This window comes from Streptopelia decaocto (assembly GCF_964273445.1).
Source record: "Streptopelia decaocto genome assembly, chromosome: 1".
Taxonomy (NCBI): domain Eukaryota; kingdom Metazoa; phylum Chordata; class Aves; order Columbiformes; family Columbidae; genus Streptopelia; species Streptopelia decaocto.
The window spans coordinates 2259683-2392149 of record NC_138663.1 but is presented as its reverse complement, the minus strand read 5'-3'; the positions used below and the strand labels follow the sequence as shown (position 1 = coordinate 2392149).

At 47.5% G+C, this 132467-nt stretch overlaps 1 protein-coding gene across 1 annotated transcript; it reads left to right on the top strand.

The window, feature by feature from the left end:
• Positions 1 to 27882: 27882 nt before the first annotated feature.
• LOC309449650 (uncharacterized protein) lies at positions 27883 to 131070 on the top strand (the record flags this gene model as incomplete). Its single annotated transcript, XM_082071916.1, has 80 exons — positions 27883 to 27958; positions 30934 to 30990; positions 31610 to 31790; positions 32248 to 32407; positions 32814 to 32907; positions 33951 to 34124; positions 35179 to 35339; positions 36687 to 36816; positions 38212 to 38328; positions 38874 to 39029; positions 39539 to 39655; positions 42834 to 42980; positions 43190 to 43309; positions 43945 to 44103; positions 46222 to 46368; positions 47329 to 47448; positions 50408 to 50554; positions 50698 to 50901; positions 51239 to 51378; positions 52703 to 52826; positions 54154 to 54297; positions 54626 to 54798; positions 55234 to 55365; positions 56553 to 56627; positions 57169 to 57249; positions 57341 to 57367; positions 58194 to 58238; positions 59863 to 59931; positions 60046 to 60132; positions 60790 to 60816; positions 60982 to 61035; positions 62393 to 62464; positions 63711 to 63746; positions 64847 to 64879; positions 66103 to 66174; positions 66989 to 67048; positions 67930 to 67965; positions 69070 to 69150; positions 69789 to 69833; positions 70118 to 70189; positions 70733 to 70768; positions 70892 to 70927; positions 72309 to 72350; positions 72624 to 72677; positions 74020 to 74058; positions 74219 to 74254; positions 75784 to 75891; positions 76805 to 76921; positions 78708 to 78824; positions 85055 to 85105; positions 87166 to 87201; positions 87324 to 87368; positions 88371 to 88415; positions 89046 to 89081; positions 89439 to 89474; positions 90018 to 90077; positions 90639 to 90764; positions 91529 to 91600; positions 91774 to 91809; positions 92117 to 92176; positions 95105 to 95149; positions 96466 to 96501; positions 97584 to 97619; positions 100308 to 100364; positions 100532 to 100603; positions 102640 to 102711; positions 103660 to 103695; positions 112177 to 112257; positions 113405 to 113458; positions 114106 to 114159; positions 114893 to 114955; positions 115396 to 115458; positions 117103 to 117219; positions 120219 to 120296; positions 121506 to 121559; positions 122890 to 122938; positions 124228 to 124266; positions 126688 to 126852; positions 130629 to 130799; positions 131009 to 131070. The coding sequence occupies 80 exons, from the start codon at positions 27883 to 27885 to the stop codon at positions 131068 to 131070; spliced, it is 6744 nt and encodes a 2247-aa protein (XP_081928042.1).
• Positions 131071 to 132467: the final 1397 nt, after the last annotated feature.

The window sequence follows — 132467 nt, the reverse complement described above, 5'->3', positions numbered from 1 at the left end:
GCTCTGCTCCCCAGGAACAAGCGCCAGGAGCAGAGGAAATGGCCTCAAGTTGCACCAGGGGAGGTTGAGGTTGGATGTGGGAACAATTTCTTCTCCAAAGGGCTGTGGGGCATTGGAACAGGCTGCCCAGGGCAGTGCTGGAGTCACCATCCCTGGAGGGTTGGACAGACGGACATGAGGTTCTCAGGGACATGGGGTAGAGTCAGGGGTGGGTTAATGGTTGGCCTTGATGATATTAAAGGTCAGGGGTGAGTTAATGGTTTGCCTTGATGATCTTTAAGGTCTCTTCCAACCTAAATGATTCCATGAAATTTTGATTCAGTGATTCTGTGTACCCAGAAACCCTCCAAAACACAGTGTTTTAGACAGAAAAACAACCACCTGTGCTATGTGCAGTTAGCTTGGATCCAGAGGTAACAATCCATCAGGCTCACTGATGTTTCATGAGGGTCTGGTTTGACCCAACATGTTCTCTACTGATGTGATAACACTTTTGGCTCTTCACAAGGTGCTGCACAGCCCGTCTGGGTCTCTCCAGCATTTAGAGGGAGCAGCAGGGTGAGCTCTCCTCCCCTGTGGTCTTCTATCAGATATTGGGTGACTTTTCCTCCTTGGTCCATCACGTATGTGCAGGTGGCATCTTAGCCAGTGGAATCCTCTTGTGTGTGGCATCAAATAGCTGATAGATCCTAATGGAATTCAGTCGTGAGCAGAGATGGCATGGAAGCCCAGAGAGGAGATATTTCATAACCCCTTTGGCAGCTCCAGAGCCAAGAAGAAAGTTTGTCCAGACTGTGTTTAGATTGCTGCCTGCTGAAAACATCTCAGCTTGCCTGTGACCTGGCATGGGCTGGAAGTGGTTGATTTGGTTCATGTGCTCCAAACAATGCGCGGGGAAGATGTGAGATATTAAAATGTTGAACCTTACATTTTTGTTGGGTTTTGTTCTTCTGCTTTCAACCGTCATTTTGATTTGCCTCCCTTGCTGTGGACTGGAAGATGTGGTGCGTTGCCCTGAGGTAGGACTGGCTGTGATTTCTAACATCTGGTGCCTCCAGCCCTCTCCCCTTCAAAAGCAGAACTTTGGGCAGGAATTACCATGAAACTTGGCAGAGGAATGGTAGATTTTTGGTGGTGATGTTGTGGGATGCGAGCAGTTGAGCCTGGTGTAAGTTGCTGGTGGGGATGGGGGTTGCTCAGATGTTTCCAATGGGGACCATACCCTCAGCTGGTGAAAACTTAACATCTGTTGTTTGCAATCAACATGCACGAGGCTGTGGGTGCTGGATGGAGAATGCATTAATTGCATGAATTTGAGGGAAAAAGCAGCTGCTCTCCCCATCCCACAGGGACTGGCATCTCGGTGAGTCACTTCCCAACCCTTCTCCAGGGTATATGTGAAGACAATGAGATGTATGACCCTTCCCACTGCTTCCATCTATATATCCTAGATCAAGAGGAGGCTCTGGGGTCTTGGAGTGATCAGATGTTTAATACTTTCCTTTCGGGCATGGGAATGGCAGGGGCTGCCTGCTGCTCAAATGTGTGCTTTGACAGAGAAGATAAATGGACTTGCTGAACAACATTAAATATAAAAGCCCAGGAGCTCCCCCGTTTCTCCCCACATCTTCAAATAGAGTTTCCAAGCTGTAATTTTAAGCTGGCCTGGGACAGGTATGGATGGAAAGGTTAAGTACCGGCAGCATCTGCTGCTTGAGGGGGAAGGAGCTGATTTAAAACGTGTTCTCTGTGGATGGACAGCCCTGGGCTGAGGTATAACACACCGGCATGTGCCTTGTTTCCAAGAAATACAACTTAAAAGGTTAAAATACCACCCTCCATAATGAGCAAAGAGTGGCAGACACTGTGCTTAGTGTGTCCTTGAAGCTAATAAGGCTAATTGCATCTTGGGCACGTTAGTAAGAGTGAAACTAGTAAGAGTGAAACTGTCTGGCACCTGTGAGGTGGCATTTAGAGCACAATGTCCAATTTCAGGCTCCCCAGTATGAGAAGGTTGAGGTCACTGAGATGGTCAGAGGATGGAGATCATGATGTACAAGGAGATGCTTGGAGATTTGAGTCAGTTCTGCTTGGAGAAGGGATCAGACAGTTGGTCCTCCGGAGCTCCTTTGCCAACCTAAACTGTGATTTTATGATTCAGTAGCACCTTGATCAGTTCGTCAGCTGTATTGCCCATCAGAGCAAGCACTGAGCTCGCAGGGCCCTGTGCAGAAGATGAGCTACGTGTCTGTCTCCTCTGTTACCAACTCATTGGGCCACCTGTGTTAATCATAGAATCACAGAATCATAGAATCTTCTTGGTTGGAAAAGACCCTCAAGATCATCGAGTCCAACCATTAACCAGCCCTGGCACTGCCCCGTGTCCCTGACAACCTCATCTCTGTGTCTGTTCAACCCTCCAGGGATGGTGACTCCAGCACTGCCCTGGGCAGCCTGTTCCAATGCCCCACAGCCCTTTGGGGAAGAAATTGTTCCCCACATCCAACCTCAACCTCCCCTGGCGCAACTTGAGGCCGTTTCCTCTGCTCCTGGCGCTTGTTCCTGGGGAGCAGAGCCCGCCCCCCCTGGCTCCAAGCTCCTTTCAGGCAGTTCAGAGATCAGAAGGTCTCCCCTCAGCTCCTGTTCTCCAGCTGAACCCCCCAGGTCCCTCAGCCGCTCCCATCACACTTGTGCTCCAGCCCCTTCCCCAGCTCCGTTCCCTTCTCTCCACTCGCTCCAGCACCTCAAGGCCTTTCTTGGCGTGAGGGGCTCCAAACTACCCCCAGGATTGGCGGTTTGTCCTCCCCAGGTCCCAGCACAGGGACGGTCACTGCCCTGGGCCTGCTGGCCACACCAGTGCTGGTACCAACCAGGATGCTGGTGGCCTCTTGGCCACCTGGGCACACTGCTGGCTAATGGAGCATAACAGGGCCTGCAGCATATCCAGTGTCCTGGGCGCGAGCCATCCTTCTCTGCCTCCTAACTGAGTCTCTTATCAGCTCCCAGCCATCCAAAACTGTAACTCAGGCCACCAGAGGTGATGGGATTATCTTTAAAATCAGGCTTTTTTTAGAAATGAAAGTGGCTCTGTAACACTCAAAGCATTAGGATCAGGAGTTTAGATGCTGCTAAGGGAAAAGTGAGAGAGTGCTGTGCGGCTGCTTTCCGAAAGGATCATTTCCATTTATTTGCTTTAAAATGACCTAAGTTTGAAGTATTTTATCAGACAGGAGAGTTTGCTGGATGATGTTCTTCTTTAAGAAAAACTGAGATGTTGTGGGCTGGGCTCCGTACGGATGTGTTTTTTGGGCAATTCTGATTTGCAGGTGGGAAAATTTTGAAATGGCTCAACATTTGAAATTCTCCCAAGGAAAAGAGTGGGATAGCACTAGATAAAGAGGCTGTGGACACTGCTCTTGTGTGACACATGTGCACGTGTGGGAACACCGGTGATCCACTGGTGCCTTGCAGGACCTGTTGTATGTCACAGCGACCACATCTTTGGGGATAGTCCTTGTGGCTGCTGCTCCATCATTAACATTCAACATCTGATGGGAAGGAATTTTTGGAAACAGGGGCTTCTCTGTCCTAATTTTAATGAATTAAAGAGAAATAGTGCCCACGACAACATGACAGATGCCTGTGGTCCATCCAGTGATGGTGACATAGGAGCCAGACTGGAGAATCCAAGCATCGCTGGGGTCAGATGTGGGGATGGGATCAGTGGCTTGAACATATAAATATTTACTGTGTTTTCAGGTTCTGGATTATCTCTCCAGGCTTCCAAAAGCTTCTGCAGGAGCGTGGAGGTCTCCCCTAATTCCTGAGGTGTAACTGCAAGCTGAGTGAATGTCTCAGTGCCTGGTGGCTCCTCTTATGGCACTAAATGCCTGTTTTTAGGCAAAGAAACCAAACTCACTGTGTCTTAACAAGTTGTTGGACATCAGCCGAGCCTAAATAACTGTGTGTATTCCTGTGTGCATGATCCTGCGCTGCCCATGGCCAGTGTGATTTAAAGCAGATGAGCTCATACCTTTCCCTCTCTTCCTGAAAAAATAGCATTTTTCCTCTTGCATATATACTGGTGTAGGAGCATTTTCTTGCTGAAAAGCTCCCTTTCTGTTGTGCATTTTCTTTCTTTAAACCATGGTAATTTGCTCGTGGATCTAAGCCCTTAATCTCCCCATCTGTAAAACATAACAGCTATTTAATGTTATTTTGCTTAAAATACATAGCATTTCTGCATATTTAAAGCAGATAGTATTGCAGTGCTTGCGTAGACATGGGCAGAGTCAATGGGAAGTTTTTGGCTGGATCTCTGCGCTTCATTGTCTGCCTGGCACTTATAGGCTTAACTTATAGGTACTTATAGGCTTAACCACAGTTGAGTTCTTTGAAGGCTTTTCTTTGGTTTATTTCCTCTTTTATTTAGCAAATGGTAAAAAGGGAAGAGGCAAGTTTTGAACACGTTTTTGACTAGCTGCAAATGGCTCGAAATAAACGGCCGCACGTGACTTTCTCCTATTACAAAAGCAGGACAGGCAAAATTGCTGCTGAATTGTAAGTAAAGGGTCACCCTGCTCCGCAATTACCGCGGTCCCTAATGCACTGAATTGCAAATCATATCCGTTCCTGGAGCGTAATACTATCTGGCTCTGCGTGCCAGACTCAAATGAGCTCATAGAGCAAAGCAGCCTGAGAAAACAGCTTTCAGAAGAGATGGGGGAAAATGGTCTTAATCTCCAACCTGAGCGGGAAAGTAATCAGCCTCAGTTCCTTAACTCTGCAAGGAAGAACTTTATACAACAGCGCGGGGCAAAGGTACCACTTGCAAATAGTGATGTATTAACAGCTTCGCTGCTGGGTGTTGCTGTGCTGCGGGAGGATGTTTTCAGGGAATGGTCTCCCGTTGGTTTCAGGATGGAGCAGCTTGCTGGGAACATCTACAAATGATGGATTTCCTTGCCCCGGGCTCAAAAATGTGCTTTGAAATGGCAGGTGGAAATGTATCACATGGATAAAACTTTATATATTTCAACTCTTGTGATTTTTTTCTCCAGCCAAAGTAATGTTTATTATTAACAGCAGTATTTTGCCCAGGTTTGTTCTGCCTCCAGGACGGAGTGACCCAGACCCCACAGCAGCCCTGACAGTGACAAAGCTTCTGACCTGGGCTGCTCGTTGAAATGGGATGAGTCCAGACCTTGTTGCTGCAGTCTGGCCGCACCGGTGGTTTCTGCAACCGTGATGCATAGCTGTCTCAACAGGACAAATTCACAGATCACAGAATGGTCGGGGTTGAAGGGACCTCTGGAGATCATCCAGTCCAACCCACCTGCTAAGGCAGGGTCACCAGAGCAGATCACACAGGAAGGTGTCCAGGCGGGTTTGAATGTCTCAGAGAAGGAGACTCCACAACCTCTCTGGGCAGCCTGGGCCAGGCTCTGGCACCTCAAAGGGAACAAGTTTCTCCTCATGTTCAGATGGAGCCTCCTGTGCTTCAGTCTGTGCCCGTTGCCCCTCATCCTGTCATTGGGCACCACTGAACAGAGTCAGGTCCATCCTCTTGATACCCACCCTTGAATTCTCTTGAACTTCTCTTTTTTTTTTGGCATTTTTCTTCCCATAGGGGCCATCTTTTCTAGGAAGACTCCACTGGGAGTATCTGGGTCCAGGACCTCTTGGTCTAAAAACCATTGTGTAGTTGGGAGAAGAGGAGACTGAGGGGTAACTCATTCATGTTTACAGATACATAAAGGGTGAGTGTCAGGAGGATGTAGCCAGGCTCTTCTTGGTGACAACCAATGATAGGACAAGGGGTAATGGGATCAAACTGGAACACTAGAGGTCCTACTTAAATATGAGAAGAAACTTCTCGGTGAGGGTGGCAGAGCCTGGCCCAGGCTGCCCAGGGAGGTTGTGGAGTCTCCTTCTCTGCAGACATTCCAACCCGCCTGGACACCTTCCTGTGTAACCTCATCTGGGTGTTCCTGCTCCATGGGGGGATTGCACTGGATGAGCTTTCCAGGGCCCTTCCAACCCCTGACATTCTGGGGTTCTGTGATTCTGTGAGGGTGTGATTGTTGAGTTGGAAATGTGGAGCTCAGTCTGTTTCTGTGCTCAGTTACCAAAATGAGATCACTTTTTCATCTCTGGCAATGTTTTTTTGCCACCTGCCTACCATGGCTTCTTGGTCCGTATTTCTGAATTGCAATGCAAGTCCGTACCAGTATCCCCAGTTAGCTGTGGGACTGGCAGCAACACATCCCAACCTGGCAGTTAGTGATGCAGATGTGCTGCTCCTGTTTCTGGAGTCACTGTCTCTGAGTGCTACACTGTGATGGTCAGAGCTATAAGGAGATTTGCGCTCCATTTCTGCATGATATGGTATAGATTTGCCTTTATTCTCCTGGACATGCATGCTTAAAGGTCCCCAGTAAAGTACAGCAAGAGCTCTTTCTGCTTTTTACAAAGAAAAGTCACTTTTCCTGCGAGATTTATGTCATCCTAAATTTGGAAGGCCTAAAAGGTACTAATGATCAAAAGGAGACACTTTGCATTATTTTAATTTATTTTTTTTTTAAGTTGATGGATAATAAAAGTGGGAACATTTAAAGTTGTTTGCAGTAGATCCTGTGCAGGGCACAGAACGAGGGTCATGCTTTGATAAGTATCAGTGTCACATACCAAACCTCTGCCTCCTTTAACTAATCTGTGCACACCTGCCCTGATTTCCCATGGTGAGTGGCTGTGCTCGGTTTCACGCTGGAGATCAAATGCGGCTCATTGCTACCGACTGGAGAGGGAAGTAGGTTTGGTCATATCTTCTCATTCTTTAATTGCTTTTCCAAAGAATGGAAACAATCCCCTTCTCCCAAACCACATCGCTACTTTAAGGAGTAGCTGTTGTTTTCTCCCTGGCTGCTGTTTGATCTTTTGTGTTGCTACTGGCATTTTTCTGTGCAAAATGAGCAAATCTTAGCATGGTAATAAATAACGGAAAGGGTGAAACATCTCTGCAGGGAGAAGCAGTTAAAACTGCACTGTTAACGAGGACCCACTTCATGTAATCCCATTTATACCTCTGTGTGTGTATTTTCTTCTCTCTAAGCATTGCTCCATGTTTCACCCCTGTGTTTTTCATTAAGAGACTTTAATGTGCATCTAAAGGAAGCTAAATCATCCTTGTTCCACCCCTGGAGAAATCAAGGTCCATCAAAACAAGATGGTTTGTCCAAGCTGAGAAGTTGAGCTCTGCTTTTTCCCAGTGCTTTCCTTCCATCCACATCCTATGTACCAGTGGAGCAGGCACCAAACTGATACAAAACCCATAGCTCTCACAATTTTCAAGGGGTTCTGGGACAGGGTGCTTGCAGTGTCATCTCCTGGTGAGGTCACTGTGAGCTCACTATGAGGTCATGGTGAGATCTGGCAGCTCCTCAGGCTTCTCGTACACTTTTTTCCAGCCTTGGTGCAAACTCTAGCACTAACACTTGGGTCATTTCCCAAAATACACAGCCTAAGGGAAGCCACCACCATCATAATTTGTCAAAGATCACTAGAGTTGTCCCATCTTCAGCAGAACAGGGCTGTGTGTTGCCCAGATGTTAGGAAAGTTTCTTCCTGGAAAGGGCTGTTGGGCATTGGAACAGGCTGCCCAGGGCAGTGGTGGAGTCACCATCCCTGGAGGGGTTTAAAACATGCGGAGATGAGGTTCTTAGGAACATGGCTTAGAGATGGACCCAATACATGGCAGTGTTGGGTTAACGGTTGGACTCTATGACCCTGAGGGTCTTTTCCAACTAAAATGATTCCATGATTCTATGATTTTACATCCTAGGCAGGGATGTGAGGGGTCCTGGTGGACAGAGGTGCCTTGGGTATTTAACATCTATTGCTGCAGAGCTTGCAGGTTGTTTTGGGGGGCAAACAACAATCAGATCACTTCCCAGCAGCCACTTCTACTAGATGGTCTGATGTCAGTGATTTTAGGAACCAGAGCCACCCAAGCATGCACCCATCCTGACTTCTTGGAGACCCCAGTGCTGGGATCAAGGCAATCAAGGCACACGTGGCATCTGGTACCCAAGATGTCTGTTTTTGGTACTGTTTTGCACCTTGTCTTGCAAAGGGAGCATCTCCTCCCCACAGATCATCCCCTCCAGCTGATCCTGTAGATCCCATGCATTTTGGTGCAAACTCTAGCGCTAACATTTGGGTCATTTCCCAAAATACATCGCCTAAGGGAAGCCACCACCATCATAATTTGTCAAAGATCACTAGAGTTGTCCCATCTTCAGCACTATCATCTGCTCAGCTGTAGGCATCTGCTGCCTGTGATATACTGGCCAGTAACATTGCTTCTAGTAAGCTTAAATAATGGGGATTTTTTAAAAACCCACTGGCTTTGATTGAAAACGGTTAAAATATACTCAAGACTGGTTAAAAGCAGCTGGAAGCAATTCCAGGTAATGGCTCTCCCAGGTGCTGGTGGAAGAAGATGAGAGCTCAGATGCAGCTGTCCTGGGCATGGTCAATATAAAAGGGCTGTAGCCCTCCTGCCAGATTTGTTGAGGGTATTGAGTGTCTGTGAGGAATCTGGTGCTTCTTTTGCAAAAGTCCTGGGTCACTGCATGTCTCAGTGCAACCTCATGCTTTGGAGGTGATTGTCTCATTAGGCTTCATCTGGAAAGTGGACTTGTTCTCTGCAAGGTCAGATTTTCTCCATTTTGATGTCCCTTTATGAAGTTTTTGTTGGTTCAAGCTGAGGATCATGTAAGAAAAAGGTTTATTTCTGTCCAGGTGCTTCTTAAAAAGTCTGATTGTGCAGAGGTGCATAGAATCACAGGATATTTTGGGTTGGAAGGGACCTTCAAAGCTCACCCAGTGCCACCCCTGCCACGAGCAGGGACATCTTCACCAGCCCAGGTTGCTCAGAGCCCTGTCCTGGGATGTCTCCAGGGAGAGGGCATCTACCACCTCTCTGGGCAACCTGTTCCAGCATTTTACCACCCTCATTGTAAAGAAGCATGAAAGAAGTGATCAAGTCGATGTCCCAGATAGCTGAAGGCATCGCAGGGGTCATTAGATGCCAATGTGGTTTCATTTGAGTCAAGCCCAGCATGCATGACTCTTAAATGGGTGAAGTCAGTGATGAGTTTGCAGGTGGTTTGCTCCTCATCTAGAGCCATGACATGCCACTAGTGTCCTTGTCCTTCTCCAGGACAAATGGAGTTTCTGTGGAGTTCAATGGACACAGGGTCAGGTTAAACTATGGTGGACCTTTCTGGAGGACCATGCAGCTGGATGGAGATGTTGAGGTGCTCTAGGAAGCTGGGGAAAGGTGGTTAGAGAAGGGGATGGAGAAGCCAAAGAAATGAAGCTGTTTAGGACTTTCATGCAAGAAGAGTGAAGTGGCTGATAAACAGGAATGAGGGGAGAGGTCTCCAACGTGTGATGGTGAAGTGAGAAAGGCCAGCCGGAAAAACAACTGGGAGGCCAATTTTGCTTAAGAAAAGCCACTCAAGTGATTTTTAGGGCTGGATTTATCAAATGAGAGCATTTATATTGAAATGGGAGTGATGAGAACCATCCAGGAACTGTAGATCCTCGAGGCACAAGTAGTCTGAATAAGACCTTGCGTATCATCTTTATTCAAGCTCTTGATTGCCTACAGGGACCGTGTCCAGGCTCTCAGTCCCCTGAGGACACTTCTGGGTCTATGCTGGCCCCATTGCTGCTTTCTAGGCCTCAGGCTAATGAAGGACAAGGGTATGACAAATAAAGGCTGGTTTCCTTTCTATAGGTTTTTTCAAGGCAAGAGGTGGTCAGGGATAAGAGAACACTGCTGAAGCTTTCCCAGCTTTTATCTGATGAAACATGTGTGGATGCCAAGATATTTGGCTAAATATTAAGCCTGAACTTTACAAAATGGAAAGTCTTTCCTCTCCAGAAACGGTTGGCATCAAGGCAACTGATGATTGCACATGAATGATCCTCTTTGTTTGCCTTCCCTTACTCTCACTCGATTGCTTTAAGATATTGCTGATTGCTCGAGTTGCTGAGAAGCCTCTCTTGGAAATCTACCAAGTAAGCTTCAGCGCAGTTTGTTTTCATGATTTGCCTTTGGCCTGGGTTTGGTATTTTTCTTTTTATTTTTTTGACAGTTAAAGAACCAATTTAATTCTTGACCCCTATCCTTTTGATGGAGGCTATTTGGCTCTAGAGTTTGGTAATAATAATGGCCACTGTTCAGCTCTAGGTGTTCACATCACTCCAATCTACTGTTGAACAACCCAATGTGAACCTACCATTTGTCCTCAGACCAGTTCCTTGGGGAAAGGTCACCCATCACATGAAGGAGCTTATGGGCTAAATGGGCTTCATCTCAACATCACAAAGACTGAGCCAGAGATGCTGGACATCCTTGGTTTCTTCTAATTTCTCAGGGTGGTCCTCTTTGTGGATTAGGACAGAGGACCTGAGCATGGTGCAGGTGCCTGCAGAGATCCCTGAGCTAGTGCCAAGCAAATTAAGGTTGAGAATGAGAAAACTCAGTTGCCCTGGTGCAGTGCTGGGGTTATTAACCCACCTTAGCATCTATACATTGCACATAGGTCAATCAAGTGGTAGAAGTTCGGGAGCTCCTTCCTTAGCCTTGTTGTGCTTGAACACAAAACATGTTACAGGTACAATCCCCAAGACTAGTTGAAGCCAATGTGAGTGCTGTGGCTCTGCTCCTGTGTGGAATGCAGACTTGTATATCCAAAGCACTTAACTACGTGTCTTTTGAGGTGTCATAATTAAATATGAGTTTAGAAATTGGGAGTTTGTCTGCCCATCACTTAATCATCATCATCCTTTATCCCTGCTGTCATAGTCTGGTGAGTTATTTATGATGAGAGATCTCTTTCTGCCTGAAGGAACGTGGTCTATCCGAACAAGTTGGTGTGGGGAAATTTCTGCTTTAGAAACTTCATATTTGCGTGATTTTGAGAGAATAAATTGGCTGAGTTTGAGGAGAAAAACCCTGTACCTGAAGAAAAGCTCAACACTTTGCAGATTGAAGAGGAATCTGCTGTGAATGGTGCAATATGACATTGCACTGTCTGTTCGCTCTTTACTAGAAAACTGCTGATCCCCAGGTCTGGACACGTAGGACATGCAGCCTTATTGGCACCGTGACTCTTGGTACAGGTTGTGGATAAGACTGACCTCCATCACACTGCAAACTGCCTTATCTTTAGTGATCCTGGAGACAACAAAGGGCGAGAGAGCCCAGCCAGTTTCTCCTTGCACTTCTACTGAACAACAGGGAGCCAAATATGCTCAGGACTAACCCTGATGGACCCGGATGAAAACCACAAATTGGTGGTGTGACCCCAATTTTGACACCTCCAAATGGCAATCAGAGCCCTGCTGGTGCTGGAAATGCATCTGAGCTGCATGGCACAAACATCTCCTGATTGCCCCACTCCTGGGGCTGTGAATAGATTTAATTGCTCAATGCAGATACAATTGCAATTAAGCCTATTCAGCCCGATAACGAGGCATTGAGGGATTTAGGAGTTTTATGTGGTTCAATTAGATTCAATTGTTAAGCCTGAGCTTTATGGAGTGCTCGTCTGAAGTCTTCGATCTGCAGGCAATCCTACTGCTTAAAACTGTGGCATAATCCTGGAGAGCTTTGGGTGATGGAGGGAAAAAATGTAAGTTCATATGGCATGAAATAGTTAATTCCTGGGATGTTTTCCTGGAGTGGGGAAACATCGGCTTAAGTGTTTTCCCTGCGGGCTTAAGCTGATGCAGAGCGATAGGAAGAGCTGCACCGCACCTATCCTTTACCTTTAAACCTGTGCCTAAACACCTGGAAACAGGGCTGATTAATAATTCCAATGTATTTTAGCAGCCATTTGAGACTACTCGTATTTATTAACGGGGCTGTGATGGTGCCTTAAGCTGTAATGAAATGTGGAGCCCAGAGGACACTTTGTTCACCCTGGGGCCTCCTGTCTTCCACTCTTCCTTTATGTCTTTGACCTTTATGGCCTGTTTATCTCTTGGCCAGGGGATCACTGGCTGCAGGGATGGTTGGGACCTACCATGATGAGACCTCCTCTTTGTTTGGTCTAGAGTTCCCAGCACTGCAAAATAACCATCGGTGTAGGGAGGAGACGCAGGTGATCCCCCACCATTTGTAGTTTGGGATGTGGGGTCCCTGGTTCTTCTCTTTAATGTCTCCTGCACCAAAATCTCCGCTGTTTGTGTGATGTAAGTTCTAGGGGTGGCTGGAGGGGGGTTTCACCCCACTGCTGGGCTGCCATAGGGTGCAGCTCCTCTGGCTTTGATGGATGCGGGAGGTGGTCAGAGCTGGGGTGTCCCTGTGCTCCCCATGAGGGTGGGTTGTCAGATGTGCTCCTGCAACCCAGTTTGGGGCTGATCTTCTTCCCAGTAGCAAGGGGCCTCATCCTCCAGTATCTCATCCCATTCCCAGCCCTGCAAAAGGAATCTGCCTGTCTCACCTCGTGGTTGTCCCACCATCCCTATGCCAAGGGCACAAAAGTGCCACTTGTGGCCCTTTTAGGGTCATTTCCCAGATATTTGAACCCAGAGATGGGACACCAATGGCACCTGCCTTCTCTTCCCTGTGCCTCAGTTTCTCGTTGCAATTAATTGCTATTAAGCAATGCTGATGTCCTCCATCTAAGAGACCTTCTCTTGGAAAGCTCTCTGCTGTTATAAGACAAATAAAGAGCAATCGCATTTTTGTTTGGAATGTCTTGACTCATGCACCTCCATACCCTCCAGCACCCACACAATCATGTCAGACCCCTGTATTTGAACCATAAATAAGTTTTGTACCCATTTCTGGCATTCCCCTTCCTCTCCAGGGGCTGATAACCAGCCTGAACCCTTTGCCCCCCTAGACAGAGAGACTTTCTCTCCCCACTCCCAATCTTTTCCCTAAGCCGGCCCCTTGCTTTGCAAACATCCCAGTTATTTTATTATTATTTTATGCCTACAAGGTAAAGATTATATTATTATTATTATTTTCCTTTTCTCCCCCTCTTCACTCCCACATTCCTACCAAAAGCATGTGGGGTGGCATCCCCATCCCATCCTCCCCTCCACCGCCTGGGTCCCAGCTGCTGGCCCGGAGAAGGAGTTGGAGGTGGAAGGGGGGGAGATGACTGGAGCAGCCCCTCCTCCTGCCTCATAACTACTTCTTCCAAGCATTCCAAGAGTTTTACTGCAGCCCAGCTGACACAGCCACCCATTTCTGGGGCCGTCGGACCTTCTTGCCCCTCGAGGAGAAGCCAACATGCGATAATTTCGCCCAGGTAAGCATCACCGGCTATCTGTAGCGGTCTGTCTGTCCAGATATCGGGTTTTGTATGCTCCATTGTGTGGTGGTGGTTTTTTTTCCCCCCACTCTCACCGTTCTCAGGTTGCAGTTGAATGAACTGCAGTGCGAAAGATATAAAAACAGGCTGGGGAGGATGAGGAGGGGGCAGCGCCTGGGGCTGCAAATCGCGTCCCAGCTTCTCTGTGCCTTTCACAAGCAAACCCCTCAGAAGTGCCTGAGATGCCCAAAGCCTCTCCAAAATCTCTATTTTTGGGGTGACTTCGTGCTTCTCGTCATGGGAGGTGGCTCAGGGGCATCAGCTGGTCTCAAAAGCCGTGAAAAAGTGCTGTGGCATGCAGCACATGGTGGGTTGTTTTAAGGGTTTTGGAGGATTTCTGGGAGGAAATGTGTTCCTGTTGCCTCCTTTGATACACCCAGGAGGTCCAAGCATTGCAATAGGCAGAATCTGGCCCAAATAACCTTCCCACCAGTGGAATAAGGAGCTATATTTTCCTTCTAATCTCAGCTGGATTGTGAGAGGTGGATGCTTATAAAATAGCAAGTGCTGAAAGCAACTCCTGGGTCAAAGCTATAACAACGACGGAGCAGATCCCACCCCCTGGGACTGGTTTTAACTCCAGATAAAATGAATATTACAGTGAGTTATGGGAGAAGCAGCAGAAAGGGTTGGTCTGCATTCATTCCTAATTGGGGAAGTTGAATGATTTCAAGGGGAAAAGTTACATATTGAGGGCTGGATTCTGCTGGGCCGGACTGGGTTGCAAAGGTTGTAGCGTTGCAATGAATGCGTTGACTGTACAAACCAGAGACATGCAGCTCCGAGTTATGGATCTGCTCCTTTCCCGACCCCGCAACAATTCACACAGCCCAGGTTTTTCCTGCCTCAATAGCACCCATGGTTATGGTGATTGAGGTCCTTCAGCATCAGTCCACCCATTCTTATTACCCTTGTAGATGCTGAAATGGCGTCTCACAGCTAACAGTGGTGCTTAGCAATTTTGTTTGGCTGCCATCCATCATAGGCCCCAAATATTGTAATTTCTGCTTGCAATCAAGAATTACAAGTACATGCCTTTCTCCTGGGGAGATAAGAAAATTAGCCACCAAGCAGATGATTCGTGGGGTGATTGAAAAGTCTTTGTGGCTCTAACAAGGAGGTTGGTTTGTAGGATGGAGTCTGCAGAAATTGCCCTGTACATTGCGATATTACATGTGTCAGGAGGAGCAGAAAGGGGGCGGTTGATGCTCTTTGGGGTACCCAATGCTTCTTCAGTGGTGGCCCCATCTGCAAACATCTCCAGTGCCCTGAGTAGCATCAGGTCAGGTTGTGCATGCAGAGATGTATTGGGTCAGGAGGTGCCTGTGGTTATGTTTTAAGGTTTGGGACATGAATATGGGAACATGTCCTCACCTGCACGTCCTGGCACTGTCCTCAGCCTGGCTGAGGGTGGAATGTTCATATGGTGCAGGACTGGGAATGGTTGGGGTGATGTTTCTTCTCTGGACTCTGAACAGCAGCTGCTCAGGGGTTTCTCACCAGAGCAGTTCTCAGTTCTCTCTGCCCTTAAATATTGCATTGGGGCTCATGACTGAAAGAAGGTTTGATTTATGTGCGTGAAAGCTTGTCGTCTTTTTCCACCTAGCTTTCCCAAGCTTGGCTTAGCTCAGATTTCAGATCTTTCTGTCCCAAATAGTGCCTCTCCGCCAGGTTTGTTCCTCTGGCCCTGCTCTTTCCAAATAAAGGACGAGGGAAAGAGGAGAAATGCAGCAGGACATCTCCAACTCCCTTGCCTGGCCATGTAGACCCCTGGCCAAGGCCACATACAGAAGTTCACCCTGTCACCACCCAAGGCTTTGCAGCCATGGTGGGAGCAGAACTGGAACCAGTGTGGAGGGAGCCAGAGCAAAGATATAATTCAGGGATTTTTCAGGTCTGTGCTCTGGAAAAAGGACTTTTCCTGTAGCTGGCAGGGACCAGGGCTGTTCAAACAGGCAGCACGGGTCTGTGTGAATGGGAAAGCCCGCTGGGGGAGCGGGGGAAGGATGGATGAGTGTAGCTGCAGCGTGCGACTGTTTGCTGGGATGAGGGATGTTTCCAGCTTGCTGCGGTGGCTGGGAGGTGGTGCAGGTGGTGGTGAAATGTGGGCGATGTGTTCTTCTCAGGCGTCACATTCGAGTGGAAGGAAGACAATATAAAAAATTATGTAAAAAGTGAGAGATTTGGGTTCAAATCCTCCCACGGACCCTGTCCGTTGGCTGCTGAGGGCTCCAGCTTGGGGACTGGGTGCTCTTGCCATGCCTGGGGGAAGATGCTCTTGCCTTGGCTGGGGACTGGGTGCCCGTGACTCAGCCTCTCTAGTTCTCTGCCCATAAATCCTCCTTCCCCTGTGTCTTGAGGCAGCACTGACCCAGCAGTTACTCCTGTGAGAGTGTGAGAAATCGAGAGAAACATCCAAAATGGGTCTAGCTGCATCTATGGGAGTTTTTGTGGGAGCATTCTGGGGTACCCCAGTGGAGTGAGTGATGGAAATGGGCCAGGGTCACCAAGGCATCCTGGGGTAGGGGCCAAGTAGTGACCTTGTGTGACAGATAAGTGCTTTCTGGGAAGGTTTCACTGCTGTTTGTGCAACTTGCTCATCAGCACCTCATCAACTGGTTTTGTTTGTACGGTCAGTCCATAAAAGCCCAACCCGTCTGGATGGGTACGGGGAGCCAGTTCTGTTGTCCTTAACCATTAACAGTTTATGATGGGTATAAACTACAATTGCACCAGATGGCAAGTTTGTAAAGAGTTTTTTTAAAAAGGCATATAGGAAAATGGCAAATTATAGCAGTGCTGTCTGTTTAGGGAGGTGTCTGTCTGTCACAACACATTTGCATTAATACCCCAGCAACTCAGCCAAGTGCTGCACATGAGACCTGGGAGACAAAAAGAGTAAAAAATCAGGGTACTTACCTAATTGTACCATCTCAGCAGCCTGCAAAAGGCAGGGGAAGATGGGAAGGTGTGTTTGGGAAGGGTTTCACTTGTTCAGTAGAAACTAAGGCTGAGCTTTATGGTGGCTCCAACCCTTTCAGTGGGGAGTGTCAACACAAGAAGGCAGCCAGAATTAGCATCAGAGAATCCTAGAACAGTTCAGGTTGAAGGGACCTTCACAGCTCATCCAGTGCCACCCCTGCCATGAGCAGGGACATCTTCAGCAGCTCAGGTTGCTCAGAGCCCCGTCCAGCCTGGCCTGGGATGTCTCAGGGATGGTTCATCCACCACCTCTCTGGCCAACCTGGGCCAGGCTCTCACCACCCTCGGGGCCAACAATTTCTTCCTCATGTCCAGCCTGAATCTCCCTCCTTTAGTTTAAAAACATCACCCCTTGTCCTATCATAACAGGCCCTGCTCCAAAGTCTGTCCCCATCTTTCTTAATGGGCCCCTTTTAAGTCTGGAAAGGCCACAATGAGGTGTCCCCAGAGCCTTCTCTTCTTCAGGCTGAACACCCCAACTCTCTCAGACTGTCCTCATAGGAAAGATCAGGATCATGTCAAGAGACTACAGGGGATATTTAGGGCCTATCATCATTATAGGAGGCTTTGTACAAATGTACCTCTTAGAGGTCATCTTTGATGGTGGGCTTGTGGTACCTCATTGAGGTTGACTCCTGACCAGCATGGGGGACATAGGGTGTAGGTCCTGGGGGATCTCTGTGGGGTTGCATGGGGTTGGAGGAGCAGATGGCCAGGATCAGGCTGCCCACAGAGGGTTCTGAGCAGGGGATGGATGTTTGCAATTCCCATGCACCAGCCTTTCTTCCCTTACTTGCTCCTGCCGTGCTCAGCCATGGTCCTTGTTCCAACAAAAGTCAAGTAAATCAGCTGGAGGTAGTGAAATGGCATCGCCACACAGACAACAGGGATCTGCTCGGAGAATTTATCCTGCCATGAAACCAAGAGGCTCCCAGGGGATCTGGCCTTCAGGCTGTCATCTTTTGTTTCCTTTGTCAGTCATTTGAAGGAGCACTTTGCAATGTGAATAACCTCTTGGAAAAGATCCAGCCTGAGTGTGAGTAACCTGAGAAATGCAGTCCTGGCTGCCAGCCAAACAGTCAACCAGTCAACCCCTTCATCAATTGACTTCTTAAGCTTCTTTTTTTCTTCTTTCTTTTTTTCCCCACCCCCACCACCATCTATTGATTCTCCTTGTCTGTAACATCCACCTGGAAATGTTGCCTTTGACTCTGCCAATACATAATCCCATGGCACAGACCTTTCACCTCCATTATGGGAAGACGGATTAACAAGCATCATCTTATGAGTGCCCCAGATTACAGTAGGGTGAAGAAACTGCAATTATCCTTCAAACTATGATACCTGTTTGGTGGGTGTCTCCATGCCACACATGGTGAGGGATCCTCCCCTTGTCTTGTGGGGTGGTTCATTTCAAAGCTCAGAACGAAAGTGTACAGAGGTAGCAAAATGTTGAAGTTGGTTTCGAGGTGTTCCCTGTTTCTGGGATTGTACCCACTGACTGTTTGCTGGTTATTACTTACCTCCTGTAGCTTTTTCCCTTTCAAGTGTATTATTCATTTTTTTTAAAGTAGGATTCTCATTGTGATGCTTCTCAGCTGGCACGTGCCCAGGTGATGCTATCAAAGGCTGTATTAGGATCAGAAACCCAGTGGGGAGGCTGCTGGGGTTAAAGCAGAGCCCATTTGTTTCATGTAGACCTCCGAAGAGCAGTGATTTCCAGCAAAACCCTCCTTCAGGGTTATCCACCCCAAACCTTCAGTGTGCTTTTGGTGTTTTTTGAATGAAAGAGATTGGGGGTGGGCAGCAAACCTGCCTTTGCTTTTTGCAACAGTTACGGGAGTAAAAACATCAATCCCCCAAAAACTGGGTATCTTGGAGGGGAGGCAAGAGACTGGCTGGAGCTGATCTTCACAACCACCATCCAACTGTACCTTTCTGCTTGGAAAAGTTTCTAAATTTAGCTAAGAAGGTATTTTTACTACTGTTAATGTGAAAACCTGATGTGTAGGGAATCACCGTGGTGCGGAGGAAAAGAGAGGAGGGTCTATCTTTTGTTTCCAGGACTTGTAAAGTATTTTTCTGCTTTTCTCCATGGTGCTTCTAAGCTAAAATGTTCCATCCGACGCTCCTAGATGGTCCTTGGGTAGTTTCTGCAGGAGGTGGAGGATGGCAAAACTGGCCCAAATTGGACATGACTCTGCAAGTTGTACCATACTAGAGGGAGAGGTGTCACCTGCTGGTTACCTCCAGCTACTTGTCACCTTTTCATCAGTGTTGCTGCCCTCTCCCTAGTGGGAAATGGCCAATAACCCAAGGAGGTCTCTTGCCTATGAAGCTTTGCCCTTAACTGGCTGTTTCCATCAGATTTGAGCAAATCCTAGCCTGTGCTTGGCTCTGTGTTGTGTTACCCCCATGTGAACAACTGCAAGAGTTGTGGAGGAGGATATTGGAGCTATGCTGGGGCCTGATGGACGTGGAAAAGATGGGGTAGAAACCTGCCAATGCCACATCTCCCACCTCAGAGGAGACTCATAGCCAACTCTCGCCATGTTCTCAGGAGACCTAATGAGATGTTAATCCAGCTCCTTTTATACATGGCCCGTGTCTCTCCACCACGTTTCCTGGGGAAACAACAACTCTGAGGTCCAAACCTCAAACTGGTGGGACTGGGTGGCCAGTAGCCCTTGTGGGACACTGTATTTGAACAAGCCAGGCACGTTCAGGTGGGTGCCGAAGCAGAAAATAGGCTTTCTCCAGCTCTCACTTCATCTTCTTTTATTGAGCAGCCTCACAAGATTTACCCCCTTCCTCTCCCCATCATCTCTGTTAAACATTACTACACAGTGCAACCACTTTAAATCAGGAAATCAATGCTATTTATTAAAAAAAAGGGGCCCAACAAAACACTTTCTCAAAGCTCTTGCTCTGAGAGGGTGGGGAGGAACTATTTACCCATTCTGCAAGGATCAGCAGTTTCTCATGATTGCTGACACTGCTGTTTAAACAGCTCCACGCTGCAGTGTGTGTGTAAAAATGCTCCATGGAAAACGGTTCCTTGCTTTAAAATTCTTCCGTTTCATGGCAGAATTGCCTGCAGCTGAGAGGGAGGTCTTCCAGGAGAACAAGGTGAATCAATGCACCTTCAGAAGTGGAGTGGAGCTGCAGGTCTGAGGATGTGGTGTTTTCTCCTCCAAGGAGGTCATTTGCCACCAGAGCTGTCACCCCTTTCTTCTAGTACCATCACGGCACCACCACCAACAGCTTCTGCTGTGTGGATGTCTGCATTTGGTACACCCTAACCCAGAGAATCACAGAATGGTTTGGGTTGAAGGGACCTTAAAGTTCATCCAGTCCAACCCTCTGCCACGAGCAGGGACATCTTCACCAGCTCAGGTTGAGGAAGTTGAGATGGGGTTGAAGTTGGGTCAAGGAGGTTAAAGAGGTTGAAGTTGAGTGGGGGAGGTTGAGTTGAAGAGGTTGAGGTTGGGTTTGTAGAATCTTGGAATGGTTTGGGTTGGAAGGACCTTCAAAGCTCCCCCAGTTCCCCCCCTGCCATGAGCAGGGACATCTTCACCAGCTCAGGTTGCTCAGAGCCCCGTCCAGCCTGGCCTGGGATGTCTCCAGGGATGGTTCATCCACCATCTCTCTGGCCAACCTGGGCCAGTATTTTACCACCCTCATGTCCAGCCTGAATCTCCCTTCTTTTAGTTTAAAGCCATCACCTCTTGTCCTATCACAACAGGCCCTGCTCAAAAGTCTGTCCCATCTTTCTTATGGGCCCCTCTTAAGTATGGAAAGGCCACAATAAGGTCTCCCTGGAGCTTCTCTTCTCCAGGAAGAACAACCCATACTCTTCTGTCTTCCTTCTCGGATGTTCACTTTGGTCACACCTTGACCCGGGATGGTGCTGGATCAGAATTCAAGCTTTGGTCTAAAAAGCACAAGGCCAAATTCAGCCACCTGGGGCATGAGGGGATGAATGTCACACGGGCAAAATCACATTTAGCCCCTCATGGAGAGCACTACAACCAGAAGGCCATGAGGGTCTGTGGTCATCTTTGCTGTGCAGGGACCATTGCACTTTCTTCGCCAAATCTGAATGATTGCTGAATGCCAGGGACCTGGCATGGCTCTTTGGGGAGCTCAGCTTCCTTCCCCTCTTCTGCCCAACCTACTAGCCCTGGGCAAGCTGGTAATGGGCAGAACAGGGCTGTGTGTTGCCCACATGTTAGGAAAGTTTCTTCCTGGAAGGGGCTGTTGGGCATTGGAACAGGCTGCCCAGAGCAGTGGTGGAGTCGCCATCCCTGGAGGGGTTTAAAACATGCGGAGATGAGGTTCTTAGGAACATGGCTTAGAGATGGACCCAATACATGGCAGTGTTGGGTTAACAGTTGGACTCTATGACCCTGAGGGTCTTTTCCAACTAAAATGATTCCATGATTCTATGATTTTACATCCTAGGCAGGGATGTGAGGGGTCCTGGTGGACAGAGGTGCCTTGGGTATTTAACATCTATTGCTGCAGAGCTTGCAGGTTGTTTTTGGGGGCAAACAACAATCAGATCACTTCCCAGCAGCCACTTCTACTAGATGGTCTGATGTCAGTGATTTTAGGAACCAGAGCCACCCAAGCATGCACCCATCCTGACTTCTTGGAGACTGCAGTGCTGGGATCAAGACAATCAAGGCACATGTGGCATCTGGTACCCAAGATGTCTGTTTTTGGTACTGTTTTGCACCTTCTCTTGCAAAGGGAGCATCTCCTCCCCACAGATCATCCCCTCCAGGTGATCCTGTAGATCCCATGCATTTTGGGAGTGTGCTTCCAGCTACCAACACGTCAATGCATTCATATTTCTTTACAAAAACACCTTAAAATCTGTATTCAGGGGATTTAGAAAGAAATCAATTACCATAAAAATCTATTAACTCCATTAAAAAAGAAACTGTAAACTTTTGATTCCCTGAGGCTTATTCCTGTTTAGCAAGGAACAGATTTTACCTCCCATTCAGATCTACCATTTTCCTTGAGGTTTAATGTATTTAACTCTCCTGCAGTAAACAGTGCCTAATCCCAGGAGAGGGGCTGCAAAAATGCCCAAACCAGGCTTTTCCATGTGAATATTTCAGAGCCAAAGGAGAGAATCAGTGTTTCTCCAACAGTGAACTGCGAACACATTTGCTTGCAAAATGGATAGACCGTCTAATTGACGCCAGCTATTGCATCTCCATCCTGTCTCATGAGTTTTTCTTACATTAGTGGCAATGTGCTGCTTTTGTGTGAGCTGTTGGTACCTTTTTGGAGCTGAGAGTGGTTGTGAACTTTGCTTTCCACCTCTGTGAGCCATTAGGGTTTACTCCATCCTTTGCCTCATGGAATCATAGAATAATTTGGGTTGGAAGGGACCTTCCCAGCTCCCCAAGTGCCACCCCTGCCATGAGCAGGGACATCTTCACCAGCTCAGGTTGCTCAGAGCCCCATCCAGCCTGGCCTGGGATGTCTCCAGGGATGGTTCAGCCACCACCTCTCTGGCCAACCTGGGCCAGGCTCTCACCACCCTCAGGGCCAACAATTCCTTCCTCATGTTTAGCCTGAATCTCCCTCTTTTAGTTTAAAACCATCACCCCTTGTCCTATCACAACAGACCCTGCTCAAAAGTCTGTCCCCACCTCTCTTATGGGCCCCTTTTAAGTATGGAAAGGCCACAATAAGGTCTCCCTGGAGCTTCTCTTCTTCAGACCTCTTTGCTGGTGTCTTAAGCCTCAAGCTCCTCTTTATTTTTCATCTTGCCGCCAAAATTCAATGGTTTAAATCTGCCACTTGCTTTAGTCAGTGCAGTCCAGGCCTTGTTTTTCCCCATCTAAATATAATGCAAAATTACATGTAGACGTGCTGGGATCTCAGTGACCTGTTAATATTGGTGCCATCAAGAGCTGGCCTATCTCCATACCCTTCTCCTTCCAGTCTCCGTGGTGCTTCCACATCCTGAAGTTCCTATTAATTCTCTGTTCAGGGCAATCTCTATATTTCAACGACACATCTCAGTGTGATCTCTTCAGAGAGCTGCTGGAAACTCTCTCCATAGGATTTCGTGATGTACCTCCATCAACAGGAGCCCTGGGGTGCTGCGCTGGGTACAGTCATCTCTAGTAAGTTGAGATGTAGCTGAAGTCCTGATGGGTTCTCTGCTGGCTAATATAAGGTTTTGCTCAGCCTGCAGTCTTTCAGAAAGAACTACAAATAGGATATCCCTCCTGTGTCTAGTTGGCTGTTTTCAGGAGACTTGTATGAAAACATTTGAGACCTGCTTCCCTTTGCCAGATTTGGCTGAAACTCAAGATTTTGCTAGGTTGTGAGGCAGAGGATCCGTCCTTGTGTGGTATGTGCCATGGCTCAGTGTTGTGTTTTGGGATATGGATCTGCATAGATCTTCCAAGAAGGCTATGCGTGCCCAGATGCAGCTCTATAAAGTAGTTTTTGCGTCTATACGCAACAGGGATAGATATTTGGTGGATGGAGTCAGCAGCATCTGGCGTGGATGATCCTGGGGCTGGAGATGCGTGAGATCCAGCTGGAGCCACAAGCAAATGGGAGGCAGGCGCTGGCCAGATGAGTCTGAAAATCCACTGGGTCTCATCCCTTTTAGCCAGACCTTGCTGACAGGGATTATTTATTTATCCCAAAATTGGTTGGGAAAAAGAAAAAGGAGGAATAGCTTATTGCAAACATATATATAAGAAGAATAAATGGAGGGGAACAGCCCAGCCTCTGACACTACTTCAACTATATAAACCATGATTTTTTTCTTCTCTTACCCTCTTGCACCTTGCCAGGCATCGCACAGCTCTGTCATCTGATCCAGGTGAGGTAAAGGGAAAACCAGGTCCATCAACTTTATGGGGTTTGGAGGCAATTTGTTCAAGGAACTGTAAAACCCGGAGAAGTTGCCCCTATAAATTATTTACCAGGGGCAGTAAAAGATCAAGGAAATTGCTGGGATTCCTTGCAAAACCCTGAAGTTTGTGGGGTCGTTTCCTTGCCCCAACCAGGTTTTTCTAAAGATGTCTGTAGCGGTTTGAAGAGGTCTTTGACAGGGGCTGATGGCAGCCAGTGTCCGCAAAGATCGGCTAAGACGTGCTGCATTTGAGTTTGCTAATATGAAATGTAGAAAAATGAGATCTGTGGTGGAATCTAAATGAACTCAGCTGCCCTGAGTTCATTTATGGTAGAGCAAATGGCAGTTCTTCATCAGCCTCATCACCCAAAATACATCCTGAAAGATGAAGCATGTGGAAGGAGCAAACCCAGGAGTGATCTTGGCTGTGGATGGAGGGAGGTGTTGGAGTAAGGGACAAGGGGGTCCTGGTGGACAGCAGGGTGACCATGAGCCAGCACTGGGCCCTTGTGGCCAGGAAGCCAATGGTACCTGGGGTGGGTTAGAAGGGGGTGGTCAGTAGGTCAGAGAGGTTCTCCTGCCCCTCTGCTCTGCCCTGGGGAGACCACACCTGGAATATTGTGTCCAGTTGTGGCCCCTCAGTTCCAGCAGGACAGGGAACTGCTGCAGAGAGTCCAGCGCAGCCACCAAGATGCTGAAGGGAGTGGAGCATCTCCCGTGTGAGGAAAGGCTGAGGGAGCTGGGGCTCTGGAGCTGGACAAGAGGAGACTGAGGGGTGACCTCATTCATGTTTACAGATATATAAAGGGTGAGTGTCAGGAGGATGGAGCCAGGCTCTTCTTGGTGACAACCAATGATAGTACAAGGGCCAGTGGGTACAAACTGGAACACAAAAGGTTCCACTTAAACTTGAGAAGAAACTTCTTCTCAGTGAGGGTGGCAGAGCCTGGAACAGGCTGCCCAGGGAGGTTGTGGAGTCTCCTTCTGTGCAGACATTCCAACCCGCCTGGACACCTTCCTGTGTAACCTCATCTGGGTGTTCCTGCTCCATGGGGGGATTGCACTGGATGAGCTTTCCAGGGCCCTTCCAACCCCTGACATTCTGGGATTCTGTGAAGTGTCTAGAAGCTGCAGAAAAGCTCTTCACCCTGATATGTATGTCCCATGCTCTCTTTTCCCACCTAGAGTTGGTGTTTCATACCCAAGTAAACCCTTAAATGCAGTGAGATTTTGGAAGGCATCATGAAGGGGAAAAACAAGAGAGAAAATGACTCATTTTCCCTTCAAAGTCAGAGAATAGCGCCCTTGAAATTGGGATCATCTGTAATCTGGATGTGCTGCCATCATCCATCAAGGACCAACATCTACAGCTCATTGCTAAAACACAGAGCACAGCTCTAACTAGAATTTTAAAAATATATGCAATAAAAATTAGAAATATTTGATATATTCAGAAATGGAACACGTTGAAGTGCAACATGCATGCACACGTCCATATATTAATTCATATTTGCTAAGAAATTGGTTTAGTTTGTGGCATCCAGATTATTAAACACTTTTGAATCCTTTTCCTCAGCTTTGCAGTGTGGATCCAATGTGGCTATTCTGAGTCGGAGCCATTCTACACCCACAGGGTCTTTGCATTTTATGAATATTCACATTTACTCACTGATGGCCTGGGGCTAACTGTGCTTTTTCTTTGCCTCACAGTCTTCTAGGATTTATTCCTTATGTGACTATTTTCCTATTACTGTGCTAATGTGCATTTTCTACTGTATTTGCTCAGTGCTGAAGCATTAAACAATACTAGAGCTGGAAAAGAAAAATAGAAGAATCACACTTCCCTTGTTGGCTCCATATCCCTCCCAAGGTATCACCAGGAGAAGACCTGCTGTGGGATGATGTTGTCGCATGTCTTGTCATATCACACAGGCATCTTAGATGGACTCTCTTATTCTTTGAGAATAAACCAGTATTTCTTTGGAATTACAAAGAGGAATAGAGGTTTCTGTCAGGATTTAAGCTTTTTCTGAGTGATTTTTTTTTTTCCCATGAGTTTTGGGTTCATTCTATCCCAAAGGGTCAAGCAGCAAGGGAATGTCATCCTTGATTTAGGGCAGGAATGGAGAGGATGAGGTGGGAAAGGATAAAATGTCATATTTGGAAAGGCAGAAGGTATGACTCAGGTTGAGTCCAACATCAACCCTCATCTCTGACGGTAAAACTACTTACAAACCTGTTCTGAAGGCAAAGAGTTTGGAGCTTGTTAATTCACTGTCTGTCTTCTCTTAATTAGATGGGGTGGGTTGGTGACTGCTAAAGGCAATGAGGGCCATGAGCACTGGTGGCCTCCAGGGATGGTCACCTCATGGGGTGACACATTTTATTTTGGGCATGGGGAAGTGTAGAGATGTGAATGATGGGAGGAAGAGAAGAAGAGAGGATGGAAGGAGATACTTTTGGGAAAACATTGAAATAAGAGTCTGTGCAGGAACATTTCTGGAGGAACGTATGTTTTTAATAATGTTAACACAGAGCTAAGAAACCCAGTCAAAGGCTTTGCTGCCTTCCTTCTCCATGAAGGGCTTGTTATGGTCCAGGACAGACCCTGCCCAATGGACCTGAGAATTAAACAAGAAGGGAAAAGGGGATGCTGCCAGGTTGGAGCCCACAGATTTCACTGGCTGGTGACACTGCTGTATGATTTAATCACCTGTGCTCAAAATATTTTAACCTTCGTATGTGCAGCTCAACCATATGCAACTCTACTAATGTCAATGGAACTGCACTACGAAATACTAGCCCGTAATTTTCATTTTCTTCCTAAAGTGCACAAGTGAAGGTTGAAATATTTTGAGCACAGGTGATTAAATCGTACAGGATTAAATGAGAAGGGAAAAGGGGATGCTGCCAGGTTGGACATGCAAGAAGGATGCTGGGATCTGAGGGGCGTGATCTTGCTCAAGCTCACAATGCAACTTTCGCAAAAGAGGTGGGGGTAAAACCTAGTTTTCTTGGGTCTCAGCTCCACATTTCTCCTCTGTTACTTGATTTTCTAGAAGCTTGTTTACTCCTGTTGACGAAAAGCCTGCTCCTCTCCCTTTCTCTTCCCCTTTCTCTTCCCCTTTCTCTTCCCCTTTCTCTTCCCCTTTCTCTTCCCCTTTCTCTTCCCCTTTCTCTTCCCCTTTCTCTTCCCCTTTCTCTTCCCCTTTCTCTTCCCCTTTCTCTTCCCCTTTCTCTTCCCCTTTCTCTTCCCCTTTCTCTTCCCCTTTCTCTTCCCCTTTCTCTTCCCCTTTCTCATTTTTTTGAGGGGTCACACAGTGTTTTTCCTTTGAAGCCATCTCCACAGCAACTGATGGCAGCACCGCACAGCGGTTTTGGCGGGAGTTAGGAAAGAAGGACACAGCACAGCTTATCCGCTTGCACGGCAGAGGTCTGCATTACATCCAAGTACACCCAGCAATTAGGAGAAGAGAGGGGAATACAAGAAATGGAAAACACATTAGGGGAACTTAAGTCCTGAGGGTCTCAGAGTGATGTGATGTGATGGGCAAGGTGACCACAACCCTGATGCTCCTGCAGTCTACACAGAACCCAGGCTGCTCCATGCACTTGATTTTCATCTTGCATGTCTGAGGGTTCATTTAGGTGGGATTTTTCCAGGCGGTGCATAGGAGCTCAGCCTTGTTTCCCAAAAGGGACCCCATCTATTAATATGTGGTTTTTGAGGTTGCATGTTGTGAACTGGAAGGAACAATCCAGCCCTGGCAAAGAGTGAGGCTGGGTGAAGTCATAGAGCTCGTCTTTTCACCTCATCTTTAATTTCCACCCTGGAAGTTGTCCACGTCTCCCTGTGAAATCTCCTCAGCCCAAGACAAGCAGGTGAGACTGAGAATGGGAAAACAACTTTATTTTTCCCTAGTAAAATAGAATAAAACCCCTTCTGGCAGCTCCACTTCTGTTGCTTTGTAGAGAGAAGTCTCTGCTTCACAGAGAAACACTTCTGCAACCATTTTGGGGAGTTACTAAACCATCTATAGGCAATAATCAGAACTGTCATCCCCCTTTGGCTGCCCCATGATGTTGGGCTGGATCTCCAAGGGCAGCAAATGCAAGGCAGCTAATCCTGGATTTAGGAACCTGAAGGTTAGTCACAAAACAGGCTAATAGAGACTTGAGTGCAGGTGATTGCTCTCTGCAGTGATCTTCTGGTGATCTTTCCCTCCTGTGTAATTAGGGCAGCAAATGCTTCTCTCTTTCATTACACCACTAATATTCACATTTAGGCTTAATTACCTAAGGTGATTGTTGCCTGAAAAGGGTGTTGTTAGGGAAAGGTGCTGGGGGAGCAAAGCTGAGCTCTGCCCCGTAGCATCAGCAAAGAGATGAAGGAATTAGTGGATTTATGGACTTTAATGCTGACTACCTAAGCCAAGATGAGCTGTTGTAGCTGGAGAAAAGCTTCCCTTGCCACTGTAGGCAGGTGGGAGCATCACACTCAGATGACACGTGTTAAAGCCTCTTTTCTCCTGCAGATGAATGATTCTCCAGGCTGTGTGGTGACTCTAGGAACCAAGAAGGAACTTCTTCCTGAGGAACATGAAAATGTTATATGCCCAGATCTTTGCCCTGGCAGCAGCTGTGGTGCAGTACAGAGTCACGGTTGTTCATGAAGGTACGTGACAAGTGGGCTATGTGAATACAGAAGCTGGGGGTGATGTTGAGACACATCAGGGAGAAACAAAGATTTTCCAAACAGCTGTTTCTGCTAATGTCGTGGATAGACACATAGATGCTGTAGATGTAGTGCTGATGCCTTTAACCTCTGCATAGGGTCCTTTAGTTTGGAATCATCTGGCTAACAGAGCATCTCAGATGTCCTCCAAAGGCAGACAGGACCTGACTTGCTGCACTAGGGTTTATGAGGAAATCAGGGCTCTGCTCAGTGTCCTGCCTCTAATACTGCCCCATCTCAGCTGCTCCAGAGGAAGGTGGGGAGAAAGAGAAAAGCATGTCCCCTCCTGATTCCTCATCTGATCTCCAAGGCTTGGTACAAACCACCACGCAGAGGATGTGAGAGAAAAGACATCAAGGAAGCCTTGAAGCCCACAAAGAGCTTTCGGGGACAAAGGAATGGAGCCAAAAGGCAGGAGAAAAAAGGACCCCAGAGAAGAACCTCATGGAGTTACGGCATGATCCATGACATGTCCAAAATACCGGAATAGGTTGCCCAGAGATGTTGAAGATGCCTTATTCTTGGAAATATTCAAGGCCAGGCTGGATGGGGCTCTGGGCAACCTGATCTGGGTGAAGATGTCCCTGCTCATGGCAGGTGTTTGGACTGGATGGCCTTGAAAGGTCCTTTCCAACCCAAACTGTTCCATAATTCCATGATGTCTTTAGCCTCAGGATCCTGCACAAAGGACCATTGTGAGCATCCTGCAGAGCTAATCCAGAGCTCCCAGGACTGTCATGGGGCCGGGTATGATCCAGTGGCTCTTCCCTTTTCAAATTGTTTTTACAGCAACAAGCCCTCAGGCTTTGAAGGTGTAAATTCACCTGGACTAAACTCAGTAAATTCAACAAGGAGTTAATGGAGCTTTGGCAGCAGCTACAAAATTAACTTGATTAAGTTCCTGTCCGTCAATTAAGCCAATATACTTGACTATAATGCTATTTAATTCAAAGCTGGGAACAGTGCAATAAATCAACGTTTACAGATGTCTCTGGCAAACCTGTGATTGATGAAACGTGGTAATTTTGGAAGTGCATGGAAAATTTCAAATAAAATCATATCCCCTGTGATTAATAGAGCTGTCTGTGTTGATATTTTCTCCAGAAGGTACCAATCCAAATATGCTTAACACCACACGTTTCCAATGACAGCTTCAGGTACCTGATCCAAGCAGCAAAGAGACTCGGGTTTCATTGCCAAGCTGGAAAGGTGCTGAGCTCCTGGCTCAGCATCTCACAGAATGGGCTCTGATTGCCCCTTTATAAAGAAAGGGGAACCATCCTGCCCTTTATAATCCCATGGAGCTCTTGTTGTCTTTTTCCTCATTATCCTTGGATGCAAATGAAGGCAGGAGCATTGTGCGGGGTGAGCAAGACTCTGAGGGTCCAAGCATGATGGAAGAGGCTTTCTAGGGATCTGGGATGTGGAGACAATGGGTAGCAATGGCATTTTGAGCATGTTTTCCAGATCAGGGCCAAAAATGCGGGTCTCTCAGAGGGGGCTGGTGGATGGTCTTCATCTTGTGGAACCTTTGTTGGGATTTTCTTGTGGTAATACAGCTTGTGTCACCCTGAGAAGCTGCTGAAGATTTCCACCAGTTATGAGGTCAGAGCCAAGGACTGGAATGTTGAAGCCCAACCAAGGGAAAAGGGGTAGATCCAAAATAGAACTGGCAGGTGGAAAAAGAGCTTATGGTGAAAATTGAAATAGTTGTCTCCCATTTTTGTCAAGGGAAAGTGCTTTATATTCCCAACTATGTATGAGTAAAACAAAAACAACAACAGAGAGCCAGTTATTTTCCTGCAGTTAGCAGAGTTGGTAAGTCGTGAAGAGCTCAGTGTCAGGAGGTACAAAGAAAGAAGAAACCAAACGCCTTGGGCAACAAAGACCTTTGGACTGCCATCCATCCATAACCAGCAAATGATCCTTTATCCTGCTGTGTGGCCAAAGGGATTGATCAGGGACACAGCAATGAAGAGGAGCACAAAACCTACGTATTTCCAGGCCCTTTGGGGAGCATGCTTATAGAAAGTCAGGTAAACTGAAGAGGCTGAGCTAAAACAGCTTTCCATTTGCAGCAGAAACATGAGAAACCCACCTAGTGCATCTCCCCCAGTAACCTGGAACAACCTGGGTCTCCAGACCTGCAACTGAAAGTCAATGCTTGGGTTGGGTAAGGTGCAAAGGAGCAGTGACATAAAACTGAAGAGAAGTGTGAAGAGATTGAGCCCAGTCCTGGTGAGCAAGACACAAAAAGTCTTCCTCCAGCAGTCGGCACAGCCTGCTCTTTAACAACCCGACAGTAATAACTCATCATCTATCTGCAAGGGAGAGAAACACCGAAGAAAACAAAAATTTTGAACATCCCTCCTAGAACCTTCATTAATTTAAGCATCCCTGAAAGTCACCAGATTTGTGTCTGTGAAATATATTTATTGGATGCCTGAAGAAAATTAAATTAAATTGAGACTGAACACTGGAAAGGGAAATACACCTTGATGTTTGTTAAACAAATTTCCCTGTACACCTGTCTGTTCCCTGCCAGCTGTCATCAGATAGCTCTGGTTCCTACAGCAAAAACACTCAAATTGTTCACTCTTTGCACAAGATACTTTTCATATTTGGAGGCACTGGCAACATGGCATTGCAGAGCTAAATGCTTGCAGCATCCTGTGCCCTCTCCATGCAAGACTGGAAGACTTAGTTGGTTTAGTGTTGGCAAAGCATGGGTGGCCAGGTGGCCCTGTGTCAATGTGGGTGTCTCATGATGACTCTGGAGACTCTGATGGCAAGAAGCTCAGGGTGGTTGGTGGGGTGGCAGAGCTGCCACGTTCCCAAGTTTCAGTTTAGTGTGGTTCAGGTGTCAGCATCTGCCTCTGGGCATATGAAACCCCTTGGTGTCCTCTTGCTTCCAGCATGTCCTATAGACCTGCATGCCTTGATGGATCTGGGTGGCAGGGTTTGTGCCTCAGGTGAGAAACTGGGTGGGAGCAGCAAAACAGGGAACTAGGAAGAAATTACAGAGCCTGTTCTTCTGGGAAGCCCATGATTACCCACTTCATTGGGCCTGAGCATAGTCTCTCTTCCTGATCTGTGATATTTGGGGGTCTGCATGACTCAGGGGGGTTTATCTCGACAGGCTGAGCAAGTTGGGATTGTTTAGCCTGGAGAAGAGAAGGCTCCCTTGAGACCTTATTGTGGCCTTTCTGGACTTAAAGGGGCTGATAAGAAAGATGGGGACAGACTTTTGAGTAGGACCTGTTGCAATAGGACAAGGGGTGATGGTTTTAAACTAAAGGAGGGGAGATTCAGGCTGGACATGGGTAAAGAATTTTTACAGTGAGGGTGGTGAGAGCCTGGCCCAGGTTGGCCAGAGAGGTGGTGGAGGAACCATCCCTGGAGACATCCCAGGCCAGGCTGGACAGGGCTTTGAGCAACCTGAGCTGGTGAAGATGTCCCTGCTTATGGCAGGGGTTGGACTGAATGAGCTTCGAAATTCCTTCCAACCCAAACCATTCTGTGATTCTATGATCTTCTGGCTGGCTGATTGCATGGCATGGGATGAGTCTTCCTACCCCTCTTCTCCCTCAGCGTGCAGGACGGCGGAGGCAGCCGACATTTTGTTCCTCGTGGGGCAGTCACAGGGCACAAGGAAGGAGAGCTCTCGGCTGGTCAAGGACTTCATCAGCAGCATGGCCCGCTCCTTTGAGAACGTGGTGATGGGCAAAGGAGGCATCCGGCTGGCGGTGGCACTCTATGGGGAGAAAGCAAGGTGGGTCAGTCCATCCTCTACCACCAGTATGCAGGTTTTTATAATCCTCTGGCTCTAGATGGACGATCATGTCCACGTGGTTAAAGAGCTTTTGCTGCTCTGCTGAACCCTTGCAAGAGCAGAGCAGGAGTTCAACCCCCAGCAGTGTCACCAGAGTCTAGAGGTGCTTGGTCATGGGGATCTCTTTTCGGGTAAGGAGGTTGGTATTTAATGTAGCCACAAGAAATTCCCCACCATGCATTTTTACACAGTGTTTTATGGTAATGGGGCTCTGTGGCTCATACCCTGGACTCCGTTGGCCACTGTGAAGAGGACTCCTTGCCTACATATAAGCATAGTGTGACCAGCTAAATCTCAACATTATTGCTGGTCATAACTCTTATCAATGCATCCTTGCTGTGACAGCAGTGTTCTCTTGCTCCTTATTCACCCTTGTTCCCCCATTTCTCATTCCCAGGATGAGTATTGAGCTCACAGATTACGTGACCATGGAAGAAATGCTGGTGGCCATTCAGGGTCTCTCTCTCAAGGGCGGCAGCTTAAAAACAGGGTCAGCCCTGGTGTTTGCAGCTCACGCCATGTCTCGCCTGGACACGCTGCGAGAGGAGGCAGCAAAGGTAAGCGACCTTCCGTGATGGCTTCCCTGGTGTCATCCTCAGTAGGGATCAGACCTCTAACTTCTTCACCGGAAGGCATGAATGAGCCATTTGGTTTTTATTTATTCCATCTGATTTTTAGCTTGGAGTTGAGGTACCACGTTTAGGAGGTCACTTTATTGGTAATAGAAAGAGGCAGGCACCTACAACATTTATGCTCTGCTTCCTTCCCAGCTCATGCTCATGAAAGCTGATTTCATCCGAGTTACTGCAGAGGTGTGGGTTATCGGAGGATTTATTTTCAAGTGCTCATCCCTTTAGAGAGAGGGACTCCATCCAAGGTCTGGCTTCTCAGTGTTAAAATCCAGCACCTGTCTCTGTGAGGTTGCACTCTTCCACTCTCTGGCTCTTATGCCAATTCTTGTAGGTCGTCGTTTTGATCACGGATGGGAAATCCAGCGACTCAGTTGAAGACAAAGCCCAGGTCCTGCAGGACAGGGGGGTGACGGTGTTTGCTGTAGGTACGTATGGACACGCTAAGTTACATGGAGTATCACCACCCAATACTGCGTATGCACCAGCACTGGGGAATATTCTTGATACACGACACCCATCTCCTCTAAAAACTGTACCTGTCCCCAGGCTCAGCCACTAAAACTGCTGCAAGTACAGTAAAAACACATCTGTGCTGTGCTTGTATATTTTTGTTGTTGTTGTCAGTAGCTGATTTATTCCGTGGAAATCTGCGGTTTTGCATCTGTCAAAACTACTTGCGAATTCAGGAGGAGTTCAATAAATAGTTCCATAAAAGTCAAAATGTTTTGATGTGACATTTTCAAAAATGAAATGGTTTTACTTTTGAAGGTTTCTTTTAATGGGGTTTAGAGACCGACTTCAGCTATCTTAAAAATGTCCATCAGAATAATTCCATTGGCAAGGAAGAGTTTCAATTGCTCCCCCATCCCCAAGAGATAAATGCAGCCATTTATTACAGATCAAATCCTTCCCTTCACCAAACATTTCAGGGGGAAAAAAGGGGATGGCAGTGGTGTTTATAGGGAGAAACCAAGTCAATTTGGACAAATGTGAGGTGAAAATTAGAGAGGGTTTGTTTATTGGGTTACCCTCTCCCCCACCCCATTTTTTATTTCAACCCCAGGAAAACCTGCAATTTCCACACAAACTCTCAAAGTCCCGTTGTCTGTTCATCCACCAGAAGGACAGAAATGTCTCTGGATCCAAGGCGAAGGATGAGGCCAGATCCTACCCTGCTCCTTTCCACTTTCCACCCCAAGAGAGCTTTCCACCTCTGGGCCCATTAGCAGCCAAGTCCACTGGGTCAGTCTCTAACATGCCTCTGGGGAAAACTTCGACCTTTTGCCCATCCAGCTTGAGTGTCCATTCCTCGTTCCATCCTTCACCATGGTAGCGTGACCGCAAAGTTGGTGTGAAACTCAAAGGCCAAAACATTGCTCCTGCTTGCTCTTGACAGCCCTTTCCAAGGCCTGGCCTGCCTCAGGGGTGGTGTTTGATGTCCTCCTTTCCTCTTCTTTTCTTCTTCTAGGAATTAAGGATGCCGACAAGAATGAACTGAAAAAAATAGCTTCAGAGCCCACTGCAGAACACGTGCTTTATGTTGAAGATTTCCACCTGCTCACCAAAGTGGCACCCAAACTCTCTCGAAGGCTCTGCTTCACTGCCTCAGAGCCACCACGACCCGTCAAACAGACTGTCCAAGGTGTGTCAGGGCTCTCCCTTTACCCTACTTTCCACCTGCTCAAACCAGCCCCTTCCCAGTCCCTGGATGTGCCATCTACACCATTGAGATGGACCTTCCACATCCCCTCTGCTCGTCACAAAGGAGTTATAGTGATTGGATGACCCTGGAGGAGCAACCAGCTCATAGAATCATAGAATCATTTAGGTTGGAAAAGACCCTCAAGATCATTGAGTCCAACCATTGACCCAACACTCTCACTAAACCATGTCCCTCAGAACCTCATCTAGCTCATGGAACACCTGTTTCTTGGGGGCAATGGTCCTGTGCATTTTGTTTGTGTTTGCATCTCCATGGTTTGTCTGGTGATACCAGACACTGAAAGTCTTGCTGCTGGTTCAAACAAAAGGAGCAGCAATAGGCTGTGGCAACATTTCTAACCCTTGGGGGCTTTCATGATGGGCTTCTCATGGTGAACTCCAGCAGCACATCACAGGAAGAACTTCGTTCCTTGCAGAAGATTCTAAGAACAGCTAAAGAGTTTTTCAAAGACATCTGGATCTCTGCACAAACAGATACTGATGTTGCAGCAAATCCAGAGGCAACAGCAATGAATTTCGGCCCCACTCTTGGCACTCAAACTCATGAAAAGATGAGTTAAAAGCTTGGGATAGAGTTTGGAGGAACTTCATCCAAGTCACTAGAGGGTCTGCCTTTGCCTTTCTCTTTCTCTTCCACTCCTTCTCTCTCTCTCTTTCTCTCTCTCTCTCTCGCTCTCTCTTGCTCTCTTTCTCTCACCTTCTCTCTCTCTCCTTCTCTCTCTCCTTCTCTCTTTCTCTTTCTTTCTCTTTCTCTTTCTCTTTCTCTTTCTCTTTCTCTTTCTCTTTCTGGCCTGGAAACAAATCACAGCTGCTCCAGCACACTTGGTCTAAGTGGGTGCCATCTATACCCAAGGCTTTCTCTGTATTGAATACATTGACTCCATCAATGAACAACCTGCACGTTTCCAACACCGGTGCCATCACAGTCCAAACCAAAGGTCCTTTTCTTTCTTTTTTATTTTTTTTTTTTTCAGCTGAGAAGATCATCGGTCCCCAGGATCTGTATGTCAGTGAGCACAGCCACAGCTCGCTGCGACTCACGTGGATGCCAGCTACAGGGAGGGTGACAGGGTACCGTGTCCACCTGCAGCGCTTGCTGCCTTCGGGGCAGCTGGATTCAGATGACCAACAGCAGGTAGAGTTGTGTCCCCATTTTGCAGAGCACCACTTACAGGCCCCAGTGTCTGGGTTTGGTCCTCTGCTGAGGCTGCTGGTGGCACAGCCTGGTTAGGAGATCATAGAATAGTCTGGGTTGGAAAGGACCTTCAAAGCTCATCTAGCCCAACCCTGTGCCATGAGCAGGGACATCTTCACCAGCTCAGGTTGCTCAGAGCCCCGTCCAGCCTGGCCTGGGATGTCTCCAGGGATGGTTCAGCCACCACCTCTCTGGTCAACCTGGGTCAGGCTCTCACCACCCTCAGGGCAACAATTTCTTCCTCACGTCTGGCCTGAATCTCCCCTCTTTTAGTTTAAAACCATCACCCCTTGTCCTATCGCAACAGACCCTGCCCAGAAGTCCATCCCCATCTTTACTCCATGTACCTCAGCTAACCTGGCCACAGCCCAGTGCATTAGTATAAATTCCTGAAGCTGCTGCTTGAAGTGAAGGTCTATAGATGAACCATCAGATTTGCAGGTGTGTTGATTGCTCATGCTAATTTTGGCATTGCTGTTGTGGTGAGTTGGAGTTTCTGGGGATGATAGGTGGAAACGTAGGGAGGAAGAAGGATGTGGCATGAACTGGCACAAACTCTGTTGGGATAATAAGAACATGTAAATGAGAAGCGCTCTTTGTCTCTGAGAGGAGGTATCCTCTCAAACAAGCAACATACCCAGTTCCTCTTGCTGCTAAGGTTGCTCATCTTGGTAAGATTTCCACGTGCTTACGTTTTGGATTTGCCATGTCGTTGTGTGAGGGACGTGGCCATGTGTGCCAGCTTGCTCCAGTTCAGCTTGGTCATTGCACAAAGTTTGAGAGCAAGATAGAAGGCCAGAAGATGTATGCCTAAAAACGTTGATTTCTAATAATAGAACAAATCTATGGAAGTATAAATTATTAAGGTTAATATTATTAATTGTATTAATTATTAAGATCATCTTTAACAAGAATGATCATCCTTGGCTGCTTCAGAACCTCATAAGAACACAGTGAAAACACAGAAGTTGTCTCCACCTCTCTTGCCCTCAGGTTACATTGAAATCTCCCTCTATGAGATTAAAATAAACTTTCTTTGCCACTGATGGTTGCTCTTCCTCAATTTTTCAGAAGAGGATTGGGAACCACCCTCACCCTTATGCATGTTCTTGTTTTCATGGAGTTTTTTCTGGACTACCTCATGAAATCCACTCTTGATGCTCTCCTGTGTTGGTTCTATGTCCAGTGTGAATCCAAATTATCATTTCTTCCCAACCTTTTGCAAACATACTGAGTCTTCTGCTGTCATGGAGATGTAATGGTGTCATTTGTCCCCTTGTGTGACAGATTGTGGTGGATGGTGACAAAAGTACCGTGCTGGTGACTGATCTGAAACCCAACACCAAGTATGTCTTCACGGTGAGGGCCATCTATGCAGATGCTCCTGGGGAGTCAGCAGCTGTCAAGGGGAAAACAAGTAGGTGGCTCTTTTGTAGTCATCCCTGTGTGTTCCTTGTCTGGGTACAGGAAAAAAAACCCACCTCAAAACTGTACATGTGAGGAGAGGTGGGAATGGGTAGGAAGATGCTCACGCAAATGCCCATGGTGTGAGATGCAGGGTTGCGAGTGGGTGCACTTGAAAGCAGAGGGTGCAGCCCACTGGATACCTCACATCATCTGATTTAATAACCAGCAGAATTTAACGAATCCAGTCTGGGATTCAGTTCATAGAACACTCGTGTTACCTGGGATGAGAAAGCTTTTGGAGACCATGGGTTGAGAAAAACAGATATGAGTTTTATGGAGAGATGTATATTCTGAACACCTTGTTTTAGAAACGGGTGGTCCAAAAGTTTGGGTTGGTGCTATGCATGCACATAGGGCTTCATTTCTCATTCAAGGTGAACACCAAGGTGGTATGATCATGGCCTTTAGGAAATGTCCCATGAAACGATGTAGGCTTCCTTTGGTTTGTAATCTGCCAAGCCAATTTCCTTTGCTGTCACATGGCTGGCTGTAATTGCAAGGTTCTTGGAAACAAAGGAGCAAATTCACTCTTGACCAAACCCTGGAGTGCAAGACACGGGGTCAGATGTGATGGATGGAGCAGGTTTTTGTCCCAGAAGTCTCTGCACTACTCCAAGGGTTTTCAAGAGTTTAAGGGGTGCACTAATTCTGTTTCTCTCCCTGTTTTGCAAGAAGTGCCAAGACTGTTTTGCCCAAGGGGTTTTTAAAAGAATTATTCCTTTCTTCCCTGTCTTTTGTTTCTTCCCCCACCCCCTGCAATGTCTTATATTGTTTGTCTTCTTGAGGGAAGTTCTCCGACAGGATGAATAAATAAAGCGCCTCAATGAGGTTGACTCATATGTACTTGCCGGGAATAAGATGGAATGTCTTTATGGGTAGAAATAAAGTCATTTGATCTCTTCTCTTATTGTCCCCAACATGAAGCTGGAGGCAAAAGCTATAAATCTGTCTGCCATGGCTGACTGGATCAAAATGGGTTCCTCTTTGTAAGAGTTGCATCCATAGGCACAAGTAGCATTTGATTCATGTGTCCTTGCTCAGCCTCCATGAAACCACAGCAGACTGTCTCTGCTCAAGAGGAAATGCCATGTGGGTAGATATTGCACAGTTCCCAACACCATTCCAAGAGGAAGCCCACAAGCTCCCTGCCTTGGGGGTTTTCAGCTCAATTTTCAAGCAGATGAGGGTTTGATAGAGAGGAGGTGGTTGCTTTTGAGGATTCAGCCAAGAGAACAGGGAGAACTGGTGCTGCCCACTTTTGTGTCTCTGTTCTTGAAGACAAAAAGGTTTTCCAAGGGTCTTTGCCATGGCATATCAATTTCTGCAATATTTTTGTATCCCAAAGCACCTGTGCCTCCAGTCACTAACTTTCGTGTGATAGAAGAAGGGCCTTTTAGCTTGAAGGTGGCTTGGACACCTCCGCTGGGCAAGCTGGAGGGCTACAAGATCTACATCCCCAGAGGTAAGTTCAGATTTTATTAATTTCTCTTGGACTTGGCTTTAAAAAGAGCAGTGACCTGAGGACAGAAAAGGTGCCATTTTGTCCAAGGAAGAATGCACCATGGAGTTCCTGGCATTAGTCTGGAAGGAGGCCAGGTTAACCTCTTCCAGACAGCTTGCTTCCTTCAGGAGAGTCCTTTGAAGGACTTTCTTTTGAAGTACAAGATGAGAATGGTGCTGTGGATGCCTTGTGCCTATTTGCACTGTCACATCCAGACCTACCGTGGATATTTTTCATACTCAAATGCCTGCTTTGGTGTGGATGTGGGGTGAGTTCAAGCCTTTGTTATGGCTCACACTCACCTCTATGTGATCTGGAGAGCTAGGACAGTGTGGAACTATCAAGCTTTATATAAAGACATCACTCTCAGCAACATCACATGGGTTGGGGGACTTCAACCATGCACTTGAACCAGATTCTATCATGTTCTTCACCATGTTATGAAGACATCACCATGGGATGTAGACAGGAAGTCTTCACCATCACTCTCCTCCTCGATTTTACAGCCAACAGACAAGGAATGACCTACGAGCAGGTTCTCCGCAGTGATGTCTCTTCCCATGTGCTGGATAACTTGCAGGAGGACAGAGAATACAACATCAGCATCTACGCCGTGTACCCCCAGGGGCCGAGCCGGCCTGTGGCTGCTGTGGGGAGAACATGTAAGAGGTTTGACTCTGTGGCTGGTCTCTTCTTGCCCTGGGCACTCTCTTCACACCCTTGGCAGTTGATAAGCACCTCACAGCTGGTGGGTGTTGTAGGGTGATGTGCATCAAAGGAGACACGTTCAACAGATTCTTAACTCCAACCTTGAGCTCTGCTCTCCCCCATCACATGCATGGACATGGACACCCTTGAACACCATCACGCTGTTTGGGAGGAAGGGTGGGAGATGTGCCAGAGCCTCACTTGCCCTCCTGTTTTGCACACACACTGCATAAAGCAAATCAGGTAGCGCATTAGAATCATTGGTCCTGGAAAGCAATGGTCACAGATGTGGTCACCACTGCTATTATAAGGTGTCTTCAGCCTGTCAGGGAGGGCAGGAGCCCTTTTAACTCCCTCTCCTGGTGACAGGCAGGCTGGAGAAATAACAATGCAGGGAGGGCAACCAGCAAAGTGCTCCACGGGCAAGTAAGTTCTCTGGGGGGTTTGTTCCTTGTCTTTCTAGTGAAGCTTCTGCCTGTGAAAAGCATCTTGCTGCAGAATGAGACCACCAACACGCTCCAGGCAAGGTGGAGCCCTGTCCGGGGTGCAACGGGGTACAGACTCACCTGGACATCAGCAGGTAGAGACTCAGGACTGGGATGCATGCATCAGTGAGTGGGGACATGGAGAGACAGGAGCACTGAGGTCCCCAAGGCATTCGGTGCATTGACACCTTCTGTGTCCAGATATGCAACAAGAAGCTGGGGGAAAACAGATTTTTTGGGCTCCGTGAATGGTGGAGTTTTATGCCCATGGGTATAAAGCAGCAGCTTGCAACAGACAGCCATACAGTAGGTGTATCCAAACTCCGCCATGGATGCAAAAATCCCTGCTCCGGCTCTGCATAAATCAGGATAATGGCTATCCAGCCTTGTTGACATGGGATTAATGCTGGATTTACTGGGCCTGAGTAGCTCTGGAAGGGATTAATAGCTGGAAGGGAGCTGCTAAAGTTGTCCATGCAGAGCTGAACATCCAACCTGCACTGAGAGTGTCCAGCTCTGGGTCCTCAGCACAGGACACACATGGACCTGCTGGAGAGGGGCCAGAGGAGCCACAGGAACAATCCGAGGCTGGAACAGCTCTGCTGGGGGACAGGTGAGAGAGTTGAGGTGTTCAGCTGCAGAAGAGAAGCTTCGGGGAGACCTTATTGTGGCCTTTCCAGACTTAAAAGGGGTTGAGAAGAAAGATGGGAACAGACTTTTGAGCAGGACCTGTTGCAATAGGACAAGGGGTGATTATTTTAAACTAAAGGAGGGAGATTCAGGCTGGACAAGAGGAAGAAATTGTTGGCCCTGAGGATGGTGAGAGCCTGGTCCAGGTTGGCCAGAGTGGTGGTAGAGGAACCATCCCTGGAGACATCCCAGGCCAGGCTGGACGGGGCTCTGAGCAACCTGAGCTGGTGAGGATGTCCCTGCTCATGGCAGGGGGGGAACTGGTGGAGCTGGGGAGGTCCCTTCCAACCCAGACTACTCTATGATCCCAGAGCCCCTGAGCAGCTGGGGTTACCTCCTTTTGGGACAACAGGTACCACATTACAGACTGGAAGTGCCTGTACTTGTTGCTTTTCTCTCTGCAGCCCTAAGACCTGGCTTCATCTCCCAGCATTCCATAATGCCTTCTCATTCTCACACAAACTTCTGTGTTTGAAGACAGATCTTCATTTGCAGCTGGAGCTTTTCCCCTGCCCCGAACCCAAACATATTTTCATTGCTGGTGTGGGGGAGCAGAAGTTAGAAATTCAAGTTTGATGGCATATTTTGGCCTTGGGAGATGGATGTTTTTGTGATTCAAAGATGAGATGGGGTGTCAGAACACCTGGGCTCCATCACAGGCTTTGAATAAATAGCACACTCTCCTCTGGCTCATTTCCCTTGGTTATGAAATGAGGAGACATCTCCTACCAGGGGAGGGAGGGTTATTTGGAGAACAGCTCTGAAGGTCATCAGAAGGGAAAATTCTTTAGAGGGAAGGCATAAACGTGTTTTTATTGCTTCGTAATGAACGGTTCTCCAGAAAAAAAATCACAGAACACCCCAAAACTCACCTTCACACAGTCCTTGCTCAATACCCCAGCTAGAAATGGAGCGTGCACCTCCTCAGCCTGCCATGTCATTGGAGTGGGGACACACCTTGAGGGGACAGTGTGGGTCATCCTCAAATAAAGAAGCAAGGGCACATCACCTCTGCTGCAGGTTTGCTCTTTCTGAGCAGCTCTTTCACCCGGTACCAGTTCACCCCAAATCCAGAGGTGGTAAAATCCCAAGGGGCAACCCACCCTCTACTGCAGGGTCCTTCTCCAACACCCCATCCCATCCTGGGTCCATGCGTTATGGGTGTTGGAATCCAGATGCCTTCTGCCCATCCCTGTGCAGCCGTCCCAGACCGTGGAGGCATTTTGTTTTTCTTCTCCGACTTTTAAGACAGAGAACAGTTAAACATAAACGAGCTGCTGATGTGGAGAGAAGATCCATGGAATGAGGGGTGGGAGAGGGAGGGGGAGGGGGCTCAGGGTGCTGTGGAGCAGAAGATGGGGACATGGCACCCTCCAGCGACCAAACTGCAAACGGCAGCCTCCTCCCTTCCAAACCCCAACCTGCTGCTGCCCGCACTTCTCTGCCCCTCTGAAAATGGGGTGAGATCCCCAGGGATTGGGTTTTAACTCTTCTTGTGCCGTTCCTCCCTCTAGAGTGATACCGAGAGGTTTAGCTGAGTGGTTTCTAGGATACAAGGATACATAAATGAGAAAATGTATTTTGTGGCATCCGTTGGCTTCAGCATCCTGCATGGAAGGCAAGATGACTCCAGCACTGAGTCCCCCAGGGTGGGCAGAGTGTGGCCCTCCTACGCATCTACTCACAGGCCCATACATGACCATTTGTGTGATGCTAGCTTATTTATTTTGTTTGTCCTGCAAAGCCCTGCGTTATAAAATCGTTGAATCATAGAATCAGTTTGGCTGGAAAAGACCCTCAGGATCATTGAGTCCAGCTATAACCTAACTCTGGCACTGTGCCATGTCCCTGAGAATCTCATCTCTGCATCTTTTAAAACCCTCCAGGGATGGTGACTCCAGCACTGCCCTGGGCAGCCTGTTCCAATGCCCCACAGCCCTTTGGGGAAGAAATTGTTCCCCAGATCCAACCTCAACCTCCCCTGGTGCAACTTGAGGCCGTTTCCTCTGCTCCTGGCGCTTGTTCCTGGGGAGCAGAGCCCGACCCCCCCCGGCTCCAAGCTCCTTTCAGGCAGTTCAGAGATCAGAAGGTCTCCCCTCAGCTCCTGTTCTCCAGCTGAACCCCCCAGGTCCCTCAGCCGCTCCCATCACACTTGTGCTCCAGCCCCTCACCAGCTCCGTTCCCTTCTCTCCACTCGCTCCAGCACCTCAAGGCCTTTCTTGGTGTGAGTGGCCCAAAACTGCCCCCAGTATTCAAGGTGGGGCCTCACCAGCCTTGATCTATTGGTGATCACTGAGGTCTGCCCAAGTGGCTGTGTCTTATTTCTACCTGCATATACATTCGCTCTTCAACTAAGATATGTGCTCGTTGCACTAAGCCATGTCCCTACCGTCCACAGCTTGTGGACCTTGCCAGCACGCATGCAAACCAGGAGGATGAAGTTCCATTCAATCTCACGCAACTGTGTACTTCTCAAGTGGTTGTTTTTGTGCTTTCCCACTGTCCTCTCAGCCAAGGAGACCCAAGGAGGTTGGTCCTCCTTGGTCTGACCCAAGAGAGCCCAGACATAATTTCTTTTTGCAGAGGGCAGCATCCAGGACGTGAACCTCAGCAACACCTACAGCTACTACATGATCCAGGGGCTGCAGCCTGGCACAGAGTACAATGTCACCATCAACCCCGTTTTCGGGGATGTTGAGGGGCCGGTGGTGAGCAGAAAAACAACGACAGGTGAGTACCCTGTGGCAGGGGTGGGAGCCAGCTCAAGAGGACATGGATGGTGGGTGAAGCTGTGCCGGCGCACAGAGCTGGTGTCATTTGTAGTCACCAACCTGCCTGTCGTCTGCTGCAGAAAACACTTTAGGTCATCGCAGCTCTTTGGGGGGCACTTAGAAGCTATTGGGACCTTGATGCAGTTGGTCAACTTTGTTCTTTTTCAGTGGCATCGAGTACCGTCCAGATGCTGAACGTGAGTGAGATATCCACCAACAGCGCTCTGCTCTCCTGGGACTCAGTTGCTGGGGCCACTGGGTACCGAGTGGCCTGGGGCCCTACACCAGGTAAGATCCTGTCCTCTTCCTGCTTCTAGCGCCTCCACCTTCTCCTGTGGGATGGGTGATAAAGCACTAGGAACCTCAGGGATGGTAGATGTAGTGGCAGGTCCAACTCATTAACTGGTCTGAGCAGCCTTTCCCACAACTTCAGGGCATGAACTGAAACCAGAAATTATTCCTGGACCTGACCTGCAGTTCCAGGGTCTCTGCAGCAACTGCATTCAATGTATAGAACAAGAGTCCTACACCACCTTGCCTGGTCCTCAGAGAAGAGTCGGGGCAGGTCATCCAGCACAGGAGCTTTGCAAGTCTCTGGAGATGCTGGGAAGGGGCAGACCACAGGCTGGAGCCGCCCTTGGACTGCACCACATTACTGTGTGCCCTGGATGTGAGAACTAGTTTGGTTCCTTTTGTTCTTCTCAACTGGTTTGGATCCTTTAGTCATTCAAATTCCCAAATAAATAACCATAGGAAAACTGTCTCTTGCCCCAGCACATACATGGGTGTTCTACAAGATAGGTTCAGCTGGGTTGGAGATGTACTGCCAGGGAAAACATAGTGTTTTTCCAAATATTCAACAGAACTTCTCCCCAGACTCTTCACTCTTTATCCTCTTCTATTTTATTTTCTCTCTCCCAAAGAGTTCTTTGGGAAAGACCGTCCTCGCCAGCTGGCCCTCAACAGATCAATCACATCCTACCAGCTCCGCAACCTGGCCCATGACACTGAGTACGTGATTTCCCTCTACGTGCTCTTTGGCTCGGTGGAGGGACCGGGGATCACAACCTCAGCCAGGACATGTGAGTATGGGCAGGACATTCAAGTAGCTACCACACCACACACCCCTTGCATGGCTGGCTCAACCTCATGTGTTCCTACAAAGGCCTTACGCTGTGCCTCCTACACCCCACTCCCATCACCTTCCCCTCATGTTGGGGACACCATGGTGGTGGTCCTTTGCCCTACAATCCAGCTGTGCCTGATGGCTGAAGACCTGAATCCCAAAGGCTCTGGGGTTTCTGCCTGGGATTTTCCAGAGGTAAACTGGAGCTGACGTGCTTTGCAGTTGATCTGTTCACGTACCATGGGCTTGGGCCAACCGCCAGGTCTGAACTGCCCAGTCTGCACTTGCCAGCCTTCCAGACATTCCAAAATCCAGACCAGTGGCCAAAGTCTTCAATATCGTCAAACAGTCCAGCTGGAAAAGAGATGAGACCTGGGTAAATTATACTGTAGGGAGCCACAGGGGAGAAAAATGGGTAGGAGTGGACATGTCCTTCTGGCACGTTAAACAGGCTTGGCATAGGTAGGAAACCCCAGATATATTAACATGCTCCCCAGTGTTATTTATCCACAGCCATCTCAGAAAGGCAGGAGCCTCTCTGTAGGCACCGCTCAGGGTCAACTCACCAGCATGCACTCTTGAGATGTGATATTCCTTGAGTTGTGCCTCTGCCTCTTCAGACTCAGATTCTTGAGTCCTTTCAGTGTCCTTTTCACATGAAGTCATCTGAACCACAGTTCCCCACAGTGTTTAAAGATACATCTGGATGACCTGTCCTCTCTTGGGCTGCCTCCTCACATCCCTGTGTTGTGTCAGCAGAGTTTGTTGCAGGCGGTAACAAATGCGGATGAGATCCCTCAGCTTAACCCTCAAAGTGCTCCTCTCCATCAGTTCATTAGAAAATGCAGCCTGGAAATGTCTGGAAAGTAGATATCGGATAAACACCCAAGTCTTTCTTCAGTGCCATAGCTTAGAGCCATGAACTCTGCATAACTTGGGCTGTTACTTCAGACATCTCATCCTGGTTAATTTTTGCAGTGTCTCCTGCAGAGTCCCACATCATTCAGACCGTTCAAGATCTGAGGGTTACTGACACTGGTGTTAACAATTTGAAGCTGTCTTGGAGGAGGCTTCCTGGGGTGACCCATTATAAGTTAACCTGGGTGCCATTCAATGGTGAGCATCCTGCTCTCTTAGCGAGGTGTGGTATGATTGTCCCCCTGGACTGGGCACTGGGGAGGCCAAACCGCGAATCCTGGGGGCAGTTTTGGGCCCTTCACATCAAGAAAGGCCTTGAGGTGCTGGAGCGAGTGGAGAGAAGGGAACGGAGCTGGTGAGGGGCTGGAGCACAAGTGTGATGGGAGCGGCTGAGGGACCTGGGGGGTTCAGCTGGAGAACAGGAGCTGAGGGGAGACCTTCTGATCTCTGAACTGCCTGAAAGGAGCTTGGAGCCAGGGGGGTCGGGCTCTGCTCCCCAGGAACAAGCGCCAGGAGCAGAGGAAACGGCCTCAAGTTGCGCCAGGGGAGGTTGAGGTTGGATGTGGGGAACAATTTCTTCCCCAAAGGGCTGTGGGGCATTGGAACAGGCTGCCCAGGGCAGTGCTGGAGTCACCATCCCTGGAGGGGTTGAATAGATGGAGATGAGGTTCTCAGGGACATGGGGCAGTGCTGGACTTGGCAGTGTTGGATTAATGATTGGATTCAATGCCCATGAGGGTCTTTTCCAACCAAAATGATTCTATGAGGACAGAGCACAAGGAACCTCAGAAAACAGGAGCTTAGCTCAGCTCTTTCCTTTTCCCACAGATCATCAGGGTAGATGGGGACGGTAATGTCTACAGGAGCAGGTTGAAGCCCTGTAACTGAGCCAGGTTTTAGTCACTAACAAAAATATCAATAGGCATAGTTGGGATTTGGGAAGTCAGAGTTGTTCCCTTGCATCAGTGTATGTGATGTCTTTGTGACTGCATCTCTCACCTGCCTGTGCCTCAATTTCCCCAGATGCAAAACGAGCACCTTGCTGGTGAGGTCCCATAAGAGATGTGGGAAGAAACTGCTGTAACAATAATTGTTAATAGCAATTACCCTGCCCTTTCTATGTAACACTGGGGTTTTTTTGAATGACTCCTCTTAGGTGGTTTGGAAACCTCCCAGGTGCTTGCAGCAGAAACAGTCTCCTTCACAATCCCCAAACTGAAGGAGAGCACCACCTACACCATCGGCATGTCTGCAATGGTGGGGGGACGGGAGGGAGGCCCCACACTCCTCACAGCCAAAACCTGTGAGTACAGGACCGCTGGATGGGGACAAGAGCATCTCCACATTAGTGGTAGGGGCCATCTCTTCCTAGGGGCTCTCATGGGATGTGAGGATGGAAAAAGAGCAATATTGGCTGCTAGACACCTTATTACTTCTCATGTCCCACCAACCAGCATGCCAGAAATCATGCATCGGTCCTTTTCTTCTTATCACTGAGAAATGTTGGGACTTTGCCTGTTTTACTCTGTCAATAATCACCATGAGATGTGACTTATGTGACATGTTATCTTGGATCTACCTCTTTAGTTACAATATCTTGACCATTTCCAGCTGATAAAGGCAAACGTCAGCACTCATGATGCTGTGGCATCATGCGTCTTGATTGCTGCTGCAGAATAGGCAAATTTGGAGATCAAATGGTGGAGAAGGTCAGGGGTGCAGAGCCAGCGCTGTAGTTTCGAGGAGCACCAGCATCTCCCCAATGGAACAAGAAACAACTTTATCGCCTATCCCAACAGCTCCAGTTTCACAATTAGTTTAGAGAAATACCCGGCAGTCTGGGCTGAAGATCTGACAACAGGTATTTGCTCAATCTCCACCAGTTCCCACCAGCTGAGGATGTGAGCTGATTCAGGTTTCTGGAAAACCTCTCAAGTGCTGTAGGGATTCCTTCCTCTCACCAGAAATGTGGTGTTTTAGGAGGCAGGAGGTCTCCAAAGCTGTTTGCAGGCTAAGATGTTTTTCCTGGCACGCACATCTTTGCATCTTGGGGTAGGTACCATCTGAAAGATTCACCAGCTGTGGACAAGTGTAGCCAAGATGTGCTTCATCCTCATCATTTCTATCTGGACTTTTTGCTTTGAGTTTCAGTGGGGCCAGGCCTTGAGCCTCCCAAAGGATGCAGCATCTTTCTTCCAGCTCAGACAAGCTTTTGGTGGTAGCTTCTACCCCTTCTAAGATTTATTTATTTCATCTCTAACAGTGGATTTACCCAAAGTGACCGAGTTCACAGTGCAACAGACTGGAGATTCAAGCATTTTGCTGACTTGGGCGGCTGTTCCTGGAGTATCCATGTACCTATTAACATGGCGCTTGTCATCAGGTAATTTTTGTTTTGGTGGGGGAAGGAAGGATGGTTTGTAATTTGGTCTCCTCCTGTGTGAGCTGCCCTGTCACCCAAGGAGATTTGGGGATGGAGCATGGACATGTGGTCTCTGATTCAGTCTTAAAGGGAAAACTTCTTTCCACAACCAGCCTTAAGTGGCTGATGTTTCCTTCAAGTATCGTGACTCATTTCTCTAAGTGATGTCCAGTTTGACCTGGGGTAAATGATGCCATCACTGATGACACCAGCTCTGCTCCTTCTTTAGAACCCATCTGGACCCTGTTTTGCAGGAGAACAAAGGGTTGACCATGGGGTCTTCCATGCATTACCTCAGCTTCTTCATTTGGGAGAAAAAGAGGTGAAAAAAATGAAAGCTGGCCCACTGAGTAAGCTCACAGGGTGACCCATTCAGCCATTGCAAAATCCTTAGGGGAAGAAAAACAAGACATGGAAATTGCTTGGAAAAAAGCCTGCTGGTTGGCATTATCAGTGTATCTTCATTTAAAGTCACTACCTGTCCATCAAGGATAGTTGCAGTAAACCAAAAAAGGTTGGGTTTTGTCATCCATACAACCTTAATTCTTATATTTTAAAAAGCTTTGCTATGTAGTAAATAGCTTTTAAAACTCTTGCAATAATTGCTCACAGTTTCTAGTGTGTATTTCTTTGATTTAGCTCTATGGGGTTTGCCCTTTTAAAGCACCAGCTATATTATTTTTCCCTAGAGTGGGCTTGAACCTGTTTGAATATGGCAAAGTTCCTGTCATTGATGCTTCAACCACCAACTTTTTGCTAGTGATCAGTTCATCTTCATAAGTCAACAAAGAAAAAGGACCTGAGTTCATCTTCATAAGTCAACAAAGAAAAAGGACCTGACACAATTCCCTTGCTCTCCCTGCAGTGTTTTTGAGTTAGTAGGTCGTCAGCTTTAATATTTTTTAATTCCAAGGACATTTTGGTATTGGCAGCTTCAGACTTGCAATATATGTCACTCAGGATGAAGTCTCCTGTGGTAGCATCGTTTTTTTACTCTACGTATCAGGGATAAGTGATTAGGGAACTGAACATTCAGTTCTCTAGGGTGATTTAAGTGATCTAATGCAACTGTTCCCCTCCTGTGCCATGCTGTTAAAATATCGATCCGTAAGTATTCAAAAATCATTGGTTTCAGAGTTGTCAGGGCTCAGAAATGGATAGTACCATGTTTGACAGGCCCCCTGTGCCCTCACTCAATCGATCCTTTTGAAATAGGTTTATAACTATTGATTTAACATTTCAATCAGATGAATCTTGCCACCACATTTCAATAGTACCAATGAGATCAAATTTATGCTCGAAAGTGAGTAATTCCAATTTCTCTCGTTTAATCACCCAGGCTGCCAGCATTAATATATAAAGGCAATTAAGAATTTTGTCTTTTTTTTTCCTTTTTTTTTTTTTTTGTCTCTTGGTACCTTGATTAATTTTCTTCTCCAAAATTTGATTTTTCTCTAAATGAGTACTCATTCATTACCCATTTCCCTTGCCCCCCTTTTAAGCTCATTTAATGCTCTGCTCTCTGCCAGTTGACTCTAGCCAGCCTGCCCTATAGAAGACCAGTTCCCCTTCTACACAGCTTGAGGTCATCCCAGCTGTAGACCTCCTCTGTCCAGAGTTACAAAAAAACAAACCCATGTATGTCAATGGGGCTCCATCCAGAGCCAGCCTTCCTCCCCCATGCGATAGGAAGGACGTTGGAGAAGAAGAGACTGAGAGAGCTGGGGCTGTTCAGCCTGGAGAAGAGAAGCTGAGAGGGGATCTCATCAATGGTTATAAATATCTCCAGGGTAGGTGTCAAGAGGATGGACCAGATTCTTTTCAATGATGCCCAACGACAGGATGAGGGGCAACGGGCACAGACTGAAGCACAGGAGGGTCCATCTGAATATGAGGAGAAACTTCTTTCCTTTGAGGTGCCAGAGCCTGGCCCAGGCTGCCCAGAGAGGTTGTGGAGTCTCCTTCTCTGGAGACATTCAAACCTGCCTGGACACCTTCCTGTGTGATCTGCTCTGGTAAACCTGCTTTAGCAGGTGGGTTGGAGTGGATGATCTCCACATGTCCCTTCCAACCCCAACCATCCTGTGATTCTGTGAAGTTCAGCTGGACGTTGCCCTCCTCCCACTTCTTTGTATATTCTCTTGACTGTTACTGGAGCACCAAAGTCATGGTTTTCTTATCCATCTAATCAACAGAATCTCATTTAATTTTGTACCTTCATAAAATCACAAAATCATTTAGGTTGGAAGAGACGCTCAAGATCATAGAGTCTGATGTCTAGTGAAAATGAAACATTATTTACACCAGTTCTGAGTTGATTAAGCTTTGGTTTTGTCTTTTAAAGGGAAAATTCTATTACAGAATGAAAACGTGAGTTTCACTTTGAACAGCATCAAAACTCATCATCCATTCTTTCCATAATAAGACTCTTATAAAATGTCAAAACATCATGGTGGCATTTCCACAGATTTTTCCTATCATCATGATTTTACAACAAAACTATCAAATGCATGCAACCAAATTTCTCAAGTAAGTTTGATTCTACTTTTCAGCAAACTTCCCATTCATTAAGAAAAAAGAATCCTGTTTCTCTATGTGTTAACCACTGCAAACCATTGGTCTGTCACAGAGCTCAGCCTCAGACACCACCTGGCTCAAGTGCCCTCTCCAAACCCTTTTATGAATTGCCATTTTCATTTCCTATTAATGTACTCGAGAACTCCCTTGTCAGACACAAATAACCTTATTTCATCTGGTTTGGGACCTGACCATTGCAGTTTGCAAACGTCTTACCAAGAGCTCCAGCTCCAAAGCCCAGGACTTGTCTCATCTCCAAGCTCCTGTTTGCCATAGTTGATGTCATTAGAAGATGGGATGCTTCAGACATGAGAGTTATTTCGAGTTTCTTCCTTTTTCACAGCTTCTGATCTTTCCCAGGAACTTTTGCCAGCAGCTTCTACATCATATCAAGTGACAGGACTGAGCACCAAAAAAATGTATTTGTTTTCTATAAGACCAATCTTTGGAGATACGGAGGGAGCAGAGACAACGTTCCTTGGGCAAACAGGTATGAAGACTGGAGACTTATGGTGTAGCTTTACCTAGAGGACTGCTGCTAAGGCTAATTTCTTGGCCGCCTTCTAATGCTTTGCTAAGTGCCATAACTAAAATAAGTTTAATAAACACCTTTTTTTCTTTTGACTCTTACAGTGGGACCTCACAGAGACTCACCTGCGCCAATCGCTCCAGTGACTTCTGCAAAATTGGATATGATGGGATCCCCATCTGTACCTCCTAGGAATGTGGGGACAACTCCTCTTCCACTGGCCACCACCACAACGCTACCGCCAACCTCAGAGACCCCGCTATTGACCACCGCCACGTCTGCACTGCTGACGGCTCTCCCCGAGCCAAGTGAGTGTGTATCTATGTGTGATTTGATGACGATGTAGCAGTAGGTCAAAACCACCAGGGACCATGGTCTTCTCTGATCTCAGGAGCCCAAATTAGTCTTTATTCATTGAGTAGTGAGAGCGGGAAATATCAGGGAAAGGGGAGACACAAACCCCATAAAATACAGTGAGGGTCTCAGCACTGCCCTGTGGGGTGAAGGTGCTGCCCGCTCACTCACCAGCACTTGGCATCACGAGAGGTTTTTGTGTTTGGGTTTGTCTTGTTGCTCTGAACACAAAGAAACATGCTTCTGCTTTAGGAACCCCCAGCTTATGGAGATTCTCTCTTCCCTCTGCAGTCTGTGGCAAGTTCAAAGCAGACATTGGGTTCCTGGTGGACGAGTCCTCAAGTATTGGCCAGAGCAATTTCAATAAAGTGAAGGATTTCCTCTTCCGGATCATTTCCTATTTCCCTAAGATTGGGCCTGAAGGGACACAGGCAAGATTTTGTTATTGTATTTCCTGAAGGTGTTTTCCTTCCAAATGTTCACCTTTGGTCACTCCTGCGATGACAACAAACACGTGTTGTGGCTCAGAAAGGCTTTGCCTAAAGACGTGTGTGTCCAACAAAGACATGAATAAAGGTCTCCTAAATCTCAGCCTGCTCATTTGGATATATTTCCATTTCATGGTTATTTTTCCTAGAGTGAGTCATCAGGAAGAAAGCAAATCCCAGACCTACTGAAATGCTGTCTAGGTTATGGAGCTCAGGGGTATATCAGGTGTGGTTCCCCCCTCTAAGACCCCATTTCTGCCCACATCCACCTTGCTAATGAGTGGAGACCCAGGTGGAGACTGAGATGGGAGATGCAGCACACACCAGCAACTGCATCCTCCAGACAAGCAGAGGACCAGATCCCCAGACCATGCTATGAAACACCTCAAGGGCAAATGAAGCCTACAGCGTTGAGCAACAACTCAGAAAAGCCAACTGGAAGACTCAGTAGATAATTTTTAGCAGTCATTTGTGTATTAATGTGATTAATACACATTAATGTAATGTCTGAATTAGCCCTTTGAAAGGGAGACATGCATAGCTTACTTTCAGTTGATGAGGAAACAGGGAGCTTCCTGCACTCTTTACTTACAGGTAGTCTTGAAGGTGTAGGCACATGTTACCCTGGGGTGACAAATAATTCTGGAGAAATGAAGCCATTTCGATTTAGATGGCTGTAGTGTGAACTCAATAGCTCGCCTCTTTTCACACTCAATGGAGATCAAGGGTTTAATTCGGGAGGGATGATGTGTCCTGCTATGGGAGCTGCTGCAGCAGGAGATGCTTCCACCCAACCATGAGCTGCCTGAAGTGCACAGGTCTCCCATCAGTCCTGTGCAGAAACCTCTGATACCCCAGAACAGGGGTGTGAAACTCATTTTCACGGGGGGCCACATCAGCCTTGAGATTGCCTTCAAAGAGCTGAATATAATGTTAGGACTGTATAAATGTACAAGTAATTACATTTCTAACAGTCCTAAAGTTACATCAGGCGACTGCAAGGCTGATGTGGCCCCCAGTGAAAATAGTTTGACACCCCTGCCCTAGAAAGTCTTGAAAAGCACTTTGCCTGTGCTTAAGTATATGGACCATGCCCTATGTGCCTATGAACCCAACAGCCATTTTTGAGCCTAGAAACACAACTTCTTTCCACTCCCGTTGCACTGCAAGTAGTCGAATTATCGAACTCAAGGCAGTTTATTGTGTGATGGCACATTTGCTGTGTGCCTGAGCCCTCCACATTTTTAACGCCCTTTTTTTTTGGCAGGTTGCTGTTGCTCAATACAGTGAAGAGCCCAGAGCAGCTTTCCACTTCAACCAGCACCGGGATCGCAACAGCGTCCTGAGAACCGTCAGGGGACTGGGCTATACTGGTGGCAACACAAAAACAGGTGTGTATGGATGAGGTGCACACGTGGGGTGGATCTTCTGGACCAAGACAGAGGATGTAGACCAGGGACAGCATTTGTCTGAGTGTTTTAAACCCATTTACAAGGCTAGAAAGTTATGGCCCAAAGTTCTTCAAAACTGTAAATGGGGGACTTAATTAGTTTTTATTTCCAGGGATGGTTTTCCAACTAGCCTGGTGTTCTTTATCCACGTCCTAGTTTTACTACTGGGTTTCTCTTCACTATTTTATAACCTTGCCTGCACCTAAGAGAGCTTTATGTACCTGGCCTGGAGACAAAGCTCATAAACATTAGGTAAGGATAGGTGATGGTGAAGCATCCTTATTGCCCACTGTATACACATTTTAATTAGCAAATTCCAACAATTATTGCCTCATTACCCTAGCTACCGAACAATGTGCCCCATCCTATTTTCATGGTGTGTCATCACGTAAATGTCCTTTGCTTACCACTGTTGTATAAATAACACAGCTCTTCACTAGCTTAGTGTCTTGGAAATTAAGATACTTTTCTTATGTAGTTAAAAAGCTCAGTGACAGACAGCACTTTCCACCTACTCATTCCCAGCAGGGTATACCTGGTTCTCTGAAGGTACATGAGCAGTAATGTTAAACTGAAGGTATTAATAGTTAATTTTAACTTTACAATTTTAAACATGCGGCCTAAATGTCTTCCTGTCAGTCGACATAAAGGGGAGCCTTGAAGTGTGTTAATTAAAAGCTTATATACCTCATCCTGACTCAGTGGTATTGGTCAGGAACACAAAAAAGTGTGGCTGATCAAAATACAATAATTTTGATGGGACTGGTTGTGGAAAGCACGTGTGAAACTGGTCAGATTGCAAATTCCTAGGTAATCTTGCCTCTAATCTTTCTTTTTATGGAGGTTGTGTGAACAGAGGCATTCATACTTTTGGGGGCTTCTTAACCACTTCTGGTTGGGGCAGAGTTTTTTGTGAAATTTTCCTGGTCTTTCTAAAGAAATTTGGAAATGAGAATTCTGTAGTTTTGTTTTTGTTTTTGTTTTTTTTTTTTTTTTCCTAAAATACAAGGATAATGCTTCAAATCTCCTGAAAGTTTTTTTTTTTTTTTTTTCCCAAAATGATCTGCTTAATTCAGCCTGGACCATTTCAGCCAATGTGATTTGCTGCTGTCTTCTCTCCAAAGACATTGGCCCGTGCTAGGGGCTACTGTCCATTTATGGGGCCCCACTGAATGCTCTTTAGTCTCCATCTGTGGAAGGATACTCACAGTCCTCACCTGCAGACCTAAAAGGCAGATTCACACCATCCCTCTCCATGTTTACCCAGGTCGTGGTTTAGCCTACATGCTAAAGGAGATATTTCAGTCCTCCAGAGGGATGAGACCAGATTTCCCCCATGTCCTGGTCCTCATGACTGATGGGAGATCCCAGGATGATGTGCTGCCACCAGCCAGAGTAGCCCATGCTTTGGGTAAGAGTTGCCCTGTTGCATTTCCCTGAGGCCTTGGTTCTTCAATGATTTCCAGATAGTTGAGGCTGGTACATTATGTGATGTCTGCACTTCGAGTTGGCTTTCTTCACTCCTTCATCCTTTCTTCTCTCCTTCATCCTTCTTTCTGTCCCTAGCTTGAGTGTCTTGGTTTGCTATAACTCACACATGTTGCTCCAGGTGAGTTCTCGCATGGCTACTGGAGTTACCTAATCCCAGCAGAGGTTATTAACAGGAAGATTGTGATGAAGGGTTTGGAAACTCTGATCTGAGACATTTTTGCTTCCATTGAGTGAGCGATGTGTTTCAGGGATCCGTGTCATTGCTGTGGGTGTCTCAGGAGCTGACCCCGTTGAGCTCAACAGCATCTTGCTACAGCAGAACCTCCAGAACGTTTTCTATGTCACCACATTTGATGACTTCCCCCAGATCCTCCAAGAGCTGATAGAGGTCATTTGTTCTGACTCTCAACCACCCGAGGAGGTGAGCTGCTTCACAACCCTTTGAACATAAGCCAGCTTGCTTGGCCCTGGTCATGCACAAGGGCAATCTTCTTCCTTGAGCAAAGTCATCCTGACCTCATTTACTGTCCAACCCTAGAGATAATGAACAAAATCTTTGAAATCAAGGGAGCAGAACTGTGTAAGCCAGAATCAGGCTTTGAAAGTTTTGTTCCATGAGGCTGCTTGAATGTATTATAAATTCATTGCCCCTTTCTAATGCTGGTTGATGGGTCATTGGTATGGATGTGAGCTCACCCACAGAGTACCTCAAAGAGTGATGCTTTATGTCTGTTTCAATGAAAAGGTTGGTGATATAAAAATGCAGTGACCTCTTGAAACCTGTTGAAGTCTGGTGTTTGATGTCTGGTTCTAAAACCTGGAGGATCACTAATCTAAACTAAACTCCATGCTGTAGGTTGCCAGGCATGAAGCTAATAAGCAATTGCCATTTGGTGAGACAGAGAGCAAGCTGCAAGTCCCTGATCCATCATCAGCTGAACCGCTTACCCAAAAAGTAGAGGAGTCTTGTGGTCCATGGTGTTTAAAGGTAAGAATTAGTTTGCTGGTGTCTGTCCAGGGGATTATATTTCAAAGAAACGTATTGACCACAGCTATGATCAGGTCACTTCTCATGCCTGTGTGGTGTGCAGTGGAGTTATATCAGTGTCAAGTCCTTTAACTTTGGAAGCCATGTCCATGTTTGAGGAGGTCATCCTAGAAGCTGGCATTTCAGCATGGGAAATGCAGCAGCCTCCTGTGCTCCTTCCCAGCGAACCAATGAAACGCAGGCCTTCTATAGATCCTGCTTCATACCTACCGGCCCCATGCAGATGTCCCAGATGTTCTGTGGCTTCTCAGATAGCTCTAGACTCCACACGAGCCACTGAACAGACCACCAAGCTGCCACTGCTTCTTACTTCAGAAATAAAAATGTTGGGAGGCAAATCTACCCACTTCTCCTACCAAGCAGAAGGCCAGAAGAAATGAAGAATAGGAGGACAACTCAAAAGCCCATATGCCCATCTAGTGTGTTTACTGGTGGGCTGTAGCCAGCTAGTCTGAACAGTCTATGTTAGCTTCCCTGGGGAAAATGAGAGTCTCCAGGGTAGTTGGTGGACAACTAGTCAGTGTGGTCAGCAAATTTTGGTCATGCTGGAGTTCATAGGCAGGTGTCCACACTGGCAGAATAGCTCAGATGGTGATGCTATGGCAGTCTAAAATTAGGTAAGATGAATGTTGTCCATGAATGATTGAATCACGGTCTTCGTTTAATCTCTGCAAAACTCCTTTCCACAGTTGCTCCCATGGGGGAGAAGAATTGCATTGATACCACCCTGAAGTATTGCAGATGTGTAACCAAGAATATTTAGAGTCTCTCTGAGCCAAAAAGCAGATCTTGAACTATAGATGCAACATGGGCCAAGACTTCATGAGGCATCAATACACTCCCTGACTGCATTTTGTCCTCACACAACTCTACTCTCTATCCTGTTCTCCCAATTTCAAGACGTAAGCCAGGGACATGATAGATAACACATGACCTCCAGGAGGCTTTAAATAATCTCAGGATAGTAATAGGTCTCTTGAATGGTCAACCCTGCTTCTTTCTTCTGTTGCATAAGCCGAGGGGCGTGCTAGTCTGAATTTCATGGTCACTTTGGTTTGGGTTTATTTGCTGCTCTCGGCAAATAATAATTTCATTATCATTTGCTCTCTTTTCCTTTTCCTTTCAAGAGCTTCAGGGGCTCACCAGCTCATGGAGGCTATGACCCATACAGCTTTATTCCAAAGGGAGAGAAAGGAGAAAGGGTGAGTCCATCAGCATGAACCATCCACTTGGTTCATTACTGTGCAACTAAATGATTAGAACCAAGGAAGAGATCTAGCAAAAAATCATCTTAAGATCTTTTATGTTGGTGTTTTGATATATCCTGCTCCATGCAGGATGAGAGTAAATGGCCTCAAGTTGCGCCAGGAGAGATTGAGATTGGAAATTAGGAAAGATTTTTTATTGGAAAAGGTTGTAAGGCATTGGAACAGGCTGCCCAGTTCAATGGTGGAGTCACCATCCCTGGAGGGGTTTAAAAGATGCATAGATGAGGTTCTTAGAGACATGGTTTAGTGTTGGGTTAATGGTTGGGCTCAATGATCTTGAGGGTCTTTTCCAACCAAAATGACTCTATGATTCTCTGCCAACTTTGAAAATCGGGTTAAAGGGATCTGAGGCATGTGTGTGTGCTGGTAATTGGAGATTCCCTCAGGTGGTACAGAAGGTTGGTGCTGCATGAAGCTCTTTGGGTTTGCAGGTCTGGGGTCATAACCTGCATGCTGTTACTTTCCATCTGTTTAGGGTCTACCTGGGAAGGATGGCATTCCTGGGCTGCCGGGCAGGCCGGGGCGGACAGGTCCTCCTGGTCCCCCTGGATTCATGGTAAGTATTCATTTTAACAAACCTTGTCAAATTCCCATGTAAGAAAAAGGGAACATGTCTCTCAAATCTTTCTCTGTCTCCTGTTTTGCAGGGTCTCCCTGGTATCCAAGGTGATATTGTAAGTATTTTGAATGAAGCAAAGATCATCAATACAGTGGGACCCTAAAGCTTTGCTTTTCAAGCCTTTCAAAGGCCAATTGCATTGAGCTGGACAGGAGAACCAATTGACACATTTAGTCTTTATGAGAGGCTATTGCTGTCACTGAATAGCTCTGAGTAGGTTTCCTTCTGTTCAGAGATTTGACAAATAATGCAATACAACATGGCCACATTTCTATGTAAGCAACCCTCAGTGAACTAGAGCTCTCCAGAAGAAGGGCTATGAACTCTGCCTTCAGCCATATATATATGTATATATTCAGGAAGAACCTGGGGCTATTGGTCAACAGCCTGTTGGAGATGAGCCAGTGTGTGCCCAGGTGGCCAAGAGGCCACCAGCATCCTGGCTGGTACCAGCACTGGTGTGGCCAGCAGGCCCAGGGCAGTGACCGTCCCTGTGCTGGGACCTGGGGAGGCCAAACCACGAATCCTGGGGGCAGTTTTGGGCCCCTCACTGAGGTGCTGGAGCGAGTGGAGAGAAGGGAACGGAGCTGCTGAGGGGCTGGAGCACAAGTGTGATGAGAGCGGCTGAGGGACCTGGGGGGTTCAGCTGAAGAACAGGAGCTGAGGGGAGACCTTCTGATCGCTGAAAGGAGGTTGGACCCATAAATGACACATATATATTTCTCATCAATGTTGAGACCAAAATCCACTTCTAGGAACCATGACGATTGTGAAAGTAAATGAAATTTTATTAGAGACAGGTCTGTAACTTGAACGTCCCACAATGATGGTTTTGCAGGTGCTTTGCTGTTTAAAGTTTCAGGATTTATTTTTAATTCCAGGGATCTCCTGGCTATCCTGGACCAGCGGGACCAAAAGGAGACAGAGTGAGTTTTGTTCCTGTGTTTCATCGGGCAAAAGCTATTGTATTGCTCTGATTTCTAATTTTTAAGCATTTGTATAGTGACCATTGTTGAATGTGAACTTGGGAGCTGTATGTAACCAGCCCTACACTGCTAGTCTTCAGCTTAGGGAGAGGTCCTTCGGCTTTGCTAGGAGGAATCTAATGTCTTTATGGAGAAAAGTGCTCAGTCCTTATCACAGGCCCTTGACACACTTCAGTTGGTTGGTGTTGCTTGGTTAGGTCATTCTGCCTTCCTGAGTTTCCACTAAGAACCAGCCTGTCTGAATACACTTAGGACAGAAAAAGGTAGGACTTGAAGATGAGTTGTGGGCAGATCCCAGGAGCAGCTGTCCTGTCCTTCCCCCGTGCCCCAATTCACGTTCCTCCTCCTTCCTTGCATCCACCTGAGCTGTCTGGCTACACATCAGGGAGCAGGTCCTGCTGAAAGCCAACCTCCTTTTTTTTTGCCTAGGGCCAGTATTATTTAATATATTCATCAATGACTTGGATGAGGGAATAGAGTGACTGTCAGCATGTTTGCTGATGACACCAAGCTGGGAGGAGTGGTGACACTGGAAGCTGTGCTGCCATCAGAGACCTGGACAGGCTGGAGAGCTGGGCAGGGAAAAGTTTAATGAAATATAACAAGGTCAAGTGTAGAGTCTTGAATCTGGGCAGGAACAACCCCAGGTTCCAGTGTAAGTTGGGGAATGACCTATAAGAGAGCAGTGTAGGGGAAAAGGACCTGGGAGTCCTGGGGACAGCAGGGTGACCATGAGCCAGCACTGGGCCCTTGTGGCCAGGAAGCCAATGGTACCTGGGGTGGGTTAGAAGGGGGTGGTCAGTAGGTCAGAGAGGTTCTCCTGCCCCTCTGCTCTGCCCTGGGGAGACCACACCTGGAATATTGTGTCCAGTTGTGGCCCCTCAGTTCCAGCAGGACAGGGAACTGCTGGAGAGAGTCCAGCGCAGCCACCAAGATGCTGAAGGGAGTGGAGCATCTCCCATGTGAGGAAAGGCTGAGGGAGCTGGAGGAGACTGAGGGGTGACCTCAGATACAGATATGTAAAGGGTGAGTGTCAGGAGGATGGAGCCAGGCTTTTCTCATTGACAACCAGTGGTAAGACAAGGGGTAATGGGTTCAAACTGGAATACAAGAGGTTCCACTTAAATTTGAGAAGAAACTTCTTCCTGGTGAGGGTGGCAGAGCCTGGCCCAGGCTGCCCAGAGAGGTTGTGGAGTCTCCTACTCTGGAGATATTCAAAACCTACCTGGACACCTTCCTGTGTAACCTCATCTGGGTGTTCCTTCTGCAGCTGGGGAATTGGACTAGATGATCTTTTGAGGTCCCTTCCAATCCCTGACATTCTGTGATCCTATGATTCTGTGATTATTTTTCTGCCATGCCAGTAAGCAGAGCTCATGGGGTTTCTGGTACCTCTTGCCAAAGAGTTGCTGCAAGCAGGTGGTTTGGGTTTGTGGCATAAGGAGGGGCTGTTTGGTTTTAATGTCACAGTGATCATGAAATTGCCTCTAAATTATGAAAATAACTGATTGCACCTGGACTTCCCAATGTAGCTAAGCATGTGTCTTCTTCCCTTTGTGTGCAGGGTGAACCAGGCTATGTCCTGGGAGGAGTGGAGGTGGTTCCTGGCCAAAATGGTCAGCCTGGCCCCCCCGTGAGTATCATACCCAGGGTGTGGTGGACATTTCAGCCTCTCAAGGGCTGGCAGAGGAGTGAAGGAGTTGGGAGAGAGCCTGTGTCCCTCCTTCTCCTGTTTTTGCTGTTGCAGGGTCAGAAAGGGCAGCCAGGGGTTCCTGGGGTAGCAGGACCACCAGGTTTACCAGGGCCACAGGGGCCACCAGGAATCTCCATCAAGGTGAGCATGGTTGTTTGAAGCATGGTTCTGTGATGTTGTACTGCAGAAAGAGGGAACCTGACATAGCTCAGGATCTCTGGATGCTCTGTTCACTCACGGGCCTTGGGAACACACATTTCTCTCTGTCATGGGAATGTCCCATTGAGGCATGAAAGGAGGAACCCTGCAAAACATTCCCATCATCAGGGTCCTGCTGTTCAACACAGTGGGAATCGATGATGAGCTTGAAAAGGTGATGGTCAACATGGTCTGACATGGACCAACTAAGACTTTTCCAGCTTGTTGGGAAGGTTGTTTGGTGATCCTGGAGTGAAATACCCAGGATCACCTGTGCTGTGCACAGCCAAAACCAGGCTGATGGTTGTCACCAAATATCTGCTTGCACTGAGGGTGGGTCAAAAAGTCTCAGCAGAGATCAAGAGATCTAGTCTCCCCTCCTCTACCCTAAGGGAGGGTTGTCATCAGATACTGGTGGTTGAGATGTCTGGAGCATGAGGGTTAGCAGACACCTCTGCTAAAGCTCCGTCTTCCCTTTGGGATGTGGGTTTTGGTCTCTGGACTTAGCCTGCAGGAGCTTTTTGCTGGGACTAGGTTTAGAGAAGACCCCCTCTCTAAATTACCACCCCATGGTAATTCTCCTTATCTTTTATGTTTCAGGGTGAACCAGGGGATTCAGGTAACAGGGTAAGTATCTGAGATTGTCTTTCACTTTTGAGTGTGATGAGAAGCCTTTATAAAAATGATTTCTAAGCTGCCCAAAAGGGTCTGGTTTCCACACGTACCAGAGGTCCATCAAGACCTAAAAGGACTGCTAGAACATGCCTTAAGACTGTCCTATGCTTTATGCAGGGCCCTCGCGGAAAGAATGGCCTCAAGGGTGACAGAGGAGGTGCGGGAGAGCCGGTGAGTGGTGCACCCACGGTCAGTAGCTAAGGAAGAGCTGCCAACCACAGCAGGAAAGGGCTGTTGGCCTTGGGATGGCATCTGCCACCTGGGGTGACTGTAGAGGGACAATGTCTACTGCCAGTTTTCATCAGTTGCCTCTTTGGGATGCTTCACTCCGCTGATGAGGGCTGGCAGGTTAAGCAGGGCAAATTAAGCGTTTTTCACTTTGTCAGCCTCATCCTGTTGACCCGTCACTCAGGAATTGCCAAAAGGGAAATGTTAGAAACCCGGTAAAGGCATGAGATAACAGCCTTTTGTTGTGCCAAAAGCAAGGACAAGATCTTCCTTGTGGCACAGCTGTGAGAATTGCATCCATCACTGTGCTCACCATGATCATCAACTGTGTGGTGTAGTCAATCATGTTGGCAGACGATAACAAATGCCGCCTGATAAAGGCTGCTCCAAAGCAACAGTGATTCACCCTTGAGCCCCCACTGTCTCCACCACCCATGGAGCAGCTGATTATAACCCTGCTCCTTCCTACATCCCACTCCCTGGTCTGAGCAGGACAGAGAAGAACTGGGGCAGGTCCAGAGGGTGGCAAGAAGGTGGACCAAAGGTGTGGGACAGCAAATAGACTGAGCTGGCAGCAGATTCAAGACAAACTCAGGTGGTGCTTCTTTGCAGAAGTCCCACAAGGATGTTTTGGGTGTAGGAAGCTTGAGTTCAAGGAAGTGAAGGAAAAAGGAAGGAAGTGAAGGAAAAAAGCCCATGGAGGACTACTAGGAATAAAAGAAACCACGTTTATCTTGGGAAGTCCCTGCATTACAAATAACTCAAACCTGAAAGATTACTCAGGGACTACATGTATGTCGTGTTCTTGCATCCTTCCCAAGGTGTATATTACTGCCTGTCATCATATATGGTAGCTTTTTTTGTTACCTTTGCATATTGTGGAGGTGTATTCCATAGACCAACCATTTCCACATGTCAGTCTTCACCATTTCTGCATCAGCAGCATTCCTGTGTTCACACTTACAGCAACAAAGCCATAAAGAGCCACTGGAGAAGGCAGCTGCTGCCAAATCACCGTGGGTACCCAGCCTCTGTCTTCCTATGTCACAAGCAAACACATCTTTATTTTCCTTTACCAAGTAAAGCCTGTGATCCAGAGCTTATTTGTGGGGGAAAGAGAGGAAATTTGGGAATACATAAACATCTCTAGAAATCCTCAGTGGCAAAGGAACCAGGCACATCAGTCTGTACATTTCTCTGCTTGTGTTTCTGCAGAATTAAATAATAAACCTTTTATTTAGCATGATTGGTTACAAAGAGTTTAGAATTAAAATATTTGATAAAGTATCCTCCTTTTCAGGGGAAACCTGGCCTGCCGGGCCCTGTAGGGCTGGATGGTGCTCCCGGACTGCCTGGACCAAGGGGAGAAAAGGTCATTATTTGTTTCAGATGCTTGCAGGATCCATCAGCCCAAGGGGGATGATTACGATATGACTATATAGTAACTATATATCATAACATGCATGCAATTTAATATTAGGCAGTAGGTATAAGGTATATATAATAATATGTTTGATTATACAAGATAACATATTATAGATAAAATACAGGTAATTAATATGCAATGTATGAGTGCATGGACTATGTAAAACATATGCTATATACTATATATATGACATGTAAAGCATCTTCTGTTTTCCAGGGTAACAAAGGGCAAGATGGTGTTAAAGGGGAAAAGGTGAGAGTGGCTGGCACTGGAGTGCTGAGTAGGAGGGGAAGAAGCACTGGGTCTGTTTTTGGGCTCAAAACAAAGCAGTTGAGGTTATCTGTTTGGAGATCCAGAGGGAGGGAATTTGAAGTCCCCCCACCCAAAGGCTTCTCCTGGTCAGATGTAACTGGACCTTGTAGCTACAAGCTACGTAATCACAAAGTTTGGGAGCTCACTGCTGCTGGAAGAGCTCTCGTGCATGGGGTAGACCTTGCACCAATGGTAAATCCCCAGACACCGACAAACAAACCTTCAATATTCTTTGCCAGTCCATACTGAGTATTCACAGGTTGGTTTTATTGAGCCGCGCTTCAGGTTTGCTGTTTTTACAGCTCCCCCAGCTGCGCTTGTTCCGCACATACATTTGATTGTAACCTTAAAAGTCAAAAGAAATGGCAGCATTTTTTCCTAAGAGTAGCTAGAGTCATGAAAAGTGGAAATAGACTGTTAGTCTTCCTCCAGCCAGTGGATCTTGCAGGAGCAAGGCCCTGCAAGCACAGCGTGTACATTTACTCACAGGTTCCACCTCTGAGCAGAGTCCTGGGGCTGGGTTAGGCAAAACACTGACCTGGTCCGGTAGGTCCCATGCTCTCACAGCTGTCTTCATACCTTTTCTTGCTTGCAAAGGCCCATCTTCAATAGGTATGACCTGGGATGAGAGCTTGCTGCTCTGTGCTTGGTCTCCTGGTAGATGGCAACCAGGTGTGCTGGAGATGGGCATGGGGATTTCCATCTCTCACCCAAAAGCCCTCATAGCTGTCTGAAAGAGCTGTCTTGTAGTTAGTGAAAAATTGAGCTGAAGAAGCTTCTTCCTTTGCTTCCTCTGGCTGGGATCTTCTCACTACAGCACAGACAAAAAGCTCCAAATCTGTTTTCAATCCAGTGGAAATTCTCTTTTGATATCTTACAGGGACTCCCAGGACCTCCAGGGCAGAAGGGAAACCAAGTAAGTCAAACAGTAAGAGAACAACATGTTTGGCTAGCTCAGGTGAAGGTGTCCTGACTTTCCCCGGCTTGTTCCATGTGTACGACTCTTGTAAGCACAGTTGAGTGTGTTTGTTGGGGGGGTTATGCGGAGATGAAGCCCCCAGGGATGCACTTGAGCTCAGTGTCTCCTCTCCACCTTGTGCTTCTGAAATGAGTTTTGAGATGATTTAAGGAATGGATGGGAAGAGCAATAAGAAGTTTGTCATCGTTCATTTTATGTCCTCTTGCCTTGCCAGGGGAACCCAGGATTCCCAGGTGCTCCAGCTATGGGGGTAACTATGAGTGTATTATAGTCCTTCTCATGCTGTAGCTATGCGGTACCACCACCAGTGCTGCCAGTAGACCAAGGACCAAGAGAGATGTGTACCACTGAACTGCAGGAAGGATTAATTTTCCTTGACCCTCCAGACAACTATGTCCTCTGCTTCCTTGCTCCACTTCTTGTATTCCCAGCCCAGCACCACAGTTGTCCACTGGCTCCTCAAAGGAGCTTCAGTGCTGTGCAGGAAACATCAGGCTAAAGCCTTCCCACCACTGAAGCCCTGTGCTCCAGGCCTGTCCTCCACTCAAGCTCCTCATTCCCAATGGGGTTGTGCTGGTCCCTGCTGAAGAGGAGCTGCTGATGGGTCTCCTTTGCCTCATTCCTATGTGGAAATAAGGCTCCTACAGCCTCCTCTTCATGTCCTTCCAAATGCTAGGGCAGCTTTAAGGAGAAACCTTGGTGGTGGCCATTTCTGTGTACCCCACAGCATTTCTTCAAGGGCTGTGGGAGCAGCCGGATGTTGCATTAAGGACTGAGACCCACTGGTGGTTCAGTTCCATCCCTGGAGCTAAAACTTCCTGAAGCTGATGGGATTCCTTCACAAGCTTCACTGGGTTTGGGGTTTGGCTTGTAGCCCTTTCTGGTGTTTTATGACCCCGTGCAGGTGATGAGTTTCCTATCCCATAACAAGGCCGAGATTCTCTTGCTTTGGAAAAGGTGACATGAATAGAACCTCCTTTGAAAGGGAGATCTTTTTCCCCTAAATAATAATTTTTGTGATTTCTTTTTATCCTCAGGTTTTGGGACCTCCAGGCAAGAAAGGCATCAGGGTAAGTCCATTAAATAGCACTGCTTGAAACTTAGATGAGAACTTGGCCTGAAAAAGTGAGAGTTGGAGCATATTTCACCATTTGAAATCATATCTCCCCTGTGACTGACTGGAGAGGTTGGAAAAGTAGCAGTAGTCTTGCCCTGCTGATATTTCTTTTGGTTTTATTAGCATTTTATGCCTGTCGTTGTCTTTTTAGCCCCAGTCCATGGGGAAATTTGGAGTTTCTATGTGCTAGTGTTAGAAGGTAGAGATCACCAAAGCACAGATCCAGCCAATACACCGAAGCTACTTGCCATCCAAGGGACGCATTGACATGAAATCGAAGCACAGCTGAGGCTAAAAGGGACTTTTGGAGGTCTCTAGTCCCACCCCCTTCTCAAAACAGATCCAACATCAAAGCTGGGTCAGGTTGCTCAAGACCTTTTGTGCTTAACATCTCCACAGATGGAGATTCCCCACTTCTCTGGGTCCCTGACCCAGTGTTTGTCATCCCTGTGACTGAAGGAAGTTGAATTTCTCAAACCAGGGACATTTCTGAGACAGATCTATGCCCTGACTATGTCATCCATACTGTACATCTGCTTTATAGGCAGGTGGATATAGTTCACTATCGCACAGCCCTCATGGTGGAACGTGGTCTGGAATATCTTATTTTTTAAAATTCTTGATAGTTTATTGCCAATCTGCAGAGAAATAAAAGATCTCCCTTATTTACTACTTCTTTTGGCTTTTTGACTGCTAGCATTCATGAAATACCCTAGAGTGCTTCATATGTCCCTCACGCTTTAGAGACAATGAAGTTTGTCCTTTTCACTGGGCTTGGATGTTGGAGCCAACACCCTTCCTTGGTCTTACTGTCCAGAGAGTTTAACACTAATTAGCAAAAACATCTCACTTCTTTTGAGCTGGCTGCCTGTAAACAGTGACCTGGGACCTGAATTTTATCCTGCTTATACCACTATGAATGCACACATGGTGCTTTACATTATACAAGTTGCATCATTGGAGAGGTTGGAACTACTGTGATGTGTTTTGTATGGCAGAAGACCAGGTACCGCAGAGAAAGCTGAAGTGTAAGCCTAGTGATGGATGCATGGGTGGATTTTGCAAGGGAATGTTTTTCATGGTGTATTAAAAGTACAAAATGCAGCTCTAGAGAGCCACATGAACAGGGCTTGTTTTCCTGCATGATATTAGTTCTGAGCATGTCTTTATTCACAGGGAGATATTGGACCAACAGGGCCCCTGGGACCACAGGGAAACAAAGGAATACAAGGAGACAAAGGGGAGAAGGTAATGCATGTGCTTTCTTGGCACATCCTTTATGGGTAGAAGGGTTTGTTTTGTTTGTATCCACAAAGGAAGCTCTGAGGTAGATGGAATTCCTCATGCTAACAAGGAGCACCCATGTGCTGTACACCAAGGGGAGACTCGTCACAGCGAGAAGTCAAAACCTCCTTGAAACGAACTCAGTGAGAGATGTAGAGTCACTGATTCTCAGCTCACCCGGCTGCCCGTGGTTGATGAAAGATCTGCTCTGTCTCAACATGAGGAAGAAATTTGTTACACTGAGGGTGGTGAAACACTGGCCCAGGTTGGCCAGAGAGGTGATGGGTGAACCATCCCTGGAGACATCCCAGGCCAGGCTGGACGGGGCTCTGAGCAACCTGGGCTGGTGAAGATGTCCCTGCTCATGGCAGGGGTGGCACTGGATGAGCTTGGAATGTCCCTTCCAACCCAAACTATTCTATGATTCTGTGTTCTCAAGAGTGAGATAATGAGTGGAGCAGGGTCATGCCACCACAGCTGGTGCCTGGCAGTGGAAGAATTGTGGCCAGGATCTGTGAGGTTGGGATGGGGAAACCGAGGCGCATCATGGGTTCCCCAAATAACACTATAGTTAAAGTTGTCTCTCCACAATAGCATCTCTCAAAAGTGACAACGAGTGTTGTTAGGAGGGGAGAGGGACCATGTGGCAGCCATGAAGGACAAACTGGGAGGTAGTACCAGCACAGGGTTTAGCCCTAGCTGTGTCTCTGTAGAGTTGCAGAGAGGAAAATCTCCCCAGGTGTCACACTGAGACACGCATCATCATTGATTTTTGCAGGGAAGTCCAGGTTTCGGCATTCCTGGTCAACCTGGGCTAAAGGGAGACCCAGGAGATAGGGTGAGTGGGGCAATCTACTGGGTGTGGAAAGGGGAGGGCTAAGGAGACAAATCAGGAGGTTCAGAGACAAAATCTTTCTGTCACCTCTATGCATGTGAGTTTGTTGGCCTTCAGCCCTTAGGAAATTAATCCTGGGGTGGTGGCAAGGAGCGGGGCTGTCACCCAGTGGTTAAAGATCCCATGGTGGTCTTGAGTGATGGGGTAGTTAGCACTGTCTTCCACACTCAGGTGCAAAGGCATTGGGCTCCTCCAAAATGTAGAGAGAAGATCACTCATGAGTCTGGAGAAAACACAGATGGTCAATGCTCAACTGGTAATTCTCCAAACAGCAAAGCCAAAGAAGCCCCATTTCAAATAGCTTTGTGACCTGAATGTGGACTTGACCTTCATCTTTTATATGTCTCAGAAGGTGCAAGCTTCTGGTAGTTCCCACATGAGTTCACTGAATTCTAGTAAGGGTTGGGTTGATGCCTTGGTGTTCCATCCCATGGGGATATTAAAAGTCCCTTTCATTTAAATCCAGCAAAAGCTTGCAAAACCCAACAACTCGGGATTGGACTAGATGATCTTTTGAGGTCACTTCCAATCCCTAACATTCTGTGAACTTCGAGGTTCCTACCCTTCTGTTCAAAGCTAGTCACCAAAGTATTGATGGCTTCAGAAGTGGGGAAGCTGGATGCATCTAGACACTGTGTGCTCTTCTCTTAGGACACCATCTGTTTTCCCCTTCTCTGCATTTTTCTACACTGTTTCAATCTAAGAGCAGCTTTTCAGCACTGAATCTGGGGTTTACACCCTTTAGCTACAACAGAGGACCCTCACCTGAAATTATTCTACACGTATCATTCTTGCCATGCGACTAACGGTCTTTATTTCTGCAGGGAAATGTAGGTTTGTCTGGCAAACCAGGTCAAAAGGTGAGTCTATGCAGTGATTGCAATGCATAAAGGAATGTATCACAACTGGTTTCTGTGTTACCCAAAGCATCTTGAGTCAGTGGGGTTCTGTCTTTGCCATGGGGCTTAGTGTCAAAACATAGGGAGTGTTCAAAAGCTGACAGGTCTGAACAAATTCTGCTTTGCTGGAGTCTCTGTATGACACACAGAGCCCTGCATAGTATAAATAAATGCTTTTGCATCTTTAATGAGGCTTTAAAAAAAATCTGTAAATCCTGGCTTGTAGCAAAGGTTCAAAACTGGTCAAGAGAGGTCTGGAAAACACCCCAAACATGGTGTTCGTTCAGTGAATCTGTCTTGCTGTGTACATTGCTCAGTGTTGCTCCTCAGGCTTGGCTGAAGGAGCATATGGATTTGGGAGTTGTTACAGCACAATACAGAGCCCAGTGAATGGAATATTTAGGCTGGGTAAACTTCATGGGCATGGAGAAATTGATTGTCAAAAGAGATAAATGAGATGCACCCAAGGCACAGATTGTTAACAAGACGTGTTAATGCAGTTGCAAAATGGAGAAGGCAGCAAAAGGTATTTTGGTTTGGGAGAAGGCATGGTAAGGTGGTTGAGTGATGTGGAAGGTCTCTGTTGTACAAACCCCAAGCAGAGCAGATGCGTAAGTGCCCATGCATGAGAGCTCAACTGATTTCACATGGGAACAGGCGTTAAAACATGGAGGGGAAACTGACGCTGTGTCCACACCCCTCTCTCAAGACTGGACCCATGTCCTGGGTCTCCACTAATGGGCCACCATATTTGAATTGCAAAGCTTACTCAGAAGAGTCTGTCCTACAGTGTCTGCCAAGGCTGATGGTGGAGTCTGGTTGGACTACATTAGAGATGGATGGACTACAGTAGAGACGGATGCTCTCCAGCCTTGCCTGCCAAGCTAATACTATAAGCACAGCCCTTCCTAGAGCAGGGTAGATGCTCTGAGCCCAAGCTTCAACCAGGAAGCAATTGCATGGCTATGGGTCCTGGAACACTGTCTGAATATGCCCCGCAGTGTCTAAAATTTGAGGACTGTGAAATGCAAAAGAGGAATGTAACAACAGACTTGTTTTCTTTAGGGGGAGATAGGTCTGAAGGGAGAGAAAGGTGAACCAGGATTCCCTGGGAAACCAGGCGAGACCGGACTAAGAGGTAAAGATGTAAGTAGAAGCTAACGATCCAGTCAGATGGTCATGCTGAACATCTCGGTACACCACTCTGTACTAAGATAACAACTCCAGGTTATGCCCTTGCAACAAGAAGTGGTCAACAGACCAGGCTGCACAAATTACCTTTAATTAGGCTTGATGGTTTGCTCATTAAGGGATATATATCATAAAAATGATCTGAGGGCTGGAACAGCTCTGCTGGGAAGACAGGCTGAGAGAGTTGGGGTGTTCAGCTGGAGAAGAGAAGCTCCGGGGAGACCTTATTGCGTCCTTTCTGTACTTAAAAGAGGCTGATAAGAAAGATGAGGACAGGCTTTTTGGCAGAGCCTGTTGCAACAGGACAAGGGGTGATGATATTAACTAAAGGAAGGGAGATTCAGACTAGATATGATGAAGAAATACTTACAATGAGGGTGGTAAAACACTCGCCCAGGTTGCCCAGAGCTGAACCCTGCTCATTTTATTTCCAGTTTACTTATCCTTAGGTTAGACAAAACTACGAAGAACCTTCTTCATCTTGCCCTTGGCTTTTCTTTCTGTTATTTTAGCTTTGGTTTTATCTTCCAAAGCTAAAGGCTGAAAAACAAAGGCCAAAAAAGCTTTTAGAAGTTCCTTCTCCTCTCTTTTAGGGAGAAGCTGGTGTCCCTGGAGAACCAGGAGAGAGAGGAATCAGGGTAATAATTGTTATTATTATAATTTTCTGCCCAGGTGAGTGATGGGGCATCAAGGGAGGCTGCTCTGCTGCTGCCCAGGCATCCCTGGTTGGTGCACGAGGGGAGAACTTCCTTCTCCAGCCCAACGAGAGTCCCCACTGAGAAATGTCCATGCGCAAATATTTATTTTCTGAATGAAAAACAGTAGAGGGGTAGCATTTCTCTTGTTTATTTTACTTTTTTTTTGAGCTGCTGGATGTGCTCAAAAATAATTTCTGATTGCTTCTCCGAATCCTTTCTTACAGGGTCCACCTGGACTCCCAGGACGACCTGGAGAGCAGGGGATAAAAGGCGACACAGGACAACCTGGGAAGGATGTAAGGCAGTCCCTAAAGGAGCAGTTGAGAGAGGGAGGACTTGAGAGAGTGCAATGCCAATCAAAGGAAAAAACAGATTATTTTCGGTCTTTCAGTCTGCGAGGCATGGGAAGCTCCCTCTCTCTTTCCTGGGGAGGGGGTGTCCTCTTCAAAAGGGACTATTAGAGCTGTTTCTCGCTTCTTTTTTGATTAGCTAGAGCACAAGTTAAATAGCAGAACTGTGCACTCAGGGTTTCTGAGTGTGCAGAACCTTCCCCAGCTCCACACTGCTTGAAATAAAATGTTTATCACTGTCTCAGTCTGGTGAGGAAGGGAAATTATGCGCTTATGTTCTGCCTGTTCTCCCTCCAATAGTTTTATTATTAAATAACAGAGAACTCCTCCACAGGAGAGATGTTGAAGTCCAGATTTCATTAGCTCAGCTGCTTGAAGATGGGTTTGTTAGTCCATCAGATGCTGAGCTGGCAAGAAGTGGGGAGTCTGCTGAGACCCCCCTCCCCTGCCATGGCTTGTTCTCATCCTCCCTCTCTCTCCCCCTCCTAGGGAATCACTGGAGAGAAGGGAAACAAGGGCGAATCTGTAGGTTTGCACATTCCCCTCTATAACCTTGCATGAGAGAGAGGCTGTTTGGGGACTAAAATGTTGAATTGCACACTAATTATTTTCTGGGGGTTGGGGTGTGGTGGTGTTGTATCTTCATAGGGTGAGCCTGGGCTACCTGGGACTCCTGGAAGTCTTGTGAGTAATGCATAATTCTGTTGTTTTACATATTTTTGGGGGGAGGAAGGGATATATTGAGATCTTTCATGAATCCATGGTGCTATGGAGGACACACCACCAGAACATATTGCTTGCAACAGTGCATGTTTTAGAGTGGATTTCCCTCCTAACCTTATCAAAGGTGCAAAGCAGTGCAGCAGATATATGCATGAATCCCACCCCAGATGGGCTTGTTACTGATGATGCAAAGAGATTGTGGCACAGAAAAGACTAAAAGCTATCTATGAACCCATCTGATACTTTTAATCAAGTACCTGTTGTGTAATCAAGGCACCTGGGCTCTTTCTATAGTCAAGACAGACAGATGGATGCCTTCTAGGAAAGGTGCTTAGATGGGGTGACTGATGCTCAGGACTCTTCTGTGCCTTTGCATGGAGTTTTCCTTTGGCTAAGAGGCCTAACATTAAGTTGGGTCAGATGAAAAGCGAGCAACTCAACCCAGGTTCATCAAAAATAAGGCTGAAATAGATTTTGAAAGGCCATTGAGGTCATCAGGAAGGTGTTCTGGTGTATTAATGGGCAAGGAGGCATTTTTTCACCCCATTGGCTTCAGTGGAGGTAAAGCTGCCCCAGTGTCAAACCAGACTACTGGCAGCTACAGCCTCTTGAGAGAGCTGTGATAGAATTTATCTTCCATCCCTAGGGATGGGGCATTGGCAGGATCTGAGTAAGAGGCTCCTTCAAAGTAGGCAAAATGCTACTGACCACCTTCAGCAGTATTATTCCTGTACAAAACAGTGGTTTCTACCAACTTTGGAACTCAAAAGAAGCCAGGAGCAAGGAGTCATTGCCTTCTGGTGATGGATGCTTCTCTCCATATATCTCAGCTCCCTGTCAGTTTGTGTCCAAACTCTCTACAACTATGTGAAAGGAGGTTGCAACATGGAGGGTGCTGGTCTCTTCTCACAACTAGCAAGAGATAGGATGAGAGGAAATGACTTCAAGTTGTGCCAGGGGAGGTTGAGGTTGGATGTTGGGAACAATTTCTTCACTGCAAGGGCTGTTGGGCATTGGAACAGGCTGCCCAGGGCAGTGATAAAGTCACCATCCCTCAAGGAGTTGAAAAGTCACATAGATGAGGTTCTTAGGGTCATGGTTTAGTGACAGTGTTGAGCTAATGGTTGGACTCAATGATCTTGAGGCTCTCTTCCAACCAGGATGACTCCATGATTCTCTGTGAGGTTTATATCTCTGATTCTATGGCATGTTTAGGTTTAAGTTGCTGACTCTGTGCTGATGGATAAGGGCTGACAGGGATAAAAGACACATGGAGGTGAGAGCTTTTATCAAAGACACCATCATTCACTTTTTGAGCAAGGTTTCTTCTGTTTTTTTGCAGATGTCTTCTCTGGAGAACACCATCACCTTGAAAGGTGACAAGGTACGATCTCCTTCTTCCTGGTGAAGATGTGTGTTGAAGCTGAATGTGTGATTATTTAAGCAGCATGTTTCAAGTGAAGAGCAGAGCTGCTCCAAATTTAATTATGTTGAATCCATGCGATAGTTACAAGAAAAGGCTGGTTGGTCCATGTGGGAAAGATGTTGTTAGTCTGGGGCCAGTGTGTGAGAAATAATACAATGCATGATGAAACCAGCAACTCCATTGGGAATTTTAGAAGGGATGAAGAACTAACATGTTCCTGCTGGCTTACAGGGGGATCGTGGAAAGGATGGTTTGAAAGGCGAAAGAGGTCCTCCAGGCCCAAAGGTATGTCCCGAATATGTAGAGGAATCTTTGTGTTGGTGTCATTGTGTTGGGCTGGCCAGAGGGGCAGATCACCCATCTCAGATTTCTTCTGACCCTCCAAAAGATTGGATTTTCAAAGCAGTTTCTAAGCTGGGCTCGTAAACTTGTGGTCACAGTGATGTTGTAGTCCCAGAACTTAATTAAGCATATGCATGACATTTAGGGAGGAAGATGTGCAGGAGCCAGATGGAATAAATTTCTAAAGGGTTCGGGAATGTGTCCTCCCTTTTCCCCTTGCACGATGAAAAGCACATCAGAAAGTGATGGAAGGAGAAAAGATTTCTGATCCCACACACATCTAGAGATTTTTCGAGGTGGGACCAGCTCCATGACTTAATGGAGAGGAAGACACTGCAGAAAGCAGTATCAGTGGGTACAGGTGGATCTCCTGTTTGGTACAAGATCCAGGTCTTTGCAAAGGCAAGGACTCATTCAGGTGACATGCATGGGCTGTGCCCATGTACCCCCTTCAGCTAGTGGTTCCTTTGCCCTGGCACACCTTGGCATGGAGGTACAGCAGCCTCAGGGCCTTCCTGGCACCCTTCATTCCACCGGAATCTGTCTATACAGAAACCAGATTTCAGTGAAATGAAGCCTGTCAGAGAGGCAGGTCATCCCCCACCTCAGCAGATGTTTTTCACCCCACCACTGGACTTCCCAAGCCATTGCAGCTCATCCATCATTTCATCCACAATGGTGGCCCAGGATCACTGGCCTGGAGAGCCACACCACGCTGGGCAAGAAGAGACAGACAGCCTGTCCATGGGACTTGCTGTTGGGAGTCCAACCCATTGGACATATTTGACCAGGACTGTGTGTGGCAGTACGAAGGACCACCAGGACCACAGCCACCTCCAGAAGGGACCACCACCCATGGGGGCACCTTGACCATCCTCTTCCTTGCTGCTACCTCTGCACAGCCGCCACAGCATTGGTGGCACTGAGGGGCCCTCAGAAACCTTTTCTTCTTTATAAAATGTACATTGCCAAGAAATGGAGAGGGGGATGGTGCAAAGCTCTGGTCCAAATATCACTTTGATGATGGTCATGTCTGGCTCTGGTCCAGGCCTGCCCTATAAAATGAAGCCAGCAACCGTATCTGATGGTGGAGGGAAGTAGTCTGTTGAACAGGGTGGGATTCAGCCTCAATATCTGAGCTGATGGGCATTTATCTGGGGTTGCTTGGTGGGCTGGTAGCAGATTTAAGGGCCAGATACGTGACTCTTGCCCCTCCTCAGAGCTCCTCTTCCTTCCTTCATCAGGATAATGACTTAATTAATGAGTTGTTCTTGTTCATTTGAAGGGAGAACCCGGTCCACCAGGCAAAGCAGTGGAAATGAAGGTAAATAAAATAAAAATTATAGAGCATATCTATGTTGGAAACACTTCCCTCTCTGCCTGGGGTTGGGATGGCAGAGGGGACTCAATGTGTGCCCCCAGGCTTCGTCACCACCACCTGCTTCCTGGGCTGGAGAAGTTCTGACCCTTCTTTCCTCTTGCAGGATCTGGAGAGGCTTTTTGAAGCAAATGGTATCAAGGTGGGTAACGCTTTGACTTTCCTTCTGAGAAGGTGTTTGTAATTAAGCTTTTTCATCTATCCCTTCTGACAAGGTGTTTGTAATTAAGCTTTTTCATCTATTTCTTCTGGCCTTCTGGAGACTATGTGTGCTCCCTCAGGTCCAGAACTGGCACTCAGTAGGGTTATTAGATTTCCTTTTACAGCTTACCATGTATATTCAATAGCTTCTTCGACAGCTTTTCTGCTGCTTTATTATAGTGGGGGTGGTTTTGAGACCTGTGTGACATTGAGATTTGGCAAATACTCATTCAGAGCTTGGTGCTACCACCTGGGTTGGCTTGTACTTCAGCACTGGGTCTGCGCAGTCAGCAAGAAGAGACCCACACAGAATCCTGGGTGCTCTGACCATGCTGTGTGTCCTGTCCAGCACAAAGTCCAGTTTGGGCTGATCCTCAGCTCATAACACAAATAATAGTGAATAGTCACTGCACAATACAGCACTGATAGACTGATGGCCTCCCTCTGCACTCTCAAGGTGGCCATCAAGCTTAGGAAGAGTGATGAGGCTCAGCTTGTAGTATCTGCCAGGCAGGCAGGTGTAGTTGTGCTCGTTACCTTCAGCTCTGTTCTGTAAGCTGGTAGATGAAAGATTGGACACAAGTTGGGAACGTGCACTTGCAGCCCAGAAGACAATTGTATCCTGGGCTGCATCCCCAGCAGCGTGGGCAGCAGGTGGAGGGAGGGGATCCTGCAGTGCTGGTCCAGCTTTGGGTCCTCAGCACAGGACACACATGGACCTGCTGGAGAGGGGCCAGAGGAGCCACAGGAATGATCTGAGGCTGGAACAGCTCTGCTGGGAGGACAGGCTGAGAGAGCTGGGGTGTTCAGCTGGAGAAGAGAAGCTCCGGGGAGACCTTATTGCAACATTTCCAGACTTAAAAGGGGCTGATAAGAAAGATGGGGACAGACTTTTGAGCAGGACCTGTTGCTACAGGACAAGGGATGATGGTTTTAAACTAAAGGAGGGAGATTCAGGCTGGACATGGGTAAAAAATTTTTACAGTGAGGGTGGTGATAGCCTGGCCCAGGTTGTCCAGAGAGGTGGTGGATGAACCATCCCTGGAGACATCCCAGGTCAGGCTGGACGGGGCTCTGAGAAACCTGAGCTGGTGAAGATGTCCCTGCTCATGGCAGGGGTAGCACTGAATGACCTTTGAAGGTCCCTTTAAGCCCGAACTATTCTAAGCTCTGGAGATGTAACCAAGGGAGGTGAGGGACTGACTGATCTGGTCAAATGTGGGGGTTTTACTCAGGATGGGGAGACTCACCACGTAAGCACCACCAATCAGCTCCTAGATGCCCAAACCATAGACACCTATATTAATATTGGTCCTTGGCTGCTGGGACACATCACTTCACCAGGTTCCCTGTGAGCCCCACTGGAAATGCACCAGCCGTTGTTCAGGGGTGGCTGCACTTGCACTGTTGTGTGTCAGGAACAGGAGGGTGGCACTGGACTTCTTCCCTAATGGTCTCCACTGGTTGCAGCTGGCACTGCTGAGGGACCTTTCCAATGCGCTACTGCGGGACGGGCTGGACAGGCTGCTTTGGCAGCTGGGTGGCTCCAGGGCAAGCAAGACCTCCAGGAGAAAGCAGGTACCTCTACATGCCGCTGAGCATGGCCTGTGTATCGTCATCCATCATCCTCAGAGGGCAGACAGACCTGGAAGGAAATGAGAGACAGAAATGAGTCATTGAAGGCTTCAGGGTCACCTCTGTCGTCAAGCAGGTTGCGGTGACTTGCAGCCACTGTAAGAAACAATTAAGCTAGAAGAAGATAATGGCTGATGGGATTGCAAAATACTCTGGTTTTTTTTTTTTTTTTTCAGTAGAAATAGGAATCAGTCAACCCATGTTGTTGATGGGGTAGCTAGAAGCCGTTCTCCAAAGCCATCAGCCTCTTTGTGCTCTTTGAGGGCTGGGGGTTGCTGGAGCGGTGGGTGTACAAGGGAAGCAAAGCAGCTGCAAGCATGAAAAGTGTAGACTGAGAAAATTTAAAAAAGAAATTATTGAAATGAGAAGCATGAGATGGTTTAGCTTGCACATTAGGAAGGATTTCTTTATTGGAAGGGTCATCGGGCATTGGAACAGGTTGCCCAGGGCAATGGTGGAGTCACCATCTCTGGAGGGGTTGAACAGACACAGAGATGAGGTTCTCAGGGACACGGGTTAGTGTCAGGGGTGGGGTAGCAGTTGGACTTGATGATCTTGAGGGTCTTTTACAACCAAAATGATTCTATGATTCTAAGCTATCATGAGGGCAGCCTCAGAAGCAAAGAGGGGTCTCTGGGAAGCAGAATTAGCTTGGAAGGAAGGCTTGGAGGTGGCCAGCAGGGAATTGTTGACATTCCATTCTGGTTTGGGAAGGTCACCAGGTGGGACAGAGCATGCTGGAGAGATGGGGCCATGGGCAGAAATAACCCATCAGGATCCAGCTCTTTGTATGTGTGGTTTCTGGGAGCTCAGGTTTGTCTCGGCCACATCAACTCACTGTTGTCTGATGTTGCAGGATTCACTGGTGTTTGATTCTTCTCGTGATGCCGTGGCCAACACTGAGATGACAGAAGCAGCACATGGCCTGGAGATGGAGGCTCAGTTTGTGCCAATGTCTGGAGGACTCCCTGAGGTGAAAATAACCAGCAGAATGGATGGAGTGTTGCTATGTAGATTTGTGCTCTGGTCCATCTGGTTTGCTGTAGCAAAATTAAGAGATTGCTCACCCAACATGTAGCAGCTGTCTGTGAGCTCCCAGTCCATTCTCCAGTGATGAGAGATCCTCCTGATCCTCCTCCCTTCCTCTCCATCTTTCTTGCCTTCTGAGCAAAAGCCAGCACAGGTTGGGCTGACTTCAAACCATCCTCATGCTGGTGATCTGTTGAACTTGCCCTGCAGCTTCTTACTTGGAGGCTGTAAAATAGATGGATCGCTTCTGCTCCAGCAGAGACAGATCCAATCCTGTTGTCAGGTTGGGTTGAGGTTGCCCAAGAGAGGAGTCCCTGCCATGACTCCACAGTCCTTGTTTGCTTGAGGAACCAGACAAATTGCTAGAGACTATCTAGTCACTTGCATCCTTTGCAATTGCAAGTAACAGATAGCTTGTGTTACAGGAATTAGGAATTTGTTAGCAATGTTAAGGCTTAATTTCCATGCTGGACCCAAGTTCCAATGTGATACAACACACCTCCAGGAATATCATCAAAGGGCTGTATCCAGGTCACCTCTCATAGCTGCTGGAGGAGTCACAGATCTTAATTTGCCTGTACTAGACTGTTCTGATAAGGGATAGTCAAGGAAATGGTGCCTGCAGCTGTGGTGGGGCTTTTCTCATCCTCTTTTATCTTTTTATGACAACCAAGAAGCGACTCATTCTCCATAAACTGGTCACTGGTTGGAACTGTTGTCTCTAACTGGAGCACAAGAGCAGTGGGGATGTTTGGAGCCAGCTCTTGATGATTTTATCTTCCTCTGTGGTTGGTTCAACAGTGACCCACTTCCTCAGGTACTTAGACAAGGTGAGACAGGTTCATCAGCTCCAGGCTCTTGCTGTGATCTCAGGTGAGACATTGCTTTTCTGGATCATTGCAACCTGGATGATAGCATTTTAGGGCTTTGAGAGGAGAGGGAGTGCTCAACAGTAGATGTGTTTGCACCAAGAGACATGAACTGGATGTGTGCCAGCAGTGCTGGGATTTGGGGTATGGAGACACCAAAACTGCCTCTGTTGGGCTTTGGGATCTCAACCCAATCTGGCAGAAAGAGCTGAGGACCTCTCTGCTCATCTGGACCAGTCTGTCTCAGCTGGTCTTCAACCAGAGAGCTGGGAGTGGAGGGGTCAAAGCAACCCTCTGACCCACCAGGGATCCTTGCAGTCTGCCCCAACCCATCCTTGTTGGCACTTCCCAAGTAAGGTACAAGAGAGGTCTTGGCACCTTGGGCCTCCAGCCTTGTCCTGCTGTCTCTGAGCATGCTATTGAATAAATGGCAGTGTTGATGAAGTAGGATATTGTGGGTGATGTCTCGACTTATGAAAAGTAGTAACTTTCTTTGGTCTCCACAGGGTTCATCTGCTGGTGGTTCTGAACCTGAGTACCAACCCCCAGGAAACCCTCCTGAGTACTTGGAGAAAACATCGGAGGAAAGATGGAAGGAGAGAGACTCAAGAGGGACAAACACTTATCTCAGCAGTGTATGTAAATGCCCTTTAAAAGTTACTTTTAGTTACTTTTCAATTTGTGCTGATTTAATAGATGCAAAGCAGTTACATTTCTCAAAGCTTGATTGGACAAATCCTTGCAATTCTGTGAGTTTTGCCCCTTCTTTACTGAAGTGAATTTGTGTCAGAGCCCAGAAAAGGATCTTCCATTTTGGTAATTAGTAAGATTGTGTGGTCACTCATCTACCACCCTCTGCAGAGCTTGGCTGTGTCCCCACCACCCCCAGAAGATGATCTGCAAGGAAACCAGTTGATGGAGCTTCTTGAGTCCTTGGAGGAGAAGGTGGAAGGACAACCACAGCAGGACACTGGCCACGTATGTCTGCCCCAGCAGCGCTGGGCAGTAGATCAGCGTGGAGATAAGTGATAAACTGGGAGGGACTGGGAAGCAAATCTCTCACCCAGTGCTCCGAGTCCTGGGACGGCTCCTCTACAACCTCAGAGGAGACCACTGTTCAGATATGAGACCTGGGCAGGAGGCTGATGGCCAACCTTGTCCTCTGCATATGAGCAGGGAAGTGGGAACCCCCCACTGCCCTTGTCAAACGTTTTGTTGGTTAATTTACCACTTCATTGGAGAAAAAAAAAAAGGACAATCTCCTTCTAATTTGAATCCAGCTGGCCTCAGCATCTATCCTATTCTTTTGGGCCTGGTTGATTGAATAGTTGATGATTCCCAATACTTTTTAAAATCAGACCCCAGACAGTGAATTGAATATATGCCCCCAACTTGATATTTCCTTTTCCTTCTTGCTTTTCACCGATGTCTCAGAATAGTCCACAGACCCTCAGGTTTCCCTGAACAGCATTAGTCTTTTAGACCCTGCTATGCACCATCCTGAGCCCAGCTCTGGAGTGCAGAGTCTGATTCCCTAAAAGAGGAGGATTTTAGGGTCTGAGCAGGAATTTGGGGGCTTTACCCTTTTTAAGGACTCGCAGATGAGCAAATTGTAATGTAACAAACTTCTGTGAGTCAGGTGAGCCAAGGTGACTGTCCCAGAGGAAACGTGATGCGGGGTAGCTCGCCTTACCTCTTCCTTCCAGGTCTGTAAGACTCTTGCCTCTTAAAAAGCTGAAGTGGTTTGTTTCTACACTTCAGCTGAGGGGCAGCAGCAGAGAGGTCTCTTCCATAGCCAGGAGCTAGAGCTGCGTTACAAGTACATGTGTACACACCTCTAAGACACTTTATATCATTTTCAACAAAGTTGGAAGGTGCATCCAGGCTGGTAGCAGCAGCAATCACAGCTCAGCTGCTGGGCAATAAGTTGTGGTGTTGCTGCAGTGTGGTTGTCGGAGCCTTAACATCTCATTTCACTCTTTTTTCTTTTCCTGGCCTCTTGGGCATGCATCTTCTTCTAAGAGCCCAAACCATGCTCCACTGCCTTGTACCAAACCCAGCACCCTGGAGGTTGGACATCACCATAAGTGCACAGTCCAGCCCAGCTGGGAGACCCTACCCCAACACTATGCATTGCATGACACAAGCCCCAGTGATGGAGAGAGGGAAAACGCATTAATCCAGTGCTGTTTTAATATCTTTGCATACCGAAGTGCTCCAATATGATGGAGAGAATGCTCTTCTTGAAAATGCTCAGAGACAAGATGCCAACAGCCTTAAAAAGTGAACTGAAAAGTCCGTCAGATGATTGATTGCAGCTACAGGCTTGGTTACTGCAAGGAACAGTATTAACAAGGATATTTCTAGGAATAGCAATGAGGGCGTAGCTCAGAGTGGGGAGTTCCTGATGGAGGAAATCTCACTCTGATTTAGGTGGTCTGCTGAACATTTGCTTCTGCTCTGCACTGTGTCTGTCTGCTGGCTCTGCAAATTAACACCACACTGAATCACGAAGCTGGAATGACCATGGATGCAGCAGCCACGAGAGGGCTCCCAGCACAAAAACACACACACACAATACACACCTGTGTAAATGTGTAAACTGCAGCTCTGGAGATGGTCGCCTGTGCCGTGAGCATCCATCAGCTTTATTTCTCCTCCTGGATGCAGCGTTTCCCTTGGCTGAGCATGGTTAAGCTGGAGAGAGACCTGAAAGCACAGAGGATGGAGCCTCAAACCCCTCATTTTTTCTGGGATTGGGCTGCAGGACCCTGGCTGACGTGGGGGCTTTATGGTGTCCTCCTCTCAAAAGCAGGTAGAGCTCAGTACCATCCCTGGAGACATCCCAGGCCAGGCTGGATGGGGCTCTGAGCAACCTGAGCTGGTGAAGATGTCCCTGCTCATGGCAGGGGTGGCACTGGACAAGTTTTGAAGGTCCCTTCCAACCCAAACTGTTCTATGATTCTGTTACTTACACCCAGAGACTAAGAAATTATGGGGGTCCCAAGTCTATGGTTCCAATTGAAACTGTGGACTTCAGCCATGCTGGATACTCTTTGTGAGCAAACTCCTCATGTGCCCCCATGTGGAGTCATTTAATACATCAGACACATCACACACACAGCATCTTCTTCCTCAATGAAGTGGAAATGACCCCTATTTGTTCAGTGTCTGGGGGCTCAGTGCATCCCTGTGCCCAGACACCATGGCCATGGCACTGGGAAGGAAATTGAATCATGTGGCCATGTCAAATGTGATTTTTGGGCAAAAAGGAGCATGTGCTGAGTAATCAGGGGTGTGAAGAATTGATTTAATCCCTGCATCTCAAGAACCAAAATCTGTGTTCTTTTGGGGATGCCATTTTTTCCCCCCAAGTCCAATGGGAAATGTAGATTAGAGCCACAAAACTGATCTGTAGGTGGCTTGCAGGCTCGTTTATCACAAGAGACCCAAGACTGGACATTTTTTAGCCAAACTCAGGGTGCCTGAGGTGACTTGATTTCTGCATCAAAGAGCTTTTCACAGGGAGGAGATACCAAATGTTAAAGGGCTCTTTAACCTTGTGGTGGAAGAAAGGAGAGCCAAAGGGAGGAGACTGAAGACTTATAATTCAAATGAGAAATAAGAGCTCAAGCTGATTAACCCCAGGAGCAGGTTGTAGGGAGATGGGATGAGGCAACAATTCCCTACCTGTCCCTGCCTGAGTTATTAGATCAGAAACAGCACACAGGGGGCTGTGGGAAAGTTTGTGCTTTGGGTTTATTGAGATTATATGGAATCACAGAATCATTTTGCTTGGAAAAGACCTTTAAGATCGTCATTGGGGCTGGCGTGCAAGAGCCCTATGGATTAGCGCGTGCAATATCAGTGCCGTTCAACAGCAATGCTGCAATGAGGTGTCCAGCAATAATTATTGGTGTAGTCCTGCAACTCGGTATTGCCAGATGCTTTTTATGAATCCCAGCCTAGAGGGTTCCCCATCAAATTAAGAGCTGTTTGAAAGGAGGGTTGATAGCATCACCCTTCCCGCTCTCATGTCCCGTGATCCCCATTTTGGTAAAGGCATTTGTAAAAGTGGAACAGCTGCCACAAGTTTTTTAGGGCACTTCAAACCCCCCAGCACAATGGGATCTGCACCCCAGGGCACTTTCCTCAGTTGCTTTTGGTGTAAAATCCCCTTTATCCTCAGGAGGGGGGTAAAGTGTGGTCCAAAGGTGAGGGGACAGGAGCAGCCCCTCTCTCCCTGCAGCTCCTCCATCCTCTCATCCCCGGTGGCTCTGGCAGCCAAACCGAGCTCAGCGGAGGGCGATGCAAAGACAGCAAAATAGAGCCGGTTGTTTTCCCATCAGCAGCAGCTATAATCAGGAATTTTACCTGTGAAAAGGTTCATGAGGCCCTAGAGAGAAGCAGTCCATAATAGCCCAGGAGCTTCATCTCGGAGGTGCAATTTCTGCCTGGCAGGAGTTAATGGGAGAAGTAAATTAACTGATATAAAGAGGCAGGATGAGCTCAGGTCCACGTGCCCGTGCAAGGAGCAGTGGCCAGTTATTCTTTCGGTGGATGAGACACTTCTTTGGCATTACAGGACTACTCTGGCTATTCCTGCCTCCTCTGTCTCCCAAATCTCCTGCAGTTAAGCTTACTCATTTTCACAGTTAATTCAGATAGACGCCTCTGATTTTCTCCATGTGAATAAACCCACAGTCACTTAATTTTCCCACCTGATATCACAGAATCACAGAATGTTAGGGACTGGAAGGGACCTCAAAAGATCATCTAGTCCAGTCCCCCTGCCTGATACATTGTTGGCCTTTTCTATTTATGTCTTTTCTGTTACTCTTTCTTTGCAGGAATACTTTTTAATACTCCCCCTTTTATTTCCATTTTTCTCTTCCTGTCCTAATTTTATCTGTTCCGTTCCTCCTTTTCTTCCTTCTCTCTTTTCCTTTATTTTTTTTTTACGCTGCCATCAGTAAATCATTCCTTTAGAAAGCCACAACCTGTCTACTTTTCTTTGAGGTGCCTTATTGCTGGCATCTCAGAGTAGGAAAGTGCTAAAATTGCGAAGGAATTGCAGGATGAAGGAGAGTTATTACCCTCCGCAATTTCCCACCACCTCAGTAAATGGCAACTTTATGAGATCGCATGCATACGGGTCACCTTCAAAACCTCAGCGAGGTCTTGGCAACCCATGGGCTCTCCTGGCCGCTGCCTTGTGACGCCATTTGCATGTTTGCGAATTGAATATGGGCTTGTGCTGAAGAGCTGCGGCATTGGAGAAGAGCGGCTGGAAAGTGCCCGACGGAAAAGGACCTGGGAGTGTTGGTGACAGTGGCTGAACATGAGCCAGCGTGTGCCCAGGTGGCCAAGAGGCCACCAGCATCCTGGCTGGTACCAGCACTGGTGTGGCCAGCAGGCCCAGGGCAGTGACCGTCCCTGTGCTGGGACCTGGGGAGGCCAAACCGCCAATCCTGGGGCAGTTCTGGGCCGCTCATGCCAAGAAAGGCCTTGAGGTGCTGGAGCGAGTGGAGAGAAGGGAACGGAGCTGGTGAGGGGCTGGAGCACAAGTGTGATGGGAGCGGCTGAGGGACCTGGGGGGTTCAGCTGGAGAACAGGAGCTGAGGGGAGACCTTCTGATCTCTGAACTGCCTGAAAGGAGCTTGGAGCCAGGGGGGTCGGGCTCTGCTCCCCAGGAACAAGCGCCAGGAGCAGAGGAAACGGCCTCAAGTTGCACCAGGGGAGGCTGAGGTTGAATGTGGGGAACAATTTCTTCCCCAAAGGGCTGTGGGGCATTGGAACAGGCTGCCCAGGGCAGTGCTGGAGTCACCATCCCTGGAGGGTTGGACAGACGGACATGAGGTTCTCAGGGACATGGGGCAGTGCCAGTGTTGGGTTAAAGGTTCGACTCAATGATCTTGAAAGTCTCTTCCAACCCAAACCATTCTATGATTCTGTTTCTCCAGCTTGTCCTACAAACACCACTCAAGATGGGCACTGCACCACTCCCATGAGAAATCCATGCCAGCATATCACTGGCCTCTCTCTTATTCCTCCCGCTGTCACCCTCACCATCTTTCAGTAAATAATTTAAATTTGAATTGGACCAAAAGATTTTGTTTTTCCTTACTTATTTTGGTGAGTCAGAAACTTCCTGGGTTCATTAGCCACTGGGTGGAACTATCATCTCTCTAGCTAAAATCCAGGAAAACAGGAATATCATCCCTGCAAACCTGACAGCATAATATCCAGGGCTGGACTAACTGACATTTCCTTGAAGTCTCACATTTAGGATTTACTTTCCCTTAACTTTAACCCTCTAAAATTCTCAACACATACTTCTAGATGAAATAATTTGAGATTAATCCAGGTGTTTGTTTCTACACCAAAAAATGTGGGAGTAGTGCTAAATAACTACACCCCATCTGATTTTTTCTCCTCCTTCGTGTGCTCCTGGCAGGGTTGGTGTTTGGGTGCAAGGAGGTACTCAGCTTTCTTTCATTATAAATAAATTCAGAGCTTTTTTGCTTCCATATCAAAATATTCAGCAAAGCTATATCGTAATTCATCCACTGTGTGGCTTGGGGAATAATTGCTGTACACTGAGATATCCAGTAGCTAGAAACATTATAATCTTTACAACAGCAAGCAGATAATTTCCCGTTGCTAATATGGAAAAGAACACACAATATGTGATACAGGGTGGTAACTATTTGTACAAGCTTTACTGTGTGTGCCTTAAATATATATTGCCCAAAATCACGAGCGCAGCAAATATCACCAAGTGGCAGGTTGAAGTGTAGCCATTAATAGACATTAATAGTTGTGTTGTTGCAATCAGGTATACTGGGTACATTAAATGCAGGGAGGCATTTAAAATTCGAAGTTGCAGTATTTTAGGTGGTTTTTCTTTCTTTGAAATACCAAGGAATTAATTGAACAGTGCTAAATAATATATATTAATATTACAGTATAAATAATAGTAGGTGCTTAGCAGGATGCTGTTTCCCTTCCTGCAGGAACATGTGAATTTAGATGATGGTTCTGCACTCCCAAGGCACATTAGAGCCAGGAGAACTGTTGAACATGAGACACATGTGGGAAAGACCCCGTTTCAACATGGCAACTTTGGGCTGGCCTGTGGGCAAGAGCAGAGCCACCAGCATGATCCAGGAGGAAGCAGTGACCATTCCTATTTGGATCCATCACAGGTTCATCCTCCTGGTGCGCCAGGAGCTCGAAAATCTTTGTCTGGATCTGTGGTGAGTGAAAACCCCGTACAAGGGTACACTGGCCCAGGTTGGCCAGAGAGGTGGTGGATGCCCCATCACTGGAGACATCCCAGGCCAGGCTGGACGGGGCTCTGAGCAACCTGAGCTGGTGAAGATGTCCCTGCTCATGGCAGGAGTGGGACTAGATGAGCTTTGAAGGTCCCTTCCGACCCAAACCATTCTATGATTCTTTGAAAGTGTCTTCAAACATATGGACACAAGGGGAGCCCCAGTTGCCCACTTGTGCGAAGTCATGATGAATGTAGAGGGGGGTGAAAGGTCAGCAATAAATATGAATAAATAAAGCAAGAAACAGCTGCAGAAGAAGCTGTTTTTCTTGGCAGAGCAGATTGTTCTCCCTGTATCTGGCAAGGGAAACGTGATACTCGGAAAACAGAAGTGGGGAAAATGAAACTTAATCAATGAGGGAACATAAGAACCTGGTTCATGGGGAGAGCAGCATAACTGAAGGGTGGTTTCTGTCCTGAGAGTTTAGAAGACATGCGCATGTGAACATGTAAATATGTATTTGTGTGTTTATAAACACATGCATCTGCCCAATTATCATAAAATCATAGAATGGTTAGAGTTGGAAGGGACCTTCAAAGCTCCCCCAGTTCCCCCCCTGCCATGAGCAGGGACATCTTCACCAGCTCAGGTTGCTCAGAGCCCCGTCCAGCCTGGCCTGGGATGTCTCCAGGGATGGTTCATCCACCACCTCTCTGGCCAACCTGGGCCAGGCTCTCACCACCCTCATCGTGAAAATTTTCTTCCTTATATCTAGTCTGAATCTCCCCTCTTTTAGTTTAAAATTGCTACTCCTTATCCTCTCACTACAGGCCCCACTAAAACATCTGTACCCAAATTACACAATATCCCAGAAATGGAAAGTGCAAAGAGTTTCTTTTTACAAAATTTGGATAAAATAACTATTTCCTGGAGTTAAGGCTGAAAAATTCTGAACAACAGTTTTCCCATAAGTTTGAATGAGTTTCTTTGAAAGTAGTGAGTGACTCTTACCCTGTGTTCCCAGGCGGAACAGCAACACTGAGCCGAGCTCATCCACACCATGAGCAAACACATCTTCTCATGGTCCTCTGTAAAGAGTTGTTCCAGTATAAGTTGGGGAATGACCGGTTGGAGAGCAGTGTAGGGGAAAGGGACCTGGGGGTCCTGGGGACAGCAGGGTGACCATGAGCCAGCACTGGGCCCTTGTGGCCAGGAAGCCAATGGTACCTGGGGTGGGTTAGAAGGGGGTGGTCAGTAGGTCAGAGAGGTTCTCCTGCCCCTCTGCTCTGCCCTGGGGAGACCACACCTGGAATCTTGTGTCCAGTTGTGGCCCCTCAGTTCCAGCAGGACAGGGAACTGCTGGAGAGAGTCCAGCGCAGCCACCAAGATGCTGGAGGGAGTGGAGCATCTCCCGTGTGAGGAAAGGCTGAGGGAGCTGGGGCTCTGGAGCTGGAGAAGGGGACACTGAGGGGTGACCTCATTAGCGTTTACAGATATATAAAGGGTGATGTCAGGAGGATGGAGCCAGGCTCTTCTCGGTGACAACCAGTGACAGGACAAGGGGTAATGGGTACAAACTGGAACACAAAAGGTGTCCACTTAAATTTGAGAAGAAACTTCTTCCTGGTGAGGGTGGCAGAGCCTGGCCCAGGCTGCCCAGGGAGGTTGTGGAGTCTCCTTCTCTGCAGACATTCCAACCCGCCTGGACACCTTCCTGTGTAACCTCATCTGGGTGTTCCTGCTCCAGGGGGGATTGCACTGGATGATCTTTAGAGGTCCCTTCCAATCCCTGATATTCTGGGATTCTGTCCCATCTGGGACATCTGGACCAGATCACAAAGAGAGTGGAGGCCACCCCATATCCAGAAGCACTTTGATGAGGGTCTCCTGATCCCTGGTGATACAGCTTCCCCGAAAGATGCCTCCATCCTCTCCACTGGCTGCCTAACATCTCCCTGTTCAGAGATGTCTTTTCCATGTCTTAGGGGTGAAACATTTCTCCAACTTCTCTCCCATTTTCCTCTTTTCTTTTTTGATTCAAGGCATACCCAGGCCCTCATCGCCCAAGGAGAATTAAGGTACAGCATTTATGTTGTACTCCTTCCATCACAGCTGCATGCTGTGAGGATGTAGCTGGTCCTTTCTCCCACCACACTGCATCCCAGCCCTTTTTTTGTATATGTTTTTTTTTTTCTTATAGAAGGAGAAAACTGGCCCAGCAGATCCACCCTCCTGTGGCCAAAAGGTCAGTGCTTTTGTTTCACTTTTTAAAGCAGGTATCAAATGGTGCTGGGGGTAGCCAGGATGGTGATCCATCTCTCAGGCCAGTCTCATTTGGAGGCTGAGGAATCATGGGTGAAAATTGGCCAGGCCAGTGGGTTCAACGGAAGTAATCAACAGTTTTGGCCATTGATGATGAGCAGAGATCTCAGGCTTGAACCTTTCATAGCTGATACAGATGTGGGATTTGTGTTTTGAGGATCCTTAATCTCTCCTCTGTGAACTTCTCCCATGTCACTTAAACTCATAGAATCATAGAATAGAATAGTTTGGGCTGAAGTGACCTTCAAAGCTCATCCACTTCTCCCCCTGCCATGAGCAGGAACATCTTCACCCAGCTCAGGTTGCTCAGAGCCCCGTCCAGCCTGGCCTGGGATGTCTCCAGGGATGGTTCATCCACCACCTCTCTGGCCAACCTGGGCCAGGCTCTCACCACCCTCAGTGCCAACAATTTCTTCCTCATGTCTGGCCTGAATCTCCCCTCCTTTATTTTAAAACCATCACTCCCTTGTCCTATCACAACAGGCCCTGCTCAAAAGTCTGTCGCCATCTTTCTTATCAGCCCCTTTATGTATGGAAAAGCCACAATAAGGTGTCCCCGGAGCTTATTCTCCAGGCTGAACACCCCCAACTCTCTCAGCCTTTCCTTATAGGAGACATGTTCCTCACGTCGTATTCTAACATCTGCAGAAGCCTGAGGAAGGGAGACCCTCATCTTACCACTTGTATCTGGCCTTTACTCTGCAATTTATAATTTCCCTCTCTGCATTTCCACTGCACAGGATAGGTAGGACAGGGTGAGGGACATCTCCAGTCTGGTCTGGGAATGTAAGTTGTGAAAATGAGGGGTTCCCCCACAGATATCTGCCAAAAGCTGATGCAGGAACAAGAGCAGCACCTGCCTGGTCTAAAGAGGGAGGGAAAAACATAGCAATGCCTCTTTGCGACGGAAGGTGTTGTTTTCCAGGGAGAAATGGGAGCTCCAGGAGCCCGTGGAGACAAAGGAGAAAAGGTAACTATAGCGTTTTTCTGGTCTGGTCTTCTGAGACCAGGAGAAGGCTCTCTGTGCTAAAAGGGTCTGGAAAGGGAGAGGAAGCTGGGGACGTGCTGATGGAGAGGACATTCGGGGTCTATAGAAGACTGTACCCATGTAAATTGGGATTCCCACAGTCCCACCTCTATCCCCGAACCTGTCTGCGTGTTTCTGTTCCCTCCCTTCCAGCAACGCTAACGCACATCTGCCATGCAGCCAGGAGTAAATGCTAAAATTCAGGAGGTTTTCCTCATGTTCATCTTCTGTTTTATCCATGAACTAAACCAGGTGACAGACAAGCAGAACCCAGCCCTGGTGTGAGGACAGGGGTGGAAGAAGTGCCATGCAAAACAGCATTTCATTAACAATGTTGGCAGCAAAGACTTACAGGGACCAGATTGCAGATCTGGGGTGGTGGGACCCAGATATTCAGGAGAAAGGCAGACAAGGCAGGATGGTTGTTAAAAGGGAAGAGGAACTGATGAGGAAGGGGTACTTGCATGAGCTACTGTTTGAACACCTGGGTGGTGCAGCATCCTAGGGACACAGGTATGAGAAGGGATGGAGGGAGGGGAGGTGGCTGGAAGGTGGATGGTTTCTGTCTTCCAGGGCCAACCTGGGGAGATGGGAGAACCTGGAGAAAAGGTGAGCTGTGGAGCTGGTGTCAGCAGCTGGAGCAGGACGGTGTCACCAGATAAGTGGCCCAAATCCATCACTGGAGATTGCCATGTGAAAGTCAATATCTACTGGGTCAGCCCAGTACTCCGTTTCCTTCCTGGGAGCAGTGTGGCTCTGTGTTAGTGCATTTGGCTCTTCCCTGGTCATGCAGCCACTGCCCACCTCCTCTGGGGACAAGAGGTGGAGGTCAAAGGGGCCAGTTGCTCCATGCTGCAGTTGGCCATAAACAGAACTGGAAACCTTTGCTTTTCCTCAGGGTTGCCCTGAGGTTGTACTTCACATGAGCTCTCCCACAGGCTTGGTAACTCTTTCTTCATTTCACAGGGCACAAAAGGTGACAGAGGTGAAAATGGTCAAAAGGTAAGGAACACTGTTGGTATCAAAGTCAGGGGTGTCTCTTCTTACACTGTGAGAACTTGTCTTCTGCTCTCCCTCCATGACTTCTCTCCTTCTACCATATCTAACCTCCCCATCTCCTGAGATATGGCCTCAGTGTGGCCAGGACAACTTGCTCTCTGGGGACCCAACATCTCCCTGTTCACTAGGGAGGAACCCCAGATGGCTGACATAGACAGGACATCCACCTTATAAATGAGTAGTGCCACAAGTTATGAGTCTCACCTGGAGTCCTCTAGCACCATAATATTCCTGCAACTCATCTCTCTCTTCTCTAAAACTGTGTAAAAGCTCTTCAGCAGCTTTATCTCTCCAGGTCATAAGACTTCCCAGCATCTGGAGGAAATGTGATGGTCAGTGAGGGCTCTGTAGAAACCCTCAATGTAAGATCAGCTCTGAGGGACTTCAGCTGGGTGTCCAGGGAGCAGCATGAAGCAAGCTCTGATTTTGATGGGCCCACAGTAGAAAGAATGTTCTTGCTTTTTCATGACCACCTTCTTTTCACAGGGAGAACCAGGAATTGGATTCAGAGGTCCTGTTGGTCAGGCTGGGCCGCCTGGATTTAAGGTAAGCATTTCTTCTCTTTTAGATAGGATCTCATTTGTTTTTTTCTGAGTCTCGTTCTTTTTAGTCCTTGCTGATCTTTCCACCACTGGGTGTGGAGCACAGAGCTGGCTGGGACTGCAAAGATCAAGCACCAAAACCAGTCCCAGCCTGGTAAGGCAGGGACACCATCACATGGGTCTGGGACAGAGGGAGTGTTCTGTATCTTCCAAAGAACCATTTCAAAGCAGGTGGGGTCCAGGGAATAAATATGTCTGTGAAAAAAGATCCAGAGAATTATGGTCTCAGCAGAGATGTGCTTTTGCAAACACCCAGGACATTACAGATGTACAGGGTTTGAATTCACCACATAGCTCTGAGGGTCTGCAGGTAACGGCTCCCCACATAGCAAGCCATAGTATAACACTTTCTCCAGCCCTAGGACCTCTCTTATGGAGCTGGGGTGGAGGAGGTGGCCCCAATTCTGTGTACTAGTCATATGAGTTCAAGGATTTCTCCCAAGACCTTGGTGGGGGGGAAGTTAATCTCACCTAAGATCCAAATTCTTTGTGATTCACTGAACAGGGTGAGCCAGGAGCCCCAGGACCTCCAGGAGCTCAGGGCATCCAGGGCATTCATGGCAACGCCGGCACCCCTGGCTCACAGGGGGACAGAGGGGTTCCAGGTCTGCCTGGGATGCCGGGCCAGAAGGTAGGTGGTGTGTGTTGAAAGGACTGTATGTGTTGTGTTGGGCATCTCAAGATTAAAACAACGATGGTCCTACTGGATGTCCACTGTGGGTCAAGCACCCACCCATCCAGGTCTCCAGACCCTGAGCCTATACATTATCAGTCAAGAGAAACAGGAACAAAGCCTGGTTGTGAAAGGAGAGGTAACAGCATATATTAGACCAACTGATGTAACTGGGGGGAAAAAAGGTGCCAAAAGGTTTGGCACAGGGGATGTCCTTCAAGTTCAAAACAAACAAACAAAAAAAAAAGCAGTGGAGCTCCAGGATGTCCTTCAAGTTAAAATAAATAAATCAAAATCAGTGGAGCTCCAAGCACGGTGGGGGCCTGGTTTTCTTCTTTTGAATTTAGTGGTGTGACTTGGTGAGACAACTGGGAAGAACAGGGGTGGCAATAGCACAGGGGATGTCAGCGAGGGGGCTCAGGGTCATTAGCCCCTGGGAACAAAGGGAGAAATGGGTTAAGTCTCATTGCAGGGACATGGAGGCTTAGTGGAAGGTGTTATGGGGGACCATAATGTGTCTAAACTGAGGGTCTCAGTGGAGCTGGAGTCCCTTCTCCTCAATGACAAGAAGCTCACACAAGGAGCACCCCAATGACTCTTCCTCCTGCTTTCTGCCAGTGCAAGGAACACCTGGGGGTACCGGCTTCTGCTTTCTGCCTGGATGGGGAAAGCAGAACCCTTCCATCAACACGTTCTACTCCTTAAGGGGTTTTGTTTTCAAGGGGGAGCGTGGGAAGAGAGGCCGGAATGGATTTGCTGGGCCCATGGGACCACCAGGATCCCCAGGAAAAGAGGTAATTTTTGTACAACACCCTTTAGAGCAGCAGAGGGATGGCTGGGAAGAGAGGCTGAGGCCATGGTACCTAAGCTGGGTGTGCTTTCACCTTCTTGGAGTACTGGGACAGGAGCGCATCAAGGACATGCAAAGCAAATTCCTCCCTTCTATTTTGTTTTCCTTGCCCTACAGGGGATTCCTGGGACACCTGGACCCAAAGGCAACAAGGTGAGTATCAACCTGCGAGGCAGGTCACAAGTAGCTGAGACCCCAGGGTGGCAATGGGACAGTCCATTGCCCTCCCCTGGCTCCTTAGCCCTGACCCCATCCAACCACTTCATCTCTCTTTCACCCTCATGCCCTTCATCCCCACGGCTGCTGGAACATCCTCCAGAGAAAACAGCAGGAAGTCAACGGAATTGAGTCTTCTGACTCTTTCTTTCTGTGACTTTTAAATCATGGCCAAACTAATCAGCAATTGTGTGATGTAGTGTCCTTGCTCCGAATGAGACCTCTGGAGTTCTCTGTTCTGCAGGGAGAAATCGGCATTGGAGCAGCAGGCCCAAGAGGTCCTCATGGACTGCCTGGCCCTCAGGTAGGTAACAGAATCACACACTGGTTGGGGTTGAAGGGACCTCTGTAGATCATCCAGTCCAACCCACCTGCTAACGCAGGGTCACCAGAGCAGATCACACAGGAAGGTGTCCAGGTGGGTTTGAATGTCTCAGAGAAGGAGACTCCACAACCTCTCTGGGCAGCCTGGGCCAGGCTCTGGCACCTCAAAGGAAAGAAGTTTCTCCTCATATTCAGTTGGAACCTCCTGTGTTTCAGTCTGTGCCCGTTGCCCCTCATCCTGTCATTGGGCACCACTGAACAGAGTCTGGTCCATCCTCTGACACCCACCCTGGAGATATTTATAACCATCTATGAGATCCCCTCTCAGCTTCTCTTCTCCAGGCTGAACAGACCCATCTCTCTCAGTCTTTTCTCATAAGAAAGATGCTCCAGACCCATAATCACCTTTGTAGCCCTTCACTGGACTTTCTCCAGTCTCCTTGTCCTTCTTAAACTGGGTCCCTCCATAAAAGTTCCTGGCTTGGCTTCTTGCAACCTACCCTTGTTTGGAGGTAGCTTTACGCCATCACCTCCCACTCATTCATCTTAGCAGATGCCTAAAGGGCTGATTTCCGAGCCCTCCTTAATTTTTCACCAGCCAGATTTGGAGCTGGCACCTACCAGACTCTGTCCTCAGGTTGCAATTAGTTTAATTAGACACCCTCAAGCATTGCAGATGCACTGATCAGCTGCATGGCCAAGTGAATCCTGCCCTGCTGACTGTGTTGGCTGTGCTCTCATGGGCTAGATGGGAGCGTTGAAGGCAATATCTACACCCCAACATCTGCATGTCTTAGTTCTAGCGGTTCGGTGAAGACCCACCTCATTTTTATATGGTTTGGGGATGCTACTCATTCCTTCAGAAATCTGCCTCCAGCTCTTTTTTATCCTACTTCCCCTCTTCCCTCCTGTTGTCCTGGCAAAGGAAAACCAGCCCTCATCATCCTTGGGACAGCAACGTTCACTTTTTCTCACGTTGCTAAGAAGTTTTCGTCTCCTTCTGGCAAAGACCCCAGGGAGACCTTCTTGAGTCGTAATCAGAGGCCATGTTTCAATTTGCTGCTTCTGTGGCTGTTCCACGAATAAACTGATTTTATGCTGCAATCCATTTAGACAAACTCTCCATCTGCCAGCAGAACCATTCAATGAGGCCCCTGAGACAAAGCACTTAATGAGAATGTCAACAGCTGTGAGAGGTCTGGGGTAAACCTCGCTCAAGCTTCATTATCTGGAGGAAATTATGAAATAATGTTTCTGCTCTTCTGACTCCAGCATAAATCTAAAGTGAATCACAGAATTTCAGATTACATTGGCTTTATATGAGAGATCTAAATTTGGCCTCACAGGACGATGCCTGGGTCTAGGCATCTTAAAGACACATAAGTCTTGTAGGATCTACCTAGGAAGGTCACAAAAGGATTTCATAGACCCACTAGCACAGCTATCCCTTGTAGCAAAGCTTATGAGGAGCCAATAGCACACTTAAAGGGAGGCTCAGAGCAAGGTCTTCAGCATCTGGATACCACAGCTGGGCATGAAGATAGGCCTCAAATTGGTCTCCAAAGGCACAACTTACTGTCAAGCAGTTGACTGGTGGCCTCTTCCTTCTGCAAGTCCATGGTGTGAGTTCCAGGTGAATCCTTGGCTGCCTTATTTATTGTGGTGAGCCCTCCTGAAATCATGTTTGGTAATGAGTTATAAATATATAGAAAAGCTACCAAGCCCTCTAATCAGTGTCAAGAAGTCTCTCTGTCCCAGGACCATCTTAGACCTCTCTCTGTCCCTTGTTTCACATGACTTTGTCAGAGATAAGTAGCTTTTGGAGTGGGATGCACAATGTCATCCAGCCTCAGATAGCTTCTGAGCTAGTTCTGCCAGGGCATCTCTATACCAACAGAGAGGAAGAGGCACATTTTTGGAGTGATTAATAGTATGCTAAATCAGGCACAGATCATCCCACAAATCCATATTTCTCTCAAGGACTGAGGAGAAACTGAAGCTTCAAGCTGACCAAAGCATAATTCTCTAAACACTGCAGTGTCCACCTGCATTGACATGTGGATGGTCTCAAGCACTTTAGGCTCTTTGATCCAGGTCAGTAGGAGAATTAAGGCACCTAATTCAGATGGAGGTATAAGTGAACAAGGTTGGATAACTGCTCGAGGATCTGTGCTTGTGCATGCTTAATTCCTGTTGTCCCCAGTGCAGAGCTGGGACTGTGTGTGTTGCATTTGTCTTTGCTGGTGGCCATCAGTAACCCTATTACAGAATCATAAAATAGTTTGGGTTGGAAGGGACCTTAAAGATCACCCAGATCCCCCCCTGCCATGAGCAGGGACATCTTCACCAGCTCAGGTTGCTCAGAGCCCCGTCCAGCCTGGCCTGGGATGTCTCCAGGGATGGTTCATCCACCACCTCTCTGGCCAACCTGGGACAGGCTCTCACCACCCTCAGGGACAACAGTTTCTCCTGAATCTCCCTCCTTTAGTTTAAAACCACCCCTTGTCCTATCACAACAAGTCCTGCTGAAAAGTCTGTCCCCATCTTTCTCATCAGCCTCTTTTAAGCACAGAAAGGCCACACTAAGGTCTCCCTAGAGCTTCTCCAGCTGAACACCCCAACTCTCTCAGCGTGTCCTCCCAGCAGAGCTGTTCCAGCCTCGGATCATTCCTGTGGCTCCTCTGGCCCCTCTCCAGCAGGTCCATGTGTGTCCTGTGCTGAGGACCCCGAGCTGGACCAGCACTGCAGGGGGGTCTCAGCAGAGTGGGGCAGAGGGGCAGGATCCCCTCCCTCCACCTGCTGCCCACGCTGCTGGGGATGCAGCCCAAGATATGATTGATTTTCTGAGCTGCAAGCACACATTGCCAGCTTATGTCCCATCTTTCATCCTCTACCTTCTTCTTCACAGGGTGACGAGGGCATCGTGGGTGTCCGGGGCCCCCCTGGAATGATGGTGAGTGTTAAAATATCATGGAGAGCTGATTTTACAGCATGAACAACAGTGGGCTGAGGGCTGGCAAAATCCATCTGAGCAATGAAAAAATTAAACTGGGTCAATGCTTTCAAATGGGAAATGGAGATTTGGGGAAGCTGAATTGTGACATGTTGGGATGTGTCAGTGTAAATATCATAGGCAGTGGTGAGACATCATCTGTCATGCTGAGCACTGTTGCTCTATGCTCTTGTCCATTTGACCGACTCACCCACAGGCTGCTTTTGAAGTCCTCTTAAAGCATCACTACCTCTCTGTTCTTCTTTGTCAGGTCTGCTTTGTCTGCATGAATTTCAGCCTCTTGTTCTGTTGTAAATTCCATTTTCACTGATAGGGGACTGACACACAGATCACAGCCGGCATTTCAACAAACACCTTTTTATTTATTAGACTTTTGTCTGTAACAGAATTAATCTGTTATTATGAGCAAGATGGGCCTTTATGAGGTTCCTCAGAGGGCCAATGGTGGTTGCAGAACCAGGTTTCACTCTGGAATCTCAACCCTGAAGGGCTGATTCTCAGCAAGACTGGCCCTTTCACAACGAGGGCTTGCAAGATGATGTGTCCCAGTGGTCAGAGCCAGCAGCACAGGGGATGGCAAAGCCCAGGTTTTATGCCTTTGGGAAATGTCTGTGCTTTATCTCCTCTCCATCTGCCCTATCCATGCCCACCTCTGTGATGAGCTGCCAGCTCTGCAGGTGGAAGGTCCCACCTCTCTGCATGTTCATGGGAGGTCACCAGTCCCCCAGCTTTGCAAACGAGTTACACCTGGAGTGACCACCATGGCTTTTCAGCTCTCCAGGAGTGTTTCTCATCCTCTCTGTCTCCAAGGCCTCTGGCCTGCCCTGGGGGACATCTGGGGATCCATGTCGCCCCCACCTATGAGGAGCCCTCCAGGAGCAACCCTTCCACAATGCTCTCTGAGAGGTGGAGGCTGCCTCTTGTTAAACATACAAAAATCACAGTACGTGCCTTGCAAAAGGGGGGACATTGACTAAATTTATACACCCACCAAGAGATCCTGAGTTGTGCCTGAGACCCAGTGGTGGGCAGAACCTTAAGGCTAGATTTTCTCTTTGCAACAGTGTGATTCACTTCTCAAATTGATTTTGGAGAGAAGGAAAGGAGAGTAGAGACTCCTGTGCCAGTCCCACCAGCAGCTTCTCCATGGTGGAGCCCATCCTTGGAGTCAGCTCTGCCTTCAAGCAGAGGTTGCTCTTTCCTAACACCTTCCCCTTCTGGTATTTACCTTCACGTCTTGTTTTCTGTTCTTGCAGGGTCTAAAAGGCTTCCCGGGTGTGAAAGGCGAAAGAGTAAGCAATGGTTATCTTTCTCTGCAGCAGCCCACACTGCTGATGCTCCTGTTGAAACAGTGGGGATAATCCCAGCATCTTCTGGGGGCAGACTGGGAGGGCATCTCGATTAGAATGTGGAAGTGTGAAGTGACACTAGCAGCCCCCAGTAAAGCCTGGGCTGGGATGCGGGCACATGAGGTCTTTGTGCATGCCTAGGTCTTTTCAGAAGGTAATATGGGACAGAAGGAGACCCCTGGTATGCTATGGTTGATCCCAAAATGTGCAGGGTTGGGGGAAAAGGGCTAGGGAGCAGATGTTTGGATCACCAAACAGGCAACACATACCCTTTCATTTGCCTGCGTGACCAGAAATCCCCTTGGTTTCCTCCTACATCCCACCTGCAACCCTTGGAAAATGCAATACTGAGAAGAACAGATTTTGGTCCGAATGGCAGGGGTGTGCAATGGGATGCCAGGGGTGGGATCCACACACAGGTCTGCCTGTGTCTACTTTCCTGTGCCCTCCTGGTCCTTGCAGCCTCTTCCTTCTCCTGCTGCCACCATGCCCATCTTGACCACTGGGGAAGGTTATGAAATGCCACCAGGAATGAGTCCTGACCTTCAGCTTCATGTCCCATGCCATTATAAAAATCTTCCAGAAAAAGCTAATATTTCATACACTCTCAGTAAAGCATGGTAGATTTGAGGTTGAAATTTGGGAAATCCTGTATTATATAGGATGTCTTCCCACCCTAGATGTAGTGTAGACCCATCCCTGTAGCATGGAGATGCTACGTCCCATTGAGAGGTCAAAATTCAGCAATAGCCCCACATCACAGATCAGAGCATCACACAGAGCACCAAATCAGACAAACCACTTTAGTCCTCTGGGTCTTTATTTTTTTGTCAAGGCAATAAATTCTAGTTGTACGCAATCTCTTGTGGTAAGCTGATCATTTTGCAGAATGCCCAGAGGAACTGACTTCCAGCTGTGATAGATCTTAGTGGCTTGGAGTGTGAATCAATGGACTGAGCAACACAAGAGCAGTGAGTCAAAAGGGAATTTCTCACTGTCTTTTTTGTTTCTTTTCCTGTGTTTAGGGTGATCGGGGACTTCTGGGACCCAAGGGAGAAAGAGTAAGGACATTGCAGATTGTGACTTTCTGGGGCAGATGGGGTAAAAGGCTTCCAGAATTTTATAATTACCAGTAACGAGATGGACAGTTATTTAAATGTCAATGATCTTACAAGGTAGAGGTGTAAATAGTGAAAAAAATATTTATATGTGTTTTTCAAATATCTGGGGTCTTAGTGAGTTTGTAGGATTCGTGTTGTTACATGTGGGTGAATGTAGCCCACCCAGCATGGAATCATAGAAGAGTTTGGGTTGGAAGGGACATTCCAAGCTCATCCAGTGCCACCCATGCCATGAGCAGGGACGTCTTCACCAGCTCAGGTTGCTCAGAGCCCCGTCCAGCCTGGCCTGGGATGTCTCCAGGGATGGTTCATCCACCACCTCTCTGGCCAACCTGGGCCAGGCTCTCAGCACCCTCACCATAAAAAATTTCCTCCTCATATCTGGCCTGAATCTCCCTCCTTTAGTTTAAAACCATCACCCCTTCCTTATCCTGTAGCAACAGGCCCTGCACTGAGCAAGGATCCCACATGGTAGGATGTAAATGCCTTTAATCAAAGAAGACTTTAAATCCTACCTTTGATCCATTGTGTTGGGTGCACTGCCACCCATGTGCCTGGATCAAGATTCCATCACCAATGAAATCTATAGGATTTGAGGCTCAGGACCTCCTGTGTACTTCTCTGTGTCCCTGCTCAGCCTCAGCGCCCTCAGGGTGAAGAAGGTTTCCTTCTGTCTAATAGAAATTTCACTTGTTGCAACTTGTCCTTCCACTGTTGGCCTCCAAGAAGAGCCTGGATCCATCCTCTCTACATTTTACACCCATGTAGGTAGTGGAAGACAACATACAGGTGCTCACCTTGTTCTTGGGGGTCTCCACAAGGTGCCATCCACCTTGTTGATGCCATCCTTGCACTGGACACAGCATTCCAAGTTGAGCTTGCATGGTAGTTTTGGCAGGATCCTACAAAACAACAACCAAAAAAAGTCACTTTGGTAGCTATTTGCTGCGGCACAAAAATGCCTCCTGTGAATTAAGGGAGGAAGAAAATTTCTACTAATTTTGCTATAAGCAGCTCACCCCAAAGCAAACCACAATCTTAAAATGCCTGAGCTGGCTCATAGCAGGCAATGCAAAAATAACTACCCGAGTGCTTCTGGAAAATGCACAGAAAATGCTGAACTTTCACCCAATGTTTTGTTAACTTCCTTCCTGGCTGAAATGGCTTGTTAGAAAATGAGTTTTAGAAAACCTACATGACTATTCTGCCTTTGAGTCATGCAGTATTAAATGATTAAGGCTGATTTGTCTCTGGGGAAAATACTTTCAAAGGGGACTCGCTCCAGAAACGAATCAATTCTTAATCTGCTTCGCGAAGAGGCCCCAAAAAAACTTTCCAAATTGAAGGAATGTGTAATGTTTTTTTCCAAAGAATACCTTAATAAAATATAAGGTGGAGTGCAAGATAAAACAGGAGGGGAGGATAATTGGCTTGGGTTTGTTCCATATGATTACAGCTTAACTTTCTTTCTAACTCTCCCTTGATCAACACAGGAGTAACTGTGTGAATCCCAGGGCCTGTGCTATGTACTGGACCAAACTACAGGATCTTTATCCTCCCTTTTGTACCGAGAACTGATTGAGCCCCATCCCACCTCCATTATAGACCCTCCAGAGTAGGAGGGTGTATTAAGGCAAAATTTGATTGGGGTCTGATGGCGACGGTTGGATAAGCTGCAAAAGTTTATCAAATTTTGGGGAATATCGGTTGATGTGTGGTTGTTAAGGCTCCAGCAGCAAGGAACGGTCACCCTGAACAGGGGTGTTTGCAACACTTAAGAGACCTGGTGCCAAGGGACTCCTTTTCCAATGGGCTACAGTTGCCCATTAGAAGGTGGCTTTAGCCCTCCCTCCAACAGCATCACCACTTCGGAGACACAACCATTACTTTGCTAGAGCAGAGGCATTTCTTGCATGGGAATAGCTTTGTCGCAGCTTCTTCATTCTCTGGGGAGGAAAATGTCTTTCCTCAGCTGCCAAGCTGGTAAATAGACTTGGCGTGGATGTCTCCATAGAGTTACTGGCTCATTCTGGTTGACAGTTTGGGGGTCTGACCCTCAAAATATACATCTGAGGGGTGCACTAAGTGCCACTCTCCTTCCTTAGCTCTGACTCTGTGTCCGTAAATCAGGACACCATGAGTAGACCCGAGCTCCCACACCTGGGAAGAAATGCAAACCTTGACATCCTGAGTGCTATACGGTGACAAATGAGCCAAGCCATCACATCAAATATGAACCAGTCCCACCACTGACAACATTGGATCAGGAATCGAACCTTAGGGGCATGACATGCACAGCTCCATTTCCAGCCATGACGTCTAGACTAATGTAAAACCAGTGGGCCACAACGTTTTTTGGAGTAAGAGGTCACTGTGGAACCTCAGGACTTGTTGTAGTTTTCTGTTCACATTCATCATTCAGCTTTTAGTTAAGGACAGACTAACCCGTTGTGCTGTGGAGCATACGAGATTTCCCCGGCATATGGAGCACAGTTTGGGAAGGGCTTTCCTTCCTTGCAGATGTGTGAATTACCATTTCGCCCATCATAGCCAGTGTGGTTCCATCCAGTGGGACCCTTGAGTTCATGTATCACCAAGTGTCTACATCTCTGTGTCTCCTTTCTCTAGGGTGATCCCATTACTATTTTTGGACCCCAGGGCTATAAAGGCAATAAAGGAGATCCCGTAAGTTTGACTTTTTAAGCTGTTTCTTGTCCACTGTTGGTGGTGTCAGCACTGGGCACAGTTTGCGATAAGCATTCCAAACCAGCACTTTGGTCCAGAGCCAGTGGTTGAGAGCTGGGTCCACCAGGACAGAAGAACAATCCACTGATTTCTGTCTTACCTTTCAGGGTGAACAGGGCCTGCCAGGTTTTGATGGAGACAAAGGCGAGAAGGGAGAGGATGGCCCTGTAGGAGAAAAGGTATGAACCTCCCAGTGCAACTGAGAGAGACAGCATAATGTCACTGGTTGTGTGTGGAAGGAACAGATATCTCTCCATCAAAGAATCACAAAATGGTTTGGGTTGGCAGGGACCTTCAAAGCTCATCCAGTGCCACCCCTGCCATGAGCAGGGACATCTTCACCAGCTCAGGTTGCTCAGAGCCCCGTCCAGCCTGGCCTGGGATGTCTCCAGGGATGGGGCATCCACCACCTCCTTGGGCAACCTGGGCCAGTGTTTTAGCACCCTCAATGTAAAAAATTTCTTACTCATGTCCAGCCTGAATCTCCCTCCTTTAGTTTACAACAATCACCCCTTGTCCTATCACAACAGGCCCTGCTCAAAAGTCTGTTGCCATCTTTCCTATCAGCCCCTTTTAAGTTTGGAAAGGCCACACTAAGGTCTCCCTGGAGCTTCTGTTCTCCAGCTGAACACCCCAACTCTCTCAGCCTGTCCTCCCAGCAGAGCTGTTCCAGCCTCGCATCATAGAATCATAGGATGTTCTGAGTTGGAAGGGACCCACAAGGATCATTGAGTCCAACTCCTGTCCCTGCACAGGACAACCCCACAGTTCACACCGTGTGTCTGAGGACGTTGTCCAGTCTCTTCTTGAACACTGTCAGGCTTGGGGCCGTGACACCTCCCTGGGAAGCCTGTTCCAGTGCTCCCTCTCTGCCCCCTCTCCAACAGGTCCATGTCTGTCCTGTGCTGAGGGCTCCAGAGCTGCATCATCCCTTCCCACATCCCTGCTGTACAGGACACACTTGTCCAGCTCTTACCACAGAAAGAGGAAGATGCTGGGCTGGGGCTTGGGAATGTGGTAGACATGCAGTTTACCAAGTGCCAAGTCTGTAGTTGTGGAACCACGTAAAATTGGTGTACGAAGTACTGGATCACTTTGGGAAAAGTGACTGTTCAATTATTGCAGCACTGTAAGAGTCCCACATCTCTCTCTCTCCATCCAAGAGCTGGACATGCTACTTCAAACCCTCTAGCTCTTGTGACATTCTTGTTAAAGCCTGGTTGGCTCCTCTGTTTGTGTTCTTCACACAGGGCTGTCCCCTAGGTGGTGGCAAAGCGAGTCGCCTGCTCCTCCATCTGCCATTGCTCTTTGAGGGCACCCTGTGGTGGTCTTAGGTCTCAACCCATCACCATTCTGCTGGGCGGAATCATGTAACTCTCCCACTCTCAGACTGAGTCATAGCTTAAATCTCCATGTACTAATCATCCCTATTTTTATATTCTGTTAATGCTTTTTGCTCCAGAAGTCTGACCCAGGACGAGGATGCTGCTGAATAAATATGAGTACCTACAACAGCAGCATCCCTGTCTGAGCTAGACACTGAGCTCCAATTATTTTCTGTGGGAACATGTATAACCAATGTAGTTCAGGGTGGGAATGGCCTGACCCAGTGTGGGCATCTCCCTTGAGAAGTGGCAAATTGTGTCCTTACCACAGCTGCTTGTGCTGATTAAGTCCCCAGCAACTGGAAAAGAAACTCGTGGAGATGCTCCTCTGGGTCATACCTGTTTCTTAAGTCAGATGGAGCCCACATACGATATCTATCAGATTGCTCTCTAATAAAAAAATCATATGTAAGCGTCTCTTAGAGCAAGAACATCTCTTGTCTGAATATCTGAGTGAGTTTGGATGGACACCCAAAGTTGTATCTCCACCACCAGTAACTCCATCAGGGTCTTGTACTTGAGTATTTGCAAGAAGTTGGCTCATCCAGAGGCTTTGAGACCCTTTTCTGCTTGTTTTCCTTCAGTCCTCATCACTGGGCACCAACTCTTTTACAGGACAGTTCACTGAAGCTTCTGCCAAGCTGTTCTGCAGCTGGTGGCTGCTGTACAGACCTCTGGTGTCCCTGGGGCTGAAATCTGCTATAGAAATTGTGCTTTTGTTATCCTCTCCACCATCTCCACGGGTTCTTCTATGGACCTTTCCCATGGGGGTGTCCTTTGAAGAGCAGTAGGTAGTCAAAATATATTTGACGGAGATTTTAAAATTTCAGGGACTCAAAGGTGAAGCTGGTTCAAAGGGAGTGATGGGGCTTTTTGGAACAAGAGGACCGGTGGGACAGAAGGTGAGTACAGTGACCACCTCTGTTAAGGCATCCCCAGCAAGAACTGATGTGCAAAATTCCTTCACAGTTCTCTCATGGAGTATAATCCTGCATTCCCTCTCCAAAATTTCTGATTGAAATGTTATGGGGCTACCAAGGAGAAGTAGTTACGCTTTTCCAGGAGACTTCTAAAGACTTCTACTTTGTAAAGCAGCAGGGAGCTCTGGAACCTTTCTGGGGTGAAATGGTCAATAATGACATGCTGAAATGCCAGCATTTAGGTGTGTGAAGTGAACTGCTGTCCAGTTATAGAATCAAAGATCTATTTAGGTTAGAAAAGACCTGTAAGGTCATTGAATCCAACCATAAACCCAGGACTGCGAAGTCCACCTCTAACCCATGTCCCTGAGAACCTCATGTCCATCTCTCCAACCCCTCCAGGGATGGTGACTCCAGCACTGCCCTGGGCAGCCTGTTCCAATGCCCCACAGCCCTTTGGGGAAGAAATTGTTCCCCACATCCAACCTCAACCTCCCCTGGCGCAACTTGAGGTCGTTTCCTCTGCTCCCGGCGCTTGTTCCTGGGGAGCAGAGCCCGACCCCCCTGGCTCCAAGCTCCTTTCAGGCAGCTCAGAGATCAGAAGGTCTCCCCTCAGCTCCTGTTCTCCAGCTGAACCCCCCAGGTCCCTCAGCCGCTCCCATCACACTTGTGCTCCAGCCCCTCACCAGCTCCGTTCCCTTCTCTCCACTCGCTCCAGCACCTCAAGGCCTTTCTTGGCGTGAGGGCTCCATTCAATTGCTCAGCTGAGATGTTTGGGGGCTCCCACCTGCCCCCTCCAGCTGCTGCTGCAGACAGGTCCCCAAAGGTCCCCTTGTCTCTTCCACAGCTGTAGGTATCTTCTACAGCAACCCTCATTTCCAGAAGAAATGCAGATTTTCCCCATGGTAACCATCACCACTTTCCTTGCAGGGGGAGCCAGGAGAACCAGGCTTGCCGGGCTCTGCCGTGAGTTGGAACATGTTTTTCTGCCTTTGAGAGTTTCAGGTGTGGAGCTGGGCTTGTGCCGCTGGTCCTCTCCCCACAGCCACATGTGTGGGCTGTGAGCTGGGATGGGGTGATGCTGACTCAGTGCTGCTCCACAAAGCCCACGTTGAAAGAGGCTTTGCTGGAAAACCAGCAGAGGGGACCACAGGCAGAGGTATGTTTTAATGGGATGTCGCATTTTGCATCAAGGAACACATTAAATATGCATTTAGTGTGTTGGGGGCCATTGCCAGACATGAACAGATGATGTTTCCTGTTCAAATGACTGAAGAATTGCAACTACAGTTGTATATCCCAGGAGGAACATATATATCATTAAGACGCTGGACTACAAGTGGCTATTTTCAGTGGTCAGTGGGTGCATGTTGGTGGCCGGAGGGAAAGCAGTTATGCCAGAAGACCTGGATAATCTCTGAGTTCACCTGGTTTCCTGCCAAATTGTAGTTGGGGGAAAAAGGTGGGGGGAAGGCAATATTTGTTTCACTTCAATGCTTTGCAAAAGTGTTTATTTGCCTTTAAACTTCACCATTTCACCTGGAAGAAACCTCAAGTGAAAAAATGGTCTCCAAAGTTGGTCAAAGTGGAAAAAAAGTCCCCACTGATTTATTTTCATCTGGGAAAGGAAGGAATAAGAGGGGAGGGAACAAAAAGGTGATTGGGACTATTTCTCTCAGGTCATGGAAACAGGAGCATGTTCCATTGTTTTATTGCAATAAGAAATATCAGTATTTTCTTAACCTATTCCCCAATTATCCCTCTCTGTGTGTGAGTGGGTGACTCTCAGCAACTATCTGTTGCCGTAAGGGCTCCACAGCTGTTCAGCGCTGCCCACTCATTACCATTCACGGCTGTGTAACTATTTACAAACCCATAATCCAGACTGGTAATTACTCACTGAGAAAAAGGTCCTCATCCAATTAAGAATTTCAACCCCTGCCTGGTTGTAAACAACTTTCTGAGCACTTTGCCGAAGTGACGAGGCTGTAACATGCTGTAAGACCTCAGCACGCTGCAGGTCCATCTGGGATCACCACATGTAGGCATTTTTGGAATAGCTTTGTAGTGAACACCCAAATCCCTAGGTGACAAGCAGTAGTAGAGCAGGAGTAGAGCAAAGATGTTTGTTGAGGCTGCTGAGTGCAAAGGAAGCACAGACTCCTCCACCCTGGCCGGTGACCATCCAGGCAGAGGTGGAAGATGTGCTTTATTCTGCTGGCACCCACAGGGATCAGCACATAACTGTAGGATCATAGAATTATTTTGGTTGGAAGAGACCTTCAGGATCATCAAGTCCAACCATTAACCCATGTCTGGCACTAACCCATGTCCCTGAAAACCTCATCTCCGCATCCGTTCAACCCTCCAGGGATGGTGACTCCAGCACTGCCCTGGGCAGCCTGTTCCAATGCCCCACAGCCCTTTGGGGAAGAAATTGTTCCCCACATCCAACCTCAACCTCCCCTGGCGCAACTTGAGGCCGTTTCCTCTGGTCCTGGCACTTGTTCCTTGGGAGCTCAGCCCCCTGGCTCCAACCTCCATTCCCCTATCTGAACTCTCTCCAGCACCTCAAGGCCTTTCTTGGTGTGAGGGGCCCAAAACTGACCTCAGGATTCAAGTTTTGGCCTCCCCAGTGCCCAGCACAGGGGATGGTCACTGCCCTGGGCCTGCTGGCTAATACAGTTAACTACCAGAAAGTGGTATCTTGTCAATCAATATTTGAGGAAAACTAAGTAATGTTTCTTTTGGAAATATTTAGGGATTCTGCTGCTGCGGGTTAATGCTATCTGTGCTGTGCTTGGAGCTAAGCTGAGGTAACAAGGCTTGGCTTTGGTCTTTCATTAAATTTTTAAAATTGCAGAAGTCCGGGGCACTGTTGGAAGAGCCATGATATACAACATCCGGGATGAAATTCATCTGACCTCAGGTTACGGCTGCCATGTTCACTTTCCACATCTGAGCGAGCTGTGCTCAGACTTGTTTTATTGGCAGCTTTAGGGTACTCTTAGAGCATGATTCACATCATCTATTTCAGAAACTCGTATTAGGACACAACATCCTGATGTAACTCATTCTCCACAAGCCCAGGTCTCACTTTATCCTCAAAGTGCTCACAGACACTTCGATTACTTTTTCCCCAAGTCATTCTGTACAGTTAGGCTTGGCTGTTTGATATGTCATTCCCCAAGTTCTCTTCTCCCTTTTTCTTAAAGACAGACAGTACTTGGTCCAGTCTAGCTGTACCAAATCTGTCCTATGCAAAGTCTTGTAGTTAATGGCTAGCAGTTCTCATTGTCCTTCAACTTCCTCTAATTCCATCTTTCATATCCACAAATTGCCACCAACTCACGGTAAAAATGTGCCAGTCCTTTTCTGTTGTGCTGAGCTCACTCAGAGTAATTCAACCAGCTTGTAAAAAAATCTCATCCATTTACCCTTTTGATTTGGTGATCTGTAGGAATTCCCAAGTGACAGCATTTGTTTCTTCTCCCTATAATCATTGCCTGGAGAATTTAAATGGATCTAGTTGACTTTACAACTGAACCTCCAGGCAAATGAGCATATTCTTGATATTCAAGACACCTCCTCCTCCTTTTTCCTCTTTTCTAAGAGCACTGAGCACTGTGGTTACATTGATATTCCTGCCATGCTTCACCCTGTTATATTAATATTGCAATCAGTTATGACTATTAAATTGCAATCTTGATTATGTATTAAGGCTTCTGGCTCTTCTTCTTTATTTCACATGCTTTTTGCATTAATATCCTAGCAAATTAACTCATTATACTCCCTAAAATTCTATTCTGAGTACCCCTCTCTTAGCATTATGCCCTATTTTGGGTTTACAGGGTCTACATTTATCAACATGCCTTGGTTCTCTCCATCCTGGTTTGCAGTGCTCCTCACTAGGTCTACAAGTTGGAGCTCGGAGATGTTCTTCACCTCCTCTCATGAGCTGGGCTCTATATTTGACCAGCAGCCTGTGGATCCTTACCCTATATCTGAGGAAGCCAGGTTGTACATGATAACACCATCCACACAGCCATGTCCTTATCCCCACGGTGTCCTGCTTCAGCTTACCTGGAGGGTGGGAGAACCACCAGCTCCCTGGACCTTCTGCTTTTGCTCTCAGAACCATTTCTGATGGGCTTCGTTCTTCAGCTCTGCCAGAGCACATTTGGCAGTGTCAGGTTGGAGCAGAACCACAAGCATGGGGTTTGGGGCGAAGGGTGGGAGAAATCCAGGATTTTTCCATCCACGCTGGTCGTTGAGAGTGATGGAGTTCTCAAGGCATGAAAGTGAAGCTGTGCACCTGAAGACCAATAACCATTTAAGGATTAAAGTTGCTGGAAGAAGATTAATTAACTGAGGAAGTCAAGTAAATTTTAAATAGGTTATATATGAAAATGGAAGTAGGGTTTCCTCTCCTCTTCCTCTCCTTGTCATGTGCAGATACAACACACTCTTACTCTTTTCCCTTGGCGGAGCTTCAACCTTCTGAATCCCTTTGAATATTTAATGAAGAAGGAATTATTATGCATGATGAAGGAGTTGGGACAATCTTTACATTTTTAAGACGGTTGCATGCTGTGTGTAGGTAGGAAGATGAAAGTTTAGCCATTAGTTCAGCAAGTTGCCGCTACACTTTTAAATTCATCTGGCTGTTGGCATCTGGTGCCTTCAAATCCTTTTAGTCAGCAGTTAATGACTGACTGGCTTAAACACTGAGTTTTAAATGACTTTCTCACTGAATTCACATGAACCAGGATTGTCTTTCTTTTCTAGGTGGCTTTCCCTTGTGAGACGTGAGAGCAAGTTAGGGAATTCTGGTTAACACTGGGTCAATCAGATGCTAAATATGGCCAGTCCAGGAAGGCTGAAGGAAAGCTGAAGGATAGATACTCTTTTGCCACTGTTTAGAGGTCTCTCCTGGGCTTGACAAGAGGTGCTGCTGACTACTCAGATTGGAAAAAGCCATCTCTGAGAAGTTATTGCCCTGGGAGGGTGCCCTGATGTGTCCTGAGCCCTTCCGATGAGTCCGGGCTGGTCAAAGGGGGGTCAGTCAGCCAGATCTTCTGGCCACAGGTGGAAAGTTCTGCCCAGGGTGCCTTGGAGGCTTTTCAGTGGGGTATCAGGCTGACCCACCTCTGAGATGTAGTGCCTGGTGGAAAAATGCCCATTACAGCTGTGAGGGGCAGCTCCCACACTAAGAAATGACTTTTTAAGGACAATATTCAGGACTAGAGCAAATAATTGTGGGCAGGACAGTCTGGACACAAGACACAGCAGGAAAGACATAAAACCAGAGGTGAATCTCTTAGGTTTAGGCTCCCAGCTACTCCATATGCATCATCGCATCAGATATTGAGCACTAAAACACAGAAGGTGAGCAGCCTTTTAGCAGAGATTGCAGCCTACACCATGGGTTGGAAATGCGTGAGCCCTTTGATATGCGTCTTCAGATGGATCCTTTTAGGGTGTGCCATGTGGGCAACATTTTTGATGATGGGTTTCACACTTTCCTCAAGGTGACCCAACTAATTCCCCAGCTCGTTCATCTGAGTGGAAACGATGAGCCTGGAGACAAGGTTGGCTCCTCCCTGGCTCCAGCCCAAAGTTTCATGGGAATTTGTGCCTGGAAGCAGCGATCCTCGGCTGCTCAGACATCTTTACGTCACAGCCAGTGATCGGGACTTATGACTAAGCCTTTGCGTTGCTGTGCCTTCATGGTACCTGGTGTCTTTGCAGTTAAATGGAGCCTGTTCCAGCAACAATTTAATAAGAGAACCAAATAGCAAGACCCATTTCCAGTACTCCACCAGTAATTGCCTTTAAACTGCCATTTTACTAGCTTTTATTGCCCAGCCTTTGTTTGCCTGGCAGAATACAGAATGTAAATCTGAAGGAACAAATTTACATTCAACTTCTTTCCCTTGCCTAGTGCTCAAATGCTTTTCTATTCCTCTCTTTTTTTTTTCTTTCTTTTTGTTTTCCTTTTTTTCCTCCTATTCCACCTTTTTCTTGTTCTGGGTGCAAATGACCTTGAAAAGCATCACCTCCACGACCTCCTTCCCCCACAGCTCAAGCAGGGACAGAAGCAATGTCTGAGCCTTATTATAAACCTTCTAGTCCATATGACAAAGTCTCTTCAGCCCATGATGAGTGGGAGTCCACCTATAGTGAGAAAAGACCCGGATCAAAAACTTGCTTATGTTTGCTGGACTGAGTAGGCATGGCTTAGACCCAGCTACCTTTCAGCCCACTAGCACATAATGCGAGCTTAACTCTTCCTAAAGCCATCCGGGCCCCTTTCAGGTCAAGAACAGGCAAGAAGCATCTTACAGAATAACTTTGTTTGGAAGAGACCCTCAAGAACATCAAGTCCAGCCATTAACCCAACACTGGCACTAAATGGTGTCCCTAAGAACCTCATCTTTGCTTCTGCTCAACCCCTCCAGGGATGGTGACTCCACCACCACCCTGGGCAACCTGTTCCGAAGCCTGACAACCCTTTCCATGAAGAAATTTTCCCAATATCCAATCTAAACCTCCCCTGGTGCAGCATGATCTAAGGCAGACAGAAGAGAAGAGAGTTGGACGCAGGCAGGTGGGAAAGCACAGGAAAACAACGAAAGGTGTCTCCTTGACAGAGGAGGCACTAGGGACAACTGATGAAAATATTAAAGCTAATTGGGAAATCTCTGACTAGTCTCAGGTTCCTTCAGGCTCAGGCAGTGCTCAAGAATAAGCTTTTTAGCCCATCCCCTTGGATACAGGTGTGTAAATCCCTGGCCAGATGCACCTGTACCCAGCTCAAAGCTACCTCAGAAATGCCAGGCACTTGAAGGTATCCTGGGTTTTGAGATTTGACCATCAAACCAAAAGGTTTATTACCCTCCCCATAATCAATCTCTCCAAGCAAACAGAGAAAGTCTAGTTAGCTGGGGATTTTATAGTCCATTTACTGACTCAAACGGAACATCATATTGATCGTGTCAACAATTGCTAGTAAATAAAGAGCTTGCACAAGATGTTCATGCCTGATTGTGTAGGCAGTGCTTGAGGAACATGGACTTTATGTGATCCAAACATGACTGGCAGAGCCATGGAGGAGCACCTGGTCGGCTCTCAAATACTCCTCTTACTCTGAAATGTAAAATATGTTGAGGATTGGGGAGGAGTTTGAAGAAGCAACATTTTTCCCAGGGGAGGAGCTGAATTTTTATTTCTGGGGGTGAAAAGGTGATGGGTCTGTTCTCACAGTCTGACCCACCATCAGGGACAGCATCATCCCACCTGTATGTCTCTGGGATGTTTGCTTGTCTCTGTGATTGTGTTTGAAGAGTTTGTTCATCACTGAGAGGAGGAGTAATTGGAGAGGTGATGGTTCTGCTTGGCATACAAATCTGAATCACAGAATCCCAGAATGTCAGGGGTTGGAAGGGACCTGGAAAGCTCATCCAGTGCAATCCCCCCATGGAGCAGGAACACCCAGATGAGGTTACACAGGAAGGTGTCCAGGCGGGTTGGAATGTCTGCAGAGAAGGAGACTCCACAACTCCCCTGGGCAGCCTGGCCCAGGCTCTGCCACCCTCACCATGAAGAAGTTTATTCTCAAATTTAAGTGGAACCTCTTGGGTTCCAGTTTGTACCCATTACCCCTTGTCCTGTCATTGGTTGTCACCGAGAAGAGCCTGGCTCCATCCTCCTGACATCACCCTTTATATATCTGTAAACATTAATGAGGTCACCCCTCAGTGTCCTCTTGTCCAGCTCCAGAGCCCCAGCTCCCTCAGCCTTTCCTCACACGGGAGATGCTCCACTCCCTTCAGCATCTTAGTTGCCCTGCGCTGGACTCTCTCCAGCAGTTCCCTGTCCTGCTGGAACTGAGGGGCCACAACTGGACACAATATTCCAGGTGTGGTCTCACCAGGGCAGAGTAGAGGGGAAACAAACTCTCTCGACCTACTGACCCCCCCCTTCTAACCCACCCCAGGTACCATTGGCTTCCTGGCCACAAGGGCCCAGTGCTGGCTCATGGTCACCCTGCTGTCCCCAGGACCCCCAGGTCCCTTTCCCCTACACTGCTCTCTAATAGGTCATTCCCCAACTTACACTGGAACCTGGGGTTGTTCCTACCCAGATGCAAGACTCTACACTTTCTCTTGTTCTATTTCATTAAATCTGGTGGCTGATTTTTCAATTTTTTTTTTTTAATAAAAGTGTTTCGTTTTGACAGCCTACTGCAAAATAATTCCAAGTGGAGAAAGCCATTTGTTCATCTTCCGATCTGCTTAAACAGCCAATTCACTCTCCTCTGAGTGACCTGAGCCGTGTGCCATCAGTGTCTCAAGTCGGGATATATCCACTTTTATCTCACATACAGGTTCTGAAAACTGCAGTTGTAGTTGGCCAGAATGGATCAATAGACTGTAGCAGAAAGGGCAACCTTGTGAGAAAAAAAACCAAAAAGGATATTTCTAGTAACTTAATAGTTTCCTACTGAAACAGTGGGAGAGAGCAAGAGGCCCTGATGCTGGAGGTGGCTCTGATGTTCCACACGGAGCTGAGTTGCAAAGTGGCTCCACAAGCCAAGAAGCTCCACAGTTGGGCAGAAAGGTGTCTTCTTGGAGGACCACCTCTGTCCATCATTACCAACAAGTCTGGGATGGATGAAGATCTCACTTTTGGCTCTCAACTCCCCAGAGTGGAGATCTCCTCCCATTGCAGCTATGACCAGTTCCATGCCTGGATCTATTCATTCCCCAAACAAATTTCACCACCGGGTGCTGCTTTTCTCACCTGAGCAAATCCGAAGCTGCAGACCCTCTTCCCAGGGTTGTGTGCAACCCTCAAAGTCACTCGCAGTGTGATGCTGCCTGCTCTAATTAATGCTTTTGCTCCTATTTTCAACCACAGTCATCACAACCTTAATATTCTTGGCCCAGGACTTAGCTGACATCTGCCTCTGTTTCCCAAGGTGTTAATATAAATAAACCAACTCACAGACTGAATTTGCTAGTGGCTTACAACCCCATGAGGAACAGGTGCTACCCTTTTTCCCTGAAAATAAGACAGGGTCTTATTATTTTTTGCTCCAAAAGATGCCTATTTTTGCATGTATAGCTGCCTGGGCACTATTTAAATTGACTTTTTAATGAACTGTAACTAGGGCTTATTTTTGGAGTAGGGCTTATATTTTGAGTATCCTCAAAAATCCTGAAAAATCATGCTGGGGCTTATTTTTGTGGTAGGGCTTATTTTTGGGGAAATAGGGTGAATCCCAGCCTCAAGTCCTAGTGCTAGCACTAGGGTAGCGTCTGACCTGTGGCTGCGGGAACACACAACCCAGGCTCTTACTATTGAGTTTCCATCCTGATGAGTGTCCTCAGCCACCTCCCTGCAAGAGCTGACACAAATTAATTTATCTCCTCTTTCTGACAGGGTACAGCAGGACTCAATGGGAAGAACGGAAACAAGGGAGCCAAAGGCGACAGAGGTCTTCAGGGACAGAAGGGGAAGCCAGTGAGTAACGGGGAAGACACGGCTCATTTGGCATGTCGAAAGAGGCTCTGTGCCTTTTTTGACCCTGATTTTATGTCTTTTCCCACACCCTACGTCCCTCGTTACTGGAGTCAGGTTCTTGTTCAGGACGAGTATTTCCAACCTCCTGGAGAAGACTCTAAAGCACATCCTGGTCTGATTTTTAGTAGGGCCATTTTCTGGATGCTAGCAGAGAATCTGTCCATGTCTCTAGTGACAGACGTCTAAGTTTTCACATTTTCAGCATGTTTTCCTTTATCTTTTACCAAGGCTCAAATTTCAAGTTCCTTCATGTACCAAGTCTAGTTCTTCTCAAAGCTGACCTGCCTGATGGAGAGAGCAGGGAGCAAAGCAATCATTTGCTAATGACCCTATGGACCTCACTTTTCTGGGACAAGCTGGTTCTCTGTCATGACAAGATGTTTCCCTTGCCCTCAAATAATTTCCTGCGTGCGGATGGGACTTTGGCTCCTTATTACTGAAAGCTCATCTCCAAAGTGGTGCTCGGTGGGAACATGTCCTCACTTTACCTTCTGCAAACAAGCTGAAATCTTCTGGTGGTTTTTCCTTTTTGTTTTGCTATGAGAGAAGAAAAAACTATATATATTTTGAGAGGGAGCAGGAAAGGAAGTCCTCACTGAAATTAATGAACATCTTCTAGATCATTCAATTAGCGCCTGAAGTGAATGACAGACCAGATTTCCAGGGGCAGTGACCAATACAAGAGCTGAGGGAGATGATCTAACATCTCCACAGTGCAGGTCCTCATGGTTGTTGCCACTCCATTATCTCCCAAATCTTAGTAACATTCACTCCAACACACAAATCCTCAAGGATCGTTTCCTAAACATTGCCCAGTGGAAGCTACAGGCCCTATGGAGACTCTTCACAGCATTTTGTCCCACTTCATTCTCAGTCCTGTCACAGTCAGCCATCTTCTGCAAGGTCATTCCCTGTCCCACCCCAGAATTGGCTGCATTTCTGGCAGCAAGGTGACCATGACCTGCAAATTTTTAAGGAGCCTCTGGTGGTTAAAAACATAGTTTAAATGCAGGGTGATGCTGTTGTCAGAGCTGTATTCTTAACATTTCAAGCTGTGCGTGATGTGTTTGTCTATATTTTTATGTAGGGAGGGAAAGGTGATCCCGGGACCATTGGTGATATTGGACAGAAAGGAGCAAAGGTAGGAAATGGGTGAGATCCTGTGAAATCCCTGTCCTCGGAGGTATTCAAAAGCTGTCTGGACATATTCAGCCAGCTTTAGGTGGCCCTGCTTGAGCAAGGAAGTCAGACAAGATGACCTCCAGAGATCCTTTCCTACCTGAAACACTCCATGATTCTGTGAAATAAAGGACAGAGACAAGACCTCAAGTTTCATGCCATAGTGGGCCTGAGGGATAAAGATCACAGAATCATAGAATCATTTTGGTTGGAACAGACCTTCAAGATCATCGAGTCTAACCATCAACCCAACACTGTCACTACCCCATGTCCCTAAGAACCTCATCTCAGTGTCTGTTCAACCCCTCCAGGGATGGTGACTCCACCACTGCCCTGGGCAGCCTGTTCCAATGCCCCACAGCCCTTTCCAGGAAGAAATTGTTCCCAATATCCAATCTAAACCTCCCCTGGCACAACTTGAGGCCGTTTCCTCTCATCCTATCACTTCCTAGTTGGGAGAAGAGACCAGCCGCCTCCAACACCTCCTTGCCATGAGCAAGGGAAGAAGTTGTAGCCTCACATCAGTACTAGCCCTGTGCACACCAGCATTCTTCCCTCCTGCCCTCACCTTGATTTGTCTTCAATGCCCATCATTTGCTTTATCCTCAGGGCTTACGAGGGCTACCAGGACGCATCGGTGCTCCCGGAGCTGAGGGCATCAAGGTGAGTTCAGGCCAGCCTTCCATCCTGTTCTGGCTGCCCCATTTCCAGCAGTTTTCCCATTCATCCCCAGGATAGAAACCACATGAAGAAGACACCCTGATGCTGCCAGAAGTCCCTCTTGATGACATGGGGCTGCAGTGCAGGGGGATGTGACCATGGAGAGAAGGGAGCCACGGATGAGGAGGTTTTAAATCTCACAGGGAACTTTTTGATAGTCTGGGGTGAAAAAAGTAAAACTAAAAATCAACAGACCCTGCCCAAATCTCCTCCTGGTCTGTGGCTTAGCAACTGCCTGAGCTCGATTTGCAATTACTGCTGGGCACATCACTCTGGTTGTCAGCACCATTGGTCCTTCCTCTATAAACAGGGATAACGGCCCTTAGTGGTCTTTTTATGAAAGGTGTTTGAGAAGCTTGCTAAGAAGTAAGGGAGCTGTTACTAGCTCAGCCAATGGGATATGTTGTCATTGTTGTTGTTGTTATTAATATTTTCTTTCAACTGCCTGGCCTATTGGGTAAGTGAAGTACTGTTCAGTGAATTTCCCACCTGCTTTCCTGTAGGGGGGCTTGGAGTTCTGAAGCAGGACTTTGCCTATACTTAGTCTTTCTGTTACCAGGAGCGGCAACATGTTCCCCCCTAAAGTACTACCTACGTTGCCATTTCAGAGCCAGTTTTCCCAATATTTTAGAGGTTCTAGGAGCTTATAGACCACCCACTGTTTTTTCATCCACAGGGAGAAATTGGCAGTCCTGGAAAACCAGGAATCCCAGGATCAGATGGACCATGTGGACCAAAGGTGAATATCTAAATTATGCATCTGCCTACAAGTAGGAGGTTTCCTAAAAACTTTGCAGATGTTGCAAATTCACCCCTGCAACATGATTCTTTCTTTAAAGGGGCACAAATAGGGTTATTCTGACTTTATTCCAGCATAGATCTGGGTGAAGGAAGATGCTTGGACAACCTGGAGTGGGGACGTCTTCACTCGTCACTGCAAGACTCAACCAGGTTCACCCAGCCCTGGTGCTCCACAGGCACTATTGCACATGTCAAGTAATGGGGTTTTTTAGTGACATTTCTTTAATTCTCCTTTAGTATCACCAATGTGCAAACGGAGAGATCCTGCTGTGTTGCACTCAGTAAATGATTCTGCAATCTGAAAAAGAGTTGGTTTGTTCAGCAAATTGCAACCTTGCCAAGTCTGCATTGGCCATGATTTTATCTTATTTTATCCAGGGTGAACAAGGAGCATCAGGGGACCATGGTGCCTCAGGGATTCCTGGGGAGAAAGGAGAAAAGGTTAGTACTCACCAGACTGCATCGAGCTGCCATTTATTACAGAATAAATCTTGCATCCATCAGGTCAAGTTAACAAAATTATACACTTTCTACATCATAGGTACCCTTTCCAGTGGGCAAATGTCAACTGTCTGGAGCACTAAGGCTGGGACTGCAGTTGGAAAGGGCAGGAGAGGGAGGTCTCCTCAAATTCACACTCTGACAATGTATGAAACCTCAGAAAGGTCCCTGCTTAGGATGAGGAAAAGTTATCCAAACCTTTGAAGTGGGGTTAATTGTCAGAGTTTATTCAACACCACCATGCCCAGGGTGCCTGGGATGCTGTGGGGCAGAAAAAGTGGGTAATGCTATTGCCTCCTGGGCATGTTGGCCATGGGAGCAGGAAAGGTCTCCAAGGTGACCTGATCCTGGGCTCTGCTCCTTCAGGATTCCCCACCTTGATCACTCCCCACTGATCTTCCTTCTCTGAATTGCTTAATTTTCTGTTTTCTTTGCTAAAAGAACACGTCTAAAAATTGTACCTTCCCATGGAGTGAAAAAAACAGGTTAAAACAATAACTGGTTTGGAAAAAAACAAACAAAAAACCACACACAATAATCCTAGCAGCCCTCATAAAGTCTTTTGGCATTTTCCAGCCCCTTGGGCCCTTCTCACGTTCAGCTCCACCATCTGGTCTCCAGCTGATTTTGGATCTCAAAGAATTTGTTGCTTTTGCTGATAACAGCTCTCTCGGTCCTCATCCACTCATGGTCATCTGTATCAAACACTAAGGGTGCTTCTTTTGTCAAGCAACATCTCTGGCTCACTAAGTCACTGAGTTGTGAGTGGTTGGAGTCCAGGGGAAGCATCTGGGGAAGCATCACTCCCTTCCTTTCCTGTTCTTCTCATCTCCCACAAACATGTGGCTTCAGCCACTACTGAAGGTTGGGTGTTGGGCTGACTGGAGGTCTTTCCTTCCACTGTGTTTAATGGAAGCCTTTTCCTTTCACAGCAGCTCCAGGAGAAAGCTCAACAGTGCAGATGAGTAGGGAATTGATAGATCAGCTCTTGGTAATACCCTTTCTCTTCCTCAGGAGTCTGTTTTTCCAGGGTTACAGACTAAATACTGGCCCAAGTTACCCAGAGAGGTGGTGGATGAACCATCCCTGGAGACATCCCAGGCCAGGCTGGACAGGGCTCTGAGCAACTTGATCTGGGTGAACATGTCCCTGCTCATGGCAGGGGTTGGATTGGATGAGCTTTGAAAGCCCCTTCCAACCAAAACTTGTCTATGATTCTAAAGGACTCTACTTACATATGCAGGGAGAGCTGGGCATTGGAAATTATTGGGCATCGTCCCAGAGAGACACGTGTCCATGTCACCAAGCACTAAGGTGCCTTCTGGACAGGTAAAGGTGGAGAGCAAAGCTGAAGTGATCTCTACTGTCCTACTGATGGTCTGTTAATAGCACAACAGCAGAAAGAGCAGAACATATATCACAGAATCATTTTGGTTGGAAAAGACCTTCAAGATCGAGTCCAACTGTTAACCTAACGCTAATGGTCTACCCTTGTTGCCAATGCCGTGAAAGCGTTCGGGTGATGTTTGACTGGCCCATCTCTAAAACCACCTGTGCATGAACTGCTCTGTTGGTGATTCCCAGGGGGCCAAGGGAGTTCCTGGCTTGGCGGGCTTCAAAGGACAAATGGGATGGCCTGGGAAGACTGGAGTCGCTGGACCAGAGGGACCTCAAGGGCCACAGGGTGAACCAGGGCCACAGGTGAGCTGCAAGTGGTCTGTAGCATGCCCGGAACCCTCGTGAGGGTGAGCACCCCACATGTGTCGCCACATGTCACCATGTCTCATGTACATCTCCACACCCCTTACAAGCTGACATCTGAGATCTCACATATGGAGGTGAGTATAAAGTCTGCTGTATTTCTGTGGCATCTTGATCAATTTACTTAATCTCTTGGTGCATTTAACACCAGAGACCTTTTTTTCCCCCCTTTCCTCTCTTATTTTCCTATCTGCAGTGTAAGATGTGACCTCTCAGTGAAGAAAGGAAGGCTGATAATTTCAAGTTAGCAGGGCATCAGGTGAACCCCTCCTGTTAATTATCTGGGGAGCAGGATGCCGAGGTTTCGGAAGGAGCTGGTGGCTTTCAGACCCCATTTGTGGGCCATACTTAATAAGTGTCTTTGCATGCAAGACATGCTGGGCACCTTTTGAAATGTAATAAAAAGACTTGGAAATGAGACATGCTAATACTGTTTATAAGCAGGAACATGCTGCCCCCAGATTCTATGGTAATGAGAAGTGTCTCGCTGCTGCCAACACAATGCAGAGGGACGATGCTAGAGATTAATGTTAATCGCTCACCCTTAGACAGCATCTATTAAGTAACAAAGAACTTTTCAAGTGAAAGAGGACTGGAAATGAAAATACCCTTCTCAGTCGTGCTGAATTTCAGATTTGGACAAGAGAATACATAAATTAACATGAAAGAACTGAGAATATAAAAAAAGCTGGACTTTGGTGTCTACCTGAATGACCAACTATTATCGATAAGATGACTATGGGATAACCCTGTTTTAACTCCTGCCACCTTGTGAGTGTGACAGATATTTGTTGTGCCATGTTTCACCCTTAAGTGATATATTTCTATATAAATACGTGTAGGGATTTAATCCTCATGTATGTATATACATATATGTATGTATCTCGAGACTGCATGTACGCACACACACATATGGTTTGTAAAATACTTAAGTTTTCTGCTAAATAGCAATTAGATTGTGCTGCTGCTTTGAAAAGAGGGAAAAGAGGTAGAGAACTCTGGCAGGATTTTCTTCTTTAATCTGTTATGTCCTGCTGAATTATCGCAACCAAACAATCCAAACACCAATCACCAGTGATTATCCTTCACCAAGTGAGAAGTACATTCAATAGCCTGGAGAATTTAGCTGATGTGTAGCTGCATCTGAAGGTTCAGGACTGTGCTGGTAAAGATACACTGGTGAAAATTGCTTTGGTTTTTGAGGATAGAAGTTGAGACGATTCGGACCCAATTTTATGTGAAAGTCTGAATGAGGCTGCACTTCATTAGAGCCGCTCTCCTGAGTCTCAAAGGTCTCCCTGTCCTACATCCCCCTGCAGAACTTCTGACTTGGGTGGTATAAAGATGTCTATGTAGGCTTTATTGATTCTTAACCTGGTTTTCCTGCTTACAAAGGAAGAGCATCTTATATTGGGAAAGTTTGTACCCTGATCAACCAAACAAACCAAACAACCAAACAACCAAAACCACACACACACACACAAACAACAACAACAAAACTTCAACACTGGGGTTTAAATCTTAGGGGAGAAGTGATTAAGGAAGGGAAAACACAGGTGGTGCAGCAAGGACCACATCACACAGAGGGTCAAGCGGAACATCTGCATTGTGTCCTGAGACTCCATCAAATAAAAGCTTGACCTAGAGCAATCTGGTCCATGGTGCAAGGGCACAGGGGGTGCTCTGGGCCTCTTGTGTTGCTCAGCAGCCTAAAGCTACAGCTGAATCCCACCCAGTGCTTCGCTGACAGGGTGATTATAGGAAGGACTACCCCAAGCCTTATCCTAAAGGGATGCTGGTGTAGAAAGACCCTTCCAGAACAATAAAAAATTGACTAGATACAGCTTTAGACAATAGCAGCAGCATTATTCTTTTTTCCCTTGCTCCCCAGGCTGTACCTTGCAATGAAAAATTTATCAAAAGAATCACAGAAGGGAGGAAGGAGCTGAACATACGAGATCCCCTCATGTATGTTTAAAAAGGCTGGAAGTTTTTATATCAGCAGTTACAAGCACTGCATGCTCAGAAAGCCCTGTATGAGATAACAAATGGCTTTCGTTTGGACACTGATTAAAGGGAGACTGTGAGATGTCACTTTCTACACCCACACTGCTACTTGTCTTTTCCTTAAATTAAAAAAGAAAGTCCCTGGGTCTGAACTGCAGCAGCGAGGCCACCCTCATTTCTAACGGGGGAGGGTATTATCTCCATCTGCAAGTCCTTCTCCTCCTGCTGAGACTCTGTTTCTTAAATTAGTGCTGGGACAGACAGAGTGTTAGAGAGACAAAACTGTCTTCTGCCCCTGCAGCATCCATCCTTTCTGCAGGGAGGGACCAGAGGAAACATCTCGTGCTTGTCCAGGTCAAAGGGGGCAAGACCCAGGGCCCTGAATTGAGGTGTTCAGCCTGGAGAAGAGAAGCTCCAGGGAGACCTTATTGCACCTTTCCGTACTTAAAAGGGCCAAATAAGAAAGATGGGACAGACTTTTGAGCAGGGCCTGTTGCAACAGGACAAGGGGTGATGGTTTAAACTAAAGGAGGGAGATTCAGACTGGACATGAGGAAGGAATTGTTGGCCCTGAGGGTGGTGAGAGCCTGGCCCAGGTTGGCCAGAGAGGTGGTGGATGAACCATCCCTGGAGACATCCCAGGCCAGGCTGGACGGGGTTCTGAGCAACCTGATTGGGATGAAGATGTCCCTGCTCATGGCAGGGGGGGCACTGGGTGAGCTTTGAAGGTCCCTTTCAACCCAAATTATTCTACTATTCTATAGTTCTCTATGTCTGATCTGTCTGGGGAATATTTGAGATCCGGAGGGCTCTGAGTATCTCCGCCTGCTGATGCCCAAGTTGGTCTTCAAGGGAAAATCCCAACCGGTGGTGTGGGATACCTCTGGAAGGTACTTGGGCATTTCTAACTGAGTTCTCTTCTTCCCCTCTAGGGTCCAAGAGGGAAAAGGGGGAGACCTCAGCTCTGCCTCAGGGGACCCCCGGGCATGGACGGGCGAAAAGGAGAAATGGTCAGTATGGGGATGAGCCAACCTCACCTCCCAGTGAGGTTCTTCACCCCCCTGCAGCTGTGCAGAGCTCAGCTTTGGGCCCGGGTGAACAGACTTTGCAGATTACATTTCTCAGCTCTCCAAATTTTGCAACAACAAAAGCACAGAGAGCATTTTAAACCCAAGTGCTGGGCACTGGGCATGGGCCTTCTACCCAAAGGTACCTCCAGTTGGGACAACTGCTGTGAGCCCTGTGGGCTGCCAGCTGTTTTATATAAGACTTCTTTGGGAAAACATCATATTTTGGGCCAGCACATCCTCAGCTGTGTTTGCCATGGCAGATTGGGAGTAAAACAATACTCAGTGCAGTGCTTCAGTACAGAGGGGCGATGCTCAGCCTTTTAATGCACATCAGAGAATAAAAACAGACCTTAATCTCAAGACCTCAACCTGCAACCCACATTCTGCGTCCATCCCTACGCACTTCAGGTCCTGCCAACACTGACACAAGGGCTTTTTGCATCAGAAGGTGGCATTGCATTAGCTCCTTGTATTGGAGAAAGGTAATTCAATTTCTCCACATGCTCCCGACCCTATAAGTGAGCGCGAATTGAGAAAAATTACCATCGCAGCTTTAATTTAGATCATTAGTCCTCTGCTCTTTTTCCTTTAATATTTTTAAGTATTTTTATTCAACAAATCCAGTTTTCGCTAGTCCTGAGCAGAGAAATTTTTAAGGTATTGTCTCCCAGGAGGCAAAAATCCCTTTTGGCAAAGCTCTGTTTAATCTTTTCAGGGCTAAGATTGCAATCCCACTTGCAACATTCTGCATGGTCTGGTTTCCAGAGATTCTCTGGAGGCCAGTTCCTCTTCGTGCTTCCACCTCAACCTTTGCGGTCACTTAGAAAGGGCAAAGAAACCTGACTTAAATTGTAGGTGGTAACATCTTTACTGTTTGGACAGAGCAGAGCTCCCGAAAAAAGCTGGGACCCTGCACCCAGCTCTCTGATACACACTTTTGTTCTTGCTTTCTTGCACGTGGATGAGTCCGCTCCTTTCTGCTCAGTGAGCTACTCACAGATGTCTCTAAAATTTATAGGAAAACAAGTGAGTCTTTTTCCCCATCTGCCCCTTCCCGGTGTATCGCTTCCTCCCTAAGGTGCACTTATTCTTGGAGCATTTAATGGACAATCTGCTGAGCTTTTGTAATAACTTAAATGTTTTTAACAGGGTGAAAATGGTCCAGCTGGCCAGAAAGGAGAAAAGGGAGATCCTGGTCTTTCTGTGAGTACTTTAGCCCAAGATCACATCCTATTACGGAAAATAGGGCAAACTACCCCTAAGTGGTGTAGGGGAGGAGGGAAATGCTGAGAAACAGGTTCATTCAGAGAATATCTGGGAAATGAGAGTGTTGGCCATTACCCAGAGACGTCAGATGTGCACAAGCCGGGGTGGGAGCGGTGCTGGGCTGTACGATGCCAAACCCAAACAACCACCCAGAGCCCAGGGCACATTTCCCCTCTCCCATCCTCCCTGTGACGCTTTAAACTTCTGCTTGGTACACAGGATCAGTGTCAATGCCACAGGGCTGACCAAATAAAAAGAAAGAGCATGGGAGAGAAATATACCCCATTTTCAAAGCGATTAGGGAGCTGGTGTTACTGCAAAAGCTGTTGCTGTGGGTTTATAAATTTTGGAGAAATGGTTGACCCACAGGGGTCGGGACAAGGTCCATGTTGCAGCTCCGCTCTGTTGAATAAGTGTGGTGGTTGACTAACACGATGATGCACTTTCATCTTTCCACTGCACATAGGCCAGGCAAGATTAGTTTTACCATGGGTGTTACAGGCAAAGGTAACTGAAATAAGCTGAAGTAAGGCCAGTTCCCTAAGTAAGTACCCCCAAATTTGTCAGCTCTAGAAGGGATAAGAGGTAGTGACCATGTGAAGTGCAGTTGGATACCAACCATCACACATGGAAGATGCTCCACTGAAACAGCAGCAGTTGGCTGGCCCAGGGCTGAAGGATAGGCTCAAAATCCATTAGACCAGATGTCTTGCTCTGTGGGGAATACCTTGAGCTGATAAAGAGGTAGAGGAGAAGAACTGAATGAGGTGCACCTACACCTCACCTAAATCTAATGCTACAGCCCTTCTCCATGGGTCAAGCCTACAGTATGATTTGAGCAGCCCTTTTGCACGGATGCAGGTGGCTTGAAGAAGCTTCTCAGAGGTGAGGAACATATGAGAGACCATGGCTCCTGGGACAGTGCCAAAGAGTGGGGAGACTAATTGGAAAGCCAGCCTGGGGTTGAAGTGTGTCATGGTCTTCATGTTGGGCTGGGGATCCCAGCTGCTCTTGGCAAGAGGAGCTGCCTACAGGATGGCCTTGAATTTGCAAAGGGAATAATTTCCCTGATGAGCTACAAATCTTGAACCGAGGTCCTTGTGACACCAAATATACGTCCCTGATCTTGGCCATACCCAAGCTGTGGTGGTTTCACCAGAGGCCACCTCTGGTGGGACAAGCAGAGTTGCAATGGGGCAAAAAGTGGAGGGAGGTGATGGTAGAGCAGAAAATCACTGCTAACCTCTGCTTTCCCCCCGTGACACAGGAGGAAGAGGTGAAGGAGGTGGTCAGGAGTGAAATGAGAGACGGATGCGGTAAGTCATCCAGCAAGCCACGCTCGGGGCCACCGATCTGACACCTGCCAGCAACTAAATTGAAGCAATTTGAGTTCCAGCACGTGCTGACTTGGCAGAGCAAATATCATCCCATTAGCAGCAAGCGGGGACGCGTCGCTTCTCCATGCTCGGAGATGAGTATGGTCTTCTGGGCTGCGAGATCTCTGCCATAGTCCTGACCTCCTCCTCAAACTTAATATTTTACCTTTAAACCTTCTCTCTTCCCATTTCTTCCCCCGTGATCTTTTTCAGCGAAGATTTCCTCCCTGGTCATCTCCATTTCCCTGCTGACTGATGAAAGGCGCTGGGTCACAGGGTAAAATTTGAAGCTGCGTTTTGACTGATAACAACATCTTAATTTCTCTCTACTTTGTGGTACTTCTTGACACACAGACCTCTCCTCTGCGGCAGTGAATAACTGCCAACCAGCACCACAACAGTAACAAAAAGCACGGCATTTGGGCATGTTTTTATCACATAATTCCAACATCATAACAGTATCAGGCTTTTAAGATCTTTCTTTTCTTTCCCCGCAGAAGTCTGGCTATTTGGGGTCTGGCAGAAAGCTGCCCCACTCCTGCCCTGTTCCTTGGGGTCTTCCTATGGCCAAGGGGGGTTTTGGTTTATGAACACTTGCCAAGATGCTTCAGACGTTAAGATAAATGATCAGAGGGATGGATCACCCTCCTATGAGGGCAGACAGAGAGTTTGGGTTGTTCAGCCTGGAGAAGGATCCAGGGAGACCTTATTGCAGCCTTTCTGTATTTAAAAGAAAGATGGGGACAAACTTTTTATCAGGACCAGTTGTGATAGGACAAGGGATAAGAGCTTTAAATTAAAAGAAGGGAGATTTAGACTAGATATAAGGAAGGCACTTTTTATTATGACTGTGGTTTAATACTGGCCCAGGTTGGCCAGAGAGGTGGTGGATGAACCATCTCTGGAGACATCCCAGGCCAGGCTGGACGGGGCTCTGAGCAACCTGAGCTGGTGAAGATGTCCCTGCTCATGGCAGGGGGGGCACCGGGGGAGCTTTGAATGTCCCTTCCAACCCAAACTACTCTGTGGTTCTATGTAGTCATGCTCCTTTCTACCTAGAGATTTAAGGTGCCGTTTGAACGCTTTGAAAAGAGGGCAAAAAAAGGATGAAAAATAGTCCATGAAAGCATGTGCTGCCTGTAAAAAGAATGATTTTGTTGAAAAATGTTGTTTATATAGGGAAAAAGAAGCAGCAAACAAACTATGCCCTGTCTGTCTTATGTTTGCAGGTTGTGGAGGTGAGTGGGGAAGGATGCTTATGGAAAGGGGTAAGGCTTCTAATATCTACATTGAAATGCATGTGAATTCATGCAGTAAAGGATGTTCTCCTTGCCCCAAAACCGCCTTAAAACTGCAAGTGAAAAGATGTTGTTAAGAATAAGTGCATTTTTTCTGTGATTCAGTGCAGAAAATGATGCTGGATCACTGACTGCTTTTAGACCCTGGCTCTGGTGGTGGGTGTTTCTTGAGAGGAACCTGAGAAAACAGGGTTGAGAGAGATGACGAGGGTCTCCTGCTTCTACCCTCTACTGCAAGACAGGATCAAAGCTGTTCCTAACACAGGAACACCTCTCCCTGCCCACGAAACAGATCTTGTCGCTCCACCATCCCAAACCATCAACATGATAAGCTCCAGTGCAGGTGTCTGTTCATCATTTAAGCTCCCGTTGTGGATATCTAATGCATTTGGTCCATGGAGTCTGGAGGCCAAATCTGCCAACCCCAAAAGAGAAACCCACGTTCATTCAGGGGCTCATCATCTGTGCTTCAGGGAGGACCTGGTTCTTCTGTGTCTTTGTCTACATGTGGGCAAGTGATTCAGGGTCTAGTTTTTCCATGGGAGATACTGAACCAGGCTCTGGATCTCAGCTGGCCATCGTAGGCTCTGGAGACAGACAGTTCACATGAAGGCACCTAGAGGAAAGCTTCCAACTCTGGATCTGATCCTCACCCCTGGGTGTTGACCTAGTTGCCCATATAGAAACCAGATTACGTATCCTGCTGGATCCTCTCCAGGGCCATAGGTGTCTCACAGATCTGTGTCGTATCTGTCAACCCAGCTTTGATACTTTGGTTGGCCTGAGACATCTCATCTAACCTGAGTGTTTCCTACCAGGAAAGGCCACCATTAGACCTGGAAAGGGTCCCACACTACAGTGTGGTTTTAATGTTTTAAACAGGAATAGACAAAGGAGTAACTCCAGGACAGCAATTTGATTTTAAACTGCAGTGAACTCATGTTTTCCAGGAATGGATTTGCTTTAATTTTTCCTTTATAACTCTTACATTATATATGTGTATATATATCTATATTTTAGCCTTCATAACATATTGTTTCATAGTGTACAAAAGCAGAGCATTTTACAAAGCAAGGACTTTAACAGAGAGGTGGGTGAAGAAGCCCCAACCTTGTCCTGGACATAAGAATCCAGTATAATTGTAGGTGCCTGGGGTAGCTGGGAGCTCTCCTGGTGTGGGATATTCCTAGTTACGCTAGACATGAGATAGTCCTTTCTGGGCTCTGTTTCCCTTCCTGCTCTGTGTTTAGAATGCAAATCTGTCAGGGTAGGCATCACCTCTCCATGGTCCCATACCTTGAATGTAAATAAATCTGTAATGCAAATAAATCAGAGCAAATGAATCATGCAGTGGATGCTCTTGGACACAGAAGCCTCCATGCTCCTGCAAAGGACAACCCTCGCTGAAGTGTTTTGCCTTCATGACTCAGATGTTACCTAAGGGCCCTGCTTGTTATCTGGCTGGTCAGTCCTTCAGCCAAGAGCACGCAGTCCTTTCCATCGCTCATTCACAGAGAATCATTAGTTAAAACTGTAAGTTAGTGAAGGAAAACAAACCAGATAAAACACACAGTGGACACATCACAGAGCATTAATCTGGGTTTACTTCAGTCTGCTGGTCCATATTGCTTCAAAAGAGGTTTCTGTGTTCACTTTGCACAACCAGGCCCCACTAGATCTACTGTCCTCTACCTGCAAACTTTGTGCATCCACCATAAAACCAGAACTCCTAAAATACCTGCTGTGCTAATGTGCCCGCCAGCCTGGTCCAGATCATGGTTGTCCCTCGAGGCGCGGGGCATCAGATATCCCCAGTGTGAAGGATGGTGGAGCCACAGCCTCATACACATCCAGACACACAGCTGGATGTGCGTAACTTAACAAGTCTGACCTGAGAAGACTGACAGTACTCAGCACTTCAGGGGACTTAACCCATGGAGATGCTGATCCAGCAGCATTTAATTATCCACGTAGGTTTGATTACTACTCCATCCCAATTGACACTGGGTACATGCCTGTGCTGTCATGGAGGTCCCAAGAAAGCCCAGCACACTTCTTGGGAACCACTTCCTCAAAAACAGCTCTATTCTGAATAAGTTTAGTGTATTCCCTGCTCCCTTTCTTGAGAAGACAGTAGACAGTACAATCTCTCCTTAATTGCTTGCCCTTCTCTAGGGTACATGTGATTTGGAAGTAGTTTTCCTACCCTGACCACGTACCCCAATGGTCTGTAGGCTTTGGCCAATGAGAAATTGTGTTGTGACTTGTGTCCCACACTGTATTTTGCAGTGGCAGTAATTTTGTTGAGCTACAACCATTTATCGAAGCACGGTGGCTTCCAAAATGTGGCACCAGATTTCATCCTCACTGAACCAACAATTAAATCCGCAGGTCTGGAGGCAGCTGAACTCAACAGGCAACTCCAGGGGTATTTTCCACCTCGGGAACATGCCAGAAGAGATGGTGAAAGCCAGGAAGAAATGCTTAACAAAACTCAGAGTGTGACATCGGTGACTTCAGTGAAGCCCTTCATGGAGCCACCTTCATTTATTGCAGGTAAGTGCAGCTGTGGGGCTGCGTGCTTCCCATCCAACCATGACATCCAGTATCTTCTGGAGCACTCCATGAACCCAGCGCTAAATTCTATACCCTGAGACTGGAAAGAAATAAGGCAGCAATGGGATTTCCAATGAGGGCTCCCACGCTGAGATGCTCCTGTGCTGAAAAGGTGCTGGTCTGTGAACACAACGTGAGTTGTGAGTTGATGGCCCTAGTGGGCGAGGAAAAATTCAAATATGTGTGATCTCAGTGATGACCACCTTCAAAAGGATGCATTTTGAAAGGCTGGAAGGAAGCAGCCGTTTTCAGACTGTTTTTGTTCCCCTCTCCCCACTATGTTCTTTGCAACTTCTAGTAAAGCTTCCTACCAGCCAGAAATTACATCTCTGAGACCAAACACTCGAGCTATTACAGACTATTTCTGACCAGGGCCTCATAAAACCTTTAATGGGTAAAACTGCTGATTACAGCTAATGGGAAAACAACCGGCTCTATTTCTGTCCATTTGTGTTGCCCAAGAGATTGGGGGAGAGAGAATGGCCAAGGTCCTGCCCTGAAGACACGTGCAATACGGACCTGCCTGTACACGAACACCAGTGAGTTTGTGGCATCTCCTCACACCACATTTACTGCTACACCAGGCAACAGGACAGGACAAGAGCATGATCCAAGACTGAACATGGTATTATCAAGCTCCTAATAGGATCTTGAGCAGCACCAGCCAGCCAAGGTGCAACCATCATTTTTGGGGATGAAGACTGCTCGGCCATAGGGAGGTGAACTATGTCCTGCTACTTGCCCATGGGCTGGAGAGAGGTTTGTGGCCCATTCCGTAAGCATAGATGGGTTGGCTCCTCAGGAGGCTCCAGGACCACCTCGGGATGAATTGGGACACAGTGTCCTGGTGGAAAAAACAAGAGATGAGCCTGATGGACACAGGGAAATCCTTTAATACCTGGCTGACAATGGCCATCTTTCCAGGGAAAGGATAGGATGGGGCAGTTTTAGCTGCAGTTCAGATCATCTACCCTTTCTTCTGGCCATGAACCACTATAGGGAACATTACGATGAGGGAATGCTTGATCCGGCTTCATGCAGACCTGACAAGCATTATGGTCTCCTTGGCAAAGAAGAGTTACCAGTTGGCTATCGCCCTTCTGTCTCTATGGGATAATGGCTCATGGGTGGCTTTTCCAGACCCTGTGGTCCTGCCCATCCCCTGCGACGCTGATGGAGGCAACAAGCAGCCTTTGACTTGACTGGCTTGAGGGTTTTCTGGGTATCTCTATCCTAAATTTTAGCAGCAACCTGGAAATGACCTTCGCCCAGAAGGATTCATGTGAGCTGTCCTCCTCTAGGTCCATCACATCTTCAAATCCATGCCACAGCCACCCATGGACCCTCTGACCTCATCAGAGCTGGGCTTTAAGTCTTTAGGGGAATAGGGGATTATGGGCTTGCTTGTGGGGATCTTTCTGCATTTGGTGCTCAAAGTCCAAACACACTGCAAGACAGGGCAGGACTCAAAAGGAGTGAGAGTTTAGACTTGTTTCCTGCAATTCATAAAGTCAGAAATTAAGATATGCTCAGATTTTGTCACCAGGAGGAGGGTTGGGTAGCATGGATGGAGCTGCCATTGGCACAGGCTGGGGGACAGAATCAGTGCTTCATCTCAGAGAAAAAGATGCTCAGAGGGTCAGATTCATCCCAGCAGAAAGGAGCCATCTAAAATACAACATCCATACATCGGTCCTGCACAAACTCTGTTCCCCCAGCATCTACGGCACAAAGCTTTCTGCAGACTGACCATGCAGCAGATGGGTGGTCAAGCAGCACAAAAGCTGGCCAGTCAGCTCACTGATTGGTCAACCAGCACATGGGTTGGCCAACCTGTACTTCTACTCTAGAAATAATTCTTTAAAGAAAAAACACATTGCACTTTCATACTAAGCAAGACACCCCAATGTCACACACTTCTATACCCCAAAACAAGTTGTAGCCTATACAAGCTGTTGACCTACAGTTTATATGCGTTGACATTTATTACCCACCATGGCCCTTTCCCAGAGTTTTGGGAAGAGTTTTAAGTCAAACCCATTGGTGTTGACCTGTGTAATCTGCTAAGAACCAAACATATTCCCCAAATCCAGCTAAGTCTAGAACCCGATCCCAACCATCATCACCTTCATCCTCCCTACCCCCAAGCACTCTCCTGATCTCTGTGTCGCACATCGAAGACGTCAAACATCTGGGTTTAAACTCGCTTTATATCAAGGCAGCACTTGGGATCTGGGCAGTTTCAGATCGATGGGGCCCACCACATGTTATTGAATCGCAGCTGCAGCCGTTGCCAGCCGACAATCCCATTAAAGCCCGGCTCTGAGGCAGGAGGGCTCATAAATCGCCCTGCTAAGCGATGAGTGAGGAGAGACGCTCTAAATGTTAACAGGATTCTGCAATCGGAGGGTTATTACTGCCAGATTACAATCGCTCCTGGCTTTTCAAAGCTCGCAGACTTACAAAACTCTGGCCTGACATTTATCTCCTGCAAACAACCACAAATACTTCCAGTTTCTCTGACTAACACCCAACCTTTCTCCCTGAGTTGTTTAACACCATTAAGAATTTTATTGCCACCGGTTTCTCCCTCCCCTCACCAATTGCTCTGTGACATTTATTAAGAGAACTTGTTAGCCGTCAGGAAGCCATGTAAGGCTCCAATGATCTATATTTAAATGGTGGCTAATTTGTTTGCATGGCCTCGTTATGTTTGATTTCCATTTGCTTCCCCAGCAGCTCCTCGGGCACAGCAGATAACGAGTCCCTCTCAGCACAAGCGCCGAGAAGCCCACAGTCCATTACCAGGTGAAATGCACTGAATTAAGTGACATTTGGGGAAGTCACTTCCCCAGGTGGGAAGTGCTTTTTTGGCATTGAGATCAAGGGAATGTGGTATTGAAAGGGTTACACGTGCCAGCACACAGAGGCTCAAAACTCAGTTCTGGACTTGGCTTAAAGCAGCTGCTTTTGACCCAGGGCGTTGAGCTGGTGGTGAACAAAATGGAGGGTGTTTTCACCCCATTCAGTGTGGTCCTGCTCCACCAGGAAAATGTGGTGAGAGCCCCACCAGGCAACACCCCAAATGTAACTGCCCCTGCGAAGTCCCCCCCAGGACAGACTTTTTAGCAGATCCTGTTACAAAAGGACAAGGGTGATGGTTTCAAACTAAAAGAGGCCAGACATGAGGAAGAAATTGTTGGCCCTGAGGGTGGTGAGAGCCTGGCCCAGGTTGGCCAGAGAGGTGGTGGATGAACCATCCCTGGAGACATCCCAGGCCAGGCTGGACGGGGCTCTGAGCAACCTGAGCTGGTGAAGATGTCCCTGCTCATGGCAGGGGTTGGACTGGATGAGCTTTGAAGGTCCCTTCAACCCAAACCATCCTCTGATTCTATGACCCAGGGGTTAATAACCCCCTTGTAGAGGTCAGAGAACACCATGATGGGCACCACAGGGGTGGACAGTGCCATGGAGCAACCAGGAGCCTTGTGCTCGTCCCACTGTGGAAGTCCACTGCCAGATGCCCCACCTTGTTCCTTGCTGTGCCCATTGCTCTGCCAACCCCACCACTTTGGGGTGAAGTGCTGACTGTAGGGCAGTGGGGGTCCCTGGACCAGCCCCACACATTTGCCCAGGGTGGGATGGAGGTGGCAGAGTGTGGCTTCTTCCCACCTGGGTCCAATATACGAGTAGGTGTGGGCGATGTTTCTCTGCAGCCTCCTGCTTGCAGCCGATGGACGAGGGTTCCTGCCGGAACTACGTCCTACTCTGGTACTACCACACAGAATCAAATACCTGCCGGCCCTTCATCTTCGGGGGATGCCGAGGGAACAGCAACCGCTTCGAAACCAAGTGGAGATGTGAGCGGCGGTGCAAAACCTCAGCAGGTAAGGCAGCCCCTGAGCCTTCCAACCCTCCTCTTCCTCCAACCAGGAGTGAGGTCAAAGCAGGAAAATCCACCCATGATCTGCCAACCTCCATTGACTTATGGTGCCCCACCAGGACCAAGAGAGGACTTGGAGGTATGCCTCTAGTTTGCAAGGTTTTGTTCCCCTCACAATCCCAGCTCTCTTTGGTCCTCCCCAGCCCCTCCTAGGTGCTCCTGGACATCTCTTCTCTTTGGATACATCCACTGATGGGATGTGGGTGGACCTGTAGGAGACAAGGAGAGTCAATCAGTGCTGGGTCCTGATAGTCCTGATAGTTTGCACATCTTGAGCTCAGTCACCTTGTGCCTTCTGAGGGCTGAGGTTTGAAGGTATTTGGGGGCTGGTGCCCTCTGAGTCCTGGACTGCTACTTCCAGGCATCTCTCTGGCACCTCCAGCCACCAAGTGCTCTGGGCAGAGCCTGAAGCTGGTGGAGCTGCCCCAATCCAGACCATCTTGTGATCCCTGCACTGGCGTCACACCTCATCCAGGGGTTCAATGGGAAAAAAACACTCCTGGAAGCCCAGCTGGGGTCCCATTGCCAGATCTAGGGTTCATGGGATCAGTCTGGGTGGCTCTTCGTCATCTCCAGGCATGTGGTAGCTCACTACAGGGACTATGAGCTCCTGACAGTAATGCAAATGCTACTGATGCCAAGCAGTGCACGAACTGTGGCTGAAACCAGCCTTCCCAGAAAGATGCTCCACTCTCAGCCTTTCCTCTGCATGGAGACAACCCCTCCGGGCATCAGGTGAAATGCATTAGTTCTCCACAATACATTAAAAAACACTGGTGAAGTTCATCGCCTCTGTTTTTGAAGTCATGTTATAAAAAGAGAAATAAATTAAAGGTGGAGATCTATAATTTCAGGTTCATTTCAGAGTTGTCGGGTGATCTGTATTGCACAGAATCATATTATAGAATCATAGAATAGTTTGGGTTGGGAGTGACCTTCAAAGGTCCTCTGGTCCAAACCCTCTGCAATAAGTAGGGCTATCTTCAACAAGATTTTGTTGGCTGGTTTTTAGACGAGCACCTATTATGCATAAAATCAAGACCATCGCACAGGCTGTTATCATCCACTTGTGTCTTTCTGATATGCAATGAACTTTCTGATATGCAATGAGCTTCCCATTCTGCAAGGAAGAAGGTAGTGTGAGTATTCATTGCTCTAAATCCAGTTTAGGACAGGTGACACCATCATGGAGAGCTGAAGTGTTCTCTGGGGAGGAGGAAGAACTTTCTGGACAGGAAGGAGTCATTTGCAGCCCCAGAGCAGCCAGTCCAAAGTGGGTGCCATCTTCTGTCCCCCTCCACTACAAGGGTTAACATCACTCCTTGGGCTCCACAGGGAGCCCATCTTTGTTGACCATAAAGGCAGTCAAGGTAGACCAGTTGGCCCATTTAGCCTGGTCAGTGCCCACATTTGGTGGCCTCCTTCTTTGCAAGATACTGCATGAGGGGAAGCCACTCTCAGTGCTTGAAATCCAGTCCCAGCAGCACCAGGTGATAAGTGAACCTCTTCCCAGCAAACACTTTACCCAGGGCATAAGCATTAAGATATAGTATAGGCTTCACAAAGCAGCTGTAGATACCTCCAGCACTGTGTCTGCACTCCCTTTGTGGAG